Genomic DNA, 144,179 nt, shown 5'->3' on the forward strand with positions numbered 1-144,179 from the left:
ACACTATAGAGCACTGCACACCAGAACAACTAGACACAAGAACAGTTTTTTCCAAACACCATCACTCTGCTAAACAAATAATTCCCTCAACACTGTCAAATTATTTACTAAATCTGCACTATTAATCTTCTCATCATTCCCATCACCTTTCACTTATGACTGTAATTTTGTTGCTTCTATCCTTACAATTTATACTGATATTGTTTCCTGATTGCTTAATTGTACCTATGACTATCATTAAGTGTTGTATCATTAAGTTTTAAATTTGTACCCTATGATTATCATTGTTGTAAGTGTTGTACCTTTATGAAGGTATTTTTTTCTTTTATGTACACTGAGAGGATATGCACCAAGGCAAATTTCTTGTGTGTCCAATCACACTTGGCCAATAAAAAATTCTATTCTGTTCTATTCTATTCTATTCTATTCTATTCTATTCTATTCTATTCTATTCTATTCTATTCTATTCTATTCTGACTGTATGACTGTAACCTTGTTGCTGGTATCCTTAAGATTTATATTGACTATTTCCCTATGACTATCATTAAGTGTTGTACCTTATGATTTTTGACAAATGTATCTTTTCTTTTATGTACACTGAGAGCGTATGTACCAAGACAAATTCCTTGTGTGTCCAATCACACTTGGCCAATAAAGAATTCTATTCTATTCTATTCTATTCTATTCGTGTGACAAATGGTAATCAGTCACTTTCTTTCAGTACCATTGTAACTTTCATCACTAAACAACGGTTGTAAGTCAAGGACTCTCTGTACTCAAATATATTTGTTTATAAAGCAAGGATATGAAAGCAACAGAATTGTTGCCTGCATACAATCCAATGCATGACCCTACTTGCACAAGAGAACAAATGGGGAGGGAACCTTTGCTGCTGCCTGAAAGAATAATCTGCAAAGGAAGGCAGAAATTGAATTTGCTAAAGCTGGAATTCTTTAACAGAAACAGGAGCATTAAATGGCACTGAAGGATTGCCGAGAAGCATTTGCAAAAAAAATAAAATAAAAAAAATGCAGAACTCAAAATATAATATTTCTCTTGCATACCTAGTGCTGCAGAGACGAAATGGCACTGGAGTTTGCAGGGTCCTTTTTCACGTTGTAAAACTTTCTTTGGACTCCATATTCCCTACACCCACCCTGACACAAGTGCTGGCTAGACGTTATGGGAGCTGCTGCAACTCCAAATATGTAAAGGACAACAGCTCTTCGCCCCTCTCATTACATTCGAGGTGTTTTGGTGTCCGTTTAAACTTTAAATCTGACATTATTGCAAAACTAGGTGTTTTTTAATTGGAGCCCGGAATGCGTGCACCACATGGTGATATGTATTAGTCTACTTTCATATCTCTATAACGCCCCGAGTCCAGGTATTTCTGGTCTTAAGGCGACCCCCTTCGACGATCTTTCGTCCCGGAAGTTGTGGCAGCTCCCGGGACCGTTCCAGCCGCCATCCTTTCTATCATCGCTCCGTCTCTTCGTCGGCCATGAAGTCCGTTTTCGTTACGGTCGGCACCACCAGCTTCGATGACCTCATTGCCGCCGTGACTACTCCCGAAGCGACTCAGGCGAGTCTTCAGAGCCGTCCTTCCCACTTCCCCGACACCATCTTTGAAAGCTCGCGCCGAGCCTCAGAGCAAACAGCCGGCCACCGAAGGGCGGAAGGAGTGAGGCTTGCGCTTTTGCGTCACTTCCTGTGCCTTTTCTAGGCGCTGGCCGGCTGTGTCTCTGTGATCCCTCTGCATTCCAAGCTGACGTTTTCGGCTCCTTTGAAAATTTTCTTGCTTGGAAAAAATCCTGGTGGAGCGGGAGGGAAACCATGCAATTCTCCTCCGAGTCCCCTCTTTGCAGCAATTGGCTCGCTCGGAAGGAAGACGCCTGAACTGGCAAAAGAAAATTAAAACTTACTTAAAACATACTTATTTAATTGTGCAGGACTGAGCTAGATTTTAAATTTTGGGTTTTAAATTGGGTTTTATTTCTATTTTTAATTGGACAGGCTTTAGAATAAGTTTTTTAAATGTTTTATATTGTATTTATATTCTATTTATCTGTTTTTAGTGCCTGTAAACCGCCCTGAGTCCCTTGGGAGATAGGGCGGTATATAAATACGATTAAATAAATAAATAAATAAATAAAAATAAATTCATAGGGCAGATGCAAGGGGTCCCTCTCAACATGGAGTCCCGGTTGCATGCATGCTCAATTTAATTCAACCCTTTATTGTCAAAGAGAACATGTGTACAATGAGATTGGCTGAGCCTCCCTTCATGCACCCCCCCTCAACACCATATAACTCGCAATGAAAGACAAAAAGAAAGTCCCCAGCCCAGTGAATCCTACTAACAAACACCCAATCTTATTGCACAATGTGAGCTTACTGCAGGTCGCATCGCAAGTCAATGGTGCTATGTTGTTGTAGGGTTATTTTTCATTCAGGAGCCTGACAGCCCATGACTAAAAACTGTTCCTCAGCCTGTTTGTGTGGCTGCCTATGCTTCTATATCTCCTTTCAGATGGTAGGAGAATAAAGAGGGTCTGACCACAGTGTGAGTCGTCCCCGAGGATTATCCTCACTCTTCCAAGGCAGCGAGCCCTAGCAAGTAGTATCAGGGGACAGCCCACTGTGTTTTGTGCTGTGCTCTGTAATGTCAAGCCGGGGCTGTCAAGCCAGCATACCATACCGTAATGCTATGAGTGAGGACATTTTCTATTGTGGGCCGGTGAAAGGAGGTCAGCAGTTTATTTTTTCGCAAGACCCTAAGGAAATGGAACCTTTTTTTCAGGTTGCTTTGTAAGCACCATGTGGATAGTTTTTGAACCTCCCCCCTGTACTCTGTTTTGTCTCCACCTATAATAAGACCCTCAATCTTTCCCAGCATTAGGCTCTTCTCCAGTGAGTCCTTCTTTCTCATTAGATGGCCAAAGTATTTCAGTTTCCTCTTCAGGATCTGGCCTTCTAAAGAGCAGTCAGGGTTGATCTCCTCTAGGACTGACCAGTTTGATCGCCTTGCAGTCCAAGGGACTCGCAGGAGTCTTCTCCAGCGCCAGAGTTCAAAGGCCTCAATTCTTCGGCGCTCAGCCTTTCTTATGGTCCAACCTTCACAGCCATACATTGCAACTGGGAAAACCATAGCCTTGACTATACGCACTTTTGTTGGCTGGGTGATGTCTCTGCTTTTTTAGTACGCTGTCTAGATTTGCCATAGCTTTCCTCCCCAGGAGCAAGCGTCTTAATTTCTTGGCTGCAGTCCCCATCTGCGGTGATCTTGGAGCCCAGGAAAATAAAATCTGTCACTACCTCCATTTCTTCCCCATCTATCTGCCAGGAATTGAAAGGGCCGGATGCCATGATTTTAGTTTTCTTAATGTTGAGTTTCAAGCCAACTTTTGCACTCTCCTCACTAATGCTGGGAAAGATTGAGGGCAAAAGAAGAAGAGGACGACAGAGAAGGAGGTGGCTGGATGGAGTCACTGAAGCAGTAGGCATGAGTTTAAATGGACTCCAGAAGATGGTAGAGGACAGGAAGGCCTGGAGGAACATTGTCCATGGGGTCGCGATGGGTCGGACACGACTTCGCAACTAACAACCCTCACCCATAAATAGAAATAGAAATAGATATCAAGCTGGTTGAAAGTTGAAACAGACAGAGATAGTTGAAAGTATAACAGTAGCACTTACATTTATATACCATCCCATAGTGCTTTACAGCCCTCTCTAAGTGGTTTACAGAGTCAGTCTGGGTCCTCATTTTACCAACCTCAGAAGGATGAAAGTCTTAGTCAACCTTGAGCCAGCGAGACTCGAACTACAGTCAGTCAGCAGAAGTACTGCATTCTAACCATTGTGCCACCAGGGCTCTTAAGCATGCTCAAAAATAGTTTTAATGGGGGCTTTTATTAGAGTTTTATTAGAGTTTTAATCATTTCTAGCCAAATTGAATCAGTTTTTAAATAATGTTTTAATTTTTGTATTTTTGTTTTTATTCAGCTGTAAACCGCCCTGAGTCCTTCGGGAGAAGGGTGGTATATAAATCAAAATAATAAAATAAAATAAAAATAAATAAAAAAGGGACCCCTAGTGTATGCATGCATGCTCAAAAGTAAGTACTGGTGAGGACAAGAATGCTCAAAAGGAGTCCCAGTGCCTGCACCATCAGAAGTGAGCCCCAATGCAGATGTGCACAGCCAAAACTGAATCCCAGTGTGGACATAAATGCACACTCAAAAGTGGATTTCAATATGTGCGTGCATGTTCAAAAGTGAATCACAGTACGGACATTTTATTAAATTTTTATAACCTCCCCTACAAGGTGACTCAGAGCAGTTTATAAATTATAATTTATAAACAAGATTATAAAACAAGTAAAAATAGTTAAAATATTAAAACCTTAATGCCTTAACCTTAAAGGTTAAAACCTTAAAGGGCCTCTGTGGCTCAGGCTGCTAATGCAGTCTGTTATTAACAGCAGCTGCCTGCAATTACTGCAGATTCTAGTCCCACCAGGCCCAAGGTTGACTCAGCCTTCCATCCTTTATAAGGTAGGTAAAATGAGGACCCAGATTGTTGGGGGCAATAAGTTGACTTTGTATATAAATATACAAATAGGATGAAGACTATTGCTAACATAGTGTAAGCCGCCCTGAGTCTTCGGAGAAGGGCGGGATATAAATGCAAATTTTTTTTAAAAAATGCTCAAAAGTGAGTCCCAATATGTGCATGATTAGAAGTGAGCCCCAAGGCAGACACGCACAACCAAAAGTGAGTCCCATTGTGGATGTACTCACTCAATTACTGCAGGTTCAAGCCCGGCCCAAGGTTGACTCAGCCTTCCATCCTTTATAAGGTAGGTAAAATGAGGACCCAGATTGTTGGGGGGGCAATAAGTTGACTTTGTAAAAATATACAAATAGAATGAGACTATTGCCTTATACACTGTAAGCCGCCCTGAGTCTTCGGAGAAGGGCGGGGTATAAATGTAAACAATAAAAAAAAAGTGAGCCCTGGTGCATGCACAGTCAAAAGTGAGTCTGTGCACAATCAAAAGTGTGCCCCAATGCATGCATGCCTATTCAAAAATGCCTTATTTCAAGCCTGCTAGCACCAGCCAGATTGACAGTTCTTGCTGGCTGGGGAATTCTGGGAGTTGAAGCCCACATAGTTTAAAGTTGACAAGGTTGAGAAACACTGGATTAAAGAATAGGCTGGCTCAAGACTTTAATCTCTGGTGATGTCCTTCTACCAATGTTATTAAAGATCATCAGGAAAAGATTCCCCAGGATGATTCCATACTTGGATCAAATATTTAATCCTAAATTCCTGTACTATGACCATGTTTGTTGATTATCTCAGTAAAATTTAAAGGATGCCATCTATATGCTTTGCAACTGCTTCTGATGTAAATGCGGATGGCATGCTGCAATGGAGTACAGAGCTGCATGCATTTGTCAGAGCTTAATCCCACAAAAAGATGACAGCTGTATTTGCTGGTTTCCTACCTCCTGTCATTGATGCTCACAGTCAAGCTATGTACAATATTAGAATGGATTATGTAAAATTGAAAATGGGATACAAATTATGAAATAGTTAAAATGTACAATCCAGCAGCTATGAGTTAGTCTTAGTACATGCCATGAAATTTATCCCTAAATGGGCCTAATGATTTTAACCATTTAATACCAGCAGTAAAATCCTTTTGTGGGAATCTCATGATAAAATGCATGATTGCCTTACCTGGGTTCTGCAGAATATTCATAGGAGTCAGAGAATATTCAGAGAATATGATAAAAAAAAATCAGACTGGTATTTGCAACTGTGCAATCAAAGAGCCACCTGTTTTTTATGTCCTCAAGTAGAGTTTTGCTTGCCAGTTTGCTTGCAAGATGCAGCCATTATCTTGACTATTTGGACCACATGCTGCAGACATCCCTTGATGAGTGTAGTTTGACAGTTCAGTCTTCAATACACTTACTCAGAAACAATTTTTGCAGACTTCAATAGCTCTTATATAATTTTATCTTACATAATCTATTTTATAAGCCAATTGAACTATTGTATCAAATAATTAGATACTTAGGATTGCAATGGCCCTTCCTGTCCTTATTTATTTTCTTCTGAAAATTCTACAGCGTCTTAAAATGACTCAGTCTACAATTTACATTCCATATTAGTGGCTAAAAGGCGATGCTTTGTCTCCGATTTAAGTGCACGCCTGCTGAGTTGATTGACAGCAAGGAAAGCAGGTGGCCAACCCATCGTGCAATTTTAGATCATTTGATGGAACACTACATTGCTTTTAGGTATGATGAGAATGAGTGGGTATGCAACATAGCCATTATCCCTCTTTCAATCTACAGTTGCCATTATTGGCTATTGGTTATGTTGAGAGTAGCTGGTGGAAATTATAGTCTAACATATTTGGAGGAAACCAGCCTTAAGAGTTTGATGTAGTGGTTAAAACACCAGGCTGGAAAATGGACGACTATGAGTTGTAGTCCTGCCTTAGGCATGAAGCCAGCTGGGTGACCTTGGGACAGTTCCTATTTCTCAGCCCTGGGAAGGTGGAAGTGCCAAACTAAACCTTGCCAGGAAAACTGCAGGGACTCATCCAGTCAGTCTCCAGGAGTCAACACTGCTTTGAAGGCATCAAAAAGAAAGCCTTCCCCGCAAACCAATAATGTATTAGTAATAATTCATTTCTTACAAAAGGATACAGAAGCATAGTTGTAAATTTATTTATTTATTTATTTATTTATTTATTTGATTTTTATACCGCCCTTCTCCCGAAGGACTCAGGGCGGTGTACAGGCAAAAGTAAAAAAACAGACAATACAATATACAATTTAAAATGCAAGTTAAAAAACTTATTATAATTAGCCTAAAAACTTTAAAATATATAAAAAACTAAAACCCCATTTAAAATTAGTAATAAGAAATTTAAAATCAATAAAACTTAAGCCAGCCCCGCGCGAGTGAAAAGATGTGTCTTCAGTTCGCAGCGAAAGGCTACTATTCGCGGCGAAATAGTATGTCATGCACATTTTCTCATCTTGGAGAGAGAAATAAAATCACCTTTGTAGCTTCTAATGAGTTTATTTTTAACCTCAGTGAGAATATATGTTTCTTTCTGATGCAGGTTTTACAGGACCTTGGCTGTCGCAAGCTTGTCATTCAGGTTGGCCGAGGCAAAGAGTGTCCAGATTCATTTAGCACAGCCACATTTACTCTGGAAGTGTTCAGATTCAAGAGCTCACTTTCTGAAGATATTAAAAAAGCAGATCTGGTCATAAGCCACGCAGGTAAAGCATCTTGGTACAAACACCCAGTCTCTTGGACAACCTTTGCTCACCCCATCAAAAAGAACAAAAACAATGTAGGAGGATAAGTTGTCTTTATGTGGGGAAAAGTGGACCATTTATTTACATCCTTTATTTATGTAAAGAGTATTGCCCAGTGGTGAAATTAAAAATTTTCCCTACCGGTTCTGTGGGTGTGACTTGGTAGTCATGGCCAACTCAATGTCACTCACATCAAGGGGTGCCTCACCTGGCCCCACCCCTCCCAGCCATTCCTTGTCACACCCAGCCTCAACGTATCTATAGCTCTGTAAAAATGTTCACCTTTTTTCAACTTTATTATCTACATACTATAGATGTACTTTCACGGACCATTGAAAGGAAGAACTGGCTCACATACTTTGCCCAAGAGTATATTAGGCAACAGGCTTTTAAGGGGCTTCCAGAAAGAAGGGGGGGGAATATATTTTCCAAAGCACCAGAAGGCAAAACAAGAAGCAATGGATGAAGAAAGAAACACAGAAGCAACCTAAAACTAAGAAGAAACTTCCTGACAGTGAGAACAATTAACCAGTGGGACTGCTTCATTAGAAAGGGCTTTCTTTTGCTCCAGAAGAAAATCAGAATAAAGAACTGGAATACCCTTCACAGGAAGAGGCCTTTTTGTTCTGCTGTGGAAGAAAAATAGAAGATAGAGAAATCTTCCCTGGAAGAGGCTCTCTGCTTTTGCTCAGGAGGAAGCAAAAGGCAGTATCTTTTGAGGCAGTTTCTCAATTCAGGCAAGGTGGTTTGAAGCATCCCAACATTTTAAGAAGGTGATAATTGCTCTTGGCTGAATGCCCAGACATCTCATTAAAGCTAGTATTCCTTTCCCTGCTAAGGGGGTGGGGGGAGCAACTGAAAGGTTTGCTTTATTATTCTAGTTGAGAGCAAATGAGATTAAGACTCATTTTCTTAGCTCAACTGAGGTGGCAATTGCTCTGCCACACGAATCAGCTGAGTTAATAAACAGCAGAATATAGGAGAGGTGAGAGAAGGTGGAGGGCAGATGGGTGGGCCAATCAAAATTTTCCTTACCAGTTCTCCGAACCAGTCAAAATTTTCCCTACCCGGACGGCAGAACCGGTCTGAACCGGTAGCATTTCACTCCTGGAAACAAATATGAAGGTTGATTTAAAAGAGAAATGTCTTATGCACAAGGGAGATACAGCGATAGAAATTTTATTGTATTTATGGCGAGTGAGCAGTTTGAAAGTCATGAAACAATCATGAGGGAGTGCCACAGAGAGGAAGGAGACAAGCTATTTTCCAAGGCACGGAGAGATTCAACCTAGAAATGAGGAGAAATTTTCTGACAGTGAGAATAATCAACCCATGGAACAGAAGTTGCCGTCAGAAATTGTGGGAGCTTCATCACTGGAGGCTTTCAAGAAAAGCTTGGACTACCATTTGTCAGGAATGGTGTAGGGTCTCCTGCTTGGGCACGGGAGGGGGTTGGAGTAGATGACCTGCAAGGTCCCTTCCAACTCTGTTAACCTGTTAATTCTATATGTTTGCAATCTGAAATGTCATTTATATGTAATATAAAGTCCAAACAAATTCTAAAATTTTTAGAAAAGGGTCCATTTCTTCTGTAGCGTTAGCCAAGCAAGGTATAGTCTGAGATATGGATTTGTACATTTTTATGCAAAACCAGCTGCTAGTATATATAGGTAGAAGCTATGTCAAATTTGTGCATGTTTATTTGCTAGATTTATATTCCACCTTTAATTTTGCACAATTCAAGATGAGTCCCTCCTCTTCCTCACTCTAACTGTGAGGTAGGTTTGGCAGAGAGAGAGAGTAACTGGCCCAAAGTCACCCAGCTGGCTTTCATGCCTAAGGAGGGACTAGAACTCAGAACCTCCTGGTTTCTAGCCTGTCCCTAAGGCAACACTAGACAAAACTGGCTGTCACTGTTCATAAAAATATTTTCCCAATTTTTTTAAGACAAACATCAAAACCTAGGTGCTATCTGGAGTACCTGCTTAGTCATTACAAAATCCTATCCATCTGCATTTATAAAATGCCCAAAAGTCAGTTGGTGAATAAGATATTAGTTTCTCTTAAAAGAATGCAACCATTTTAGAACCCTAATGCACTTGTAATTATTAATTGACATGTTCCAAAACATGGCTGGGACTAAAACGAAGTGAGCAGGACCAGAATAAAACAAAAGCATAATTTGATTTAATACTGTAAATAAGGCATTCCATGACTATTGAATAATTTTACCCTTGTGTGACATTAAATGCAACAGTTAGAAAGCAAAAGAGTTTCTTTATTGATTTGATTTACTGAATCAGAAAGAGAGAAAGAAAGAAAAAGAAAGAATATTCACACCACAAGACTTTTGTGGTAGATGGGGTGCTCAGCTCAAACAACTCTGACTTATATTATATACTTTCTCTTCAACTTATAAAAGAATCAATTTGGTGATGGGCAAGGGAGCCTTCTTATGTAATCCAATTTCTTATTATCTATTTTATTCCATCGACCCATTTTTGCTGAATGGCTGCTGCTATCTTAAGTAGAATGATCTGGTTCTGGTGCTTTTGCTACAGGAGCAGGCAGTTGTTTGGAAGTTTTAGAAGCTGGGAAACCTCTCCTGGTTGCGATCAATGACAAACTTATGGACAACCATCAGTTGGAATTGGCCAGGCAGCTGCACAAAGATGGACATCTCTTTTATTGCACAAGCAGGTATGGATTTTCCTAACATTCTTGGTTGCTCTGCAGATGTTCTTGGCTCTTAAGTCAAAAAATTTAGGAGCAAAACAGTTGCTTTTTGTGTTTTTAATTTCTTTTTTTTTTTATTGAAAAAGTTTTACAAAAAGTTTTTACCAATTACCGTATATACTCGAGTATAAGCCGATCCGAATATAAGCCGAGGCACCTAATTTTACCACAAAAACTGGGAAAAACTATTGACTCGAGTATAAGCCGAGGGTGGGAAATGAGGCAGCTACTGGTCAATGTAAAATATAAAGATAGAGCCAAGTAAAATAACATGAATATTTATTTGAACGAAAAACAATAAAAGTGCAAAAGGGGGAAGGAGGATTCCCAGCTTTAGAAAATTTAGAACTACGCCGCCTTTGGTATGACCTGAGCATAGCTCATAAAATTATCTGCTACAATGTACTTCCTATCAATGACTACTTCAGCTTCAACCACAACAATACACGAGAACACAATAGATTCAAACTTAAAGTGAACCTCCAATCTAGATTGCAGAAAATGTGACTTCAGTAACAGAGTTGTTAATGCCTGGAATGTGCTACCTGACTCTGTGGTCTCTTCCCAAAATCCCCAAAGCCTTAACCAAAGACTATCTAGTATTGACCTCACCCCATTCCTAAGAGGTCTGTAAGGCGTGCATAAGAGCACCAGCGTGCCTACCGTCCCTGTCCTAATGTTCCCTTTAGTTGTATTCCTTTTATGTATTCAATTCATGCTTATATTTATATAATTATTTAATATGTATTTGACAAAATAAAATGAATGAATGAATGAATGAATAGAATAGAATAGAATAGAATTTTTATTGGCTAAGTGTGATTGGACACACAAGGAATGAATGAATGAATGAATGAGTGAGTGAGTTACTTCAACAACATTGTCTCACAGAAATTGACAATACAACTGCAAGCATGAAAATGAGTCCTCCTTTAGCTTCCAAGGGACCAGGGTGCCTCTGAAGGTCAGTGCTCTAAGCACTAAGAACCCAGCACAAATCTAAGCCTGTATGCACACCAATAGTGAAAATACCCTGCACAGTGTCTCTTGGCAGAGAAGGTTAATTTTCATAGACGTTGGGGTGGCTCTTTTTTTTTTTTTGGCAGGGCAATAAGGGTCTCTAATATCATTAAACCCAAGTGTGAGGAAAAAGACAGCAGCTAAAATGTTAAGGCCAGTTGTGTGACCTTCTCCAATACAGTTGGCCTGGCTGTTTGCCAAAACTTAAAACACCCTCCCATCCCCCCTCCCTGCTAAAGCTTCTTTCTTAAAACAATTGTGGTCTTTGCCTTTCATTGTGCCAATCGACTTTAGATGTGTGTGTGTGTGTGTGTGTGTGAGTGAGAGAGAGAGAGAGAGAGAGAGAGAGGGAGAGAGAGGGAGGGAGGGAGGGAGTGCAAAAGGGGGAAGGAGGATTCCCAGCTCTAAACAAAGGGAAATCCCGGAATGCCAGCGCGAAAGGCGGTGCTCACGTTCCTCCTCCCTTGCTCAAAAGCCCCAACATGATATTGGAATTGGATGCCATTATATACCTGCTGAGGGGATAATTTGAATAACTTGAAAGATATAAAAGCTCTAAACATATTTGTTTAAAAATCTAAAATCTATACTTAAAATAAATGAATATAAAGTAATAAAGTTCTTTAAAGTTGTAATTCACTTTGCTGCTGAAAAAGAAAAGAAGCTTAACACCTTAAATGGTATTTATTAACTGAAATATCATCAAATCAAATATATAATGAGGTATATTATAATGACCTTTGTTTTCAGAAAGAAGCATGATGGAAGTTTTTCAATAAAGGGGGAAATATAGAAAAAACTTAGTGTCATGCTCATATATCATCTTTACAGATGTTGTTAACACTATACTATGGCAGCATATGATGGTACAATGTTTCAATCAATTTCAGGATGAAAAACTCATCAATGAGGAGGAGGAGTATAATTTATTAACCTTGTATGATATCAGTTTTTCAAGGACTCTAGAAGGACCTGAGGAAGAAATCTCTGCCCCCTCCCCACTTTCCCTTTCCAACCCAGCCTTCCAAGGGGACCTTTGAGGGAGAAATCTCTGCCCCCTCCCCACTTTCCCTTTCCAAGGCAGCCTTCCAAGAGGACCTCTCGAAAAGAGCGAAAGCTTTCTCCTGGCCGTTTACCACCACCACACCTCCACGCCGCCATCCTAGGCTGGGTAAGAAACGAGGGGGAAGTTCAAGGACCACATCGATGGCACGAGCTCAGATTGTCGGCTGGGGATGATGGGCGCTGCAGTGCGATCTCGGGAGAGACTAGGGGGGAAGAAAGAATGACTGTTTCCCCACACCCTAGGATTGGGAAAACATTGACCCCTTAGTTGCGGGAGAAGGGTTGCGCTTCAAAGCGGTCGCCTCCATCCATCAATCCATCCTTCCTTCCTTACTTCCATCCATCCATCCATCCTTTTTTTTCCCCCAGCGAGCGGTGCGTGTGTGTGACATGCAAGCAAGACGTCTCACGGGGCGTGTGTGTGTGTGTTTGTGGTGGGGGTCTCGTCCCAGCCACCCACCCACTCGCTCCCTTTCCCTCTTCGGAGCGTGGGCTGTTCCCGTTGCCTGGCCTCCGTCCTCCGATCTCCTGCGGCGAGCGAGCGAGCCAGCGAACGGCTTCGGGCACCGCGGACTTTGGCAAGGAGGAAGGTGGGAGGGAAGCGGAGCTGCCGGCTGTGGGGGGGTTGAGGGGCGTGCAAGAGGAGTGAGCGTGGAAAGGCCTTTTTGTGTGTGTGCGTGTGTGTGCGCGCCTGTGTGCCCTAGGGAGGGAAGCGGAGCTGCCGGCTGTGTGGGGGGGTTGAGGGGCGTGCAAGAGGAGCGAGCGTGGAAAGGCCTTTTTGTGTGTGTGCGCGCCTGTGTGCCCTAGGGAGGGAAGCGGAGCTGCCGGCTGTGTGGGGGTTGAGGCGTGCAAGAGGAGCGAGCGTGGAAAGGCCTTTTTGTGTGTGTGTGTGTGCGCGCCTGTGTGCCCTAGGGAGGGAAGCGGAGCTGCCGGCTGTGGGGGGGTTGAGGGGCGTGCAAGAGGAGTGAGCGTTGAAAGGCCTTTTTGTGTGTGTGTGTGCGCCTGTGTGCCCTAGGGAGGAAGCGGAGCTGCCGGCTGTGGGGGTTGAGGCGTGCAAGAGGCGTGCCTCCTCCTCTTCCTCCACGCCGCTCCTCTTGCACGCCTCAACCCCGCCATCCCCACCCTCTCCAGCGTGAAGGTCACCTCCTCCTCTTCCAGGCGGCGGCGGCTCGCCCGGCGAGCGCCACAGCCGGCAGCTCCGCTTCCTCCACGGTCCCAGTCCAGCGAGCGGTGAAAGCGACATGCCGGCGCCGCTCCGCTTTCACCGCTTGGCTGGACTGGGACCGCTTGGCTCGGTCAGCGGCGGGCGGGGAGCCGCCAGCCTTCTCGGCCGGCGCTTTCACCGTTGGAAACCCTCCTCCCTCAGCCGAGAAGGCTGGCGGCTCGCCCGCCAAGCGGTCCCAGTCCAGCCGAACGGTGAAAGCGACATGCCAGCGCCGCCCGCCACCGCTTGGCTGGACTGGGACCGCTTGGCTCGGTCAGCGGCGGGCGGGGAGCCGCCAGCCTTCTCGGCTGAGGGAGGGAGGGTTTCCCCGAACGGTGAAAGCGTCGGCCGAGAAGGCTGGCGGCTCGCCCGCCAAGCGGTCCCAGTCCAGCGAACGGTGAAAGCGACATGCCGAGCGCCGCCCGCTTTCACCGTTTGGCTGGACTGGGACCGCTTGGCTGGACTGGGACCGCTTGGCTGGACTGGGACCGCTTGGCTGGACTGGGACCGGCCAGCCTTCTCGGCTGAGGGAGGAGGGTTTCCCGAGCGGTGAAAGCGTCGGCCGAGAAGGCTGGCGGCTCGCCCGCCAAGCGGTCCCAGTCCAGCCGAACGGTGAAAGCGGAGCGGCGCCGCATGTCGCTTTCACCGTTTGGCTGGACTGGGACCGCTTGGCTCGGATCCGCGGCGAACTGCTCAGCCTTGGGCAAATCCGCGGACGATCTCGCCGCCTCTTTGGCGTCTCCTGTGCGGGGTTCAAGTACATCGAGTAGACTCGAGTATAAGCCGAGGCGATTTTCAGCACAAAAGCGTGCTGAAAACTCGGCTTATACTCGGTATATCGATAATTCCCCATCTCCCTCCTCCCTCTCCCTTTCCCTTCCTCCCCTCCCCCCCAGACTTCCCAGAGCAAAATACAGGATATTGTATCTAACAGTCATAAACTAAATTACACCAATAGACCATAATCCATAATCTCTCCTTTCTCCTTTGAAACCTTAACTCCCCTTCCCCATATAAACAAATACGTTAATACAATACAATTCTTACAGTCACTCATAAACTATTTGATACTTCAGTCTGATATTTGATTTGAATATAATCAATTCAGTTTTTCCATTCCATTCCAATATATATTCTTGTGGGTAGTCTTCAAATACGCTGAGAATATTTTTTCGTAGACATTCTTTTGAGTAAACTAAAGTTTCTTCTTTCTCTCTTAACTCCATTAAAATTAATCCAATCTTCAACAATAAACAATATTCCATCTTCCAATGTTTCAGTAACGAAAGTCCAACTGCCGATATTAGGTTTAGAGTCAATTTACTCCTTATTATTCTTCATAATACTTTATATAATCCAGCAAGTTTATAAATCTGCCATACATAATAACAAATAATATCATTTTTCAATCCTTAATACTCCATTTCTTTATTCTATTATCATTACCTTATTTAACCCCAAATCTATTTTATCCAAAATAATTTACAATACTACAATCACTCAAGCATTAAAATTATAAATTCAAACAATACCATTTAACTTTAATCCAGATTCTTCCCCATATTTCCATCACTATAAATTACCAAACCTTCAGATTATAAATTCAAACAGTACCATTTACATTTAATCCTAATTGTTCCCCATATTTCCATCACTATAAATTACCAAATATTTTATAACCATTTTTCATACATTCCCTAATTGAATCCATTTCTTCTGTTTTTATCAAGGCACTCCCAAATCAAATAATTCAGTTGTTAATAATTCAACCATATATAAGCAAATAACATCACTACAATCATAATTATAAATTCAAACAAATACAATTTTTTTTTACAAATTCCAAATAACTATTCTTACAAAAACCATTATATAAATTAACCTTTCTTCTTATATTATACTCAATGTCAATTATAATTTATCCTTTCCCATAAGAAAAAAACTCTTTTCGCTTAAAACTGTTTCTTGTTTCCTCTTTATACCTCCCTACTTTTCCCACTATTTCTTCTTCAGTAATTACAAGTCCAACTTTATCTTGTGTTTGTTTTACTTCTTTCTCCCATCTTTTTGCCATCTCCACTCCTGTTCTCATCTTAGCTTCTAGCAATAAGGGATTTCCAGCCTTTAATACTTTAGTATAAAAATCTCTTGCTTTGAAAACTGTACTAAAACAAAACTTTCTTCCTTTATAATTCACTATTAGTCCAGCTGGAATATTCCATCTATACTGTATCTGATGTTTCCTAAGTTCATCCACCAAAAAGGCAAACTCCTTTCTATTTCTTAACATTTTAGGAGGAATTTCTTTCATCACTAATACATCTTGTCCTAATATTTGAATTTTATTTTTATAAAATGCTTGTAGAATTCCATTCCTAATCTTCTTGATTGTGAAATAAATCACAGCATCTCTTGGTAACTGCCTTTGTCTAGCAATCCAAGAATTAACTCGGTAAATTTTTTTCAATATGAGCTTCAAAATCTACTGGGTACTCTCCAATTATACGTGTAAAAGCCTGTATAAAAATCTCTTTTAAATTCTCCTGCTTATTTTCCTTCAATCCTCTAACTCTCAAGGCATACTCCATCAATCTATATTGCAATATAACAATTTCTTCATCCACCCTATCCATTTTACTCTGAACTTCCTCTATTTTATTTTCCAAATTCAAATTAACTTGGTTACTCTGAACCTCCTGTATTTTCATTTCCAAATTCAAATTAGCTTGATCAGTTTCTTCCATTCTTTCATTCAACTGAATCTCATATTTTGAAAAACACTGAAAAGCTGCTAGCACACTTTCACTCATATCCTTATTCCAAGCTTCCACCATACTTTTAAGTTCCAATATGGCTTTTTCAGTTTCCTCTATTTTATTTTCCAGATTCCAGATAAATTATTTGATTATTCTGAATATTCTACCATCATACTTTCACTCATATCCTTATTCTGGGCTTCCACCGTGTTTTTAAGTTCCAATATTTCTTTTTCTAATTCACTAAATTTTTGATCTATTAAACCCTTTAGATATTCTTTCATATCTTCTTTTAGCTTGTGTATTTGAACTGGAAAAGCTTCAACGTCCTTAGAAACATTTAACCTTGTTTGCTTAAAAGCCATTTTCTGTTAAACTTTAAACTACAAAAAGAAAAAGAAAAGAGGAAATCTTCAGATCTTCTCTTAAGCACTGTAATTAAATTAATCAAATTAATTAAAATCATTCCTTAGCTTAATCTCTTCATGTAACTTCAGCGCTGATAGCTTTAACGAGTACTTCCTTTAACTTTCATTTTCATGTCTTGTTACAACAGAGACGCCATTTCCTGTCTTCTTCTTAAATCATTTCAAAAAAATATATATACTATGACTGAGGAGTTAAAATTTGATATTTGCAACTGCCAGTACTCCTAATTTTGCTCTGTCTGCTTAAAAATCCATTCCAGATTCAATATTGATCACAGATGTGGTTGCGGCGTTTTGCTCTGCTTTCCTGCAAAGGCATCCCGGATCCGGAGCTTGTCGAGCTTGGGAGGGAGCCCTCACCTCAAGCCTCCAGTATCATCCTGGGGCTTTCCAGGGGGCTCTACCTCAGCTCGATTGCTCACCTATACCTTTTCACCCGAGGGAAAGGTTTCCGAGCCGCCAGACAGCTAATTTGCACTGTCTGAGCGGCTCTACGAGATCATGGGGCTGGCGGTCTAAAAAAGAACACCATCAACAACGCGGTGCCACCAGAAGTCCCTGTGTTTTTAATTTCATTGTTGCTGAGAATGATCCTTTAGTTATCTTAAGTTCTGAATTAAGCAAGATAGATAGCTCTTGTTTGTGCTATTGGGATAATTCCATTATTTTTTTATTTCCTTTAGATATTTTATCCACTCAGTAATTTATCCAACCAGTAATACAATAAATTTCTTTGTTCTGAACCACACTATTATGAAGAACCAGAGCAGTACATGAACTCTTAATCTTAACTTTAGTCAGGATATAAATATTCTATTGTTTAGTCAGTAACAGCTTATCAAAGGTGTATTTCCTAACTAAACTGGTAAAGTGATGTTCTGATATTTTCTCATTCATTTTGTTCAGTTTTTGGGGAAAAAACAGTTTTCAATTTTGTCTGTATCTGTTACCCAGCATTTTTGAGCTAAGTCAAGTTTTGCCAACTTCTTGTAGTCTTTTGTCTATTAGCTGGGAGCTGTCCATGGTACTCACAGGGTACCCCACAGGGACCATTCTCTGGACTTTCTTTGATGTCTGCCCTCTTGTGGGCACATATCCTTGTTCATTTGGAATGAATGTTCTGCTTCCTGATCATCACACAGATGATTTCATGAAGATCTCATCTTCTGCTTTTTGAACTGCTACAAGTAAATGGCTGGAAAGGAAGGTTCAAAGAGATCCAGATGATTACTTTCAACTTAACAGCCAATTTGCTTTGAATCAATGCCAAGTCCTCTGTGCCATGGTGTGAGGACCTAAGGTGGCAAAGCTGAAGGTAAAAAGCCTGGGACTCCATTAGATCATTATCAAAGCACGTGGCAAGCAGCCTTGACACCCAAATCAGAGAAATGAGCAAGATGTTTGTTATAACATAAAAGGTGGAAAAAATAGAGGTTTGGTTTAAACCTCGGGGCTGTTACATATAGATAGTTTGGTTTGTAGTTTCTGCGGTAACTGAGGAATTATCAGAGCTTCATTGTATAAGTAGTTCTTATTCAATTAGGGCTCTAGAAATAGATTCCAAGCCACCTTTTGTCAGGTTTTAGGTATCTTTAATTATTTCCTTCCGTTTTCATTTCCTGTTTAAATTAGCCGCTGTTTCTCAGTTTTTCTTTAAATGCTTATTGGCAAAATTGCCTTAAGTGGCTCTTCGTGAGCTGGTATTGACTCACCAGGCTTCAATATCTTATTCAATATTTGTGCTTTATCTTCCTGCCTGTTCTTGTTGCCATCCCGACTTCAAGCAGCTGGTGATGGCTGCGGTCCTCCTCGCTGGGTTGAGGGAAAAAAGCCGGAGCTACAGGGAATTTGCTGCCTCATTCTTCGCTGCCCCTGCAGGGCAGCTATGGTCCGAAGCGGACCCCCATTTCGAGGGGATTATCAGCACTCACCCCAGAGCTCTTGGGGTTCGTGTCCATTTTGTCGTGACACTGGCCATGCCTCCATTGTATAAGTAGTTCTTGACTTACGACCACAGTTGGGATCAGAATTTCCATTACTAACTAGGCAGTTGTTAAGTAAATTGCACCCAATTCTGCGATTTTTTTTGTCACAGTTGTTAAGTGATTCACTACAGTTGTTAAGTGAATCATGCAGTTCTTAAATGAAACCAGCATCCCCAATTGACTTTGCTTGTCAGAAGCTGACTGGAAAGACTTCAAATCACAATCAGATGACTGCAGGACATTGCAACCATAGTAAATAGATGCCGATTGCTAAGCACCTGAATTTTGATCATGTGACCATGGGGAATGCTGAAATGCTCACAAGTGCAAGGACCAGTTGTAAATCACTGTTTTCAGTGTAATTCTGAACAGTCACTGAATGAATGGTTGTAGGTTGAGGACTGTAATAAAAACAATTTATCCTTGCAATGAGTCTTCTATCTAGCCTGAATTAATTTGTTATTTATTTATAAAATGTATAGGCTTGCCTACCTTACCTCAATTTTAGAGATAGATGGTCTGGTTGAAGCTCTGGTACAAGTTAATGCTGACATTGTTAACAAAAGTGCAGGAGTGGTGCTGACCTCAGAATGAACAGATTCATCTAATGGGCAATGAGCAGTGTAATAGCAGGGTGAGGGTAATATATCAACAGCCATATAAATAGAAATATAGCTAGTTGAAAGTTGAAACAACAGAGATAGTTGAAAGAATAGCAGTCGCACTTACATTTAGGTATATACCATCCCATAGCGCTTTACAGCCCTCTCTAAGCAGTTTATAGAGTCAGCATATTGCCCACAACAATCTGGCTCCTCATTTTACCAACCTCGGAAAGATGGAAGGCTGAGTCAACCTTGAGCTCCGTCAGGATCAAACTCCAGGATGTGGGCAGAGTTTGCCTGCAATACAGGCAGTCCTTGGCTTACGACCACATTGGAACCTAAAAATTCTACTGTTAAGTGAGACATTTGTTCAGTCAGTTTTGCCCCATTTTAAAACTTTTCTTGCCACAGTTGTTAAGTGAATCACTGTAGTTGATAAGTTAATAACCTGGATGTTAGTGAATCTGGCTTCCCCATTGACATTGCTTGTCAACAGGTTGCAAAAGGGACAGTGCAATCGTCACGAGTCTCCAAGCATCTGAATTTTGATCACGTGAACATGGGATGCTACAAAGGTCATAATTATGAAAAACAGTCATAAATCACATTTTTCAGTGCCGCTGTAAGTTTGAATGGTCACTAAATAAACTGTAAGTGAAGGACTACTGTATTCTAAATATGAATATTCAGACCTATCTAGTGGCATTGAGGGAGGCCAAGCGGGCCTATGTTTCTACCCTCATTGCATCGACAGAGAACCGCCCGGCCTCCCTGTTTAGGGTGACTCGCTCTCTCCTTCACCAGGAGGGGCGCGATGATCCCTTACAGGGTTGTGCTGAGGATTTCAGCAGGTATCTGTACGACAAAATCGCTCAGCTCCGGGACGGTTTGGACCAAAATTGGGTAGTTTCAGGCGAGGTGACGGAGGCTAGTCTTGTTGAGACCATCTGGGAGGAGTTTGATCCTGTGGCTCCTGAGGACATGGACAGGTTGCTGGGGCGGCTGAATGCCACCACATGTTTATTGGACCCGTGTCCCTCCTGGTTGGTGCTGGCCACCCGGGAGGTTACACGAGGCTGGCTCCAGGGAATTATCAACACTTCCTTGAGGGAGGGTGTTGTTCCCACCGCCTTGAAAGAGGCAGTGGTGAGGCCCCTCCTCAAGAAGCCCTCCCTGGACCCAGCTGTTTTGGGTAACTACCGTCCAGTCTCCAACCTTCGGTTTGTGGCGAAGGTTGTTGAGAGTGTGGTGGCACATCAGTTACCCCAGTACCTGGATGAATCTGTCTATCTAGACCCATTCCAGTCCGGTTTCCGACCTGGGTACAGCACGGAGACAGCTTTGGTCGCATTGGTGGATGACCTCTGGAGGGCCTGGGACAGGGGTTATTCCACTGCCCTGGTCCTCCTAGATCTCTCAGCGGCTTTCGATACCATCGACCATGGTATCCTGCTGCGACGGTTGGGGAGTTTAGGAGTGGGAGGCACCGTGTTTCAGTGGTTCTCGTCCTATCTCTCCGACCGATCGCAGACGGTGTTGGCAGGGGGGCAGAGATCGACCGCAAGGCACCTCCTGTGTGGGGTGCCACAGGGGTTGGTTCTCTCGCCTCTCCTGTTCAACATCTACATGAAGATGGGTGAGGTCATCAGTGGTTTTGGGGTGAGTTATCAACTGTACGCGGATGACACCCAGCTGTACATTTCCACCCCTGACCACCCCAATGAAGCTGTCAAAGTGTTGTCTCGGTGTTTGGAGGCCGTGCGGGTCTGGATGGGGAGAAACAGGCTCAAGCTCAACCCCTCCAAGACTGAGTGGCTGTGGATGCCAGCATCCCGGTACAGTCAGCTGCAACCGCTGCTGACTGTTGGGGGCAAATCATTGGCCCCAATGGAGAGGGTGCGCAATCTGGGCGTTCTCCTGGATGGACGGTTGTCTTTTGAAGATCATTTGGCGACCGTCTCCAGGAGAGCTTTTTACCAGGTTCGCCTGGTTCGCCAGTTGCGCCCCTTTCTAGACTGGGATGCCTTATGCATGGTCACTCATGCCCTCGTCACTTCTCACCTGGACTACTGCAATGCTGTCTACATGGGGCTCCCCTTGAGGAACACCCGGAGGCTCCAGTTGGTCCAGAACGCAGCTGCGCGGGTGATAGAGGGAGCCACTCGTGGCTCTCATATAACACCTATTCTGCGCAGGCTGCACTGGCTGCCTGTGGTCTTCCGGGTGCACTTCAAGGTGCTGGTTACCACCTTTAAAGCGCTCCATGGCTTAGGCCTGGGATATCTTCAGGACCGCCTTCTGTTACCACATGCCTCCCACCGACCGGTACGCTCCCATAGAGAGGGTCTCCTCAGGGTGCCGTCAGCCAAACAGTGTCGGCTGGCGACCCCCAGGGGGAGAGTCTTCTCGGTGGGGGCACCTACCCTCTAGAATGAGCTTCCCCCAGGACTTCGACAACTTCCTGACCTCCAGACCTTTCGCCGCGAGTTGAAGACGTATTTATTCTTCCGAGCAGGACGGGTTTTTTAAAATGGGTTTTTTAATTGGATCTTAAATGGGGTTTTATATTATATTATGTATTTTATATTTTAATTTATAGGCCATATTGAATAAGTTTTCTAAATGGTGATTTTATTGTAGTGTATTGTACTGTTTTTTATCTGCCTGTTCACTGCCCTGAGTCCTTCGGGAGAAGGGCAGTATAAAAATTAAAATATTATTATTATGATGATGATGATGATGATGATGATGATGATGCTATTAAGGCGCAGAAGGAGAATTGGTAGGAATGCTGCCATCATGGTGAAGTGAATGGGGTTTGGAGAAGCAGTATACTTAGGAGAAATGAGAAAGAGTTAGAATTGATTTAAAATGCTATAGTATGTCCGAAAGGGAAAGAAAAAAAGATGGACCACTGATCTTTGGAACTGGGTTTTTATTCCATGCTAGGCTAAAATGAGGCTGGATAATTTGTGCTTCAGCCCAGCCTCAGTGTGTTATGTTACCTAGGTTGTCACATTAGACCAGCATGTGACTTTTTCAAGTATTTCATGGTAATTTTGATAGGTTATGATTTTTCCTTTTTCATAGGACTCTTGTGGAGATGCTCAAATCAATGGACTTGTCTACTCTGAAGCCATTTCTTCCTGGACAACCAGAAAAATTTGCTGCATTCTTGGACAGTGTGGTTGGCAGTTAATTATGTGGGTTATAACAAGAGAGCTGCCATAACTGAAACTGCCATAAGATCTAACCAAGTTTATAATAGTATTTGTCACTTCCAATGAAATTAAGAATTCAACAGGGTCAGTTTTTGTGAGAAACCAGCTGATGTTTTTATACAGCAGCTTGTAAACCTCAAATGGAGATGAGAATATGCCTTGCCTATTATATAAGGTAAAGAGGCCCTTGTCTTGATTGACAGTGGACGAAGTGCAAAAACCAATCTGTGTTATGGTATTTATGTTATGTAAATTCAGTCTCATTCAATAAACCATGATTAAGCAGGATGCTTTCCCACAGTATATGAATCAAACATATGATTTTTGAATTAGGCAATCATGGCTTGTTCAATAAACCATAATGATCAATTTAATGTTTCCTTTATAAATGTATCAATTTAATGTGAATAGCCAAGAGTTTCCCATGCTATTTAAATGTCTAAATCCTGACATTATACATAAAAGTATATAAATTCTGTACAATCCATAAAGCCTTATCTTGTTAAATGTTTGTAATTCTGTTTGTAAGTCTGTTCACATTTTCACAATTTGATTTGGATGGGTTTTTTTTTCTTGGAGACCATTAGCCCCACTCTCTGGTTGGATCTAAATACATAAGAATCTCTGAGCAAGTCATTTTGCTTGGTCAGTTAGTTGGACAATTGGTCAGATTTGAATTTTTTTTTGTTTTGTTTACATTTATACCCCGCCCTTCTCCGAAGACTCAGGGCGGCTTACAGTGTATAAGGCAATAGTCTCATTCTATTTGTATATTTTTTACAAAGTCAACTTATTGCCCCCCCAACAATCTAGGTCCTCATTTTACCTACCTTATAAAGGATGGAAGGCTGAGTCAACCTTGGGCCGGGCTTGAACCTGCAGTAATTGCAGGCTCTGTGTTCTTAATAACAGGCTTTACCAGCCTGAGCTAAATCGGCCCAAGGTGAACAATCATGTTTGTTCCCTCTCAGAGATGGAGATTGCCTGCACTTAAAGATCATCAGGGCCCCATGGTGGAACAACCAGGAGTAGAATCACTTGATTCCCCAATTCCTTATTTTGTGTCTTTTCCTCCAGTTTTATTCAGCCATTTCTTTTTCCTTAAACTTCTGGGACTCTCACAGGTAATTATGGTTAGGGTCAATCTCTTAACTCAACTTGCCCTAAGTTCAAACCTTAGACTGCATGCTGTTGCATTTTATTCAAGGAAAAAAATTCATGATAACCTCAGCATGGAAGACCAGCAAGGAATATAAATCCTTCAATTCCACGCCATCGAGTCAGATTCCACGCCATCCAGTCAGAGCTGAAGAAGCTTCTTGGATGAGAAGCAAAATGTCTTCAAAGAAAAGCAAGAAAGTCCAGTTGCCTCTTGAAAAAGTACCTTTCAGACAACCACGATCTGGATGACTGAAAATCTCCATAGACTCTTTGATTTTTAACTCTTAAGAAATAGGCTGTTTCTCATCCTTTGGGCTAAGATCAAGCATGAGTCACTGGCCAATTATGGGAACCCAGGTCCAAGTTGCTGTGGGACACCAAGTAGGGAAATCAACTTTGGAGCTTACATGGAATGTTACCACGCCAAACAGATGGGTTTACCCAGTGTGTTGTCAAATAGCTGTCTGAAGATGATAAATAACAGCAAGCTGAACTGGCTGAACCATTATTGTCTATGAAAAGATTACAACCACTTTTACTTTAACTTAGTATACACTGTTTAAAACAAGCCCATGGGTTATTTTACACGACCCTGTTTTGCATGTAATCTCCAATCCATGGAGAGATCTGGTAACTGACTAAGCAATTCCCAGTTAATTACAGGTAAATGCATTTAGTAACACAGCCACCAGATCAGAGTGGTTGTGTTTATGTGCAACACCTGGAGCCTCCATTAACCCAACTGACACCACACAATAGACTTAAGCTAATTCACTAATCATAGAACACAGAATCCTAGAACTGGAACGGACCTTAGAGGTCTTCTAGTCCAACCCCCTGCTCAACCTAGGAGACCTTATACCCTCCCTGCCAAGCGCTCCAGTCTTGACCAGTCAAGCAGACTGGTCCATAGAGTGCCCCCAAACAACACCCCCTCCTCCCTACAGGTCAGGGCTACGCGGAGCTTCCTTCGCCATCCAAAACCCCACCCCCACCAGATTGGACCTCAGCTATCCCGAAGCGCCTCGTAGAAAAGCAAAGCGCGGGCTGCCGCCACGTGCCGGTTTCCCACGTGAGCCGGGCGGCCGCGCGCTTGGCCTGGGCCAGATTGCCTACAGCTGAGACCCTTTACGGCAGCCTCCTCCCACCCAGCGCTCGCCTTGAAAGGGCCTGGCCGGGCCACACCTTCCTCCCCGGCAGCGTTCGTCTCGACCATTGCGCGCTGCTTCCCCGCTCCCTTTGCCCTCTTGGCTGCCCAGCGCCTTTTCCTGGGGTTGTGCTCCCCGCAGCCTCGCCTGCCTGCTTCTTCCCTGCCTTAGCCATGCAGAAGGGCTGGAAGAAATACTTTGGCCAGAAGTCCCTCAGCGAGGTGACCATGGATGAGTACCTGGGCAGCCAGGGGCTCTACCGCAAGCTCACAGCCAAAGACGCCACTTGCCTCTTTCGGGCCATTTCCGAGCAGGTAAAGCCTGGGCTGGCCCTTGGGGATGACGCCCCCCGGCTCTTGGCCCCGAGCGGGGTGCGCTCCGGCTTTTGGGGAGGGGGTGAAAAGCGCGACTCATTAAACCGTGGGTACGCGAAACACCCGCGAGCAGAGACCGAGCCCCCCCCCTTCTCTTCCTCCTCGTTTTGGGGAGGGTCTCTATCCAAGCGGGGCAGCGGCCAAGCAAAAGATGAAGCCTAATTAGTCAGACCTCTTTTCACCGCCGACCTCTTTGGCTTTAAGTGAAAGTCTCGAGTTTTGTTTCTGCTTTGTAAAAGTTGTAGAATGCACTTTCCCTCCTTAAAAAATTATCCCGGGACAAATTATAGTCAATGAATTGGTTGACCTAGATAGAGGTATACAGTGGTAAAGTATGCATTTAACACAACCAGGTGAAATGGTCCTGTTACTTTATTAAAACGTGCCTAACTTTATAAGCAACTTTTAATTAAGTTTGGTTCCTACAATGGGTTAAACTTCAAACTTGGGTTGGGTTTGACTTCCTGTCTTTTGGGAAGCCAGTTGCCTTCATTTGTAGTCCTCGTTTACTGATACATAGTAGATTACCCATCTGCCATGGTTAAAATGGGGTTTAGCAGTGTGAACTCCATTGCTGTGTTCCAAGTTGTTTGTATAAATGTAGTTCATGAAATTCAAGATAAACTTAGTTGCTCTGTAGCTCAACACAGACCAGTTTTGTTCAGGCTCTGTAGTTAAGCCTGGTTAGTACTTGGATGGGAGTCAGCAGGAGATAGCATAGCTGTTGTAAACTTTTCTGGAAATCTAGAACACAACCTGCAGTGAAAAATCTCTTTTATATGATTGCCCTGAAAAGGTCTAGGTTATTCACCAGGAGTAGAGAACTTGGCTTGAGGGTGTTTTTCATGTTTCTTTTTAGAAAATAGAACCTCGAATATTTGGGTAGTATTTAAATGCAGAGTAGCAGGACGGAAAGTCTCTCATCCTGACTATTATTGTGCCCCAAATAAAGATAAAACATTTGATAGTAATTCAGCCTTTCTAAGTGGACACACCTCCAGGTATCCTAAACTCAGCTCTTGAGAGTCTCAGCAAGTGGCCATACCAGCTGGGGAATTCTGGGAAATGAATTAACACACAAACACAAAAAGAGCATCAAGAAATGGTGAAGCTGGTGTGCTGCATTTTTTCTGACCTGGCACCCATTTTGACCCTAAAATTCTCAAGTTAGGAAAGACTAGTGCCAAACGTAGTACATTTCACATTTGTGTTATTTTGTTGCAGTTGAGCAAATGATAAGTTAATCAGGTCCTCATGCAAAGGCTGGCAGAGTTTGTAATTGCTTTATTATGGGTTATTGTTTATATTTCGGATCTGAGCTATGGATAAGTATGGTGTGCTTGTTGGGGTTTTGCCTGGACTGCAAGGCAATGTAACATTCATAAACAAACATTCAACACTTTAAAAACTGGAGCAACCTGTTTGAATAGCTAAGGGCTTGTAGCCTCTTTTCCATCTGACTTCCATGAGATGGAAGACTTTGAGATGCAGTGGGTCTCTGGGAATAATTATGAATGCTCTAATGCAGTGTTTTGCAACCTTAGCCATTTTAAGAGGTGTGGATTTCAACTGGCTGGGGTATTCTGGGAGTTGAAGACCACACCTCTTAATATGGCTAAGGCTGGGAAACATTGCTCTAATGTAAGCCATTTATGGATCACTATGGAGTCTGCATAATGCTTGCCCCCTTATCTAGCTAATTTGAAATAACTATTTTGGCTAGAAATGACCCAGAGACCATTTATTGAACAACAAACTGTTTCAGGATCTCACCAAAGAAAGATTAAGGCTAAACTTGGTAAGTTTGTATGTTTTCTGATCCTTGAATTTAGTATCAAATTAAAGGATCTGCTTCTTGCTTCTTTATTTTTGCTTCTATTTGCAGGCTCTTAAGACAAGGAAGCACATTAATCATATTCCAAAGTTACTTAATTTGAAGGATTTCCTTAACATTGTTTTAAACTTTGAATATTTTAGCAAGCGTTAATAACTCTGATGCCTCAGAACAGAAATGTAATAATACACATAGCTCTATTCTGCTTCATGAAGCTAGTTGGTTCATACTGCCCTAAATTTTAATTGATATATCAACGTTTTTAGGTTTATGCTTGTCAGATTCATCACATGGCAGTCAGAAATGCTTGTGTTTCCTTCATGAGGAAAAACCAGATAAATTTTGAGTCTGTGAGTATATTTGTTTTTGAAGTATGTTTTAAAGTATGCATATATAAACCTCTGCAACCATATATACTTAATTTATACATGTTTGATTTTGAAATTGATTTAACTGGGGAATTAAATCTTAATTTTTGTTACATAGTAATTTTATAGTAATTTTCTTAGCTGCTCAGAGTTTAGTGTCAGGCAGCATTGAAGTTTAATAAAAAAATTATTATGCCAAATCATTTCAGTATGTAGGATCCCTGCTATTTTCTGAGCTTAGTGGCTTTCTTGTAGACTTTTCACTACCAAACTAAGATAGTATCAGTGCTGAAGGGGAGTAGGTTTGCATTTCAGTATGATTGATATTTTAAATACATTTGCAGATATCTGTATAGGCACATACATACTTTATTGTGTCAGATCTTCAAATCAAGACACTTTGATTTAGTGAGTTGTCAGTCTTTAGTGGCAAAAATCAGAAGTCTGTAGCATCTTTCCAAATATTATTAAAAGGCACAGGTTTTTGTGAGCTGCAGCTCCCTTTATCAGCTGCATAAAATAATTAGCCACTGTCTATTTAATGGAGGGAATTGTAACTTGCGTACGTTACCTGGAAAAAGTGTTATAGGCTCCTGATATTTTCAGCTCAGTTCTTCTTGCACTTTATTTAGTACTTTCTTTCATGTTGCAACATCTGATAATGTATTTACTGTGATGTTGCAACATGAAATCATACATAGATTCACAAGGCACAGTTTTAGTCAGTTAATTGTGTGCTGTAACCATGTATAAGTGTGAGTCAGTGATGGCTTTGGAGTGCAGTGGCTCGACTGGTTGGGATGCTGGGCAGCAGGAAGCCCAAGTTTGAGACCCGACAGCTGCCATGGGGTGGGGTTGAGCTCTCGTCTTTTACTCCAGCTTCTGCTGGGGACATGAAAGGAAACTCCCAACTGAGTGTCCCCCAAGGCAGCAGAGATGTGGCCAGTTAATCCTTTCAACCTGGAAGTTCTTCAGAGCTTCTAACATGAGTGCAAAGTTGTGGCTTTCATAGATTGGTGATCTAAGTTGAAGGTTTTACTCAGAATTTAGGATGTTGGGTAAAAGCAAAATCACTAATTGCATTCCCTTTCTCTCACTTTCAAATTAAGTATGTGGAAGGCTCATTTGAAAAATACTTGCAACGACTTGGAAATCCCAAGGTAAGAAAGATTTGGCAAATATGCTCTAGTTCATTAGAACAGTTGAATAGAAGTCCCTGAAAGTTTAAAGCAGTGTAAAATAAAAAACAGTATAAATAGTCCTTGACTTACAATCGTTTGTTTAGTGGCCATTCAAAGTTAAAATGGCTCTGAAAAGAGTGACTTATGACTGGTTTTTCACACTTAATGACCGCTGCAGCATTCAGATGCTTGCTAACTGGCATATATTTATGATGGTTGCATGGTCCCAGGATCATGTGATCACCATTTGTAACTTTTCAGCTGCCTTCCAACAAGCAAAATAAATGGTGGCACCAAATTTGCTTAAGAATCCCATGATTTGCTATCAACTTCAACGATTTGCTTAACAGCTGTGATAAAGGTTGCAAAATGGGGCAAAACTCTCTTAAAAACTGTCTTGCTTAGCAACAAATTTGGAGCTCAATTGTGGTCATAAGTTGAGAACTATCTGTATGTGGGATTTTCCTTAACTAGCATTTAAATTCAAATTGGTTTTGTTTATTGACCAGACTATGCTACAGATCAATTTTTCCCAATCCAGATGGGTTATATTTGCTTTATTAGTTATGATACAGGGACATACATACGTATTGTCTGATACATATAGGGGTCTTAGTTGGAGAAAATTATTTGCAGATTTTAGTCTTGGAAAATAGTAATCGTAACTTCAAAAGTGAAATATAGGTATCTCTTTTTCCACCAAACATATTAAAGTTATCTTTTGTAAAAATATGGAAGCTGACATCAACTTTACTACTGTATTTCTCTTGAGTTATAAAATTATGCTCATTAAACAAATTAATATATTGATGCTATAATGCACCCATTTCTTTTGCATTTCTGTGTGACCTTTGGTCCTTAAGAAAATAGTACATTTCAATTTACTTTATGAAAATGTTGATATCTTGCCCTATTTGCTCAGGGGAGTTTTGGGGTATGTGATTGAAAATACTGTAATTTTGATCAGCTGACTGTAGGTACACTGTGACAGTTGTGTAAAGATTGATTGTAGGCCACTTTTTTCAGCACTGGTATAACTTTGAATGGTCACTAAACAAATGGTCATAAGAAGTTGAGGACTATCTTCAATATAACCAATGTTGGATAGTCTAATTCAGGGGTGTCCAAGCTTGGGAACTTTAAGACTTATGGACTTCAACTCCCAGAATTCCTCAGCTAGCATGGCTGGCTGGGAAATTCTAGGAATTGAAGTCCATAAGTCTTAAAGTTGCTAGGTTGGAAACCCCCTGGTCTAATTGGATTCAATCATGTAGCTGCTTGATTTGGGACTCACTGCTGTGTTTGAATTTTCAAGGAGACCGTTCTGCGGCACACGTTATGGCCATCTGATATGAACATTAATGCTTGTGTCATTAACTAGATTGAGCAGTAGATGAGGGCTTATGTTGGAGTCACCCCAAAATTGCTATATTGCAAAGTGGTCACTTCATTTCCCTTCTGTTAAACAGGAAAGTGCTGGACAACTTGAGATTAGTGCCTTCTCGCTGATCTATAAGTAAGTACTATATTACATTTTCAAATTTCAGAACATGATCTCTTCATATTATTTAAATAAAATATACATCCTGCAAATTAATAGAAGCAGAAGTAACCAAAAAAAGTATCCATCATTGTTCCTTCATAGACATTAAAGAGTTTCCACCACTTACAGCTGTTAGCAGTTATAAAAATGATCTGAATCCATGTTGGAATAGGACATAAATCTATTTGGCAATTACTAAACTGTTGGCTTTAGCAAGAATTTATTGGGTCTGTCTTAAAAGCAGCATAACTCCATTTTCCTGGATCCATTTGTGATTTACATGCTGCCTTTTAAATAAGCTTTTTCAAGACAGGGACAGTCAAATGCCATAAAAATACCATAAAACCCGTTACCTAAAATTATAAATTAAAAGCTAACTAACAGAAGCAGCTTCAAAGGCTTTTGTAGGCATTTAGCTATCAAATTAAAACTGCTGAGACATTTTATCACAGCAGGAATTGAAGACCAAAGGAAAAAATACTGATAGAAAGTGTCGTAAAACAGCTTCATATATGAGAACAGTTAATCAGTGGAACAGCTTCCCTCTGGAAGTTGTGATGCTCCATCACTGGAGGTTTGCAAGAAGAGATTTCACAGTCATTTGTTGGGAATGGTATAGGGCCTCCTGTTTGAGCAGGGGTTGGTCTAGAAGACCTCCAAAGTCCATTCCAGCTCTATGATTCTATGAATCTAAGGTGAATAAGATCAGCTAGCTTTTGTTTATGATTCTATGGAAGAACTGGGATGGTATAAAGTGTCGGCCTTGAGCAGGGGCTTGGGCTAGAAGACCTCCAAGATCCCTGCCATTCCTTGTTCTATTTTCTATATACTTTTATCCTTCCATGATGGCTTTGCTGCTAAAAATGAGTTCCACCTGCTTTGACTTCTGATGGATTTAAAAAAAGCACAATGCTACTTGTAACTTGCAAGGAGTGTTCAGTTTTTAGCAGAAAAGCTACCAGAAGCAGCTCTGTTGGGAAGCTCTGCCAGATGGGTCAGTGGACAAGTGGAGAGTGGAAATCCAGTGACTGTCTTGTGTGCAGTTTTGTTTTCTTTTTTTCAAAATGTCTGGAGGTTGCACAAACCTAACTCACTGAAATAACTACAGTAGTATGTGGGGGAGAGGATCTTCTTTCATGATCCACCATGTACCAATCATTTTGCTTGGTCAGTTGGCTGGACTACCAATGTATTTGAAATTATTGTTGCTCTGAACTAAAGAAGGTTCTTGGATGAGAAACAAAATGTCTTCAGAGAAAAACAAATTTCAGTTGCCTCTTGAAAAAACACCTTTGAGGTGACTTATTTTTTTCTGTCTGTTACCTTTGCAATTATCTAGTCGAGACTTCATTCTTTATCGGCACCCTGGAAAACCTGCTTCTTATGCTACTGACAATGGCTTTGAGGATAAGGTAAGCGAACTTTACCTATGAGAGAAAAACTGGAGATACCATTCTATGCATTAGGTGATGTCCAAATCTCTTCTTTCTAGCTTCCTCGAGTACAAAATCACTTCAGCCATTGGGAAAATATAAAACTTTTTGTTAATTTCCAACTCCTGAAACATACTTGAAGTGAGACATTTCAGGAACTTTTTTGCGAAAAAACAATCCAGAAAAAACCCCCACACATCCTCCTTGTTAGCCCCTAGTGCAGTGATGGCAAACGTGCGGGCTTGTGAGGGCTGTGCTCCAGAAAAGCTGAATTTCCAGGTTCTAGCACACATGCGTGCCCAATTATCAGCTGGACGGTACGCATGCATAGGCTGGTTTTTGGCAGTGCCACGTGTGTGAAAGGATCATGCTCCGGAAAAGCCAAACTCCTGGGTTCTAGCGTGCATGTGCGCCTGATGATCAGCTGGCCAGCAAACATGCACACACCGGTTTTCGGCACTGTTGACAGCTGATTGTTGTGCACACATGCGCACCAGAAACCTGGAACACAAATAGGCAAAGCTGCGCGTGCTGGGTGAGATGGCTTCACGTGCCACTTTGGGCACACGTGCAATAGTTTCACCATCATAGCCCTATTGTGCATTGTGCCCTTGCAGGTATATTTTTTGGGGAAAATAGTGGTCATAGTTTATGTATCATGGAAAGATTGATGAGAACAGAGATTGGAAAAGCAGCATTTGAAATGAGTTTTTTTGAATTTTAGTCCCAACACTTTTACCGTAGTTTCTTTTTATTTTACCCATATAACAATCCATAAGAACTTGATAAAATGAATTAGTTAACTATTACTAATATAATAGTAGCTAGAAAAATATTGCAGCCAGTGTTTTTTTAAAGTTTTCTGACCTAGAACCGCCAGAAAAAACTCTTAATTTTTCCACAAACCATGTTCTATGACATATTTGTTATGGCATAGCTTATATGGCTACATAATTTTTTCTAAAGAAATTTGCAGAGTTTCTATAAAAAGATCTGATTTTAAAAGCATTGGGTCTCATTTAATTAAAACAAAACCTGAACGAAGATACATATTTTGATGACTTGTGCTGTTGGCAACTGAGTTGATAAAATGCTAAGTGTGCTTTCTACTCATTGCCCTTGTTCCAGTTTGAATTTTCCATGCCAGATACAATCTTGACAAGTTGTGTACCCTTTAAAAGAAAGTGCTAATTAGCACAGGATTAAACTCAGCTGCTGGATACTTCTGGCAGATTTGCTATAGACCCACTGATGTACTCAGCCAGTGATGAAATAACGTGTGTGTGTGTGTCGATGTTTGTGCACGTATAAGGAGGTCTCTTTTCATGAAACCTTGTTCATCATTATTAACACCTCTTAATGAAAACTTTTGCTGATTGATTTCTCTGAAGATTTATCAGTTACTCGAAGTGTGTGGGACTTAGTCACATATTTTCTGAGTGTTAAATGTTTCATGATAGACTTATTGCCAACTAGAATTGTATTTCAAAATTGTTAACTGTAAAAATTTCATAATATTATGAAGCTGATCTTTAGGCCTGGACATAGTCTGATGCCAGTCTATTAACTTTGTGCAGTGCACTGCCTACTGGCATCTGTATAAAAGCTTTATACGATTCATTTCACACTTTCACATTTATAGTGAAAGTAAAGTATATGCCATCCCTTTAATTTTATTTTGCATCTGTGATACAAGACAGTATAGTAGAAACAGGATCCTATAGACTATTTTAATCTTGTTCTAAAGTGAATATTAAAAATATGCTGTCCCCTTAATAACATACCTTCATCATATCCAAATAACTGAAGTAGGCATTTAGAAAGAGTTAATAGATTAATGGTCTCCTGATTAATTGGACAGCTCTTTCCTTGTTATATATAACTGGATATGTTCACAATTATACAAATCAAATTACGACACAAAATAACAGCCTTTGCAAAATGTGCTTCATAAAATAATATAAGAACTATCATACATTATGCTTTTATTTTATGCATAGACATAATTTTAAAAGCACCCTTTTTATTTGAACGTAAATCGTGTTTACATTTAATCTATAAATGACGTTTAACTTCTATCAATGGGGGAAGCATTCTGACTGTTCTGTATGGTGATCAAAACAACACAGGTTTTCATCTTCCCAGAATTATTTTTATGGTAAGATTTTTGCCTTTCAGATTCTACTGTGCTGTTCCAGTAATGGTCATTATGATTCTGTGTATACCAAACAATTTCAAGTCAACGCTGCAATCTGCCAGGGTAAATAAAAGATTGCCTTTTCTATCCTAGCACTCTGTTTTAAGTAGCATAATAATAATAATCTATCCTCTGTAAGATGTTTCTAAGAATATCCCAGAAATCCCCTATCTTTAAAAGCATATTGTCATTATCGGACATTTAGTTGTGTCTGTCCCTTGGTCACTCTATGGAGCAGCATTCTCCGTCCCTGTGTCTTGCATCTCCTCCTTCAGATGTGCCTTGGACATCCTGGTGTCATCCTTTATAACAGGTCTTCAACCTTGGCAACTTTAAGACTTGTGGACTTCAACTCCCAGAATTCCTCAGCCAGCAAAGCTCTGGAAGCTGAAGTCCATAAATCTTAAAGTTGCCAAGGTTGGAGACCCCTGCTTTATAATGTCCAGCCAATGGGTGCTAGGTTGGCCCCTTCTCCTTTTTCTGCTGATCACTCCCAGCATGATTGGCTTTTCGAGTGAATCAGCTCTCATGACATGACCAAAGTATGACAGCCTCTATTTGGTGATTTTGGCTTCAAGTGATAATTTGGTAAGGTTTGGTTTAGGAGTTCTTTGTTATTTTTTCAGCCCATGGGATGTGCAACAGTTGCCTAACAGTTGCCTCCAGCACCATAGTTCAAAGGTGTTCACCCTTTTCTCCTATCTCCTGTTTAAAGTCCACATTTCACAACCATAAATAGCAATTGGAGAAAAATTATTGTGTTGAAAAGTGTTCCAGCTTATAAACTTTTTATAAAGATGCAACCATTTATTTGCCTAGCTGTCCTTTATGAAATTCTATACAAAAATGTCTTCAAAGTGGATGAAGAAGAATTGAAAACCGCCCTTGAGATGTTTCGAAGTGGGGCTAAGAAAAACAGAAACAGTGCATCTGTTGGCAGCGAAGATGCAAATTTTGATTGCCTTCCTGACAGGGCATCCAGAAATGCTCCGGAAAAGAGGTACGCTCTGAAAATCAAAGAATTACAGTTAAAGTCTCAGTAGATTTCATGAGATGGTGTTCCAGAGCATCTTAACATCTCATGTCTAAGCTGGGAAAACTCAATAAGAGGATTGATGGTCAACACCTTTGCTACCTTTAGCACAGCTGGCTGTCCCAATTTAGCAGTCTTCTTCAGTAGTCAGCCAAAATTAATTTTGTCAATGAATTCTGGAAGCTGCTCTTTAACAAATTTAGAGAAAGGGCACACTGGGTGAAAGAAAGCTGCTGTCTGGAATGTATCTAAAGGTAAAGGGTGGGGTCAACCCAGCCCAACCAACCAAGATTAAGAAAGCCAGAATTTACACAGCTTTCAGGATAGTATCTTGAATGCTAATCTTAGGGTAGATATAGAATCATAGAACCTCCAGGAGAAATGTCCCAAGCTTTATAGTGACTTCATTCGGGTCATCTTCCTAGCTTGCTCACCATCTGGGCTGAGTTGCTGTTTATGAAACAAGCCATCAACTGACTTTGCTTCTATCTCGCATTTGTTGATGGCTACTTTCCCTTCCTTTCCTAGCCTCCTTGCAGTCTCACGGATGAAAACTCTTCTGTAGGAATTGCAGAACTGCTGTCATCAAGTTGTTTTTGTAGGTCAAATTCTAAATCCAGATGCCGAATCAGGGAGATGCTTCCCAGATCATTTAACACTGGGTGGCACCATAGAGCTGCTGCATTTTGCTTTTCCTGTTTCTGGGTTTCATCACTGGACAGCGATGGATAGACATGTTTTGCTTTTTTTTTTTTTTTTGATCCATTGTGTCTTTAATTGTTTAGATTGGAAGATTGGGTAAACTTTGATTCGGCCCACCCAGCGGAGGAAAAATGCAAGCAAGTCACAGAGGAAGGAAAGGTTTGACAATTTTTAGAAAAGGCGATTCCATGTGTGCAAGCATCAATGTAGCATATATGCAGGCATCTATGTAGCAGGAAGCACTGTTTCATGGCTTTACTTCTTCTTCCAACTTTGCCTCTTCTTCCAATGCTACGCTGCTCTGATTAAACACATGTCTAAAATGTTTAAATTTGGCTTCGGGGAGGCAGATTCAAGGGGCTGGGAAAATAACATCTTGGAAAACTATACTTAAGGTGTCATTAACATACTGCTGGCTTTCTTGAGCTGTGCTACCTAAATGTGGCATTTAAATATTCTGTTTTTAAGCCTTTCCTGTTCTACAGAGAGTTTTTTAAAAAAGCAGTGTCTCCTTTGTCATGTCCCCCCTTTCTCTGTATGTAGTTTTTTCAATTCCATCATTTCTTTTGATATAACGAATAATTATAGTCGTTCTCTAGCTTTTTATCACTCTGCATTAAATTGCTTTTAGTTGTCTAGATTTGAATTAACTACAGATAGTCTTCAAATTACAACTACAATTCAGCCCAAAGTTTATGTTGCTAAGTAAGAAATTTGTTAAGTGAGTTTTGCCCCATTTTACGACATTTCTTGCCAGATTGGTTGATTGCAGTTCTTAAATTAGTAACAGGGTTGTTAAGTGAATCTGGACTCCCCATTGGCTTTGCTTGTTAGAAGGTCGCAAAAGGGATCACATGACTCTGGGACACTGCAACCACCATTAATGTGGATCACCATTAATGTGGATCAGTTGCCAAGCATCTGACTTTTGATCACATGACCTTGGGGATGCTGCAAAGATCATATGTGAAAAATGCTCATAAATTATTTTTTTCAGTGCTGTTGTTAACTTTGAATGGTCACTAAATGAATTGTTATAAGTCAAGGACTACCTGTACAACAGGGCTCTCCAACCGTGGCAACTTTAAGACTTGTGGACTTCAACTCCCAGAATTCCTCAGCCATCATGAAATCTGGGAGTTAAAGTCTGCAAGTCTTAAAGTTGCCAAGGTTGGAGCCCAGAACTATAACATGACTTTGCACCATTCAAAATATGGGTGATGCAAGCCCATAATGTAGTTTATCTAAACCCAGATAACTCTTGGGTTTCTCTGCTGTTTGCCTAAACCCAAGGTAATGGCTGTCTTATGATTTAAGCAATCCTTCAGGAAACTGAGGCAGGATCCAAGACTAGGAATGAGAAATGAAAGTTGTTCTACTCTTGTTTTACTGTGTCCTATCTGCCTGGTATAGGGGATTATTTTTTGAAAAGGGCTCTGATCAGATCACCGTGCACATATTTTTCTCCTTGGTAGAAAGTAAGCAAAATGGCAATATAAAAATTGAAAGTGGGACTAGCCAACTATGAGTTGATATAGTTTGCTACTTGTATGTGTGAAACTTGTATGTAAATCATGTACCTGTGTTTAATACTGAACATAGTTTAGCCTAGGACTAAATAGCCCAAACTAGCCGAAACTATGTTCTTTTTTAATTTTGGGGTCATTGGCTATCAGTTATAAACAGAATTCTCAATAGGTGAGGACTGCTTTACACTTTGTCTCCAGGATTGGAACAAGCTCTAAATTATTTCAAATAAAAGCAATTAAATTAGCTTGTCTCCCAGCTTCAGAGATTAGTGAAGTGTAAAAATGTCTAATCGGTGGTTCAAGTTTTTTATTCCACTGTTGTACTATTTGATACTTATCTTCTAATTGCCACATGCAAGTTGAAATTCACATATTCCTGGATGGTTGCTCACCCTAGAATATGGGAAGTTGCATGTAGCAATTAGAAGATACATATCAAATAGTAGGTGCAAAATGTAAACTAGTAGATAGGCTTGAGCATTTCCTTTACAGTTGGCAGGTTAAAAGCAATTGTAGCCAGCAGCTCTTCTAATTTGCTCCTCTTCAACTTCATAAGGAAAACCCAAGGATGCCCTTTCCCTACAAAGTATTGAAAGCCCTGGACCCTGAGATCTATCGGAATATAGAGTTCGATGTTTGGCTGGAGAGCAGAAAAGGTAGTTTTGTCTTATGATTCATTTTGCACTTGAAAAATCTGTTCCACACCTTTGCACTTGATGGCTGAAGTCAAGCAGATGTTGTGTCCAAACATAGCTGGCCTAGCAGTTGAAATCCCAGTGCACACATATGACATTCTCACGTTAAGAATTTGCTGTTTCCTGCAACGGTCATAAAATACAGCTAAAGAGTTGTTTGTGGTGAAAACATGTTACCCAAACTACATTGGGCTTAATAAATGCATAGTTCCAATGGACCTTGGAGTTTTCTTCCTGGGTTGTAGTTAGTTAGTTGACAAGACCCACTGCAAAACCTATGCATGTAGGCCATGTTTCATATGCTTTCTGCTTTAGCAAAGGAGTATTTAGCAAAAAAGGAGTATTTAGCAAAGGAGTATTATTATTATGTTTGTATTAGCTCAGGGGCTAGGATGTTGAGCTTGTCGATCAAAAGGTCAGCAGCTCAGCAGTTCGAATCCCTAGCGCTGCCGTGTAATGGGGTGAGCTCCCATTACTTGTCCCAGCTTCTGCCAACCTAGCAGTTTCAAAAGCACGTAAAAATGCAATTAGGAAAATAGGGACCACCTTTGGTGGGTAGGTAACAGCGTTCCATGCGCCTTTGGCATTGAGTCATGCTGGCTACATGACCACGGAGACGTCTTCGGACAGCACTGGCTCTTCAGCTTAGAAACAGAGATGAGCACCGCCCCCTAGCATCAGCAACGACTAGCACGTATGTGCGAGGGGAACCTTTACCTTTACCTATTTGTTGTACAAGGAGTCCTTGTTTAGCGACTGCCTTGTTGACTGACAGCTTGCAGTTAAAACAGTGATAAAAATAAATAACTGCAACCAGTCCTCTAATTTATGACCTTCATAGGCAGGTCAAGCACAGGCAGGTTGAAGTCAGCTCAAAAGCAGAATCATGATTTCGTGTAATGACTGCTTTGCTTAATAACCCAGCTGCTGGTCCCAATTGTCACTAAACAAGGATTATCTGTGCAGCCTTCTCATTTATGCCCTCCCTATTGTTGAACAGGAATCCCTAGGCAGCATGTGAAGACTTCTGCATTGGAGAAGGCTAAATAGATATAACATTCATTGGGTATGCTTAACGTCCTTGCCAGCTGCAGTTAATATCAGGAAAATAAGCCAGTTACACAATAAGCTGCTCAAAAAAATAAAGGGAACACAAAAATAAGACATCCTAGATCTGAATGAATGAAATATTCTTATTAAATACTTTGTTCATTACATAGTTGAATGTGCTGACAACACAATCACACAAAAATTATCAATGGAAATCAAATTGAGCAACCCATGGAGGTCTGGATTTGGAGTTACACCCAAAATTAAAGTGGAAAACAACACTACAGGCTGATCCAACTTTGATGTAATGTCCTTAAAACAAGTCAAAATGAGGCTCATTAGTGCGTGTGGCTTCCACGTGCCTGTATGACCTCCCTGCAATGCCTGGGCATGCTCCTGATGAGGTGGCGGATGGTCTCCTGAGGGATCTCCTCCCACACCTGGACTAAAGCATTCCCCAACTCCTGGACAGTCTGTGGTGCAATGTGGTGTTGGTGGATGGAGCGAGACATGATGTCCCAGATGTGCTCAATTGGATTCAGGTCTGGGGAACGGGCGGGCCAGTCCATAGCATCAATGCCTTCGTCTTGCAGGAACTGCTGACACATTCCAGCCACATGAGGTCTAGCATTGTCTTGAATTAGGAGGAACCCAGGGCCAACCGCCCTAGCATATGGTCTCACAAGGGGTCTGAGGATCTCATCCCGGTACCTAATGGCAGTCAGGCTACCTCTGGCAAGCACATGGAGGGCTGTGCGGCCCCCTAAAGAAATGCCACACCACACCATTACTGAGCCACTGCCAAACCGGTCATTCTGGAGGATATTGCAGGCAGCAGAACTTTCTCCACAACGTCTCCAGACCCTGTCACGTCTGTCACATGTGCTCATTGTGAACCTGCTTTCATCTGTGAAGAGCACAGGGTGCCAGTGGCAAAATTGCCAATCTTGGTGTTCTCTGGCAAATGCCAAACTTCCTGCACGGTGTTGGGCTGTAAGCACAACCCCCACCTGTGGACGTCAGGCCCTCATACCACCCTCATGGAGTCTGTTTCTGACTGTTTGAGCAGCCACATTTGCACATTTGTGGTCTGCTGGAGGTCATTTTGCAGGGCTCTGGCAGTGTTCCTCCTGTCCCTCCTTGCACAAAGGCGGAGGTAGCGGTCCTGCTGCTGGGTTGTTGCTCTCCTACAGCCTCCTCCACGTCTCCTGATGTACTGGCCTGTCTCCTGGTAGCGCCTCCATGCTCTGGACACTACACTGACAGACACAGCAGACCTTCTTGCCACAGCTCTCATTGATGTGCCATCCTGGATGACTTGCACTACCTGAGCCACTTGTGTGGGTTGTAGTTTATGTCTCATGCTACCATTAGAGTGACAGCACCGCCAGCATTCAAAAGTGACCAAACCATCAGCCATGAAGCAGAGGAACTGAGAAGTGGTCTGTGGTCACCCCCTGCAGAACTACTCCTTTATTGGGAATGTCTTGCTAACTACCTATGCTTTCCACCTGTTGTCTATTCCATGTGCACAGCAGCATGTGGAATTGAATGTCAATCAGTGTTGCCACCTAAGTGGACAGTTTGATTTCACAGAAGTGTGATTGACTTGGAGTTACATTGTGTTGTTTAAGTGTTCCCTTTATTTTTTTGAGCAGTGTATTATTTTCCAAAGAATTTTACCATCAGATTAGTACCCATGAATGCTTGATAAATAGCTTCAGTTTTGGTTTTTTTATCTTCTTTTGTAGAACTTCAAAAAACAGATTACTTGGTGTTTGCTGGAAGACAGTACTACTTAGGAGACAAATGTCAGGTTAGTGCTTTGTGTTTATTTAGTAAAGATAATTGTTCGAAGCAACTTTGGACATGCTTTAATTAAACTTACTGAATGCAAAAGGTATATTTGGTCATTGTAGAAAAGAGTTGTTTAAAACAATTTGCAATCAGCAGAACAAATTTTCCTTGGTTTATTAAACCATAAAATTCCTAGTTTCTGATCCTGACCTAGATGTCTCATTTGAAAGTGCTCTGACAGAAGTAGGAATAGTCTTCAGTTAATTTTCTGAGCTTTTCTTATTGTATAAGATGACCTCAGTTAAAGTGAGGCTTTGTTGAGGTCTCCTCTTCATAATTCCAGCAACTCCACTGTTTTATCCCCAGTTTTCCACTTTGATGATCAACAACCTTTGGAGATGTGTGTTGGGCAGCGTCTTTATTACATTTAATTTGATGAACCCTTTAGGGCCTGTTGGAAAAATGGAAAGGGATTGCTACATCCATTATCATTACTAGAGTAAACTAGTATAAATCTTGAAAATTTATAGGTTTGCTCGATCTTGTTTCTGTTGTTTTTGATGTGAGTGAGCCAGCCTTTTGTGGCACAGAGAATAAGGCTATGCTTTCTATGTCAAAAGTTCCATACCACAATCTTAATTCTGGAATATGAGTTTGATATCTCTGACCCTAGAATAACAGAGGTTTCTAATTAGGTCCTCTTGTTTTTAAGAAAAAAATCCATGTATGGACTATTTCTTAATACATACATTTCTGTTTGGCTTGCATGTTCTTACAACCTTTATCCCAAGTTAGATGAGTTTCATTAGCTGAGATCTTCTCAGATCTTATTGGTGCTAAGTTATGATCTTGATACTGGTTCCAGTGAATTTTCAAAAGAAACATAAAGTTAACTTTTATTATTAATAATAATAATATGGTGTGACCACTTTTGACCATTTGGATAAGCAAATTGCATCTCCAAGAGGACACATGGCTGCTTCCTCCTACTTTATAAATGGGTTTTGAATTATCCCCAAACATTGTACTACTTTGTTTCTGTGACTGTATAGGAGAAAGAGATGGCAATATTTTGTGTTTTCTCCTCATATAATGTTAGTGCTTAACACTATTTCCAGAGATATTTCTAAAATGGTTCTGGTTTGTATCAAAAGCATATATTGATATTTTTTTGGTAGAAAACAAGGACACAAATAAATAGTCCTGTCTGTCTCTCTTACTATTTTGATTTATATACACATATACATTGATTTATATATACATTACATATTTTAAAAACTTAATTTAATTTTTTAAAAATATTAATCATATCTAAGAGGTTACAGTCCCGCCATTTCATAATGTATGGATTCTTACAATCCGATACCTACTGTAGCAACCATCCAGGGCAGAAAATATAAATGATCTTTAGATCAAAAATAGTGATTACAAAGTTTGTTGGATCTAAGTCAAGGCAAGGCTGGAACAGCTTTCAAGAATGAAACCCATCAGTTCAGAAGTTGAGTCTGGCTATTTTCACTTTTTTTGACAGTGTGGCTGTGCAAAAACTAAAGTATTCTGAGTATCCCTTTGGATTCAGTTAGCGTCTTCTTTTTCCCAGGTACGGCTAGAAACTGGGGAAAAATATTACAATGCCCATATACAGGACGTGGGACAGGATAATATGGTGACTGTCTTCATTGAAGAGCTGGCAGAGAAGTATGTATCTCTTTCCTTTTAATCATATAATTATATTCACTGGGAGAACTATCGATATCAGAATTTTAGCTGTGCTACTTCGAAATCATGTTGACAGTATTATAACTAATTTTATACAAAATCTGACATCTCACTTTCCATATCATTTCTTCAGATAGGCTGGGTTTAATTCTTTTACAATATGGAGGATGCGGTTCAACAGTTTCTAACGTTAAAAGGTTTTAATTTCATTTCCTAGGGAAAAGTGTGTTGAAAATGAAAGCTTTAATTTTTGTCCTGGCATAACCTTGATACTTAAAAATTTAAGACATAGCTTATGGAACCTTTAAAACAAACTTTTTCCTTGTATTTAGGGTTGGTTTTTTGTTTTGTTTTGGTGGATCAAATGTATTGTAATCCATGAAGTTTTTGTGATAATATTAATCTTTAATATATTTCCTGATTCTTCATTTTTGTTTGAGTTCTCTGGAAACTCAACCAATTATAGTATTACAAAAGAACATAGTATGAAACCTATTAAGAGAATAAGTAACTATAATCAGGAAAAATGGACAGTTCTCTGACAATTTGATGAAAATGGGCTTATTTTTTACTATCATCTTGTATATAATAAAGACAGTTCTGGTATTTCCTCAGACTATTTTACTTGTTAGTATATAGCCTAATGAAGAAAAGGCTTGGAGTTGACAGGATAGCTGTCCTCCAGTTATTGAAAGGCTGAAATGAGAGATTTATTCTCCATAGTACCTGAGGGCAGGAGAAGAAGCAATGGGTCAGAAGAAAAGACTGGTTAGCCACTTGTCTGGAATGGTATAAGATCTCCGACCTTGGGCAATGGGGTCGGACTAGAAGACCTTCAAAGTCTCTCCCAGCTCTATGATTCTATACTTTGCCCAAGAAACTTAAATAAGGTTACAACTAAGTTAAATTCTAATCATCATATCAGTCAATTTACATTAATGATTTGCATCATTGTGTAAACTCAATTATCATTGTGTGGAACTCTTAAAGATAAGTAGCAATGGAAGGAACAGTAAATTTTAACCTTAGATGTCATGTCATATCATTATGATTTTAAGTTTTATTTTATGATTGTACTAATTCTGGTTGGGATGATGTTTGTAGGCATGTTGTTCCATTGGTTAATTTGAAGCCTGTGACTCAAGTCACTCCACTTCCTGCCTGGAATGTGATGTCCAATAGAAAAGGAGGAAGTTATCAGAAGATACCAGGTGGGTACAGCCATAAGTAAAGACAGTAATGGGATGGCTGAGTAGAATAGTAATGAAGCTTGCAACCTGCAACTTCTCCAATAATAGTATAAACTTCTGTCTGGGAATGAATTTGTCATCCATTTTCCCATTCTTCATCATTCAGCTCATTTCTCTTTGACAATGTTTCTCAACCTTGCCAACTTTTAGGATATCCATCTTAAAGTTGCTAAGGTTGAGAAACACTGTCCTATTAATTGAAATGCATAGTGACAAGGTCTTCCGAAATATGGTTTTAACTGCCATTTCCTCTTGTACACAGTGTTTTATAAGTGCTTTTACTACATATGTACACAGTATCTGTGTAGTAAAAGTCTAAAAAAATCCTTTCAGGTTAGCACTCAAGCAGATTGGGTAAGAGGTCACTAAAATGTGACTCCTAAACAAATACCTTATTCCTCAGTTTTGATGTCATCAATAATTAACTTGTGAGATCCAGTAGATCAAACTTATTAGTAGTTCTTTTTTTGTTTTCTTTTTTGAGTTGCTAGACTATCACTGACATATTTAAGCAATTATAAGGTAAATGATTTCTGAAGTCAAACTTGATCCCTGGATTAATCATTTTAAAATACTTGGTTTGGCTGAAAGATTCCCTTCCACATTAATTAAAGAGAATCAATTTTGAAAACTTTTATTATTATTCAAGCATCTCTCTTAAAGGAACATTTATTGTTTATGGAGCTGTACATGAATTCTAGCTAGATGTTTAATAAGTTATTTTTAAAGAATATTTTTTTCTGCTATTTGGAAATATCCTGGTGAAATGCAGGCTTAATGCAGATTTAAGCAGGTAAAGTAAAACTGATCTAAACATGGAGAGATATTGCAATAAAGTTACAATGACACAAAATCATAAAACTAGGTGAGCATTTAGAAAATGAAGAATATTAAAATCAACCTTCCCATAAGCATTCATTAGGTGAACACACATTTAGTCCCTGACGTTTTCGTGTGTTAAACCATGAAGAAACTGTAAGTTATGTTTTTAAGACCTGCACAACTTTGTGGCATGATCAAAATATTTTACTGGTATATAATTGAAAAGTTTTCTCTGCCCAAAAAGCAAACAAATATAAAATTTTAATCTTTTTAAGGACTTGCTGCAACAAATCTTGGTTCAAGAACTTATCATTGTTAAAGTAGTTATCTGGAGAGAAAATACAGGAAATGGCCATGGTTGATTTTCTATAAGTAGACACTTCACTTAAAATATCAGCTTTTTTGTATCTAAGAGCATTCCCACTGTCTCATCCCCAAAGATGTGAAACCTGCTCTCTAATTATCATCCTGCAGATCTATTAAATTACTCTTATATCTGAAGAGTTATCTTGAATGGGCTAAAAGAGGTGAGGGTCTGAGTTTTGGAACATGACACACAAATAATCTTTGCTTGTTGTTTGATTCCAAAAGAAGAGGGTTTTTTTAAAAAAATGTCCTTAAACTTATCTTTCAAACTTTTTATTACACAATTTTCTAGATTCTTACATGAGGCCCCTTCTGCTGCAACTTCCTTTCCTGTCACTTCCCCACATCTAGTTTTAGATAAGTTGGAGCATTTGTACTATTCCATGACAACTTTTCCTAAGATTGTTCTAAATTTCTCCCCTCCTGCTCTAGTATTGTTTTATTTCAAAGAAACAAACAAACAAAAGAGTCCCCAGTTGCAAAAATAAGCAAACTGACCCAATTGTAGATTAATCCTAGCCAAAGTTTCAGTCGGTCTTCCTATTCTTATTTCCCCTTCCAGACATGGACATGAAAACACGGAAGAAACTGTTCAAGAAAGTGCATGGAAAGGAAGTCTACATGACTGTTGCTTACAGCAGGGGCCACCCTGTCCTGCCACCTCGCCTGCAGCACAGCATCGCAACAGATCGCTCATCTTCGGTCCACTGCTCCCCAAATGAGCATATAAATCCATATGATCATTACCATTTTCAGAATTCACAGAGAACTGGCCGGGGATATGGAATGTCGAGGTAAGGAGACTTGTAATCTCTCCCACCCATTTCACTGTTAGGCAGTTCAGAGTTGGTTGCACTGCTGATTTCGGCCATAAGCATCACACTGATTTGAGCATAATAATGCCATAAAATATCCACAGAGCTACATAGAACTTTTGTTCACTGTTCTCTGTTTCTGCAGTCTTTATTCTCACACACTTTTTTTTGTTTGTTTACATTTATATCCCGCCCTTCTCCGAAGACTCAGGGTGGCTTACAGTGTATAAGGCAATAGTCTCATTCTATTTGTATATTTACAAAGTCAACTTATTGCCCCCCCAACAATCTGGGTCCTCATTTTACCTACCTTATAAAGGATGGAAGGCTGAGTCAACCTTGGGCCAGGCTTGAACCTGCAGTAATTGCAGGCTGCTGTGTTCTAATAACAGGCTCCTTACAGCCTGAGCTATTCCGGCACACTTCATTTGCATTTTAGAAAGGAATATTTTAACTAAAGTGTACATAGAGCTAGTCCAGGTAGTCCTCAACCTACAACAGTTCACTCAGTGACTGTTCAGAGTTACAACAGCATTGAAAAATGTGACTTATAACCTTTTTGCATGAATTATGACCTTTGCAGCATCCACATGATCGTGTGATCAAAATTCAGATGCTTGGCAACTGGTTCATATTTATGACCATTGCTGTGTCCCAAGATCATGTGATCTCCTTTTGCGACTTTCTGACAAGCAAAGTCAATGGGGAAGCCAGATTCACTTAACAAACATGTTACTGACTTAACAACTGCAGTGATTTACTTAACAATACTGGCAAGAAAAGTAGTAAAATAGAGCAAAACTCACTTAACTTAAGTCCCACTTAACAATAGAAATGTGGGGCTCCATTGTGGTTATAAACCAAGGACTACCTGTATTTGGTTAATGGCTGTTAGTTCATCAGCCAAGTTATAACGATGCTGAATGAAAAGGCTTGTGGCCTGTCCTCGAAGTTCTGTCCATCATAGCCTCCCCATAGTCACATGATGTCCCACTTTGCAATCAATCATGGTCCCAATTACTATTGTTAAGAGAGAACTACCTGTAGTGGTGAACAGAAGGGTGATTAAATTTGAGAGAGAATTTGCTAGCCATCTGATCCATAATTTCAACACCTGGTGCATTTGTGATTTGTGGTTCATACACTCTGTTCTTCCAAACCTGCATTCTGTAAATTAATTCTCCAAACTGGAGAATCCAGAACTTTTAATTTAAAGTAACAATGACAATAAAATGTTCTCATTCTCTCCCCCTGCCCAACCACTATGATCTACACAGGGGAAGTACCGAATGTTGTTTAGTGGCCTCATAAACCAAGAAAATTCTAATAATTGATTTCATCTAGGAAAACCCAGAGCTACAAACCAAATTGGGAAGATGAAAAGATATCAAAGGCAGCAACACCAGCAAATATTTTCTCTATTGCTGCCCAGAAAGCCATATCTATTTATTTAATTTCCACACCACCGTCATGTGTGGATGGTTGTTTTATCAAATCATTGGTAGTCAAGGTGGACTTGAAGGTGTCCTTGACTTTTACTCACCTGAGACTTTGTATAGTTGACATGCAATTAAAAATGTCTGTGGAGATTCTCAGTCATCCAGGTCCTGGTTGTCCCAAAGGTGCTTTTTCAAAAGGCAACTGGACTTTGTTTTTCCTTGGCCTTTTGCTTCTCATCCAATAAGCTGCTTCAGTTCTTCAGTTCCCTTCTCCAGAACTGAAGAAGCATCTTGGATGAGAAGTGAAAAATCTTCATAAAAAAAACAAAGTCCATTTGCTAGTGAAAAAGCACCTTTGGGACATGCAATTAAAAAGTAACATGCTAGATTGAAGAGAAAGGCAGGACCCTGCACAATTTGCACACACTTGCACAATGCCAAATGATAACTGAGCCCGGACTGCTTTGCGGCAGCTTTATTCACGGACATGTTTACAGAGGTACTTGAATCGGGTTAGTTAAGAGTCCACCTTGAGCCTTCTAAATTCGTAGTTACCTTGCTTTTTTATCCTTTGAAATGTAGGGGATCTGCCCGATTTATAAACAAGAACAACATCACTGGGCCAGAAATAGCATTTTATCCTAGTCCAGGAAAGAGATGTTATCAGAGCTATGATAACTTCTCGTATAGATCACGGTAAGTAATTGCAACCCTATCATTTTAATCTAATATACTAGGTGGTCAGTGTTAAAACCAGGGTGAAATGCTCCTGGTTTGGACCGGATCACCCGATCCAGTAGTGATGGTGGCGAGTGGTTTGGAGAACCGGTAGCAAAAATCTCTGCGCCCCCCCCACCTCGCCCCAGCTGAGCCGCGCGATCATCAGAAGGGTCTTTTTTTTTTTTTTACTTTTAGAAGCATTTTTTCTTCCACCGAAAAAATGCTTTTAAAAGTAAAAAAAAAAAGCCTCTGATGATTGCACAGCTCAGCTGAGATCGTCAGAACCCTTTAAAAGCATTTTTTCTACAACCTCTTTGATGGAAGAGGTTGTTAAAAAAAAAAAGCTTTTAAAAGGCTCCTCTTGGCGATCCCAGAGTTTTCTACAAGCTCTTCGATGTTTTCTACAAGCTCTTTGGTCGAAGAGGTTGTAAAAAAATGTTTTTAAAAGGTTCTGGCGATCAGGCAACTCAGCTGAGATCGTCAGAACCCTTTAAAAGCTTTTTTTTCCTCTGGTGATCCCAGCTGAGTTGCCTGATCATCACAGGCTTTTAAAATCATTTTTTTACAACTTCTTTGGCGGAAAAGGTTGTAGAAAAAATGCTTTTAAAAGTAAAAAAAAAAAGTTGGCCGTGCCCACTCAGTCACATTACCCTCCCACCCCACCAAGCCACGCCCACAGAACCGGTGGTAACAAATTTTACATTTCACCCCTGGTTAAAACCCTATTGTTTTAAACCAGTACAGTAGGCGGTCAGGGTTCTTCCTCAGTTATCGTTTGGGGTCAACTGTCTTCAGACTTCATATTTTCTGAAATTTCTCAAATTTTTGAACCTACTTTATGCAGGTAGTCCTGGACTTACAACAGTTCATTTAGTGACTGTTTGAAGTTATAACAGCACTGAAAAAGTGACTTATGACCATTTTTTCACACTTATGATCATTGCTGCATCCCCATAGTCGTGTGATGTACATTCAGATGCTTGGCAACTCACTCACATTTGTGACAGTTTCAGTGTCCTGAGGTCGTGATCCCCCTTTGCAACCTTCTGACAAGCCAAGTCAATGGGGAAGCCAGATTCACTTAACAACCATGTTACTAATTTAACAACTGCAGTGATTCACTTAGCAAATGTGTCAAGAAAAGTCATAAAAACGGGGCAATGCTCACTTAACAAGTTCCTCACTTAACCATGTAAATTTGGGGCTTAGTTGTGGTCGTAAGTCATGGACTACCTGTACTGAGGTGGATTATCCGTTAATTTCTCAAACCGCTATGAGACAAAATCATTTCGCTAGCTAGATTTCATGACAACCTTTATAGCGTGGGATGGGACCTGTGAAGTTCCTACCTGTAAAATACTTTTCTACTATTGTCCTAGTTCCTCTAAGCTTTTCAGTTCTAGGGATGCAACTTTCTGTATCCTCGGAGCAATGTTAAACCGTTTCCGACCGAGACATTTTTTAGAGCAGCCAAGGATCCCTGCTGTTTCAGATTCCAAACTGTTACTTGTTGATGCAGCAGGCCAATGCCACATTACGTGAATTTTAACTGCCAAAAGTGCCAGTCTGGTAACAATTGGGCACAAATATCCCTTGGTCCTGTAGTTGCAGATGTAGGCATTTTCTTTCAAATGTTTTAGACTTGAAAATACTGTGGTGGTGGTGTTGATATTTTAACCTATTGATTGTTCTGGAAGTTCATACAGCCGTAGTCGCAGACAAATGCAATGTGTAAATAAAGAGTGCCAGTATGGATTTTCACCTGAGAATGGGGAGGAATCTCCAGGTGTAGAAGAAACCATGACTTTCTATGAGATTGAAGAAGGGGATGATGCAAATTTTCCTGCTTTACCTGTAAGTCCTTGAGTTGAATTAATTTGAAAAATGCCAAAGTAAATTTTTTACAGGTAGGCAGCAGGATAGGATAGACAAGACTGCAAGGGGAAAGTTCACAAGTCTTAAAGTTGCCAAATTTGGAGAGCCCTGGGATAGAGAGGGCTGGATTAAACAGCCTTGAATTAATCTAGCAGGCTGTTAGGAAGAATAACCAAGTTTGGTTAAATCCTCATTATGGGAAAAGATCTACACAGATGAAATGTAATTGCAAAGCCTCAGGCTCTCAATTTTGTTCATGGGACTAACATTTATTAATAGAATGGTACACAACAGAACTGTTTAAAAGGGTTAAAAGGGAACCGAATTGCTAACTGAACAGTATCTCTCAAAGGTATAAACGTCTGTTGGCAAATCTTATTCTGAGAAAATAATAATAATAAAACCCTCAGGGCAACTTCTGCTGCCATAAAATTGAATTTAGGGATTTCAAAAGTGTCAAGACAAGAGATTTTCTGCTTATGAAAGAAACCTGAAAATGAGGTTTTTGTAGGTGAATATTTTTAATGCTTGCTTTTTCCCTTTCTGCCCTTCTCTATGCACTGATTTTTAAAAATAATTTCTGAAAGTTCTAATTATTAATAAACATTTTTTTCTAATCCAAATTTGGAAAGACTTAGCAGGCTGTTTCCTAATTTTACCCCCGTTTCCCAATTTTTAGAATCATGCAGTGTATTTCAGAGCATCTCATATCTATTGAAGTCCAGAGCACATATTCCATACCATCAGGGTTAGAAGGAAATGCTGAAACTGTGCTGCATATTTGCAATAGAGTGAAGGCATGAATGTTAATAAATAATCTGACTTGTTTCTCAGACTCGGGGTAACCCAACTCCAATAGTTCCTGCTCCTGCAGGATTCTGGGTGACAAGAAGCACTTCAAACTCCATCCCGCCAAACAAGCCAGGGCTGAATAATTCGGAAGAAGTAGTAGAGGAACCAACTGATACTGGTAAGGATAAACACAGAATAGCAATAGCATTAGTGTTAAGATTTATATACTGCTTCACAGTGTTTTACAACCCTTCCTAAGCGGTTTACAGAGTCAGCATCCTGCCCCCAACAATCTGAGTCCTCCTTTTACCAACCTCGGAAGGATGGAAGGCTGAGTCAACCTTGAGCTTGTTAGGATCGAACTCCTGGCAGCCGGCAGTCAGCAAAAGTAGCCTGTAGTACTATGCCACCAGTTTCCAACTTGTTCTGCTTCATAAGATGTGCACAGACAGGTAGTCTTCAAATTATGACTATAATGGAGCTGTCCCATTATGGTTGTAAGTCATGATGATCATAAATGACAGGTACTTCCAATTTTGCAACATTTTTTGTGGCAGTTTTTAAGCGAATGCCATGGTTGTTAAGCAAACATTGTGATTGTTAAGCAAACTAAGGGTTCACTATGGGCATAGTTTTGCAGAAAACTGGAATTAACTACCAGTTTTAGGCAAAACTGTTGTAAAACATACTCACACGATCATGGGGGTAATCAAAATGTCCATGTTGCCAAGCCCCCAGAGTGCAATCATATCACATGGGGAGCAACCGTCGGATTTTCAGATCCAGAGGGATCAGGTAGATTTTACAGGTAGGGTGTAACTTAGAATAGTTGCTAAGCAACCAGTTGTAAGTAAAGAATCCTATTGTTCAAATGTACAAATTTCAAGAGAACTTTCGTGACTTATACCAACTCATAACGGTTAAAGCAAAAATATGCCTTCTGCCAGGGTTACTGCTTCATTCATTTCCTTTATAAAGTTTGGGATATTGGTTAAGAGTTTTTTAAAAAGTAATTTAAAAAATTCTTTGCAGAAGTCTCCTGGCTTGAAATGGAACATGCCATTATTTTTCAGAATAGATGTGATCTGAAAATTTTAGTATATACAATTGCTGGCACCAGTGGTTTTTTTCATTATTTCAAAAATGTGTTTCTCAATTAGAATCTAGACATAGCATGAATCTAGCATAGCATGAATGTTAATAAATTCAGATGCATTTGTTACTTTTCCAAAATTGTTACTATGCCAAACGTTTGAAGTACTTTGTAGTCATAAACATTGAATGTTTTTCTAAGCATTTAGCAACTCTTACTTTGAATTGATTTTATATGTTGATTGACAATTTAAGTAGTTGACTTTTTAAAAAGATCAGCAATTAAGTGCAATAATTAATGCAATTTATCTGGTTGTGTTGACTATATAGACAGTCTTCAGCTTGCAAACATAGTTCACTTAACAACTGTGGCAAGAAAAATAAAATGGGGCAAAACTCATTTAGTTTTGCTATCTTGCTTAGGAATAGAAATTTAAGCTCAATTGTGATTGTAAATCAAGAGGACTACCTGTATTGGAGAACAGGTTTCTTCCTTCAAGCAAAGTATGTTGTCCTAAAACTTTTGGCTACATCTAGTTATTTTTGTGGGGTTTTATCTAGACTAACCTGAATTTTGCTGACTGTGTATCTAGCTAATGTTTTGCATAGATTAACAAAACAAAACAATAATATGACAAATGTTGTTACCACATGCCATCGTTTAAGTCAGTTTTACACAGCCAGATCTTAAGAATTCTTGACATCCTGAATTCTCCAACAGAATTGCTTAGCAGTTGTGCAATTTGGGGATTGTGGAATTTGAAGCATAAAGCATTGGGAGAAATTCATTGAAAGTTTTTGGATAACTACAGTACATGACTCTAAAATGTAATGTTAGATTTTCATCTTTTCTCTTGGAATTGTTTATTTTACATGAAATTTACTTCTGATATGTGTTTCTAATAGTGCACTTACCCCCTGCTTTTCAAGGAGAATATCATGAAGATTATCTGTATACTCCTCCAGGTGAGATTAGAGTATTTTCTTAAATGTCTGTTTCATACCTTTAATGTTTTTGTAGTAAATAGTTATACCCAATAACTGCTGCTTTCAACTTCATATTTCGCCCTGTTTTGCAGATCCAGAGTGCGAAACAACCACAATATTTAATGCAGCTGAATCTACTACAAATTTGGTAAGCTTTAATTAAGAACATTGAAATTTGCATGGTCAGAGCCAGTTAGAACCTCAAAGGAGATGTGAAAGCAATTTCCAACCTTGGCACTGTCATATAATACTGTTGTGATAGTAGTCCTTGAATTGTATAAATTTCTACCAGCTTGCACAAAGTAATGAAAATGGTGTTTGCTCAGGTGGGTGTACAAAACAGTTGTCAGATTTCCTACTCTGTAGTGGCTCAGTTGCTAATGTTGGAAGAGGGCTAGGACAACTCGCTGTGGCCAGCTCAATGCGGTCAGCCCACCACCACCAAGTCACCTCTGCCAACTCATTATTGCCAAGTTGTCGGACAATTCAGCACAGCCAATTTGCCATGGGAACAAGTCATCGCTGCATGGCCTGAACACCACTGTACTGTGCCCATACGGTCACTCACTTGATTTCCCTCTGGTGGGAACACTTACCCATCACCGCTGCTCTGTACTCTGCCCACCTGCTCACTCGCCCACCAGCCTAACTTTCCCTCCAGCCACCCATGATGGGTTGTCCCCACAGTGAATAGGCCATGTTGAGTTGTCCTGCAACCACTTGGTAATGATGAGTTGGCAGAGGCATGCTGACCATACCAAGCTGTCCTGTATTGGAAAACATCTTGGCCAAGGAACCAACTTACGTTGGCCATGCAGACCATAAACAATCCTGTATTCTCACTGCCTGCTCTAAAGAGAGCAGCATGGTATCCTTATTTACCTTTTCAATAAGAAGTATCTGGTTTGTTGGGCATTTTTATTATTGGTCTCACTTTTGTGTCTGGCTTATGGAGCAAACAATAATTTGATTTTAACATTTTACAGAATGGGAGACCCTGTGTGGTTATTGGATTTGTTAGCAATTATAAGAACTTAATCATACAGCTTTAAACACTAATTTGTTTCTTAGCCAGATGTGTAATTATGAAGCGAAAATTTGTTACCTCATGTATTAAAGAATGGTATATCATCTGTAACAAGCAGTGTTAAACAATTTAAGAATGCTGGAAAGTGCACTAGACCTTATAGGAAAAAGATGCCCATTGGATAAAACAGATTCACTTAATGACTGCCATGTGCACTTAATGACTGCTACAAAAAAGGTTGTAAGTCAGGCATTGTCACATGGTAACCCATTTAACAACAGCAAAGACTTGTGGCTGGAATTCCAGGATCAATTAGGGGACTACTGGTACTTATATAATAACAGTTTGTTGCTGGCTAACTTGTTGTGGGAGGGTTTATGTCCACTTTTCTGAATGTTTTCAAAAGTTGTCTCTGTTTTTTTCTCTTTACAAATAAGTTGTCCAGTTGTGGCTAAGCCCAATAGAATTTGCCAAAAAAACCTGATATATCTTGCTCTTCCTCCCTCTACAGCTAACTCACATGATAAATGTTTAGCAGAAAAAGATAACCACTGGGTTATGATTTATTTATTTATTTATTTATTTATTATATTTGTATACCGCCCATCTCCCGAAGGACTCAGGGCGGTTCACAGACAAAAAACAACATAAAACATATAATAGATAAAAAACAGCTAAAGAATAGATAGTTAAATTCAATTGATGCTCTAACTTTTAAATACAAATTTAAAACCTCATTTAAACCCCTTTTTTAAAAATCCCAATTCAAAACTACATTCAGGCAAGTCCTGCTCTTCGAAACAGCAGCGTCTTCAGCTCGCGGCGGAAGGACTTGAGATCGGGGAGTTGATGAAGCCCCAGAGGGAGCTCGTTCCAGAGGGTAGGGGCCCCCACAGAGAAGGCCCTCCCCCTAGAGGTCGCCAGCCGACATTGTTTAGCTGACGGTATCCGGAGGAGGCCCTCTCTGTGAGAGCGCACTGGTCGGTGAGAGGCTAATGGTGGCAGTAGGCGGTCCCGTAAATATCCCGGCCCTAGGCCATGGAGTGTTTTAAAGGTGATGACAAGTACCTTAAAGTGAACCCGGAAGACCACTGGGAGCCAGTGCAGATTATGCAGGAGGGGAGTTACATGGGAGCCAAAAGGTGCTCCCTCTATCACCCGCGCAGCCACATTCTGGACCAGTTGGAGTCTCCGGGCACACTTCAAGGGGAGCCCCATGTAGAGAGCATTACAGTAGTCCAGGCGGGATGTAACAAGGGCATGAGCGACCGTGCATAAGGAAGCCCGATCCAGAAAGGGGCGTAACTGGCGTATCAGGCGAACCTGATGAAAGGCTCCCCTGGTGACGGCTATCATATGATCTTCTAAAGACAGCCTCCCCAAGCCCTTGGAGCCGAACGGACCTCACCTAGACCAGCCAAGATCTTCCCGGGAGCCAAAAACCCCCTCAGTCGGCTGGTAGAAAGGTCTTGTAGCCGAAGAACAGGGGGATAGTAATGGAAAATCCCCCAGCTGTCCGGGACTGGCCAGGAAAAAACGCCAGCCCCCTGCCGAAATCTTTATCGCACCGCCATTTTGCGCATGCTCAGAGGCTCTGATGGGTTATGATGGAGATGAAATGCTTCCCCATAGTTCAAAGACAACAATAAAGGAGAATATTGTAGCTCAGGGTTGAAATGAAGGGCCCTTGGTGCTCTCTGAACTTGCCTGTTTTCTTGCAGACGTTTCATTGTCCAAACTCAGTAACATCATCAGTGCGGCACTGATGATGTTATCAGGTTTGGATAATGAAATTTCTGCAAGAAAACAAGCAGGCTTAGAGAGTAATCAGGACCCCTCATAGTTCAAAGACTTCCACAGGAGCTGCCTACTGATGTACTTTCTTGGCTCAGACTTTATTGACCTGCTACCTTCTAGATTTTAGAATAGAATAGAATAGAATAGAATTTTTTATTGGCCAAGTGTGATTGGACACACAAGGAATTTGTCTTGGTGCATATGCTCTCAGTGTACATAAAAGAAAAAGATACGTTCATCAAGGTACATGCTCTATGGAAATCATAGACCTGAAGTCCAGAATATTTGAATGGCACCAGTTTGAGCAAAACAGGATTACAGAAACCATGGTTTGGAAGTAGATGCATATCAAAACGTAAATCCCTGTCTTGAGATAGATTTGGATAATGGGATTCAACAGAACACAAAATTCAGAGTTTAGCACAGAACATCTATATTCAAAGCCACTTTCATCTCTCTGAACACTCTTTTAATAGCTGTTGTTTTTCATTAGCCCAAGTGACCCTTTAATAACATAGCATAACGTTGATTCTCATTTCTCTCGCTCTTTCTTTTTAAAATGAATTGTCTTGTCTCTGCAGGATGCAGGAGCAAATTGTGTCTCTTCTCAGGAAGCAGCTACCTCCTACAGTTACTCTCAGAAGGTAAATTTCTCTGAGGACATAACTTGGTGTCAAGAAGAGTTTAACTATCCGTACATTTAAACTTAACTTTTATAAAAGAAATAAAACATTTAGCTAACTAAAATGGAAATTCACTATTGAATTTCTTTCAAAGTTGTCTTCAAACTCCAGTGCAGTGTTTCTCAATCTTAACATCTTTAAGATGTGTGGACCATGCTACATAAAAGATGTTAAGACTCTAGAAAGAATGGAGATAAGAACAAGAAGGATGATTACAGGCCTGGAGACTAAACATATGAAGAACAGTTGCAGGAATTGGGTATGTCTAATTTAATGAAAAGATGGGCTAGAGGTGACATGACAGCAGTCTTCCAATATTTGAGGGGCTATTCCAAAGAAGAGGCCGGGGGGGGGGGGTCAACCTATTCTCCAAAGCACCTGAAGGTAGGACAAGAAGCAACAGATGGAAACTAAGGAGAGAAGCAACCTAGAACTAAGGAGAAATTTCCTGACAGAAAGTTAACCAGTGGATCAGCTTGCCTTCAGAAGTTGTGGGTGCTCCATCACTGGAGGTTTTTAAGAAGAGATTGGACAGTCACTTATCTGGAATGGTATAGGGTCTTCTGCTTGAGCATTGGGTTGGACTAAAAGAGCGCCAAGATTCCTTCAATTCTGTTATTCTGTGACTTCAACTTCCAGAATTGGCTAGCAAGGGAATTCTGGGAGTTGAAGTCCACACCTTGTAAAGTTGCTGTGCTTGAGAAACATTGCTACAGTGTGACTTTAGGAGAAAGTTACTACATTCAAGGGGATTAATCACACTAATTTTATTGATCATAGTATTTAATTACTTTCTCTGCTATATAATTCAAAGTATGTCCCTTCCTCCTCAGTGATGCCCCCCAACCCAAAGCTGTGTCATTTATACAACCACGGTGACTTCTTAAAGGCCAGAGTAGTTTGAAGAAAAATAGGAAAATTGCTAATGTTTTGTTTCAAATTTCATTGCAATGTCTTTGGTACAGCAGACATCTGTGTAATTTGCCTCAGAAAATTCATACTCCATGAGGTTGACAAAATTGAGGATAAAATTAAAGTCACTTGGCCCATATGGCATTCAGATAAGAGGTTTAGAAGTGAATTTTTGCCCATTAATTATTTATTGATTTATTATAAGTATTGCTTATTTATTAAATTTATACACAGCTCATTTCACTCACTGATGCAACTCTTATCAGCATGCATGCTGGTAATGCTAAGCTATAGTTTATTGTTACACTCAAATTGGGTTACTTAAACTGAAATCTATTAATTGCATCAGAAGATACTTTATACTACAAAAGCATTTGTTCCTGGGATGCCTTGTGTTTTTATATCTGAATTTCACAATTTAGTGAAAAGATGCTGACCTTTCTGCCTCCTCCTTCATAGGTTATGGTAAATTCTGCCATTATATCCAGCTCTTCCTGTGTGAATACAGCTCCAGCCGCCATTTTCTCTTCCAGCTGCAGTGCTTCAACTCAAGTCACTATCACTGCATCTACCCCCCAGAATGCTGTGCCACCGATCTTAGTAACCTCTTCTGTGGGAAGGCCAGGTGGAGTATTGATTTCATTTTTGAAATATTTCTGGAAAACGCTTTGAGTTTTCAAAAAACAGGGTTTCTGACCACCAGGTGATTTTTGAATCATAATGGCTGTTTAGTCCCTAGAAGACATTGAAGTAAGTTCACTTGATCTTCTGGAGGAGTCAAATGTATTTAGGCAATAAAGTTACAGGGAAGAACAATTATTCAGTGGAACAGCTTGTTCCATCGCTGGAGGTTTTCAAGAGTAGACTAGACAACCATGTGACTGAGATGTTATAAGGCAGTATTGGCGAACCTTTTCGGCACCAAGTGCTGAAACAGGAGCGCCAGAAACTGGAAAAGCAGCTCCCTGGCACACATGCGCGGAAGCACCAGAAACCGGAAGACCAGTTCCCCGGTGTGCATGCACGCGCCAGGAAGCTGAGCTTCCAGTTCCCAGCGAGCGCATGTGTGCTGCTCACCTGGTCTTCCGGTTTCTGGTGCGCATGCGTGCACGAAGACCAACTGGCCGGTGCTCCTGTGCGTGCCGGAAACCGAAAGTTCAGCTTCCTGGCACGTGCATGTGCACCAGGGAGCTGCTCTTCTGGTTTCCGGCGCTTCTGCGCATGCAAAGACCAGCTGGCTGGCACGTATATGCACGATAGAACTGGAAGAGCAATGGGCAATGGCTGGCATGCCCGGAGAGATGGCTCTATGTGCCACTTCTGCACACGTGCCATAGGTTCTTCATCACTAGTATAAGGTCTCCTGTCTTGAGTTGGGTTGGACCAGAAGACCTCCCCAGTCCCTTTCAACTATATGATTCTAAGTCAAATCCTTTAGAATGGACACCTTTTAATGGGCTGGTTATATTGTGTTTTTTCATCTATGCATGCAAAATTTTGACTTTGTTCCATATTTTAGAAGATACTTGGCAGAGACAGCAAGATCAGATCTGTTTGGGTTCTCAGTTTGACTTGGATTGTTGATCCAGGTTAAATTCATTTTGGGAACACTGAGTGGGATTACCAATGGATTCATTGTATAAATTCTGTTTTGTGGATTCCACTGCTTTCAAAATTAATTTTTCATTTCTCTCCCCACTTTTCAAATAGTGGTGTCAGTGTATCAGTCATCTCCCCTTCCTCCTGTCAGTGATGTGGGGGAAAATGGTAATATTACACCCCCTTATTCATGTGATCCGAGTGGAAGCGACCTGCCTAGAGGTAAGATATCATTTTCTCTGACGCGTGGGAGTAATTTTAGCTCCATAAAATGAGTCAATTCTAGGATGCTTATGGAATTACATTTTATTATATGTATTAACCAGTTTGGACTGTCCAGATTAAAGTGCAATGTGGGACTTCATTATCTAGCAGGTTTTTAATGCCAGAAAAATTCTGATTCAGTTATTTTGGCTTGAAAAAGTCTTTCAAAATATTTTTAAAGGCATATTTCTGTAGGCGTATGCATTTAAAATATGTAGTTGTATTAAATGTGCTTTTGCTTAACTGCTGTGACAAAAGAAACATAATCATGGATGTATCAATGGCGGTCCACGATACAGTATGTCCTCACATACTGCATTACAGTATGGTACACTGGTTTAACTGCTGTGGACAGGAAGGCACTACAGAGAGTGATCAATTCAGCAAAAGAAACCATTGGTTGCTCTCTAACATCACTGAATGACATCGCCAGGTCTCACTGCTTTAACAGACTAAGGACGTTACTCAGAGATGATTCACACCCTGGTCAGTGTCTCTTCGCACTTCTACCATCAGCAGAAGACATCAAAGCATAGCCAGCCGAACAAGTAGATTTAAAAATAGTTTCTATCGTTGGGCTGTCAGACCCTTAAACACAACCACCATCACTCCATGCACATGCCACGCATATGACTAGTTTTTCTTTTCCTTTCTTTGTCTCCCCCCCCCACTAATTACTTGCATAGGGATTATTCTTTCTTTCTTTCTTTATTTATTTTATTACATTTCTATACCGCCCTTCTCCCTAAGGACTCAGGGCGGTGTACAGCCAGAATAAAAACACAGAATATATACAATTAAAAGAATTTAAAATGAACTATTACTATACGGCCGATAATTAAAACATTTAAAAATTTAAAATATTATTAAAACCCCAATTTAAAATCAACTATTTATGCCAGTCCTGCTTGAATGAATAAATATGTTTTAAGCTCACGACGAAAGGTCCGAAGATCAGGCAGTTGACGTAAGCCAGGGGGGAGTTCGTTCCAGAGTGTTGGTGCTCCCACAGAGAAGGCCCTACTCCTGGGGGCCGCCAGCCGACATTGTTTGGCGGACGGCACCCTGAGAAGGCCCTCTCTGTGAGAGCGCCTTTATACTATTTATGTTGTTTGTATTTTTTGTCATGGATTGCACTAGTGAGGCTAAAATCAATTTTGTTGTATACATGAGGTACAATGACAGTAAAGGCTATACTACTATCCAAGTGTTTGGAATACAGATTGAAATAGCCCAACTGGTTGTGTCTCTCTAAGCTTCGCATTGGGGCTATTTGAATTTCCCTGGTGTAAAAAGGTATACATCAAACACATTACAAGAAGGAATGGATTAGGAAAGTGAATTCTAATTAAATGATTCTTCCTTTCCAAATCCACTAGAAAGAAAATGTTGAGGCTGTTTTGCAAAGAAAACAAGGTTTTTAATAGGAACTCCATGATTTCAGAGTTGTCTTTCAGTTGAGGTTTGCAAACAGGGAGTCCTCAGGTCGGGTGAAATCTAAAAAATTTCCCTACCGGTTCTGTGGGTGTGGCTTAATTGGTGGGCGTGGCTTGGTCAGGTGACTGGGTGGGCGTGGCCAATAACAATAAATAATAAAAATAATAAAGTACACAAAACAATAAGAGGTACCAAAAACCAACTTTCACACTTTACACACACACAACACAACTGACTCACACACAATGTAAAAGCAGCTGCACTTTACCCAAAATGGCCCCTGCAACAAGCAGAAACCTCACACAACCACAAAAAGCTCAAAAACCAACTTTCACACTTTACACACATACAACACAACACAACTGACTTGCGCGCACACACACAAAATGCCACATACAGCTTTGTGAGATTTTCTGTGTTTGGGTAGTTAGAGTGAAACACTACAGAAACACACCAAATCTCAGAAAGCTGCACAAATATTTTATTTTGTTATTTTATTTTATTTATATTTTTTAGATCAGGGGTCTCCAACCTTAGTAACTTTAAGGTTTGTGGATTTCAACTCTGGAAGTTGAAGTCCACAAGCCTTAAAGTTATTAAGGTTGGAGACCCCTGTTTTAGATAAAAGCAGCTAAATTTAAAACTTCCTTAACTTTAAATTGCTGTCTAAAAAAAAAACTCCTTAAAAAAACCAAATTAACTATTTTTTAATAGTTTACTTACACAATTGGAGGCAGGCAGATTGAGTTGCTCACCGAGGAGATAGATTGCAGGCAGGCAGATGCAACTGATTGCAGCAGCCGAAACAAGGCTTAGCGAGCACGAAAGAAGCAGCAATTAGGCAAGTGGGGAGGAGGTGATTGGGTGGGGATGGGCGGGGGCTGTTGTAAGAGGTTGTAAAAAAAATGATTTTAAAAGCCTGTGATGATCAGGCAACTCAGCTGGGATCACCAGAGCTTTTAAAAGGCTCCTCTGACGATCCTATCTAAAGTTGCCTGATCGCCAGAACCTCTTAAAAGGATTGTTTTAACAACCTCTTCAGCCAAAGAGCTTGTAGAAAACATGTTTTTTAAAGGTTCTGGTGATAGGCAACTCAGCTAGGATCGCCAGAGGAGCCTTTTAAAAGCTTTTTTTTTTACAACCTCTTCAGCTGAAGAGGTTGTTTTAAAAAAAACTTTTAAAGGGTTCTGATGATCCCAGCTGAGCCGCGCGATCATCAAAGGCTTTTTTTTTAATATTTAAAAGCGTTTTTTCGGCAGGGCCAGGGATTTTTGCTACCAGTTCTCTAAACCACCAGCCGCCATTGCTACTGGATTGGGTGATCCGGTCCGAACTGGGGGAATTTTACCCCTGCCTCAGGTTATGACCATTTGTTCAGCAACTGTTAAAAGTTACAATAGCGCTGAACTAATGGTATTTATGACCATTCAAAGTTTTGATTGTTGTGGCATCTCCAGAGTTACATGATTGTGATTTCTGATGTTCCCTGAGAGCATCCCACAAGCAAAGTCAATGGGGGAGCTGACAGAAAGTCAAAAGTTGCACTCACATGAGTTCCGCACGTAAAAATCCATGTACTCCTTGCTTAAAAACAGCCTGCTCACGTGATAGCACACTTTAAGACCATGTCTCTTAGCAATAGCGGTTCAGATCTCAATTGCCATTGTACACTGAGGACTACCTGCACAGGGTGGGTCAGGAATTGACTGTAATCAAAATAAATTGGAAGCCAGTTACAGGGCTATCTGCTTGCCTCAATTCTATATTTGCAAATAGAATGTATGTTGTATTAGATTTTTAAAAGGATATAACAGTATTAACCATGCTTTGAAATGTTGATGTTAATAAATATAAGTAGAATAACAGAGTAGGAAGGGACCTTGGAGGTCTTCAAGTCCAACCCCCTGCTTAGGTAGGAAACCCTATACCATTTCAGACAAATGGTGGTTTAAAATGTTGATGTTAATAGGTATAACATTAGTTAGATTTTACATTCAAAACTTAATAAGCAGCTGCAAATTACATCTATATATGTATTGTGCAACAAAGGTTTCTGTTTTTAGCTGAAATTTTAACGCTAAAGTTTCCACTAGATTGTGTTTTATTGTTGCTTGTGCATGTTGCAAAGGAAACAGCAAATATACAAAAAGCAAAATAGGCAACAACAACTTAAAAACGAAAATGGACAGCGGTGAAATCCAGCCGGATCTATCTGGCTTGCACAAACCAGTAGCCCCAGTGGTGGGAAGCTCCGCCCATCCATTAGGATGTCATTACATCCCATTTTTGACCCTCTGCGCATGCGTAGAAGAGGTGCGCACACTCACATTCCCAAACTGGTAGCGACGGTAAGTGCATTTCACCACTGAAATGGGGCTATTCAGTTTCTAGTTTCCCTTTTGTTGTGCTAATTTGTGGTGTTACATAAACATTTAGGACAGAGAGTGCTAACACTCATTGGTTTAAAAGTAAAGTATACAATAGAAAAAGTGAAATAGATTGCATAATAATTGTATTTTTCCCGTGCTGTGATCTGTCCAAACAGTTGGCATATAATAATTTTTGTGAGAAATTTGAGCTGGGAAATTTAGATGTCAGTTTTAGTAGTTTTCCCAGGTATTATGCACCTTCTTTTTGTTTTTATTCCTTGATAGCTACAGATTTTGGTTCATCCAATGTCATGGGTACCTCTCCTACTGGTGGTCCTTGGCTTACAACCGTTCTGAAAAGAAGTGATTTATGACAGGTCCTTGCACTTACAACCATTGCAGCATCCCCGTGTCATGTGAGCAAAATTTGGTTGCTTGGCAACTGGCATGTATTTACAATGGTTGCAGCATCCCGAGGTCACGAGATCTCCATTTGCAACCTTCCCAGCAAACCTCTGATAAGCAAAGTCAATGGGGGAAATTGGATATCACTTAATGGCTGCATGATTCACTTAACAACCATGGCAAAAACAGTTGTAAAATCAGGTACATCTCATTTAACAACTGTCTTGCTTAGCAAGGGAAAGTTTGATCCCAATTGGAGTCATAATTCAAGGACTGCCTGTATTTGCAGGTACAGCTAAAAAAACACCACAGTGCTCTCTCTCTCAGTGCAGAATTAATCAAACTAATGGATTTTTCTAGAATTGACTTTCTTTTCATAACCACAGTTGTTTAATAAACTAATATTTAAATGCTAACTGTGGGAGAAAATATCTGTAAAGTCATTTTATACGAATTGGTGGACAAACATGAGAAAAATGCAAATATTCACACCTTCTAGGATGCATATGAAATACAGTGACCAAATTCTTTTCTTTTTCAGATCCAAAGGTTTTGCAGTATTATTTTAATTTGGGCTTGCAGGTAGGTGCTCTATACAAGTCTAGTGGTACAACCTTTTGTGAGAGTGGAGTGTCAGTCTTTGGGAGACACAGATGTTTTTCAAAATTTCCTGAAGTCTGACAGGAAAACCTTTGCTTGAAGTCTACACAAGACCTGGAGCTTTTCTTAAAAGATTGTAAATCCATGCTGACTTCCTAAGCTGCTGTTCCCTAGCTAGGTAAATATTTGCCGGTGCTGACAAGCAGATTGTAAGAGAAGCAGCATTGATGGGTATAACGAATTATATTACTTCCTTAAAGCATATCCACTTTCCTTTTTTTGTTAATGTTTACAAAAGAAATAGATTCCCATTCTTCTTCTGTATTATTTGTCTCTTGAATAAAGCACAGAAAAATAATTTCTGCTTCTTTATAAAGATGGTTGTTGTTTTAACCATTTAGTTGTGTCTAACTCTTGCTGACTTTATAGGCTCTTCATGCTATTCTATCAAGCACAGCTTCTTTCAGTTGTTGGAAGGCATTTTTGTATCAGATTTGCAATAGCACTTAAATAGCACTTAGACTTCTACAGTGCTTTACAGCCCTTGCTAAGCCGTTTTCAGAGTCAGCACATTGCCCTACAACAATCTTGGTCCTCTGTTTACCGACCTCGAAGGGATGGAAGGCTGAATCAGTCTTGAGCCCATCAGGATTGAACTCCTGACAGCGTTAGCATGCAATACTGCATTCTAACCACTGTGCCACCCTGGTGGTTATTATAAGTAATACTGTAACTAAACAGTTTCTAAACAGCAAATAGCTCAGTTGTTGGAATTCCTGTAACCTTACCTTTTCCATCTCAAATAAAGAGAAGAAAATTCAGTTTGAAAAGAATTAAGTTTTAGGTAGCAACTAAACAGCTTGAACACACTTTAGAATATTCCTGTTAATGGTCTGTTGACTAGGATTAAGCTGTGTTTTACCCTCAATCCAGTGTCTTCTGTAAAACAGTTGATTTATGCAGGGCATTTCTTAAGTGGATCTAAATGGGCAGATTTCAACAGCTACTTGACAAGCAGCAGTAACTCACCTATTTAAAATTTTCTTGCCTTGAATTGTGCTAGTATTACCACCAGACCTGTTGGAACCCCGTGATGTATGTACAGCAACCACCGTCGCCACCGCCTCATGTGGAAACCTACCAGACCTATTCAGAGCAAGTCTCCGTGGTTGATTCATCAGCGCCTCTGCCTTACAATGACGTAGGGAGGAACGATCTGCGCCAGATGCCTGCAGACTCCTCATCAACTGGTTGGTCTCTGCTTATTTTAAGTTTAAGAAGGTTGAGCTGAGTGTCACCACCTTAAATTTGGCATGGCAAATTCAATACAGATAGTCTTTGGCTTATGATCATAATCGAGCCCATTTCTGTTGTTAAGTAAGACATTTGTTAAGTGAGTTTTGCCCCATTTTACAATCTTTCTTGTTAGTAACAAGTTAGTAACCTATAAGTTAGTAACCTGGTTGTTAAGTGAATCTGACTTCCCCATTGACTTTGCTTGTCAGAAGGTCACAAAAGGGGATCACGTGACCCTGGGACACAGCAAAGATCATAAATATGAACCAGTTGCCAAACATCTGAATTTTGATCATGTGGCCACAGGGATGCTGCAAAGGTCATAACTCATGCAAAAAGGTTATAAGTCACATTTTTCAGTGCCATTGTAACATTCAATGGTCACTAAATGAACTGTTGTAAGTTGAGGACTACCTGTATTTCCAAAATGTTTTTTAGGGTTTTTTTTAGAGTATACATACAGGTAGTCCTTGACTTGCAACTATTCCTTTAGCTACCGTTCAGAGTTACAGCAGTGTGAAAAAAATGACTTTTGACTGCTCCTCACACAACCACTGAAGCTTCCCCACAGTCACATGATCAAAATTTGAGCACATGGCAACCGGCATATATTTACACCCGTTACACCATCTTGGTGTCATGGGATCCCCACTTGAAACTTGCCCAGCCAGCTTCTGACAAGCAAAGACAATGGAAGAAGCTGGATTTATTTAATGACTTACTTAACAATTGCAGTGATTTGCTTAACAACTGTGGCAAAAAAGGTGCAACTCACTTAACTGCCTTGCTTAGCAATGGAAATTCTGGTCGTAATTGTGATATGTCAAGGATTATTGATACATTCATAGCTTCCACCCTTCAGTCATAGTGATGGAAGGCCCATTTTGAGGCCAAGACTTGATTATTCATTTGTTAATCTGGTTACCTGCCTGATTTTTTTGAATCTTTTTTTACTCTTTCTGGTATAATTCCTTCTAGTAACTTCATTGATGATAAAGTTAGTATTTTATTTCATTTTAGACCATTTTGCTAATGTAATAATAATGAAAAGAAGCACAATTAATTCTTTACCATTGCATTGAGACTCTGGTGAGCAAGATCAAAACAAAATAATTTTGTAGATCTAACTTAACCCTTGAATAGTGTAAAAAAGTAAAGGTAAGAGAGTCTTTGTGGATTTTACTCCACTAGTTGTTGCTGACTATAGGGGGCAGTGCTCATCTTCATTTCAAAGCCATTGAGCCAGTGGTGTCTCCAAAGATATTTCTGTGGTCATATGGCCAGCATGAAGTCACAAAGTGCTGTTAGCTTGCCACAGAAGTAGTACCTATGTATCTACTTGCATTTACGTGCTTTTGAACTCCTAGCTTGGCAGGAGCTGGGCAAGGATGGGAGCTCAACCCCATTGTGTGGCACCTGGGTCTCGACCCTGGGCTGCCGGCTGTCCAGCCAACAAGTTCAGCCTCTTAACCACTGAGTCCCCGCACTGCCCTGAATAACTTAAAGCGATAAACATATTTAGCTCAATGCCTAATTACTTGTCAGGGCATAGTTATGTAACAAGATAGAAGTAATTTGCTGTTTCCTTTTTTTCTGCATCGTCTCTAATTATGGGATTCATCTGTTGCAAATATAGGTGGTCCTTGACTTAACATCCATTTGTTTGGTGACCGTTCAAGGATACAACAGCACTGAAAAAATAAATGATTTATGAACTGTTTTGATACTTAGACTGTTGCAGAATCCCCATGATCATATGATAGAAATGGGGATGCTTGGCAACTGGTTCATATTTATGACGGGTTATGTGGTCACCTTTTATGACCTTCTGACAAGCAAAGTCAGCGAGGAAACCAGATTCATTGAACGAGTGCAATGATACAGTTAATAACTGTGGCAAGAAAGGCATGGCAGATTGGGGCAAACTCGCTGGACAACCGTCTCCTTTAGCAACAGAAATTTTGGGCTTAATTGTGGCCATAAGTCGAGGACTATCTGTACTTCTCCATATAATTTTTGAATATTGGTCATATATTCAAAAGAAGATTTGAGCTTCTACATGCTCTAGGCTAGGCAAAGACGTAAGCTTCTCAGTTGTCATGAGTTTTGGATTATAGATTCCTTCAATAATCCAGTTATAAGTCTGCCACTTTCCAATTTTAATAATGCTGCTTTCCAGACTTTGCGGTAATACTAATATATTTTCTCCCCGAGGAGCATGGAGAGGAAAAAAGACATCTGTGGTAAAAAAAATTGCATTTTTCTTTTTGATAAGAAAAATGAACTGTTCCCTTTACCGTCAGGAGATATTCCTTGAAGCTGCTCTGAAATTTTATTTTGTTGTTTAAAAAAAAAACCTCAGGGAAAGAATTCTGTGGCAGAGCATGTGACACACAGTTCGTCACGGAAAGGTTCCTCTAGCACAAATTCAGTTCATACTAAACACTGTTGGAACATAGATTTATTCAGTCCTTCAGTTAAGTATTTGCTTTGCAATTGTGATATTGCAGGAATGGAATTTCGTGCTTCAACCTGAGTAACTGGCAATAATTTGCTTTCTGCTTTTGTTGCGTGTGGTTCCCATACAATGTGTGCTGTGGAAGAGATGAGGATTTTATGTAGTTAGCTAAAAATGGCATTCTTGCAAGTTGCAATATATACGTGTAATCCTTGACTTTGTCCACAAATGAATAAAAAATTCCCATTGCTGAGTAAGATTTGCGCCATTTTATGACCTTTCTTGCCACAGTTGTTAAGTGAATCACTGCAGCTGTTAAGTAACTTTTTTTTTTTTTTTTTTTTTACATTTATACCCCGCCCTTCTCCGAAGACTCAGGGCGGCTTACAGTGTATAAGGCAATAGTCTCATTCTATTTGTATATTTTTTACAAAGTCAACTTATTGCCCCCCCAACAATCTGGGTCCTCATTTTACCTACCTTATAAAGGATGGAAGGCTGAGTCAACCTTGGGCCGGGCTCGAACCTGCAGTAATTGCAGGCTTTGTGTTCTTAATAACAGGCTGTTCTTAATAACAGGCCTTACCAGCCTGCGCCATTCACCGGCCTAACTAACACGGTTGTTAAGTGAATCTGGCTTCCCCCGTGATTTTGCTTGTCAGAAGGTCACAAAAGGGCACCACATAACCCAGGGACATTGCAACCATCATAAATACATGCCAGTTGCCAAGCGTCTGAATTTCGACCACATTGCTACGGGGATGCTGCAATAGTCGTGTGAAAAACAGTCATAAGTCACTTTTTTCAGCACCATTGTAACTTCAAACAGTCACTAAATCAATAGTTCTAAGTCAAGGATTAACTGTAGTACAACTTTTACCCAGTTTGATATTGTCCAGAAACTTGGTTATTTATTTGTAACCAACCTTTATTATTTTTTCAAATAACTTGAGGCAGCGAATGTACAGAACATAGCTTCCTCTTCCTGTTTTTTCCACAACCCTGCAAGGTGGGTTGAAAGAGAGGGACACGCTAAAATTCATGGCCAAGGAAGGATTTGAACTTGCAGTCTCTTGCTTTCTAGCCTGGTGCTTCAACTACTAGACCAAACTGGCTCTCACCCACTCAGCATGGTTGTTGTATCAGCTTAGGGGAGGAGGATGGAAGTTGTTGTCCAAATGACAGTGGTAGTTGATAAATTGGGAGGGACTGCTGGGTTTAATTGGCAAATAAATCCACCTAATATAGTTAATTGATCAGGGCGATATATAAATCAAATCACTGTTGTAAGTCTGAAAAACCAAGCTGGGGACAGATTCTGGAAAAGGGTTCCATGATTGAAAAGACTTGGTGGCATAACAAGCAATGAAAAAGAATTAATCATTGAGGATGAATTGAAGTCTCGACACATCTGTACATGAGATTTAATTCAGTGGTTCTCAACCTGTAGTCTGTGGATACCTGGTGGCCCAGGATGTCATCACAGGGGGTCAATGAAGGCTTGAAGAAATGTTATGATTTAAATCTTTGGGGGAGGGGGTCCATGGCCATGGCTACAAAAGGTATTTAAAGGGGGATCCTGGTGAAGAAAAGGTTCAGAACCACTGATTTAATTGATTCTATTTTGTAAGAAAGTAATGCAAGCCATGGTTTAATTCAGTGGCCTAACATTTAGTCCTTTAAAATGATACCTTTATTGAGGTCAATAAAGGATATATAGAATTAGGCTCAATGAGGTCAATTAAGCAACTCCAAACATTTACTTACAATCAATTACCATTCGATAATTAGAACACTGTCCAGGACCTTAACATTTAATTATTTAAAGGTCCAAGAAATGCACCCTCAGCTGATCTTTTATGTTTTCCCCTTTTTCAGATGCCTTAGCCACCCCAGAATCCTCTTCACCACCTTCTGGAACCATCTATTACCCTGTGGTAACAGATACACACACCCCGTCTCCTGTGCCAGGATATGAATCTTGTGTCTCATTTGTGCCTGCTTACCACTGTGTCGGTTCTTGGTATCCGGTCAATGCATCCTATAGGAACTCAGCCCGAATCCATAACAATGTTAATCCCAGCCATTTCCATCAGGTTAGCTATGTCACCTCATCCAATCCACAACCACATTTTGTAGCTCAAAGCATGTAGATTCAGAAGGATCAAGTCCAGGAGCCTTCCCCTACTTGGAACTATAATTCCCAGAATGCCAGGGGACACCCAGCTGCCTAAAAGGTAAACTAAACCAGCAGTCTTCAACTTTGGCAAGTTTTAAGATTTGTGGATTTCAAGTCCCAGAATTTCCCAGCCAGCACATGAATTCTGGGAATTGAAATCCACAAGTCTTAAAGTGGCCAAGATTGGAGACACCTGATCTAAAGGTTACCCACAACTCTTCCTGATTTTACCTTGGTTGGTTCATTTCTTGTCCTTCTACCATTTGCTAACCATGTTGTGGTTTATTTTTTTTCATGTTTTGTTTCAATGTTGATTTGTATTTGTGGTGGGGGAGGGCTGCAGTCTTTAGCACTTTAGTATCATGGACAATGCTGTAAAGTTAAATTTCTGTTGGATATTGCTGCATCAAGAGAGTGTCTAATGTGTTCAGAGGATTTTTGTTTAAATTATTGGCATTTTCTGCATCACAATAATGTTCATTAAGTCATTACCTAAATGGCTTAATGCTATTCTTTATCAGTTTTCATGACTCTAGGGCGTCATTTCCTCTTTAATACGAAGGCAACAACAATGGAAGAGAATGTTTGACATTAGAAATTTGGACCATTTAATGTTACTGATGCCACTCTTCCTTGATCGTAATACCTTTCCACAGTATGTTTGGTTTAAAAGACAAAGTCTTATTGACTGTTTTCTTTCTTTATAGTCTGGGCTTCTGAAAGTGAAGACTTAGGCCAACTCAGGCCTACTAAGACCTACTATTGTTATTGTCTGAATTCTGTCTGTAAAAACAATTTGCACAAATGGTGGTAAAATTGTGGGGGAGGGTTACAAATTTGGCACCAAGAGCACTAAATAAATTTAAAAAGCACAAAGGCTTGTCTAGTCTTTCTTTGTCTGAGTGAATGAAATGTAATCAAGTATATTAAAATCACCAGGCTGGACACTTCAAGTTACACCAAGTCAGAATTAGAGACATCACCAGAAATAACGTGGAACTGTTTCAAATTGCTTCGATAAGACCACACTTGGAATACTACATCCAGTCTTGGTCACAACAAAGATGTTGAGACTTTTTTAGAAAGAGTGCAGAGAAGAGCAATAAAGACGACTAGAGGACTGGAAGCTAAAACATGATGATCAGTTGCAGGACCTGGGTATATCTAGTCTAATGAGGAGAACTAGGGGTGATATGATAAGTGTTCCAATATTTGAGGGGTTGTCACAGAGAAGAGCCAACCCAGTGGTGGAATTCAAATTTTTTACTACCGGTTCTGTTGGCATGGCTTGATGGGTGTGGCAGGGGAAGGATGCTGCAAAATCTCCTTTCCCACCCCACTCCTAGGGGAAGGATATTGCAAAATCTCCATTCCCACCCCACTCTGGGGCCATCCAGAGGTGGTATTTGCTGTTTCTCTGAACTATTCAAAATTTCTGCAACTGGTTCTCCAGAACCTGCTGAATAGCACCCTGGGTCAACCTATTCTCCAGAGCAACTGAAGACAGGATAGTAAATAACAAATGAAAGATCCAACCTAGAACTCAGAAAGTGAGAACAATCAGTGGAATGGCTTGTCACCAGAAATTGTAAGTCACTGGAAGTTTTTAAGAAGACAGTGGACAGCCATTTATCCAGAATAATTCAAGGTCTCCTGTTTGAGGAGGGGTTGGACTAGAAGATCCCCAAGGTCCCTTTCAACTGTTATTGTGTTAATTAGGTTCAAGTAACAGAACCTTGAAAGTCTGGTAGTGTTTCCTTTTCTCTCCCTCTTACATCAAGAATGCAAAATAGAGTCACTGAGTTTCTTTCTATCACCTTCTTCCCTCCCTGGCTTTCTCATATTTTACTAATAGTCTCTGCTGTCTTTTCCAAAGTCACCTCTGTGATTCTTTACACCGGGTAAAAGACAAAAGGTGGGCTGGAGACTCTGTATTGTTTTTGGAAAATTTAAAATACCGCATCAGAAGACTCCCTTGGCATTTGTTCAGCTATGGAGTTGCTTCAAGGTGGTCTGGTTGCTTTGCAGCATTTAATCTTTGTATCTGTGTGTCCTGGGGAGTGAGGGACTCATGTAATCATATTTTGAAACCTTCTAACAAGTAATGCCAATGCAGAAGCCAGATTCACATAACAACACGGGAGTGTGAAAAATGGTTATAAGTCACTTTTTAAAGTGCCATTGTAACTGTGAACAGTCACTAAACCAGGGGTCTGCAACCTTAAACACTCAAAGAACCATTTGGACCTATTTCCCACAGAAAAGAAAATACCGGGAGCCACAAAACCCTTCCTGTGCCTGACTATTTCCACAAAACTAACATATGTAGTTGAATTAAACATTCTGTTTTCTTCTGAAACGTTCCTTTTCTTGGATTTATCCATGGTTGGCCTATTGGGGGTTGAAAACCTTAATAAATTGTGTATTTATTATGTGGGTGTTGCAATGTGGGTGTTGCAATGTGGGTGTTGCAATGTGGGTGTTGCACATTGGCAGTTGTGATGCATATTTTGAGTGACAGCCACAGCAGAGGGGTGACAGAGCCACATGCAGCTCCAAAGCCATAGGCTGCTGACGCCTGCACTAAACAAATGGTTGAAAGTTGTGTATCTTATCTATCTATCTATCTATCTCTGTACAACTCTGTTAGAATTTGAGATAAATGCTTTTTGAGAAAAACTATCTTCTCAAAAGGCAGGTGTTTCAAGTTTTAATAGTTGTACAGAGTTGGATGGATAGATTAGATAGATAGAGCAATAGCAATAGCAATAAGACTTATATACTGCTTCATAGTGCTTTACACCCCTCTCTAAGCAGTTTGCAGAGTCAGCACCTTGCCTGCAACAATCTGGGTCCTCATTTTACTGACCTTGGAAGGCTGAGTTAACCTTGAGCAAGTCAGGTTCAAACTGCTGGCAGAAAGCAGTAAGTTAGCCTGCAATAGTGCATTCTAACCACTGTGCCACTATGGCTCTTTACATTACACTTCTGTGCAATCCTGACCTAACTGTACATGCCCATCTGTGGTGTGCACAAGCCTCCTTTAATGGCAGAAACAAGTTCTGAACACCTCAAATTTTCATTCATTCTAAGTTCCTCATGAGAAGATGAGAATACATTGCTAGATAGTTAAAATTTAAAAATTGACATGGAATAAATTCTAGCTTCAGGATTCAGCATCTAAACCAAACATGCAGAGGTAATGTTTTCTCATCAGATGGAGCCTCTAGCCAGGAAGACCTTCTCTATCATTCCAAATGCACACAGCTATTTTATCTAAATGTTATTTTACAGCACCTGGACTGAATTTAAAAGGTTTCAAGTGTGAATTAAATAAAAGTGTGTCGAAGGTCCAAAGATTAAGAGTATTTCTTTACTTTGTTAAAGCTGGCTAGGGAATTCTGGGAGTTGAAATCCACACATCTTAAAGGGGCTGAAATTGTATAAAGTTTCTTGCTTGAGCAGGGGATTGGCCTAGAAGACCTCTAAGATCCCTTCCAACTATTCTGTTAGATGTTCAGCTGCAATTTACTGCTTTATAAATTGGGTTTATTCCAGCAAATATTTAGTTTTCTGCAAAAGAGCCTTTCTGTTAGGCAAGGGTGATGACTCATAAATCTGGATGAAAAATCTTGGGTTTTTGGACATACGGTGCATTAGCGTATTTTGACAAGTGAATTCCCAGCTGTACCGATTTATGCAAGCTTATACTGAGATTGCACGTTGCACGGTGTGTGCAGTGGCTGCTAAAAGATGCATTGCTCTGGATACAGAATCTAGGCGCTGAAATTAATTACATCAATTGTTTGCGATGATTGGATTTTCCTTTCCCAAAGTCCTCAGAGATGGGACAATAGAGAACAAAACCGAAGTGAAGAATGGAAGCCTTCTAAATTGGAAAGATGAGAGCTTTTGCACAGCAGTTTGCCTGGGGAAGCACCCATTTGCTTAATTGGAGCTTTTTATGTCCAGGAATTTGTAGGAAGAATCAGCTGGATCTAAAGTAGAACGGAAAGTTATGGCATTCCTATCTCATGGCTATTCCTGTTAGGAGCCCTTTCCTTGTAAGCTGCTTCTCAAGTGAAGAATCTCCTCTACCAACACAGTGTGATTCTCACACACAGATTGTCCCTGAAAAAAACACATCCATGTCCTGTTACTTTCTGTTGACTTAACAACAGTTCGTTTAGTGACCATTCATAGTTACAATGGCACTGAAAAAAGTGACTTATGACCATTTTTCACACATATGATGGTTGCAGCATCCCCATGGCCATATGATCACAATTCAGACGCTTGGCAACTGATTCATATTTATGACAGCTGCAGCATCCTGGGGTGATGTGATCCCCTTTGGTGACCTCCTGACAAAGTCAATGGGGAACCCAGATTCATTTAACAGCCGTGCTACTAACTGAACAACTACAGTGAATCACTTAACTGTGACAAGAAAATGGTAAAACTGGGCAAAACTCATTTAACAAATGCCTTGCTTAACAACAGAAATTTTGAACTTGATTGGGTCATAAGTCGAGAAATACCTGTACTGAGATATAGAATCATATTTTTTAAGGTAGGTACAAGATAAACAGATGGTCTGAATAAGAAAGTGCTGAGCAGAAACATTCTAGCTGCAGTAGCAACAAGTGGGATCAATTTTACAGAATTGGACAATTTCCTCTATGGCATTCTGGCTCTGCTGAGTTGCTGGCTTAAAGTGGGCTATTTTGTAATGCTGTGCTTTTCAACTGCTGTAAATAAAGTAACCTCCAAAGCTCCTGGGTTTGATCACATTCCAAAATAAATTGATCTCCAGAATGTTTCCCTTCTTAGAAGTTAAATGCCACACAGCATCTCTTTGACCCACCTTTGTAGATATGTTAGCTAGAGTATAATTTAAATAACTATGTTAGTTTTAACAGAATAGCAGAATTGGAAAGGACCTTGGAAGTCTTTTAGTCCAACCCCTCGCACAAGCAGGTGACCCTACATTATTTGGGACAAATGGCTACCCAATCTCTTGAAAAAGAAAAAAGAGACAAAAAAGAGACTTTCAAATTTTGGGACAAGCTGCTACGATTCAAAGTATAGGACATGAGAATTTCAGGACTGTCAATCTCTGTAAAGATTCAGCCCATCCCCAAAACGTATGTACTGAAACACTGAACACACCAGGAGTTTTCTGGGTTGGCACCATTGCTGCTGAGCATTTAATTTTCCTAAGTCCTGGAAAAGACACATCTCTGAAACTGCTGAGTTCAGTAGTGGGTTTAAATTTCCGCCGCTACTGGTTCGCTCATGGGTGCGCTCACGCACGTGACACATTTGCGCATGCGCAGAGACGTCCGGGGGGTGGGCGGAGCCTCCCGCCGCTAGAGGTTCATCCGATCCAGGGCGAACAGGTAAGAATCCACCACTGGCTGAGTTGCTACTTTTGCTGATGTTGTTTTAAATAAAGCCAGTTAATGTTGCTGAGACATTGGATCTTAATTTTACAATTTCCAGGTTTGTCTTATAGCATCCAGGATGCTGAAATTATTACTAAAGGAATTATCTGTAATCCAATACCAGAAAAAGGATAAGAATTTTCAAACTCTATGGCCAATACTGAAAGAATTTGAGGTGCAGATCCATCAATTATTTCCTGTCTGGAATGCAGATGTGTGTAAAATTCAAAGAGATAACAATAGAAATAGCACTTAGACTTATATACCACTTCACAGTGCTTTACAGCCACCTTTAAGCAATTGACAGAGTGAACATCTTGCTCCCAACAATCGGGGTTTTCATTTTACCGACCTCGGAAGGATGGAAGGCTGAGTCAACCTTGAGCCAGTCAGGATCGAACTCTTGACAGTCGGCAGAATTAGCCTGCAAATACTGCATTCTAACCCCTGCATCACCTGGGCTCATGTGGTGTACTTTTAATGCATACTTGCTCAATACTACTTTGTTCGTAGAAAAATCCCTGGGACAGTTTTATAGGTGAATTGGAGAACATTACTAGTACAGGGTGAAAAGAGGGTGATCTGAACACTGGGGCATGTGTGTGTGTGTACACTATGTGTCACCACAACCTATACATAATCATAGGTGAACCATGTGTGTGCATGCATGCTTTGGATAACTGAACACAGTAAATTCTAGAGCTCAACTTTTAACTCATTATGGTAATCGTTTACATTAAGAAAACAATATGCAACTTTAATAAAGGACATACAATTGTAATCATGGAAAGTTGTATTGCTTGAAAGCGAAAAGCCCATTTATATTTGAAACAGTCCCCCTGCAAGCAGCCTCCGTTGGGTCTTGGCCTCCTTCTAAATTGCTTTGCATCTGCCAGTCCTGGACAGTGATCAATGGCCAGAAGATAAAATGTAAGACATTGGGAAGCAGAGTCGCTAACCAAGTTGAAGGTGAAAGAGATGTTGTTTCGAGGAGACCAACATTGAATTAATAAAAATGTACCGATCCAAAAGTGATGGCAGGAATAACCAGAACTACCCAGAGGATATCCTGAAGCCTGTTTGAGGGAATAAGTATTCTGTAGATTCTGACATTTTTCAAAGACCTGGACCTTTTAAATGAAAGGTTTGGCATTGGTAAGTCTAAGAAAGCAAATTAAAGAAAAAACTGGTGTTCTGTGGCTATCAAATAAGCTAAAAGAACCTGGGGCCTACATTTGTCAGGGACAACCTGGGAAAGAGGAGGTGTCCCTAACTATGAAGAGTCTGTGATAGCAAACAGTTTCCAGGATGCTGATGCTCTATGGCCAAGTGACTGAACAACTCTACCTATAGGCGTGTGGTGACCTGCTCCTCCTGCCCATCATTCCATTGGTTCCTTAACATGTCACAAGCATCTCCCCATGAGTCAAAAACATCCTCTGAGGAGTCTATGAGTTTGGAATTTGAGGAACAAATGCTGGAAGCACAGTGAAGGGAGCTGGCACAAACCACAGGGCATTGGCTCTGTCCCGTATGCCTGATATTTGAACTGTAGCCCACCTCATTGAGGTTAATTTCACTTTTGGAGCAGTTATCTCGCTCTTTTGTCATCTGAGAATATTTAATGTCTTGCCACATGTAATGGGGCTGGATAACCCCATCTGAAATGGTATACATGGGCTCTTGGTTGGGTTCTGCAAGATGTCCGTTCATCTTGGAAAAGAGGAGACCCAGTCTCTTGAAGGACTCCTTTTTGGAGCTGGAGAGCCTTTGGACTCTGTTGCCATTCCGAACGAAAGAGCGCTTGCTGATCCCGTTGCTTTTTGGTTTTTCATTCCCTGTCTCAATGCCAGACATAGTCTTAATCAGAGCTGACACATTGAAGTCTTTCTTTTTGTTGGCCACCCCAAAGGAGACACCCTTGGCCTTGGAGGTTTCTCCCATGCATTCCTCAGAAACGTCTTCTTTTTGGGAGACCTCCGTGCTACTGGTGGAGTAACTTCTTCTTTGAGGCTTCCGGTTACCCAGCAGGTCAAGGACTTCATAGCGGAAACTGGAAATGTCTTGTTTTAACTCCTAAGGGGAGAGAAGTGACAAGAGATGATAGACACTTTAATGCACACTGGCTGCATGGCTTTGAACACTTTCCTCGGGAGATGACTAATGCATTACAAGAATTGCAAATCTTTCATTATTTAGCATGGTGGGATAATTCTATTGAACAAAGCTCAGTGAAATGGTACCTTTCAGCAAGAACTTGACACTAAAATGTGGTGACTAGGGAACAGAAAGTGCCTTAAGCTTTCCCTCTCCTACAAACAAGGCACATAATAGTAACTAAATGTTTGCTCAGAAATAGAAAATAAATATTCCAAAGTTTTCATCCATTCTCATTTCATTGCCTCTCCATTTAGAAAAGCAAAATGGGAATGGGATCGTGTTGCACCAATTTTGATAAATAATATTTAATAGAAAAAGTGAGATGCTCCTTGGAGATAAAATAGGTTCACCCAACCCAGTCAAAATCATGTCCATTATAATTTAGCATAATGTATGAAGCCAGCTAAAGGTGATTTATTTAGCAAAAATATAGTTAAACAATTCATGGCTTAGCATAATATATTAACTACTTCAATATAATTGATAAACCATGACTTAGCTCAGTTCAATTACAGTTATCAATAAGCATGGTTGAACCATGGCATGTGAACCTTATTATAGTCCATTCTCCCCCCCCTCCTTCCCTCCCTCCCTCCAGTTCTCTCTCTCTCCCTTCATCTCTCTCTCTCTCTCCCACCCTCCATCTTTCTCTCTATTTCTTTCATACCATCACTCCATTGAGATATTACCTTAAAGTTTTCTTCAGTTAAGCCTTCATTGGTTTTTGAATTCCTTATCATGGCAGCAACATATCTCTTCACCAGATTCCTGATCACTTCCTGAAATGAGAAGCACCAGAAAGTTAACCTTCTTCCCAGTCTCCACGATATTCAGTAAGAGCAAGAATCACACTCCACCCATGGACATTTCCTTCCCCTTTGAAATTATTTTGAAATCAAATTCTGTTTTGATTTTAAATGATGAAGATGGAAGTATTTACCAATGAAATAATAAAGATACAAAGAGAATAGCACAACAGTGCTATTGAGAATAGCAAAACCTACAATATATAGGCCGTTGATTATTCTATTAACTCGAGTTATTATCAATATATTAATTGAAAAGTCATTCAGGAGCAAAGAGTTAATTATATCTACAGAATTAATAGAATGGCTGTTAATTAAAAACCCTGACTGATTTGTAAGCTTGCTAAAAATACCCTGGATGCAATGGGGAAAATTAATTCCATAAGCAGAAAACAATTCTGACGTTAGAATGAATTAAGTAATTAGTTAATTAGGCATAAATAAAATTATCCCAGTTGTATATAAAATGCATCCCTTCCTTGAAACAGGTTTACTTTGTCAAATGACTATACAACCTGAACTAAATTATGTAATTTAACCGATAATATTATTTACAGTGTACTGAAACCAGGGGGTTATTAAGCAAATTAAGAACATAGCCCCCCCCACCCAAAGTTGGTTTTATGAAATCCATGGGAATGTGCGCAACAGAATGAAAACACAGAGCATAAGAATGGTATTGCATGATTAAATTCAAGAGCAGATAAAACTCTGCATTAACTGATGTGCTATGCTTACTAATTTGACAAAGACAACGTGTGGCTGTTTAGATGTTTATGGATTCTAGTGGGAAGTCCCTCACAACCTGAGATAATGGAGGTCATTGGTGGAAACCTGCATGGCTCTTAACCATGAAATACTGTTTAAAATGCCACTGAGCCTTCACATCTTGTGACAGTAAAAAAGGGGTAAAGTTTTCTCTGTGTTAGTCATGTCTGGCTTTAGGGCACAGTGCTCATCTCTGTTTCTTGGCCAAGGGAGCCAGCATTATCCGAAGATGCTTCCATGGTCATGTGGCCAACATGACTATAAGCTGAAGCACACATTACACTATTACCTTCCCACCGAAGTGATACCTATTTATTTACTCACATTTGCATGCTTTCAAATTATTAGGTGGGCAGGAGTTGGGGCAAGGAATGGGAGCTCACTCCATTCTGTGGAGCTTGGGTTTGAACCCAGGCTGTTGGCTCTCCAGCTGACAAGGTCAGCATCTTTAACCACTGAGCTCTCGCACCTCCTTATGATAGTACATTTCATATATTAATCACAGCATGAAATTGTTCTTTCTGTTTTGAGACAAATGGCCTGTTTAAGATCTTGTCTTCAACATTGTGGAGCTGGGACCTATGGTTTAAATTGCAGACACCTCAAAATATTTTGAAGAACAAAATAAACCTTGGAAGATTTCACATTTCCATCTCAAAACTCAGATACCTAAAAGTGTGGTGAGAAACAGAGAGAGAAAGAAAGAGATGATAGAGATGACAGAGAGCTAGTGAGAAAGAAAGAGAAAGAGATGAGAGAGAAATGAGAGAAAAAGAGAGAGGAGATGACAGAGAGAGAGGGAGAAAGAGATGTGTGTGAGAGAGATACCTGTTTAAAAGAAAATAGAAAAATGGCTCTTTGAGTGTTTAAGGTTGCAGACCCCTGAGTTAGGCAAACACCATGGTCATTAAGTGAACCTTGTGGTCATTAAGTGAACCTTGTGGTTGTTAAAGAAGTCCATTTTCCCCAATGGGCATTTTTAAATGGAAACCAGAAGGAATTGTTGGAAACTGGCAAAAAATGTAGAAAACTTCAGTCACATGACTGTGTGGGATGTTGTAACTGGTCATAAATGTGTGTGTGTGTGTGTGTGTGTGTGTGTGTATGGCTGTCAAAACTCCAAAAACAGGTCAAGTACCTCTGGGGAGGTCAGTCATAAACTTGAACACTTGCTAAAACAACTGGCCATTAAGCAAGGACCACTTGTATTTGGTTTGCTCGTAGGGGGAACTAGGATCATGACCACCTAGCCACGCCACTCAGTCACATGACCACCATGCCATACCCACCCAGTCACATGACCACCAAGCCACGCCCACAAAATAAGCCACGCCCACAAAAGCAGTAGTAAAAAAAATTGAATACCAACACTGGCCCAAAGCAAATAATCAAAGCTCACTGCAATGTTTATTAAAAAACACATGCTGGTGGGTCTCCCTCCCTCCAAAGAATTTTTAAAATTATTTTTATTCAGAATGTTAAAATACAAATTTTCAAAAAGGGAGGAAGAAAAATAAAGACAAAGACAAAGCAAAGCTGGACAAGACCAAGAAAAAAAGAAATGTGCATGAAAAGAAAAAACAAAAACATAAATTGTCCCCCCTAGCTGAATACTAATAAATATATTTTAAAAATAATAATTCCCATCCCTCCCTGACAAAACAGGCACATGTTTTATAAAGTTCTACAACACTTTACCCAACCCATTTGAACTGACATTCTATCTATCTATCCATCCATCTATTTAAACATAGTTAACAGGTAAAACCAACAGCAGAGTTAAACTTCAAAGAAACTTCTGTTAATAGTCTATAATTGTATTTCACTTACATAAGTGACTTATGACTTCTACTCTATCATAAGCACCACAATCATTATCTCTGGTCTGTGCAGGATCAAATATCATCAACTGTTTTTTAATAATAAGGCTTTTTCATAAAATAATGTGAGATTTCCCCCAACAATTGGATCTCATTCCCCAAAATCATAAGCCTCTGTTGTGGGTATCTCCACGATGTTTGTTGTTCAAAAAAACCTCCTACAGGTTTTTATAGATGGCACTTAGATCCTAAGAAATTATCGTGTATGTACCCAGATATGCAAGCAAAATGTTGGAGATGCAATTGTGATGATGCTACATATTTTCATATTTGGTGGACTTGTAAGGATATAAAGGCCTTTTGGATAAAAATTTGGTGGATTTTACAAAATGTTTTGAAAAAGAAGATAAAGTTCCTGCCGCAATTTTTTTTGTTGGGAATTATTACGGACTGTACAGTAATTGAGACTAAATTGATTTTAAATCTAATAACAGCAGCAAGATTACTAATAGGACAATACTGGAAGAAAAAAGAAGTACCTACAATAGAAGAATGGATATTGAAAGTTGCCAATTTGGCTGAGATGGCGAAGATATCAGCCTTTTTGAAAGACAATACGCAAGAAAGATACTTAAAGGAATGGAAAAAATGGATTGACTATATTCAACGTAGATATCAGACTAAGAGTTATCAGATTGTTTTTGAATGATTATGATGTATTATTTTTGTTTGTTTTTGGGGGAAGTTAGGAATTGATGATTGTAGAGGTATAAGTAAGTTGGGACGAAAAATTTTTTAGCATATGTTTGTTTTATTTTTAACTATACCTTGTGCTCGTTCCGGGAAGTTGGGGGGAGGGGAGGGGAGTTGTGAAGGGAGGGGGGAGGGGAGGTGGGGGGAAAGGGGGGGAAAATTTCTGTAAAACTTTTTGAATAAAAAAAACAAAAACCTCCTACAGGTTGAAACCTATTGCCGCCAATGAATATTCACACGCGCGCGCACACACACACACACACACACACACACACACGGCTGCCCTTTTGTTTATACATCTCTGAAAGGCAGGAGAGACTAACGCATAAGCAACAGACAAGAGGATACATATTCATTGGTAAAGGATCTCAAGTTACTACAGGTAAGAGACGTCAAGTTACTTCCTGCACCTGTTTTTGTTAAGAAATTAAAAATTGGAGGAATAAAGCAATAAAATAGAAAGGAAAACTTTTCTCATAAATCAAGAGGACGGGACAGTTTGGGAATGCTTGGATGAAAAGCAAAACATCTTCAAAGAAAAACCAGAAAGTCCAGTTGCCTCTTAAAAAAGCACCTTTGGGACAACCATGATCTGGATGATTGAGAATCTCCATAGACAACCAGGAAAACTTTTCCCATTGCAAATTTATGGGATTGTTCCAATATGATAACAAACTCTGCCCATATATCTCTATCAATTGATTTACTTGATTCCACTCATCTAAGAACTGATTTTCTGCACAATAGATAAACATTCCATTTAATTATCGGAATTAAAATCCAGCATAATGAAGCATGCTAAACTGCAGAGACCTATGTATGTTACAGATCCCTTTTGAATCTGGTTCACTAATTAACATCTTAGGGCTTCTAGATGAACTGTCAAAATCCAGATGCCCACTAGAAGGCAAAAAAAATGCAGAGAAACACATTTGTCCAGTATAATTTTTAAAAATATTAATCTTTGTTTGTCTGCAACTTTCCACAACATACATTCAAAGAAAAAAATCCTTTTTTTTCTTCCTCTTTTCTCAGATTTTTATTTAGGGAAAGAGATTGAAATGTTAGGGGAATAAAATTCTTGATTTTGCTTCTAGGAAAATTAATGTTTCATTCATCTTTCTCTCTCTGTCTATTCCTCGCCATTTGGACTGGCAAAATCTGTTTGCAACCTGCATAACCGCTGAAGACCACTATAGAGTCTTCCTACTTGAAATCAATAGAGTCATTAAACTATATGTACCACAAATGACTACCATGATCAGGAAAAACAAACTACCCATATCAATAAAAAAGCTTCAATCAAAAAAAAATCCCTCTGGAAAAGAAACAAAAAAGGCTATGTTGCAAATTTCAAAAACCGCTACAGAAATATATGCAACCAAATAAAAACTGAATACAAATTACCACACCAAGCAAGAAGAGAACCTTCTGCGCACAAATTCCAATCGTGCCTTTTATAATTTTGTTAACAATAAACTTAAAGACTCAAGATCCATCCTACCACTAAAAGATTCTAACAACAAAGAATACAATGACGAAACAGTTAAAGCAAACCTCTTCAATATTTTGTTTGGCTCAGTTTTTGTTAACTCCGATAACACATATCCGACATTCCACAAACGTACCAGCAATGATTATGATGACTTAACTCATATAGATTTCACAGAAGATAATGTTGGAAAAGCTCTTCATAACTTAAAACCATCGCTATCTATTGGACCCGATGGACTATGTGCATACTTCTTAAAAAAACTTTCCATTAATATAGCAGAACCCCTAAGCATTATCTTTGATAAAGCTTTCACTACCAGTTCCCTTCCCAAACACAGTCATCCCTATCTTCAAAAAAGGAGACCCCAGCTTAGTCGAAAATTACAGACCGATCTCTCTTTGCTGCGTCACCTGCAAAGTCATGGAATCAATCATCAACCAATCCATTACCTCACACTTAGAAACTAACAACCTACTCTCCAATAAACAATTTGGTTTCAGAAAAAAATTATCATGTAACTTACAACTTCTCCACTGTAAAAACATATGGACTACAAATTTTGATCAAGGCAAATCAATAGATGCAATCTACATAGACTTCTGCAAAGGTTTTGACTCAGTAGTACACGATAAACTTCTCCTAAAACTAATATCCTATGGCATCTCAGGACCCCTTCACAAATGGATATCTGCTTTTCTGTCTAACAGACAACAAGTGGTCAAAATTGGCAATGCTTTATCAAATCCTGTTCCTGTCAAGAGTGGCGTTCCTCAAGGCAGCGTCCTTGGACCAACACTCTTTATACTATACATTAATGATCTTTGTGACCATATCTCAAGTAATTGTGTTCTCTTTGCTGACGATGTCAAACTATTTAACACCACAGACAATGCATCTATCATCCAAAAAGACCTTGATCATCTAACTGCTTGGTCTAAAAATTGGCAGCTCCAAATTTCATCCAGCAAATGCTCAGTCTTACATATAGGAAAAAAGAACCCAAACACTAAGTACATACTAGATGGACATTACCTTACTGACGACCCCCATCCTGTTAAAGACCTTGGAGTTTTCATGTCAAATGATCTAAGTGCCAAAGCCCACTGCAACTACATAGCAAAAAAAGCTCTAAGAGTTGTAAACCTAATCTTGCGTAGCTTCTTTTCCAAAAACACCACACTACTAACCAGAGCATATAAAACATTTGCTAGACCAATTCTAGAATACAGCTCACCTGTTTGGAACCCTCACCACATCTCTGACATCAATACAATTGAACGTGTCCAGAAATATTTTACAAGAAGAGTTCTCCATTCCTCTGAAAACAATAAAATACCTTATCCCACCAGACTTGAAATCCTAGGCTTAGAAAGCTTGGAACTCCATCGCCTTCGACAAGACCTAAGTTTAACTCACAGAATCATCTATTGTAATGTCCTTCCTGTTAAAGACTACTTCAGCTTTAATTGCAATAATACTAGAGCAACTAATAGATTTAAACTTAATGTCAACTGCTTTAATCTAGATTGCAGAAAATATGACTTCTGTAACAGAATCATCAGTGCTTAGAATACTTTACCTGACTCTGTGGTCTCTTCTCATAATCCTAAAAGCTTTAACCAAAAACTGTGACAAAATAAATAAATAAATAAATAAAATTTGCTATTTGGCAAATCACCAATTCTTCTTCTTTTGCTGTTTGATCAATGAACCTTTGAAATGGTATCAAACAATACAAGAAGAGACCACGCAAGATAATTTATCCTTCTACTTGGTCTCGCTGTAAAAATCCCCCACCTGTTGAAGCACCTCATATTTTGCCTTGCAGTTTTGATGGCACTAAGACGTGGAACTGTTGGCACAGTAAGTTCTCTGATTTTGGCCAATTTCTCAAGTGAAAGTTAAACAAATTGGGAACAGCAATCATGAGTTGCATGAAAATACAGAAGGAATTGCTCAGGTTGTCTGATTTTTTTTAGTCTCGAACTAAATAGATTCTCCTTTGGAAAAAGCACTTGTAAGGAGAGGAGAAGGCATAGCTGTAGGGGTAAGTGCATAATCAATTTAGAGTCATTGCATTCCCATAAACTGCTCAAATCTAACCCATCTTGAATTTGAATTCTGTTGACCCTTCTCTAGAACCAATTTAGTGTTGAACTTTAGTTGACTAGAGTCTTATGTGTAGGCATTTCTGTTTTCTATTCTGCAACTGAATGGATGGTCCAGATTCTTTATGCCTGATAGTATGACACAATCTGACTTGGAATGCCATTTCTGTAAACCAGTATTTCAACCACATGGGAAACACTAGCTGTCTCTTAAGAATCCTGTTTCACACCAACCCAACCAGTTATGTACAAATTATGCCCAGTAATTTTTGATTAAATTTAAAAAAAAAACTAATAGCATAAATCTTTTTGAGCACTAAAACAGTGGGTGAAATCTTTTTTCTCTGCCAAACAAATGAGGGATATGATGCTTTTTATGACGTGCTGAGATATTAGCCACTATCAAATCAGAGAACCAAGACAAAAATCAAACTACTTTCTGAATAGCTCCCATTGTCCTTTTTAAAAAATGAAGTTCTGACGTCATCCTAATGGTTTTAATTTAAAAAAAATATTTGATTGCAGGAGATTAAGGGTCAATTGTTATCGTTGAATAAAACCAGTGTGCCTATTTAGAATTCTTTATTCCTTTTGCAGGACCATGCTACATGCTAAATTGTCAAAACCAGTTCAAAGTTGTTGTGTCTTGTCCGCTCTCACCGCAGCCGGGGTCTGCTTATCTGCTCCCGAACATGGAGGAATGTATGCCTCCCGGCCCCAGTTCTGGCTCCATGCCCAGACAAGCTGCAGAGGAGGGGGCACCTCCCGGTCCCAGCCCTGGCTCCACGCCCAAGCAGGCTGCAGAGGAGGGAGCATCCCCCGGCCCCAGCCCTGGCTCCATGCCCAGGCAAACGGAGCAGCTAGACCCCTCCCCCTCCTCCACAGCATGTGAGCCTGAGGAAAGTTTACTTCCAACAACAGCTGATTGGAGTGACCCTCGCATCAGAAGACTGGATAGGCGGAGGTAACAGAAGGAAGGGAGGGGCAGGCCTTAATGAGTGCTGAGTCATGGAGCCACACCCCATGGCCTATATAAAGGATCTGCTTTCTGGCAGTCTCTGAGTCAGGCAAAGTCGAACTTATCTTGCTGAAGTCACTTTCTGGTCTCCTGCCTGCTCTGAGGACTTTGCTAGGACTTTGGGCAGAGCTGCAGAGGCAAGCCTGATTCGGATTTCCCTGACCCGGCCGTCAGCGGAGGAGTGGGACACGACAAAAGTACAATACGGAATCAGGGGCATCTGCAGGGTAGACCCACATAAAATGGACCTGGGGATCTGACATATGGTTGCAGATGCTATCTTAACCCTCTTGTAGACATCACTATGTGTTATGGAGACAAGTAGGAGTATGGTGGCTTGAATGGTTGGAACACTAGGGAGGAGGTTAGCAAGCCCAGGTTCAAGACCTGAGCTGCTGTGGGGCAGGGTTGAGCTCCAGTTCCTGCTGGTGACATCAAAGGAGGCCCCAACCGGGTATCTCCAGGGCAATGGTGGTGTCACCGGATAATTCTTTCAAACCAGAAATGCCTTGATGCTTCTGACATGAGTGCAATGGAATCAAGTCATTCAGAAGTAGTACTTTTAAATGAAATAAGCGAGCTGGAATTAGGATTACACATCAATTTCACCAAAAAGGAAGATTATAAATATAGCATAAAAATACTTAATAAATCTTTTTTCAAGTTGAGTCCATAGCATAGCCTTCTTCAACCCAGTGCCTTCAATGTGAAGGACTACAACTTCCATCGCCCCCAAAAGCCAGTGGTAGTGATGGGGATTGTAATTTCACTTTATCAGGGACATTAAGTTAGAGAAGATGCCGTAGAAGAACTAAGGATATTTGACAAAGCAGTTTAAAGAATGGAATCGTTTACCTGGTAATGTTGATTCTGAATCAAATTATCCGCATGACGCTCCTGAAATGAAAAATCGAATTTATGTATAGATGAAACACACAACCATAAGAATTTCAGTTCTCTTCTATAAGGTTGCTTATGAATAATAATAATATTCATCATCATCATCATCATCATAATTTGAACTGATGTCTTAGAACAGATCATCTTGTGGACATAAACTACTCATGAACACATGTGCATTCTCTCTCTCTCTCTCTCTCTCTCTCTCTCTCTCTCTCTCTCTCTCTCTCTCTCTCTCTCTCTCCCTCCCTCCCTCCCTCCCTCCCTCCCACCCTCCCACCCTCTCTCTATATATATCCTTCTTTCAAAGTCACCAAATGCATCTTATGATGGTGAATTCCATAGGCTACATCTATGGTTCTCAATCTTTTCTTCACCACAGACCCCATTTAAATACAATTTGTGGCCATGGATCATGGCCACGGACCCCCAAGACTTAATCCAAGATTTAAATCATAACATTTTTTTCTTCATGGACCCCTGTGAAGACATGGTGGCCCCTCAGGGGTTTGTGGATCACAGTCTGTGAACCACTGGGCTACATAATCTGTGCATTACTAGCATTATTAGCAAAGATAAATAAGATTTATATTGATGTTTTGAACTAATATATTTCCCTCCATCCTGGTCCAATAAATTTATAACCATGGACTCATCATAATCCTGGGATTCTTTGTTGGGAATGGGTGTTCCTTTTCCATAACTATTTTGGCTACCAATTTCCACGTCTGCTCCCCACTTTAAGCCTTCATGCTATACTTCAGCACGGTATCTGTTTTGATTTCAATCAACATTTGTTCTAATGAGATTTATTTCTGAATCACTTTAACTTGCAATTCTCCTCTTGGCTAAAATCTTTCCTCTAGTTTAGTTCAGGTGGACATATAATTTTCAATAGAGAGGAGGGCTTTTGTACAAGTGAAAAGAAGAAGACAATAAAAAGTGAAACCTTTCCTATTTGGGTACCCAAGTCTTTAGAGAACCAGTGCTATCTCTTTTTGGACATGAATACCATTCTGAAATCTGCTGGGTTAAGCTTTGTTTTCAGGCTGAGATAACAATTTGTTAAATATTTCTTGCTGAAATTTTTGAGCTGACCAGCCCACATTGAATGCCTTTCTTCTCTTTCTTCTCTTTCCTCATTTCCCTTAATGGTCAGTTGGCCAGATTCTTGTAGAAGCTTGCAATAAATCTTTATACTTGTTTGAACTGCCTGAATCTCCTGATTTCCCAGGCATTTGACAGGAATCCAACTAAGATGGCAGACTAGAGATTCGCCCTGCCTGCCAGAATCAGGAAAGGAAGGGCTAAGCTATGAACCTTCCCTTAATTAATGAAAGTGTTCCACTGTTCCTCACCGTGAAAGTCTTCAGGTTCTCATGCTTATGTTCATTCTCTGGATCCCCCGGTGGGCAAAGTTGTTTGTGTACCCATTTGCAAAGGTACCAGCATGACTTGGGACTAGGGATAATATTAAAAGGAGGTGGTAGTGTGCCTCCTTCATCAAAGTAACTCATCCACAGCTTTGTGCGTGCAAACTTCCATTCTATGTCTGCATGGTCCTGGACAGGAAGAGACAAGAAAAAGAAGAACAAGAGAGAAGTCATTTTTGGCTACCACAATTTGCCATGAAGAACATCTGTATCCTAAAAACAATTTTAGATCATAGAGGCCATATTAAGGGGAAAGAAGCAATAGTAATAATGCTTAGACTTATATAGAGGTAGTCCACAAATTACTACCATAATTGAGTCCGAAATTTATGTTGCTAAGTGACCCATTTTTTAAAGTGAATCTTGCCCCATTTTACAACTTTTCTTGCCACATTTGTTAAGTGAATCACTGCAGTTGTTAAATTAGTAACATGGTTGTTAAGTGAATTTGGTTTCCCCATTGACTTTGCTTGTCAGAAGGTCACATGATCCTGGGATATTGCAACCATAATAAATATGAGCCAGTTGCCAAGCATCTGAATTTTGATCATGTGTCCATGGAGATGCTACAATGGTCATAAGTGTGAAAAATGGTCATAAGTCAGTTTTTCAGTGCCATTGTAACTTTGAACTGTCACTAAGTGAAATGTACTGCTTCACAGTGCTTTACAGTCCTCTCTAAGTGGTTTTGTCAGGTCCCATAGATCCCTATCAGGATGCTGCCATTCTGGTGGGGAAGGGGCCTGGAGGCATTCCTCAGTTTATAACCTTCTTCCTGGTGCCTGTCCATCCTGTGCTTTGATTTACCTTCCTGTAAAGGGGGGAGGGCCATCTGTTTTGTCTTGGCTCCGGAGCCTCCAGAAAGTGATGTCTGTTTCTTGCCTCTGCAAAGGCCGGGTCAGAACAGAGGGGAATAAAATCCATTTTCAGGTCTGGACTGGCCATAAAAATCTGGAGATCCTTAAAACCCTTCAGAAACTATCCCCAAAGCAAGTATGCTAGGCCCAGTATTTCAAGCACTTTCACTTCACTTTCAAATACCTTCCTGGAGGGAAGAACTTCCTTGCCAATGCCCTGTCCAAAATGCCCCAATACATAGCACTAAGTCAGAAGTAGTCAAACCCTTGCTCCCAGCTTCCCAACTAGCTGCTAAAGTAATGACTTTAGGAAAACTGGACCTGCCAACTGACAATGCTACCACACAAGCATTCGAACAGGCACTCCTCACCGATGACTGGTTCCAGGCGCATGTGGACACTTGCTTGCTAAAAGACGGTCTGGCTCAGCTAGCCAGAGATTCAACCTCATGAAATCCTGCCATGATTCAAAGCTAGCAGAACACTTTTGATTTGTAAAAACACTGCACTTGATAAAAAAAGTAATTCTGGTGGCCTTCTCTAAAGAAAGACATTGAGAGCTACATGGCCAGTTTCCCTGTGTGTGCATCTGCAAAGAGAAGGCAGGGGAAAACTCCAGGGCTGTTGCAAACAGTAACCAAACCTTCAGCACCACGGAGAGAGATCTTTATGGATTTCATAGTAGAATTTCCAGACAGCGCAGGGAATACTGTCATTTGGGTAGTAACAGACTTGTTTCCCAAACAGGTCTACTTCATACTCTGCCAAAAAATCCCCATTGACAAAACTATGGCCAAAATGTTCCTACTTCACATCTGTCGATTGCATGGAGCCCTGCAGAGGATTATATCAGACTGGAGGGTCCAATTCACTTGAAAATTCTGGAGAGCTTTCCTAAGCCTCCTGGGTATTGATCAAGGTCTGAGTTCTAGTCATCATCTTCAGACAAATGGGGGGACAGAACAGTGGTGAAATGTAAAATTTGTTACTATTGGTTCTGTGGGCAGGGCTTGGGGTGGTAGTAATGTGACTGGGTGGGCGTGGCCAACTTTTTTTTTTTTTTACTTTTAAAGCATCTTTTTCTACAACCTTTTCGGCCAAAAAGGTTGTAGAAAAAATGCTTTTAAAAGGCTCTGGCAATCCCAGATGAGCCACGCAATCATCAGAGGTTTTTTTTTTACTTTTAAAACCATTTTTTTGGCCAAAGAAAAAATGCTTTTAAAAGTAAAAAAAACCCTCTGATGATCACACGGCTCAGCTGGGCATGGGGTGGGGGGCAGGGATTTTTGCTACCGGTTCTCCAAACCACCCACCGCCATCGCTACCGAATTGAGTGATCCAGTCTGAACTGGGAGCATTTCACCTCTGGGACAGAACGAATGAACGGGGTTCTAGAGCAGCATCAACTATCAACAGGACTGACTGGACTGACCTCTTGCCATTCACAGACACTGCGATTCACCCCTTTTAGAGTTGCCACTGACCAGGAATTCAACCCCATGCCAGAACTACCAGTAGAAGAACCCACCATACCCTCTCATAAAGAGTGGATACATCAACTGCAAAATGTTGGTAGTAAGGAAAACATTCAGTGATGCTAGAATCATGTTCAAAGCACAGGCTGATAAGAAATGACCTTACCCTAAACCGTTTAAGATAGGGGACAGAGTATACCTAACCACTAAATTTCTACAATCCTTGTAACCCCCTAAGAAATTAGGACCAAAATACGCATGACCTTTCCACATCACCTGGATTATAAATCTTGTGACAGTTGGACTACTACAACCAAAAATCCTCAAAGAAGTGCACCCTGTATTTCATTGTAGTTTCAGGCCACCTGAGAAAGCACCATCTCCTCCTTTTATGGTCGAGGGAGAACAACACTTTGAGATCAAGGAAATCCTTTTTTTAAATAAAGTTTTTTATTTTATAGACAAACATACATTTAAATCATCAACAATTCCTTCTGTGTGACATCTCAGTGTTTTCTTCCTGCCTCCATTATTTTGCTGTTTCTTTTTTCTTCACTTCAATTTGAATTATTACCATTTTTCCACAAATACTTTATTATCATTTTCTTACATAATTATCCATTACTTATCTGAACCTCTCTTCTAACCAATAGTAAAATTTATCCCATATCTTAAACTATTCTGAATCCTCTCTTTCTGTAATCATCAAAGTTAATCTATTCATTTCTGCACAATCTAAAATTTTTCTAATGATTTCTCCTTCCAGAGGTATTTTCTCTGCTTTCCAGTTTTGTGCAAAAGCTATTCTTGCTGCTGTAATTACATGTATAATCAGATAAATATTATCTTTACTATTTTCTCTGATAGGATCCCCAATAAAAACAACAACTGGTTTTAAATCAATATGTTGTTGGGTTATTTCTTCTAACCAACCCTTTATTTTCTCTCAATAGTTTTTGGCTTCTGGACATGTCCACCATATATGATAGTAAAATCCTGGTAACTGATGACATATTATTTGCTAATAACTCTTGTTCATTTAGTTTTATTTCATGTTTTTTTAGTTCCATTCTTTTCTTAACTCTGTCATTATGACTATCTTCTTGGAATTTTTTCTCTAGTTTTTTGTATTCTTCTTCCAATTCTGTCTGTTTCTGTCTTTTTCTTTTGTTTTTCTGTGCGATATAAGTTATTGCCAGTCCCCTAATATATGCCTTCATTGTGGCATATATTAGGGCCGTGGTGGCTCAGGCTGTAAGATAGCCTGTTATTAAAACACAGCAGCCTGCAATTACTGCAGGCTCGAATCCCACCAGGCCCAAGGTTGACTCAGCCTTCCATCCTTTATAAGGTAGGTAAAATGAGGACCCAGATTGTTGGTGGGGCAATAAGTTGACTTTGTAAAATATACAAATAGAATGAGACTATTGCCTTACACACTGTAAGCTGCCCTGAGTCTTCGGAGAAGGGCGGGATATAAATGTAAATTAAAAAAAAAATTGTGTCCCATACATTTTGAAGCGATGTGTCCTCTTTTTTGTTTATTTCAAATAAAGACTTTAATTCTTTTTCCATATATTGTTGCAAATCATTTTCTTTTAATATTAATGTATTCAACATCCATCTTCTTCTTTTCTTCTGTTCTTTCCATGTTATCATCATTGGGTTATGGTCTGCCCATATATTTGAATCAATATTCACTTCTTGTATATTCTCTATCAAGTCTGCCGACATCCATATCATATCTATTCTCGACCACGATAAGTGTCTATTTCAGGGGCAGTCAACCTTTTTATATCTACTGCCCACTTTTGTATCTCTGTTACTAGTAAAATTTTCTAATCGCCCACCGGTTCCACAGTAATGGTGATTTATAAAGTGTATCATCGTCTGCACATGCCTCTCACGCATCGTGGATTGGGTTTGGGGGGGGGGGGGTGCCAGCCACCAGCTCTGTTTGTCTGTTACAGCTGGGTGGTGTGGGGGGAGCTGCGCAAGCTATTCTGGGACGAGGCTCTTTTGCGGTCGCACTATAGCGCCATTTAGTTTCACTTATGTAACATGAACTAAAGTTATGCGTGGGCAATACAAACAGTATATTTTCAGAAATTTAAATTGTCATGGGGAATTTTATGAAAACCTAATGAAAATGTTTTTAAATAATGCTATGAAAATTTTTTAAAAAGTCAATTAAATTTTTTTAAAAAGGAAAGTGCTTCAGTATCGGACAAAACCCCTACTACCCACCATGAAAGCTGGAACACCCACTAGTGGGCAGTAGGGAGATCTACCATTTTGTGACTTTTAAAACTGAAATGGCTACTAAACCACCTAAGACTGCTGGCAGAAAGGGATCTGAAGTAGCTTTGGAAGATATGCTTAAAGAGCAAGGGAAAATGTTTGGTTTAAGAAGTTGATGGAAAATAATGAAAAGATAAGAGAAGAAATGAAAGAGAATAATAAGGAACAACCACAAGAACAAAGAGTGACGAGGGGAGCCCTTAAGCATAAAGAAAAGGAGCAACAAATTCAAAGCAAAGGTCAGGATCCTGTTACAGAAGCGGTGGGAGGAGCAAGGCCGAAGATACGGGAGGAGGATCTTCAGCTGATTGCTCAAAAGCTTCAGGAGGCCAGTAATGGCAAATAAAATTCTGACCTGGAATGTCAATGGTTTGAATTCAGCTCAGAAAAGAAGAAAAATATTTCATTATTTGAAACAATTTAAAAATGATGTGATTTGTTTACAAGAGACACATTAAACTATCAGATCAAAAATACTTAATAAATTCAAAATTAGGTAAACATTTTGCTGCTTCAGCTTTGGATAAGAAAAATGGCATAGTGGTATATTTAAGAAAGGATATATCAGCTAAGTTAATAGAGGCAGATATTCATGGAAGATATATTGCTATTGAACTTACATTAGAAACAAAAAAGATTCTTCTGCTGGGTATATATGCACCTAATCATCAACAAGAAAAAGACTACAGAATGTTGTATGACAAGTTGATTCTATGGGATTATAGATCGTATATTATATTAGGAAATTGGAATGGAGTAATTGATACACGAAAGGACAAGAGAATTTCTTCTAAAAAGATACCTGCACTTGCAAAGCTCCCTAAATCCTTTTTTGAGATGATAGAAGATTTTGAGTTGAGAGATGTGAATAAAACAAAAGTGATAATAAAAAATATGACCAGACAACAGAAAGAAAAATTAGAGGAAATAACAGGATTTGAAATTGTAAAAAAGGTTAAATATTTAGGGGTTTATATTACATCATCAAATGTGAAATTGTACAAGAATAATTATGAGGTCTTATGGCAAAAAGTTCAGAAGGACTTGATGGTTTGGAAAAAAATGCAATTATCGCTGCTGGGGAGAATAGCTGCTATCAAAATGAATGTTTTACCTAGATTTTATTCCTCTTTCAGATGATACCAATAATTAAGAAAGATAAAAATTTGGAGGAATGGCAGACTGGAATTAATAAATTTATATGGGAAGATAAAAAAGCGAGGGTTAAAATAAAAATAATTCAAGATTCCCGGGAAAGGGGAGGTTTAAAAATGCCCAATTTTAAATTATACTATGAAGCAGCTGCTCTCTCTGTAATAAGTGATTGGTTTAATTTAACGGAGGAAAGAATCCTGAATATAGAAGGTTATGACTTGCTATATGGATGGCATGCATATTTAATTTATGACAAAAAAGTGGATAAGGCTTTTAAAAATCATGTGTTAAGAACTGCTCTTTTGCGTGTTTGGAAAAAATACTCTTATAAACTAAATTATAAGGTTCCTATGTGGGTGAGTCCCAGTCATACAATAGAGAATATAAATATAGAACAGAATCAGGAAATCATTACATATAAAGATCTTTTGTATACTGAAAGAGGTAATTTGCAATTAAAATCTCTGCACGTATTAAAAGAAGAAGGGAAAAATTATACTTGGTTTCAATATGGGCAACTACGTGCTAGATGGAAGGAAGATCAGAAAATTGGTATAGTGCAGAATGAGGAAAATTTGGTAAAGCAAATTAGAAATCAGTCTCAGGAGCATATAAAGAGATTGTATAATGTGTTACTTGAAATAGATTCTGAAAGGGATTTGGTAAAGGACTGTATGATAAAGTGGGCACAAAATTTTCAGGAGCCAATATTATTGGAAACTTGGGAAAAAACTTGGGTTAGAAATGTTAAATTTACGCAGGCACAGAATTTAAGGGAAAATTTTTATAAAATGTTTTATAGATGGCATTTAGATCCTAAGAAATTATCGTGTATATATCCAGATATGCAAGCAAAATGTTGGAGATGTAATTGTGATTACATATCTGTGCTACATATTTTCATATTTGGTGGACTTGCAAGAATATTAAGGCTTTTTGGATAAGAATTTGGTGGATTTTACAAAATGTTTTGAAAAAGAAAATAAAGTTCCTGCCGCAATTTTTTTTACTGGGAATTATCACAGACTGCACAGTAATTGAGACTAAATTGATTTTAAATTTAATAACAGCGGCAAGATTACTGATAGGACAGTATTGGAAGAAAAAAGAATTACCTACAATAGAAGAATGGATATTGAAAGTTGCCAATTTGGCTGAGATGGCAAAAATCTCAGCCTTTTTGAAAGACAATATGCAAGAAAGATACTTAAATGAATGGAAAAAATGGATTGACTATATTCAAAACAGATATCAGATGAAGAGATATCAGACTGCCTTTGAATGATTAGGATGTATTACTTCTGATTGCATTCGGGGAGGTTAGGATTTGATGAGAAATGCAGGAGTATAACTGAGTTAGGAGGGAAAATTTTTTAGCATATGTTTGTTTTATTTTTAACTATACCTTGTGTTTGTTCCGGGAAGTCGGGGGCGGGGACGGGGTTTTTGAAGGAGGGGAGGGGAAAGGGGTTAGGGAAAGGGAAAGCTTTTTTTTTGTAAAAACTTTTTCAATAAAAAAAAAAGACTCTACCTTCTCCATCTTCAAAGAGAAATTTTGGTTCTAATTTTTCCTTAATGTACATGGCTATTCCTCTTTTGCTTTGATGTATTAATGATGTGAATAAAGTTCCTAATTTTGAATGTACTAATAATTTTTCATGTTGATTTCTAATAAGAACCTCTTGCAAACACGTAATATCCATCTTCAAGGAGTTTAATTTGTTTAAAGTTCTATTCCTTTTTATCACCGCATTTAATCCATTTACATTTATCGATATTGCTTTTATTTCTTCTTCCATGTTTTACTTATTAGTAGTTTGTAATTTCATCGCCCTGCTTTCTCTTTGTTCCATTGGTTCCTTAGCCAGCGCTCCCTCTCTCAGTACCCTTTCTTCCTGTTCTTTTATTTTCTCTTCTTTCTCTTTCTCTTTCTCATTCTCTTTCTCTTTCTCTTTCTCTTTTTGTTGTATGTATCCTGTCACTCCCAGGTCCTCTTCCACTGCTCCAATAAGTTGATCATAGAAGGATCTTGCTTTGTCAAAGGTGTTTAATCTAAACCTTTGTTTTTGCCAAGTCACCAAAACTCCTTCTGGGATTAACCATTTGAAATTCACTCCTTTAGATATTAGAAGTCTTGTTAAAAATTGGTATTCTCTCCTTATATCTCTAACTCTTTTGGGTATTTGCCTCAATACCACAATTTCTTTATCTTTGTGTTTTAGTGCTGCATTTCTTGCTATTTGCAATATCTCCATTTTCAATGCTTTCTTTGTGAATTTTACAAGTACTTCTCCTGATAGTTTATTTCTTATCACATATCTTGTATGTACTCTAAAAGCTTCATCAATTTCATTTAAAATCTTCTCTTTGGGTTGATCCAGAGCTTCTATCAAGATCTCAGCTATCACCTCAGGCAGATTTTCTTCTTTCTCCTCCTCAATATTTTGAAATCTTAAATAAAAGTCAGTCTTGTCCATTTCGAGAAGCACTATTATTTTTTTCTTGTGAGTTTTGAATTTTATCAATTAGCAAAAATTTTCCTCCCAGTTCCTCAACTTCTTTTCCTGTCTCTTCTGTATTTTCTTCTACATTTTGAATTCTCCCTTCAAGTTTCTCCATCATTGTCAGCCTCTGCTTTAATTAAGTGCATTTCTCCTACTAGATTGTTTTACTGTTTATTATTTTGTTAAAAGTTTGCTCTTACATGATTAATAGAGGAGGAGGGAGGTTTTTACAGTTCCCAGTGTTTGGCTGACATTGCATGTGTGGGAGATGGAGATAGCCTTTTTAAATAGACGTTTGAACTGTTTTGGCGCGTGAATGTAACGGCAGCTGCTTGCCCCACATTCCATCCAGATGATTGACAGAGGGAGAATATTGGAAGTGAAACTACACGTGACCAAGGTGGAAGACGACATTGGATTATTACTGTATGACCTCTGGGAGGGGGAGGGATCAGGAGACAATATGACTCTGTGGTTTTGATTTACTTCCAGTTCTGGCTTTGCCTGTCCTGCATTTCAGACTTGCTTAGTAAAAATTACCAATTTCTTCAAATTGATGGAGTTGGGTCTTTATTTTCTTAAGTACTGATCTGAGGCTAGTTGACATCATGTCTTTCATTTCTTTTATATCTTGTTTCAAATCATCGTGAACTGTTTGCATAAAATGTTTTAGCTCCATCTCCAAGGTCTTTTCTGTTGAAACAGGACTGCCTGTTGGATGCAGCAATGTTGTAAGCTTTTTTTTTTTGCACTCATTCTTGTAAATTTATATTCCAAATATAATAGTTTGTAATCCAAGTATCTAATCCACCCTAATGGTTGGATTAGTTACAAGGCAAAAATGCAGAAAAACCAAATCAACCACCACTCTCACAAATAAAAAATGATCCAGATTAAAAATATAGTGTTGGAAAGAAAAGCCAAAAAAAGGGGAAAAAAGGAAATATCAAAAAGGGAGATATACGTTGTCCCAGTAAATCTTCAGGCTCTTCTGGTCTTAATCCACTGTCTTTTTAGTTTAATTCTAGCATTAAACTATAATCAAAACAAAAAGAAATAAAAAGGAAAACAAAGAAGTCTTCCAGAATAATAAAAAAAGAAAAAAGAAGGGAATAAACAGCTCTTAAGAAAAAGAAGAATGTAAGAATACCACATGTGAGCTCAACTATTTTGCTTGTCTTCCATTTATCTTCTAACAAAAAAAAAAAAATCAAAGCCAGATTCTTCAAAGTGCTCACGAACGAGTAAATAAAAGGACCAGTTTCAAAAAACAAAACAGTAGAAAATTATAAACCAAAACCAAAATTCAGCTTCCTGTCTTCTCTTGCACATCTGTTATAAATGTCAAGGTCTCGTATATAAGGTTTTTTCTAGTCTTAAAAGTACTTTTTCCTTCACCACTAGATGGCACTGTTGACTCACTTTTTCAGCAGTAGACCATACTTTCAAAAGAAATCTGCCATATTAACTTCTTAATTTCTTAACTTTGGGTTACAAAATATCCTTTATCAATTACCACTATTCCCATCTAAAATAGGGCTCAACTTCCCCAGTTACTATTAATAAATCCAAATTACTTTTATTTTATGAGGGAATCTTCCAGCTTTCTCTCTGGTTTCCGAATAAGGATTAACTCTTCCCCCACCCCACCCCAGGCTTTCTTCACAGCTAAATTGGCGGGTGTGAGAACGAATACACACCCGCTCTCACCCCTTCCTTTTAACCTTCTTTTCCACCCTCTTTAGTTTACAGGTGAGCTTGTAGCAGAAAATCTCTTCTTTTCTTTCCCAGAATATCAAAGTCTCTCACCTCAATGTTACACGCTGTCTTTCTTCCTCCTCCTTCCGTTGCAGCCACCCCAGCTTTTTAGCAACTTCTATGGTTGCTTTCTCCGATGCCCAGTTTGAGGGGCTTCTCCTGTTCTGACTTGGGGTTTGCGCTTCCCCTATGCCAGCCAGTTCATGCCCCTCTTGTTTGTTGTTCCTTCAGAATGACTTTGATCACTTCAGACCCTCGGGTAATGGAGAAATCGATGGGTCTTTGGGAGCTCCCAAATAACACGTCTTGTCACTGAAACTTTGGCTATGCCTTCCCCTGAGATCAAGGAAATCCTTGACTCACGCACACACCATGGTGCCACACAATACTTAGTATTCTGGAAGCACTTGCCTCCATCTCAAAACAAATGGGTAGCTAAGAAACATACCAGAGCCTCCAAGTTACTAATATGGTTTCATGCCCAATATTCTGATAAACCTAGTTAAACAATTGCTCTGTATCTCTCCTTGTGTTTCCTTTCCAGGTAGACTTCTCCTTCTCAGGGAGGCAGCATGTCAGGTCCCATACATCCCTATTGGGAGGCTGCTATTCTTGTGGGAAGGGGCCTGGAGGCATTCCTCAGTTTATAACCTTTTTCCTGATGCCTGTCTATCCTGTGGTTTGATTTACCTTCCTGGGAATGTAATGGGGGAGGGACATCTGTTTTGTCTCAGCTCTGTAGCCTCCAGAAAGTGATGCCTGAAAACAATTTCTTATCACCTTCTCAACCTGCAATTCTCAAAACATCTTCGCACCTGCAGATTGGCTTATTCAACACCAGACTGAGGGGAGGGGTATCTAACTGTTTAATATAATAGAATTGTGTGGGAATCCTCAGATCCTGCTTTCTTTGTCTTGCTATAACTTTCCTTTCAATAAAGGTTTCCTTTTGAAATGCTAAGTGCTTCAAGAGTTCTACTTTCTTGAGCAAAGAGGCAAGTCCTTACAGGTTTACAGAGTCAGCATATTGCCCCCAACAATCTGGCTCCTTATTTTACTGATGTCAGAAGGATGGAAAGCTGAGTCAATCTTGAGTCGGTCAGGACTGAACTAATTAGCCTGCAATAGTGCATTCTGACCACTGCACCACCACAGTTATACCTTAAGTAGGTATAATGGTAGAATAGAGTAAAAACTGTTTACTGTTTCTGGAACAGAAGTAAGCATACATATCCCTAACACCAAGATTTCTGCATTTGAATACCATTCAAGTGGATAACAGACTATAGTATGACCTTATTTCACACTCAGGGATGTTCCTCAAATGAAGAACGGCTTGAATTTAGAACTCTCAATTTGTAGTCAGGGACTTTAATTGCTGTGTTGCCCTGACCATCATTTCTCAGAGCCTCTGTTTCAGTTCCCACCCTCTTAAGAATCTCACTACCCTGAACAGTATAGGAAGGACTTCAAAGGTTTTTTGAAGCTATCCATTCTCTCCTCCCACAACAGACGGAACAGCTGGAGCCCAACTCCATTCACAGCTGGAGATATTCCTCAGGTGCTGTTTGATCATCAAGACCATGGGATTCTGTGCCTGATAGAACAGAATTCCTTCCATTCCTTGATCCAGCCAACTCTAAAGAAAAGGAAATGAAGGATTTTCTATGTTCACCATTTTCCAATTGTCTGGCAGATGCTGCAGCTATTCTGAAGAATTCCGAAGACCCTCTTTCTCAGCCCAACCCACCACAGAGGCCTGTTATTTTGGGGGAAATAGGAGACAGAGGAAATATATATAATTATATATTATGTAGGTCTTTGGTTGTTCGGGTTTTCTCCCGTGTAAAATTGGAAATGTCTTGGCGACGTTTCGACGAAGTCTCATTCGTCATCTTCAGGCTTCATTCGTCATCTTCAGGCTTCAGCTTTGTGCTTCTGGGAGCAGTGTGTGATCGCAGGTGCGATCACACACTGCTCCCAGAAGCACGAAGCTGAAGCCTGAAGATGACGAATGAGACTTTGTCGAAGCGTCGCCAAGACACTTCCAATTTTACATGGGAGAAAACCCGAACAACCAAAGACCTACATACAAACACCCTGAGGTGAAAACCTCAGAAAACAATTATATATTATATATATAGTTAGTCCTTGACTTACAACAGTTCATTTTGTGACTGTTCAAGGTTACAACAGCACTGAAAAAGTGACTTCTGACTGTTTTCCACAGTTATGAACATTGCAGCATCCCCATGGTCACATGATCAAAATTCAGATACTTGGCAACTGACTCATCTTTATGACAGTTTCAATGTCTCAGGGTCATGGGATCACCTTTTGCGACCTTCTGACAAACAAGGTCAATGGGGGAAGCCAGATTCACTTAACAGCCATGTGACTAACTTAACAAATACAATGTTTCACTTAACAATTGTAGCAAGAAAAGTCATAAAATGAGGCAAAACAAGTGTTTCACTTTGCAGCATAAGTTTTGGGCTCAATTAGGGTTGTAACTCGAGGACTACCTGTATAATATTTCTGTGTCACCCTTATGACGTACCCCAATCAGACCCACATATGTAGATAAAGGGCCATGTTACTGTTGTGCTCTGCCAGCAGCTTGCGGAGCTGGCAACGGAGTCAGACAGCGATGAGGCTGAGGAAGAATATGGGCCAGTCCTGTAGGCTGGGGAAGGCCTGGATGAGGGCTCTGCGTTGGAGGCAGAGGTGGGGCCAGGGCCATCGGGGGTGGGGGGGGGGGTGATGAGCGGACTCCAGAGCCTCCAGAGGCTGACAGTAGTGAGGAAGAGGAACAGGAGGAGCCTGTTACTAATGCACGCATGAGAAGAGCTGCCAGAAGGCAAGAACAGCTCAAGCAAAGATGATGACTCGGGAATAGGGACAAGAGGTGATTGGCCCCTCCCATAAGGCTTAAAAGACCAGCAACAGCGTTTGGGCTCTTTGCCGGAAAACAACGTTGATAGCTTTGTCTTGTTGCATTTGTTTTGTATCGGTGTCTTCTGAACTTTTGCCAAGTAAGGCTTTTGGCAGTTTGCCTAATTGGACCAAGGTTGGTGATAGGACTGAGGAATTGTGTTGGGAGGAATTTGCTTTAATTTAGTTGAACTACGCTGAGAATGAGTTAATTCTCAGCTGTTCTAATAAAGTTTTGTTTGTTTTTACACTGACTGAGTTTCCTACTACCTACTCGGGCCTGGGTCACAATAGTTACATGGGCTTTTTGAGTTCTGACTGCACATGAAATATGTTGTTTTAATATAAGGATCCCAATAGCTTGTTTGTCTAATGCATAGTCCTTGAAATCGTATATACTTGAAATCGTAAAAAAAAAAAAAAGGCTGCTGAGGCTTTTATTCCTTTCTGCTCAGCAAATTCTGTGAGCATTTAGGTTATGCACAAAACAGCTTTCATCTTTTAAACCCCATGAAAGAAAGAATGACAAGTAAAATATGGGGTCTGTCAAAATTTTCTGAAGTGGAGAAAGCAAGATTTCTGTTTGGTTTTAATCTTTTTTTTAAAAGATGCCTGTTTATGCAAAGACACTCTTCACTTTGGTTTGTGCAAATCCAGTTCAGTTGCACCCTGTTTATTTAGATTTTAATATCCAGGTAAATGAAAACTTCTTGCTGAAAAAGTAGAAGAACGCTGAGAATGTTGTGGCCTGCCAGTGGCCAGCACAGCTGACAGCAGATTCGGACAGTGAGCAGGTTGGGGAGGAACGTGGGACAGTCCTGGAGTCTGGGAAAGGCTCAGACGATGGCTCTGAGTTGGAGGCAGAGAGGGGGCCAAGGCCATCTGGTAGTTCTTTGCTGCCTCCAGAGTCTCTGGAGTCTGACATCAGCAAGGCAGAAGAACAGCATGAGCCTGTTCCCAGTGTGCGCATGCGCAGAGCTGCCAGGAGACAGGAATAATTAAGGAAACAGAGTCGACTTGGGAGTAAAGCTTGGAGATGATTGGCCCCTCCCATAAGGCTTAAAAGACCAGCAACAGCGTTTGGGCTCTTTGCCGGAAAACAACGTTGATAGCTTTGTCTTGTTGCATTTGTTTTGTATCGGTGTCTTCTGAACTTTTGCCAAGTAAGGCTTTTGGCAGTTTGCCTAATTGGACCAAGGTTGGTGATAGGACTGAGGAATTGTGTTGGGAGGAATTTGCTTTAATTTAGTTGAACTACGCTGAGAATGAGTTAATTCTCAGCTGTTCTAATAAAGTTTTGTTTGTTTTTACACTGACTGAGTTTCCTACTACCTACTCGGGCCTGGGTCACAATAGTTACATGGGCTTTTTGAGTTCTGACTGCACATGAAATATGTTGTTTTAATATAAGGATCCCAATAGCTTGTTTGTCTAATGCATAGTCCTTGAAATCGTATATACTTGAAATCGTAAAAAAAAAAAAAAAGGCTGCTGAGGCTTTTATTCCTTTCTGCTCAGCAAATTCTGTGAGCATTTAGGTTATGCACAAAACAGCTTTCATCTTTTAAACCCCATGAAAGAAAGAATGACAAGTAAAATATGGGGTCTGTCAAAATTTTCTGAAGTGGAGAAAGCAAGATTTCTGTTTGGTTTTAATCTTTTTTTTAAAAGATGCCTGTTTATGCAAAGACACTCTTCACTTTGGTTTGTGCAAATCCAGTTCAGTTGCACCCTGTTTATTTAGATTTTAATATCCAGGTAAATGAAAACTTCTTGCTGAAAAAGTAGAAGAACGCTGAGAATGTTGTGGCCTGCCAGTGGCCAGCACAGCTGACAGCAGATTCGGACAGTGAGCAGGTTGGGGAGGAACGTGGGACAGTCCTGGAGTCTGGGAAAGGCTCAGACGATGGCTCTGAGTTGGAGGCAGAGAGGGGGCCAAGGCCATCTGGTAGTTCTTTGCTGCCTCCAGAGTCTCTGGAGTCTGACATCAGCAAGGCAGAAGAACAGCATGAGCCTGTTCCCAGTGTGCGCATGCGCAGAGCTGCCAGGAGACAGGAATAATTAAGGAAACAGAGTCGACTTGGGAGTAAAGCTTGGAGATGATTGGCCCCTCCCATAAGACATAAAATAGAAGTGAATGGGATGTGAGCTTTTGCAGGAAGCAATTAGTTCATCTGGCTGATTCAAGATTTGAAAATTCTGTTTGTAACTCTGTGCCAAGTTTGGCCTTGCCCTGCGTCTGGAAATTAGCTCTTGGGCAGCATTCCACGTGAGATAGGTGGGTGTTGATAACCTTCCTCTGAAAGACTATCAAGCCTTGCAGACTGTAAATGAAAGTAATTTAAAGCCATATGAATTTAAAAAGTTTGCCGGGACTAAGTTTGTGCTGTTTACTTTCTAAGGAAGCCTAGGTCAGAACAGAGAATTCTGGGTGGAAAAATGGTGATCCATAGTTTGTAGAGTGTCATTTTCCAGAAACAATTGTTAAAAAGGGGAAACAATTAACAATTGTTAAATAGGGAAAAATTCTAGAATATTCCATGTAGAACCTGAATGTGAATTAATCCAGACATTGCTCAAATTAAAATGGAATGAAAATGTGGGTCAATTTAAATAATAGAAGAATTATAGCATTGGAAGGCCATGACTTTTTTTTAATTTGCATTTATATCCCGCCCTTCTCCAAAGACTCAGGGCAGCTTACACTATGTCAAGCAATAGTCTTCATCCGTTTGTATATTATATACAAAGTCAACTTATTGCCCCCAACAATCTGGGTCCTCATTTTACCTACCTTATAAAGGATGGAAGGCTGAGTCAACCTTGGGCCTGGTGGGGCTTGAACCTGTAGTAATTGCAAGCAGCTGCTGTTAATAACAGACTGTCTTAGCAGTCTGAGCCACTCAAGGACCCATACTTACTTACAAAAGGGGTGGCATGCCTTCATGTGGGATAAAGGAAGTAAGACACATTCATATTTTTACAGACATAGAATAAGAGATGCATTGGTACGGAATTGGCAAAACATAAGGAAAAACACTATATGAAAATTCCTGGCTGGTTATCCACTATGGAGGCAATGATCCACCCCAATACACTAGACATAAGTAAGATGCCAAGATATTCAGAAATATTAGACAAACAGGGAAAACTTAAAAACATTCAGACATTAAAGGAACAGGGAATATCGATAGATTGGTGGCTATATTTACAATTGCAAACCAGATATAAGAAAGACATGGAAGAATTTGGAATTGATTTGGAACCAAACCAACTAGACAAATTATTGATAGGCCCAGAAGGAAAATTAATATCTAAATTATATAAATACCTACTAGAGTTTGATAGAATGGAAGAGGTGGTGAAAGAACTGATGATTGCATGGGCAAAGAATATAGGGCACAATATAGATTTAGATAACTGGGAATTAATCTGGAATAAAAATTTAAAATTAACCAAATCTACTGCTTACAAAGAAAATCAATATAAAATGCTTTACCGTTGGCACCTAGCGCCAGATAGGTTGGCCAAAATGTACCCAAACCTAAGTCCAAAGTGCTGGAAATGTAATCAACATCAAGGTACCTTCTTTCATGCTTGGTGGATGTGCCCCAAAGCAAAAAAATACTGGATTAAGATACAGGGATGGTTACTGGATATAACAAAATGCCAAATTGAACTGAATCCAGAAACATTTCTTTTGGGAATGTTTAAAACAAAATTAGATAAAAAAACAAGATACTTGATTTTGCACGTTCTAACAGCGGCAAGGATTGCATTCGCACAATATTGGAAACTTAGTATCATACCACCAGAGAGTCTGATTATCCAAAAAGTATATGACTGTGCAGAAATGGACAGGCTTACCATAGAACTACAAGAAAAACAAGATTCAGAATACTATGTGATCTGAGAAAACTGGTACACGTGGACAATCAATAGAAATAGAAAACAAAATATATATAAGACTATTGATGATTAGATGTATATAATGTATATCGAAATTATATGGGAAGTAGATCCGAAATATACAATAATGTCACAGCTTTGTTGAATATGCACAATTGTTATGAAGTAAAAATGTAATAAAAATATATACTGTATATATAGAAAATGTGAGACCCAGATGATGTTCTCCAATAGCTAAGGAAAGAATAGAAATTTCTCCCTTTTCCAGTTGCAACCATCAAGAGTCTTTTCAGATGCACAGGCTAGCAATAGCAATAACAATAGCACTTAGACTTATATACCACTTCACAGAGATTTACAGTTCTCTCTAAGTGGTTCACAGAGTGAGCATATTGTCCCCAACATTCTGGGTCTTCATTTTACCAACCTCGGAAGGATGGAAGGCTGAGTCAACCTTGAGTCGGTTAGGATTGAACTCCTGGCAGTGAGCTGAATACACCTGGAATACTGCATTCTAACCACTATGCCGCCATGATCTTGCAAAGGAACCAAAGCAATGGTAAGAAGCAATGGTGTTACCAAACCCTTGGCTGCCTTCATCCTTAATTCAGACCCGACAAGCAAAATTTATGTTAGCCCTGGCTGCTGAATCAACTACAGGTAATCCTTGAGTTACAGCAATTCATTTAGTGACTGTTCATAGTTACAACAGCACTGAAAGAAGTGACATAGTTCTTCTATTTTTGTGGAGAAAGAAGAAAGAGAGATAGGTATAAATGGCCTAATTTTGATTTTTGTTCCTCCTTGTGCTATTTACTCATTTCATACAGAAAGATGGCATTTGTTCTCTTGAATGTTCTTGTCTTTAGAAATGAAGTTGCTGGCCAAATTTGGCAAGCTCCATTAATTCTTCAGGCCCTAAATTATTACATTGCTGATAAGCTTCATTAGTAATAATTGATATAGATTACGTCACTCATAAATTATTTTTAGCTTTTCTTTTAGCAGTTGGCTACCTTCCCAGGCTAGTGTTTTTAGTGATTCATGTCCAGTGTGGTGTAGAAAGGGGGGTGGGTGTCAAAAGAAAAAAAAGTTACCAAAAATGGAAGAGCCAAGTACATCTGATTCAGTGTAGTTAATTCAGCAGATCAGGCTAACATAAATCTTGCTTGTTGGGTCTGAATTAAGGATGAAGGCCAGCCAGGGCTTGGCAACACCACTGCTTTGGCTCCGTTGCAAGCCTGTGTATCCGAAAAACTCTTGATGGTTGCAACTGAAAAAGGGAGAAAGGGAGACATTTCTCTTCTTTCCTTAGTTGTTGGAGAACATCATCTGGGATTCATATTCATATTTTCATTCAGCTTGAAGAACGTCTGCATTAATTCTCATTCAGGTTCGGCATGGAATATTCCGCAATGTTCCCTTATTTAATACATAAATGCCGAATAATGCTGGTCTACTCCCCCCCCCAATAGCTTCCAGAATGTGGGTTCCATAAGAAAGCCAATTTAGTCTAGTGGTGAAGGCACTGGGCTAGAAACCAGAAAACCGTGAGTTTAAGTCCCATCTTAGCCAAGAAAACCGGCTGAGTAACTTTGGGCCAGTCATTCTATCTTAGCCCATGGCACCTTGCAGGGTTGTTGTGGGGAAAATAGGAGGAAGAAGGAGCTTTAGAAATGCTCACCACCTTCATCTGTTTACAAAGAAAAATAATAATAAAGGTGATATATAAATTAAATAAATAAATAAGCTATTGCTTCCTGACTGGTTTTGATATATTCTGGAGAACCTGTAGCGGAAATTTTGAGCAGTTTGGAGAACCGATAGCAGAAATTTTGAGTAGTTTGGACAACTGGCAAATACCACCTCTGGCTGGCCCCAGAGTGGGGTGGGAATGGAGATTTTGCAATAGCCTTCCCCTGGAGTGGGAAGAGAATGGAGATTTTGCAGTATCCTTCCCCTGCCACGCCCACCAAGACACACCACGCCCACCAAGCCATGCCCACAGAACCGGTAGTAAAAAAAAAATGAATTTCACCACTGTATATTACTGCATAATTCCCCTATACCCTTCTAATGCTACCATGACCATAATGCTCCTCTGACATTCTCATTCTCATTCTCATTTTTGAAATATCTTTTGCAACTTCTACACGTCACACATTCACAGAGAATTTATATTGTATAAGTTGTTACAAACTCATCATGTTTTTAGGTTCTTCTTCATGAATGTGACCCTACTCTTATGCTGGTCTATGACCGTAACAGATTCCTTTGACTTGATTAGTTCTACTAATGTGTAGAAGCTCAGGAGCACGTTCATAAAAATGCCAGTTTTTTAAAAGCAGTGTTAAATCACAGTGAATGGGGCAAAATCAAAGCCACAGGAGAACTGAAGTTCCCAAATATATTAAGCACATCTGGAAAGTTGCTGTTCAACTTTTGCCCCATTCACAGTGAATGGGGCAAAATCAAAGCCACAGGAGAACTGAAGTTCCCAAATATATTAAGCACATCTGGAAAGTTGCTGTGAGCTCCGCCAGCTGAGTGGAGTCCAAAGTCAAGATCAGGAGTGTCTAACCTTGACAACTTTAAGATTTATGGATTCAGCTCCTAGAATTCCTCAGCCAGAATGTCACACTGAGGAATTCTGAGAGCTGAAGTCCACAAGTCTTAAAGTTGCTAAGGTTGAATACCCCTAATCTAGATCTTTGAGAAAAAAGACAAGGATTTGCTGCTCCTCACCTCTTTTGTCCCTATTGTCAGAGTCACTAAGTAAACCAGAGAGCAAATCAATTTCACCAGATGGCCAAAGTTACAAAATCTTGCAAGTCTGATTGAGGTGGACCTTCTCTCCCTACTTGAGCAAACCAGGGCAATGTCTGACCAAGTCACTTCTGAATATGATGTTGTTTCTCAGTTCATTAAGAAACATTTCAGCCCCTGAAATTCTTGCATACTTCCATTGAGGCCATTTTTCCTACTCCTTATGCTATTTATTTGCTAGCCCTCTAGACTCAACCAATACCCACATCTCAGTAGAAGGAAAGAAGATGTGGGAGAGGCAATGTCTCTCTCCCAAGGAACCAATGGGACAAGTCCACCAACTGTCCACTAGCTATTGGCAAGAAAGTAGCATTTGGTCCTTCCTTCTGGCATCCCTTGCTCTCGTTTTCCAACGTTTGGGTGAAGGAGCAGACAGCAGCAGAGGGATCAATTAGGAAGAATAAGAAAGGATGTTGGGCAAAGAGGACCACTGGAAGAAACACTTCTGAACACTCCATCAGTGAAGATTTGAATGTTTTCTTCACATTTTCTTGTGAAATACTTTATTCACACTTTTTGAGGATATACAAGTAGTCCATGGCTTACAACCATTCATTTAGTGAGTCTTTGAGGTTACAATGGCAACTGGTCCTCACATTTACAACTGCGCAGCATCCCCAAGGTCACATGGCCCAAATCCTGGTACTTGACCACCAGCATATATTTATAATGGTTACAGCATCCAGGGGTCATGTGATCACCATCTGTGAGTTTCCCAGCCAGTTTCTGACAAGCAAGGTCAATGGGGAAGCTGGATTACCTTAACAACTGCAGCAATTCACCTAACAACTATGGGAAAATTGGATGTGACTTACTGAATGGTCATCTTACTTAGCAGCAGAAATTCTGGTGCCAACTGTGGTTGTAAATAGAGGAGCTGAACTATATCTATCCTTTTTCTGAAGTTTGCTATGCTATTGCTTAATTTGCTTAGGACAAGGAAACCATCTAGAGACTAAAACATATCAAGAACCATTGCAGGACTGGGTATGTCTAGTCTAATTAAAAGAAGGACTAGGAGTGACATGATAGCAGTGTTCCAATAACTCAGGGGTTGCCACAAAGAAGGAGTCAAGCTATTCTCCAAAGCACCTGAAGGCAGGACATGAAGCAATGGATAGAAACCAAGGAGAGAAGCAACCTAGAACTAAGGAGAAATTTCCTGACAGTTGGAACAGCTTACCTTCAGAAGTTGTGGGTGCTACAACACTGGAGGTTTTAAAGAAGAGATTGGACAGCCAATTGTCTGAAATATTACAGGGTTTCCTGTTTGAACAGTTTAGACTAGAAGACCTCCAAGGTCCCTTCCAACTCTGTAATTCTGTTATTTAAAAAAAGGATAAACTCAATGATGCAAGGAAAAATGCCTTCTCTAAAATAATGTCTGAAGAACAGGACTGCTAACAATAAGGACAATGTACCCAGAAATGCAAATCCATTTTGCACTGATTTGGTTTTTATAAAAAAAATAATAATTGTAAACTAACGAGGGACTGTTTCAAAATCTGGCAGGGATGGAATTAAACAAAGCTGAGGTTTTGTCCATTCCTACCTAGAAGCAGCACCCAATGCTAATAAATTACCATTAATCATTTGTTATCTTTGCAAAGGGAAAAGAAAGAAAAAGGCTTGTTTAATTATTCCTGTGACTCAAGCAAAATACAGCCAGAATGTATCAGCCGGATCTATTTGCAAGCCCAGCAAACAGCTCATTAATACTAAAGTTGCAGTTCAAGTCCAGAGGTAAGTTATAATTAGGCCAAGGCTAAGAAAAAGGAAAATGGAGTTTGCTGTCCTTGGAACTTTCTTATTTGCTTGTTCTCAGAAACAGTTAAACAATTAAGAGCCATGGTGGCACAGTGGTTAGAATGCAGTATTGCAGACTAATTCTGCTGACTGCCAGCAGTTCAATTCTCACTGGGCTCAGCCTTTCATTCTTCTGAGGTCAGTAAAATGAGGGCCCAGATTGTTGGGGGCAATAGGCTGACTCTGTAAACAACTTAGAGAGGGCTAGAAAGCACTGTGAAGCGGTCTATAAGTCTAAGTACTACTGCTATTCCTTCTCTTCCAGTGAGGTCTGTGCAAAACTCTGATGCAGTGGTTTGGGATACTGATTTTGGGTTTTACTGAAGCTTGACGTTTTGGGGGTTAGATTGGTGAAGATGCAGTGTTATGGAATGTCATGTGCCCCATGCAGAAAAATGCTCGTGATATTTTTCTCCTTTCAACCTTCTTTCACTTGATGGAAGAACATTTATTTATTTCTAGTTATTTCCATTGCTTTTGATGTTTTGTTCAAAGGAGAGCAGCGCTTCTGTGAAATTCTCCCCCTTCTCTTTATAATAACGTAAAGTTACAGTTACAAAGATTAAACTTGAAAGTCAGTTTCAAGTGACAAAGATAAAAGACTAATACAAACTAAGAAAAATAGAAAGGAAGACAAAGCAAAAATAAAAGGAGCCAAAAAAATTATGAAAAGGAAAAAAAATATGGTAAGGAACAAAGAAAATAAACACAAATGACTTTCCCTTTCATCACAAATTAGATAATTTCAATATTGTATTGCCTTTCCTACTAATATATCGAAATATCTCTTCTTCCATATCTCATCTTTTTCTATAAATAAATTCTTAAAACATAATTAAATTCTAATCAGCAAAAAAAAATCAGATTTACCAGAAGTAGCAGCATGTATATATGTTAACTTTAACCAATTTTATATTTCTTTACTCTACTTTTCACACAATAACTTTTTACTTTTTCTAAAAACAGCAACAGCAACAACAAAAGATCTCTTCTTCCCATTCTCATGTCTATAAACAACATATACATTTATGTTGTTTATGTTTATGATGGCCTCTGGTGGCGCAGCAGACTAAGTCTGTCTGTTATTAACACAGCTGCTTGCAATTACTGCAAGTTCAAGTCCCACCAGGCCCAAGGTTGACTCAGCCTTCCATCCTTTATAAGGTAAGTAAAATGAGGACCCAGATTGTTGGGGGCAATAAAAGTTGACTTTGTATATAATATACAAATGGATGAAGACTATTGCTTAATACTGTGTAAGCCGCCCTGAGTCTTCAAAGAAGGGCGGGATATAAATTCAAATAAAAAAAAAATATTGATCAAATAAACCAGTGTTAGATTCCTTTCCTTTGCCTTAACAATCTTGCTCTTTAATCCTTTTAAATATGTCCCATAATTTGATTTCTTTTCATTTTCTTTGTCTCTCCTCAATAGATTCTTCAAGACTTCAAGTCTGTCTTATAAATCTAAAATAAACAATCTAACAAATGATTGTTCTCATTTTTTATTTGAATACCCTTTTCATTATTAAAACATCAGCTGATTTTATCCAATGTAACATTTTTCCCCCATATCATTCTTGAAGTGTCATTTTAGCTCCATGTTCAAATCAACCTCAACCTCATTCTTTTTTTTTAGTAAAGCTTACTTCTCTTATATAACCTCTTTTAAATCCAGTTTTATAATAGTAGACAATCTTAAAAGTAACTTCTGGGTACATTTTTTAAATGTCCTTGAATTAAAGTAATTTGCTCCACTCTATATTAATAGTTCTTCTCCTTTAATTATAATTCTTTATTTTTTTCTAGTTCTCTTTACTATCCAATCTTCAAAGTCCCCTTTTATCATGTTTTTCCCCAATCAACAGCATTTTCCTATGGGACGGTTTCTTGTACCTAATTTCAGACTCTTAATATATTCCAAACAACATTTCCCCACAGAAAGGATTCTTATAATTAATTTCAAATTCTTATATCAAATCTGTCTGGCCTTTTAGTTCTTTATAACCGTCCAAAATCAACATTCTAATCACCCTTTCACTGTTTATTCTAAGATTTTTTAAAAAATTCCTTAAACCTATATGAAACGGTTGTTTTTTTTATGAGGTTTGAAGGGGAATTGGTAATGAAATTTGTTCTGCATGTTTTTAATGTTCAAAAATCAATTAACAAGCAATTTCCAGAAGTGATTTAAAAAGGAACTGTGTGAACCAATCGTGTTCTGAAAAGTGCCAAAAAGTGGCACTGGGAAAAATTTTATTTATTTATCAAATTTCATTAGCTGCCCATTTTACCACAGATGGCACTTTTTTGGGTCCCAAAACTTTAAATTCACTGAAGTCCACTGTGTTGTGGTCTGCTCATGAGGAGCTGCTCTTTGGAGTGCTTATTGGCAATTCCAAATCCTCTCCTTTTCATGAGAGGGATTCCAAGCAGTTGATTGATTTAGTGGCTTTTTTTCATATATTGATTGCTCATCTGGGTCCCCTACCTTATGCCTTCAGAAAGCTCAGAAACCATGACAAAACAGTGGCATCCCTCTTCTGTTGCCACCCTCCAAACAATTGGCATTCAGACGATGCTACTTCTGATCTGGAAGAAGCATAAATCCACTAAGACCAGTAGCTATCCTTAACATGGCCCTCCATGAATCTATCAAATCCCCTTATTAAAAAGTAAACATGGGTGGCTCCCACTTTCTCTACAATTCACTATTGCAGTGTATGTCAAGTAGTTTGAATTAAACTGAGAACAAATTATAGAAAGGGATAGCCTGTGCGTACTGGAGAAAGCATCCTTCTTCTATAAGAATCGGGCATTTAAAAACCTAGTTTACTGATTTCCAGACACCATGGCAGACTCATCTCTTCTTCCCCCAAATGGTCAACATACACCTCCAGAAGGCCACTGTCATTGTAAAGTTCCTCAAATAATGACAAAGGGAAAAATTGGCAAGGTAACGTCAGCATCGTGACCAATACGGTGGCTTCAAGCCATTGATGAGCACTGCTGATCTTTGGCCTCATGGAGATAGATCAGCTGCCCATTTTACTCCTGATGGCATATTCCATTTGCGTTCACAAAGCCCAAAGATTTTTCTGGCTTTTTGAATGATAGTTAGATGAGAACATCCATCCAAGCAGAAAGCCCCCCTGAGCAAGTGTTCAAGGAAATGTTATTACATGAGATTAATCTCCACTGATGGGCTAAGCAAAAGTCTGCTGATATTTTGAACTGAATTAGTGACTTTCTCTTAGTCAGATGCACTGATTTAAAAGATAGGGTAGCTCTCTTTAGGCGCAGTAAAAGATTTCAAAATGCAAGTTAATGCAGTAAGACAGTCTACAGCAGGGGTCTACAACCTTAAACACTCAAAGAGCCATTTGCACTCATTTCCCACAGAAAAGAAAACACCTGGTGTTTTCTTTTCTTAACAACTGGTGTGATTAGGTGGACATGGCAAACCCAACATCACTCAGTCCCACCCAGTCACAAGACCCACCCCAACCATACCTACCCAGCTGATCATTAGGACAGAAAACCAGTTGTTAAATTATTTGCCATGCCCAACCCCACCTCACCCTCCCCTCCCAGCCACATCTTGCCACACCTGGCCTCAAGTGTGCTGTTCACTTCTCTCTCTCTGTCTCTCTCTGTCTTTCTCTGTCTCTCTCTCTCATTTTTGTCTCTCTCTGTCTCTTTCTCTCTCTCTGTCTGTCTCTCTTCCTCTCTCTCTTCCTCTCTCTTCCTTCCTCTCTCTCTGTCTCTTTCTCTCTCTCTCTCTTCCTCTCTCTTCCTTCCTCTCTCTCTGTCTCTTTCTCTCTCTCTCTCTTCCTCTCCTCTTCCTTCCTCTCTCTCTCTGTCTCTCTCTGTCTCTCTCTCTCTCTCTTCTTCTCTCTCTCTCTTTCTCTCTTCCTCTCCCCCCTGTCTCTTTGTCTCTCTTTCTCTGTCTCTCTTGTCTCTTCTCTGTCTCTGTCTCTCTGTGTCTCTCTTTCTCTTTCTCTCTGGGAGTTGAAGTCCACAAGTCTTAAAGTTGGCAAGGTGGAGGGTCCTGGTCTTAAGCAAACCTGATCCATATAATGTGGTGTAGTGGAGAATATATTGGGCTAAGACAGGGGATTTGATAGAGGATGGCATATGATGAGGGCCATCATGAACTTTTGACGAAAAGGCAGAGCATGAATGAATGCAGACCTATTGGATGCGTTCCCATAACACATTTAACAAAATCAGCTAAAGATCTAGCTGTTAAATTAAATTTTATTAGATTTAACCTTTCAATTAGTTTTAATCTTTGTGAGTTTGGTTAATTTATGAGCCAATCTGCTGTTCAATTTCTCCAAATATATTAACCCAACTTATCCATATGGGTAGTCTATTTTCTCCTTCTCCAACATTCTCCAATGTTATCAAGATCATTATTTCTATCTCCATCTCCATTTAAAAGAATATGTACAGGTAACAATAACAGTTAGGCTTATATGCTGCCCCATAGTTTACAATAATAGCATTATTTGCATATTGCCAACCAACAATCTGAGTCCTCATTTTACTGACCTCAGAAAGATGGAAGGCTGAGTCAACCTTGAACCAGTCAGGATTGTACTGCTGACAGTCAGCAGAATTAGCCAGCAGAATTACTGTATTTTTCAGAGTATAAGATGCACTCCCCCCCTAAAAGAGGCTGAAAATTTGGGTGCATCTTATACTCCAAATGTATTTTTTGAAGCTTTTTTTCAGCCCTAACAAATTGCTAGCAAGTGAAGTGATCTTCGGCACTTTGCCTGCTCCTGTTGTGGTCTGCCAGCAGCCTGCAGACCTGGCAGCAGAGTCGGACAGTGAGGAGGCTGGGAAGGACAACGGGCCAGTCCTGGAGTCAGGGGAAGGCCCAGATGAGGGCTCTGCGTCGGAGGCAGAGATGGGGCCAGGGCCATCTGGGAGCGATGCATGGACTCTGCAGCCTCCAGAGGTGGACAGCAGAGAGGCAGAGGAACAGGAGGACCCTGTTCCTAGTGCATACATGAAAAGAGCTGCCAGAAGGCAAGAGAAGCTGAAGCAAAAAGGATGACCCTGGAGTAAGGCCAGAAGATGATTGGCCACTCCCATAAGGCTTAAAAGAGCAGCAATGAGCCGTTGGGTTCTTTGTGGAAAAGCAACGTTGATTCCATTGCTTCTTGTCAGCGTCTCTTGAACTTTGTGGCGGTTTTGCCAAGAAAAGCCTTTGCCAGGTGGCCAAAGACAATAAAGATTGGTGATAAGGCTGAAGGAAGTTTAGGAAGAATTTGTTTTGGACTAGGCTGAGAATGAATTAATGCTCAGCTGTTTTAATAAAATAAGTTTGTTTAGGACTGAATTGTATTTGGTAATCACTACTTGGGCCTTGGTCAAAACAGCTCCCTCCAACTTTCAGTTGTGCTTTAGAAGCTTTTTTTCAGCCCTAACGAGGTGCTAGCAAGTGAGATCTTCTGAGCTTCACCTGCTTTTCTCATTGCTTCTTTCTCCAAAGATCAGGTGTGCTTTAGAAGCTGCTTTTTATCCCCAAGAAGGGGATAAAAAGTGTGTGCATGCACTCAAAACCAGCAAACTAATGTGCTAAAGTTGAGCAGACTAAGGATGCTAGCCAGATGAATACCTGGTAGGCAGATTTTTTTTCCTATTTTCCTCTTCAAAAACTAAGCTGCGTCTTATACTTCGGTGCATCCTATACTCCGAATAATACGGTAGCCTGCATTCTAGCCACTGCGCCACCACAGCTCCACCATTAGGAACCCTCAACTCATAACTATTTGTTTAATGATGGATTGAAGTTATACCAGCACCCAAAAAGTGACTTACAACTGGTATTCCCACTTATGACTTCTGCAGTGCCCTTGATCAAATTTCAGGCACTTGGCAATTGGCATGTTTTTATGATGATTACAACATCCCAGGCCATTTGATGGCCATTTGATTGCCATTTGTGACCTTCCCAGCTGAAACCAGATTCACTTAACAAGCTCATGATTCACTTAAGGACTGCAATGGCAAAAAAGATCATAAAATTGGGTGTGACTCACTTAATAACCCCCTTGATTAGCAATGGAAATTCCAGTCCTAATTGTGGTCATAAGTTGAAGAATGCCCAAAGAGAATTGTATATGAGGGGTACTTAGTGCTCTCAGAGCTTGGCTGCTTTCTTGCAACTAGCACAGATGTTGCCTAGTTTGGGTAATGAAATATCTGCAAGAAAACAACCAAACTCAGAGAGCACCAAGGACCCCACAGTTTTTCTCCTCTTTCTCCTTCTCCTTCTCCTTCTCCTTCTCCTTCTCCTTCTCCTTCTCCTTCTCCTTCTCCTTCTCCTTCTCCTTCTCCTTCTCCTTCTTTCCAGAAACCTCTTTCCCTTCTAGCACTGATGATGCTATCTAGTTTTGGTAATGAAACATCTGCAAGAAAACAACCAAACTCAGAGAGCACCAAGGACCTCATAGTCGTCGTCATCCTCCTCCCACAACTCTCTCCATTCTAGCACTAATGATATTACCTAGTTGGGTAAAGAAACACCTACCAAAAAACCACCAAACTGAAAGAGCATCAAGGACCTTTCATTTGAACCCTGAATTTATTTATTTATTTATTTATTTATTTATTTATTATATTTGTATACCGCCCTTCTCCTGAAGGACTCAGGGCGGTTCACAGCCAATAAAAACAACAGAAAACATAGAATACTTATAAAACAGCTAAAAAAAGAATAGAAAACTTATTCAATCGATGGCCTAAAACTTTTAAATACAAATTTAAAACCCCGTTTAAAATCCCTGATTTAAAACCCCAATTTAAAACTATGTTCACGCTAGTCCTGCTCTTCGAAACAACAATGTCTTCAGCTCGCGGCGGAAGGTCCTGAGGTCGGGGAGTTGACGAAGCCCCAGAGGGAGCTCATTCCAAATGGTAGGAGCCCCCACAGAGAAGGCCCTCCCCCTGGAGGTCGCCAGCCAACATTGTTTAGCTGACGGTATCCGGAGGAGGCCCTCTCTGTGAGAGCGCACTGGTCAGTGAGAGGCTACTGGTGGCAGTAGGCGGTCCTGTAAATATCCCGGCCCTAAGCCATGGAGCACTTTAAAGGTGATAACAAGTACCTTGAAGTGAACCCAGAAGACCACCAGGAGCCAGTGCAGACTGAGCAGGAGGGGTGTTACATGGGAGCCACAAGGTGCTCCCTCTATCACCCGCGCAGCCGCATTCTGGACCAGTTGGAGTCTCTGGGTACCCTTCAAGGGGAGCCCCATGTAGAGAGCATTACAGTAGTCCAGGCAGGATGTAACAAGGGCATGAGCGACCGTGCATAAGGAAGCCCGATTCAGAAAGGGGCGTAACTGGCGTATCAGACGAACCTGATGAAACCTGGCGACGGCCGTCATATGATCTTCTAAAGACAGCCATACATCCAGGAGGACGCCCAGATTGTGAGCCCTTTCCGTGGGGGCCAATAGCTCGCCCCCAATGGTCAGCGATGGAATTAGCTGACTGTACTGGGCCGCCGGCATCCACAGCCACTCAGTCTTGGTGGGATTGAGTCTGAGTCTGTTCTTCCCCATCCAGACCCGTACGGCCTCCAGGCACTGGGACATCACTTCAACAGCCTCGTTGGGGTGGTTAGGGGTGGAAAGTATCATCAGCGTATAGATGACAACTCACCCCAAGACCACGGATGATCTCACCCAGCGGCTTCATATAGATGTTGAACAGAAGAGGCGAGAGAACCGACCCTTGTGGCACCCCACATAAGAGGCACCTCGGGGCCGATCTCTGCCCTCCTGTCAACACCGTCTGCAACCAGTCGGAGAGGTAGGAGGAGAACCACCGATGAACAGTGCCCCCCATCCAAGTCCCCCGAGCCGGCGCAGCAGGATACCATGGTCGATGGTATCAAAAGCCGCTGAGAGATCTAATAGGACCAGGACAGAGGAACAACCTCTGTCCCGAGCCCTCAAGAGATCATCAACCAACGCGACCAAGGCTGTTTCTGTGCTGTAACCAGGCCGGAAACCGGACTGGAATGGATCAAGATAGACAGTTTCATCCAGGTACTGGGGCAACTGTCGTGCAACCACACTCTCGACAATCTTTGCCACAAAGTGAAGGTTGGAGACAGGATGATAATTTGCTAAAATAGCTGGGTCCAGGGAAGGCTTCTTGAGGAGGGGGCTCAGCACCGCCTCTTTCAAGGCAGTAGGGAAAACACCCTCCATCAAAGAAGCGTTCACAATTTTCTGGAGCCAGCCTTGTGTCACTTCCCGGGTGGTCAGTACCAACCAGGAGGGACACGGGTCCAATAAACATGTGGTCGCATTCAATCCCCCCATTAACCTGTCCATGTCCTCAGGAGTCACAGAATCAAACTCATCCCAGATAGTAACATCAAGACCTGCCTCCCCCACCCCGCCCGGATCTACCCAATCTGTGTCCAACCCCTCCCGAATCTGAGCGATTTTATCAAACAGATATTGTCCAAATTCCTCAGCTCGACCCCTTAAGGGGTCCTCTACCGCTCCCTGATGGAGGAGCGAGCGGGTCATCCTAAACAGGGCAGCTGGGCGGTTATCTGCTGATGCAATGAGGTTGGAAAAATACTCCCGTTTTGCCAGCCTCATCGCCACTAGATAGGTCCGAATTTGAGACCTAACTAGTGTCCGGTCAGATTCGGAGCGGTTGGCCCTCCAGATTCTCTCTAGGTGTCTTTTCCGGCACTTCATCTCCCTCAGCCCCTCGGAGTACCAAGGGGCTAAACGAGATCGGCACCGGGTCAGAGGCCGCAAAGGCACGACTCAATCTAGAGCACCAGCTGCCGCCCGATCCCAGGCGGCAACCAGAGCTCCAGCCGAGTCGTGGGCTAAATCCTCAGGGAATGGCCCAAGCTCTGTCTGGAACCTTTCAGGGTCCATCAGGCGCCTGGGACGGAACCAGCGAGTCAGTTCCATCTCCCTGCGGCGGGGGTCAGCGGTTCGAAAGTCCAGCTGAAGGAGCGAATGATCTGACCATGACAGGGGTCTGATAACTAACTCCCCTAATTCCAGATCATTCAACCACTGTCCAGAGACAAAAATCAAATCCAGAGTGTTTCCCCTGATGTGAGTGGGGTCGTTCAATAACTGGGTCAGGTTCAAGGCCGTCATGGAAGCCATGAACTCCCGAGCTGATGTGGATGCTATCCCCACCGACGGCAGATTGAAATCCCCCATGACCATAAGCCTTGGGGTCTCTACTGCCATCCTGACGACCACCTCCAACAGCTCAGGCAGGGTTTCTGTCACGCAGCAAGGAGCCAGGTACGTGATCAGTAAACCCACCTGAACCCCACGGCCCCACTTCACAAGGAGGGACTCACATCCAGTTATCTGTGGCACAGTGATCTCCCTCGGCTCAAGACTCTCGTTGATAATAACCGCCACTCCCCCACCCCTACCCTGGGCCCTCGCCTTATGGAACACACGGAAACCCGGTGGGCACATCTCTACCAGGGGAACCCCCCCCTTCCATGCCCAACCAGGTCTCCGAAATGCCAATCAGGTCCACACACCCCTCCTGTATAAGATCAGAGATGAGGGGGGCTTTATTTATAACGGACCTGGCATTGCATAACATCATTGCATAAATTCTTTATTAGATTGTATATGGTTTGTTAAGCTAAGGCCACTCTAAACATTAAATATCTCTCTAAATACAGAAGAATACACATATTCTCTCTCTCTCTCTCTTTCTCTATGTATGTATGTGTGGGTGTGTTTGTGTGGGTGTTGGATAGTTCCTCTCCTGCTTCCCTACCTTCTGCCAATTGCTGCCAATTGTTTTACTGCATTACCATCATTGAACAGAATTGACAACCACTAACACCTGAGAACACAGCAAATGAGTTTCACATTTGCTGCATAAATCGACACGTCTACTAGCTCCAGACACACACACATCCAACTCAATGCCTAGTTCACAGGCAAATGGAAGGGACAGCAATGTATCTAACTCACTGCTATAAGCTGATAGGAGTTGTTCATCATGGCAATGAGCATGTTTAGCAAAACCACCAAGGAGATGACGTTGTATGTTCCAAACATGGTGGCCCCAACAAACTCTGTGAATTCATGCCTGGCTTTGACATTCGTGACGTAGAGGTTCAATAGACCAAACACTGACCAGAAGAGAGACTGAAGAGTTTCAAAGAGTCTGCAAAAAACAAAAGATAAATAATTGTTTTAATAGATTTGATTGAATCTGGGAGAACAGATACATCATTTATCTTTCTCATGAGCTGGTACATCCAAAGTTTTTGGACTTACATCTTCGTACTTCCCAACCGGTATAGTTTCTTTTATGCTTTCAGCTTATCCCTGATGTAGAATCATAGGGGTGGCAAAGACCTTGGAGGTCTTCTAATCCAACCCTCTCTCCAAGACAGCAGATCTTATTCCATCCTGATAAATGGTTGTTCAATCTTTTCCTGAAAATCCCCAGTGATGGAATACCCACAATTCTGAAAAGCAGGCTGTTCCATTAATTAATCATTCTCACTGTCAAGAACTTCCTCCTTATTTTCAGGTTGGATCTCTCTTTAACAAGCTTCCACTCATTACTTTTTGTCCTGCCTTCTGGTTCTTTGGAGAACAAATCAACCCCTCCTCCCCATGACAGCCCCTCAGGTATCAGAAGACAGCTATCTTTAATCTATTTATTTATTTATTTATTTATTTATTTATTTATTTATTTATTTATTTATTTAATTTATTTATTTTGTCACACAGTATATATAAGCATAAACATGAAATAATTATACAATATATAAGCATAAATATGAGTATGTAATAACTATATTAATTGGATATAACGAAAGGAAACAATAGGACAGGAACGGTAGGCATGATTGTGCTCTTATGCACACCCCTTACAGACCTCTTAGGAATGGAGTGAGGTCAATGGTAGATAGTTTTTGGTAATCTTTGTAAGGTTAATCATACTTGGCTCCCTTAGCTGTCCATCCTCCAGTTCCCTTATCATCTTTATTCTTCTTCTCTGCACTTTTTCTAGGATATCAGCATCTCTTTTGTATTATGGTGACTAGAACTGGATGCAATATTCCAAGCGTGGGCTCACTGCATGTATGCAGCAGTACTATCGCTTCTTCTAATTTTGATACTACAGGTAGTCATTGACTTACAATAGTTCATTTAATGATCATTCAAAGTCACAACAACATAGAAAAAAAAGACTTATGATAGTTTTTCACAACCATTGCAGCATCTCCATGGTCACATGATCAAAATTCGGATGCTTGGCAATTGACTCATATTTATGATAGTTGCAGTGCCCCGGGGTCATGTGATGCCCTTTTGTGACCTTCTGATAAGCAAAGTCAATGGGGAAGCCAGATTCACTTAACATCTGTGTTACTAACTTAATAACTGCAGTGATTCACTTAGCAACTATGGCAAGAAAAGTCATAAAATGGGACAAAAATCACTTAACAAATGTTTCACCTGGCAACAGATGTTTGGGCTCAACTGTGGTCATCTAGGACTACCTGTCTCCCTCTTTTGACATAATCCATCACTGCATTGGCTTTTTTAGCAGCTGCAGTACAATGATGGCTCATTCTTAAGTAGAAGTTCACCAGGGCACCTAGATAACTCTCACAGTCTTTACTGTTGAATCACGTACCACTTATTCTGTACCTGTGCATTTGGTTTTTCCTGTCTAAGTGTAGGACCTTACTTTTCCCACCAATGAACTGCAGCTTAAGAGCCATGGTGGCACAGTGGTTAGTATGTAGTATTGCAGGCTAACTCCGCCAGCAATTCAATCCTGACCGACTCTGTCAGCCTTCCATCCTTCCGAGGCTGGTGAAGTGAGGACCCAGATTGTTGAGGGCAAGATGTTGACTCTATAAACTGCTTAGAGAGGGCTGTAAAGTGCTGTGAAGCAGTATAGAAGTCTAATTGCTATTGCTAAGTGCTATCTTCCTGGCTAGGGCCCAGTTCAATCTGAATCTTGAATGAATAGTCTGAGATTTCTCCCTTAATATGGCATTTGGAAAACCAGGACACAAAGTCAGAGAAGCCACTGAGCATTTTTCTCATGTGAAAACACTTCTGGAAGTCTATAGTAGAGACTCTACATCTGTTAAGCTGGCACAGAAATTAAACGTGTAAGAGAAGGGAGGAAAACTAATATCAATGCAGCTGCTTTTAGAATAGAATAGAATAGAATAGAATAGAATAGAATAGAATAGAATAGAATAGAATAGAATAGAATAGAATAGAATTTTTATTGGCCAAGTGTGATTGGACACACAAGGAATTTGTCTTGGTGCATATGCTCTCAGCTTTTGACACCAGAGCTATTTTTTACTTTCTAGTTCTGCAGCAAAATCCATTCCAGATATCACTCAAAGAACACCACATTATTATAGGCACTACAAAAATCAAGGAGGAGGGAGAGAGGAGAGAAAAGTAAGTGTGAATTTGAGAAGTATGTTCTGCTGTCTAGATGCAAACTCTTCTAGAAATGAGGAATTTTTTTTTCCAAATAGGAGATGCTTGTCCATGCTTCTTCCCTTTTGCAACATCTACTGCATTATTTCTGCCTGTTTACAAATATTATTCAACCAATGTCCACTAATTGGTGCCCTCTAATGTGCTTGGACTAAAATCCCCAAGTTGTCTCAGAATGTTTTGGCAGCATTCTTAATGTAATGAAGATATTCCTCTGGATAGTCTGCCAGTCCAAATATATGAAAGACCAGTACAAGTAGTCCTCAATTTATGGCCATTCATTTAATGGTTGTTTGAAATTATGCCCATATTGAAGAAAATGACTTGTAGTTGGTCCTTGCACTTACGACTGTCATAGCATCGTCAAGATAACGTAATCAAAATTTGGGTACTTGGCAATCAGCATGTATTTACAAATAGTTGCAGTATCCCAGAGTCATAGGACTGTCCAAGGAGCTTCCAACAAGCAAAGTCAATGGGGAAGTCACAAACGTTTAATGATCCTGTGATTCATCTATTGACCATGGCGAAAAAAGTCCAAAAATAAAATAATCACTTAGTGATGAGTGATGAGATTCTCAGTCATCCAACGGTGGCTTTTCAAAAGGCAACTGGACTTTTCCTTGAAGACATGTTGTGCCTCGTCCTCCGTCCTCTCTTCAGCCGGGCCTCTCCTGTCTCCTCCCGGGCCTGCTATCAGACTCGGAGTCTGATAATGAATGGCCTGTCATGCCTCCAGCCCCCGGCCCTGGCCCCATGCCCGGACAGGATGTCAGGAATGAACAAACAAACCTCACTCATACGGCATGTGTTCCTTTGGCTCAGCCATCAGAGGAAGTCAGCCACGGATTGGAATTACTCGGGCCTACTCATTCTGACCCCTCCCAAACAGCAGAAGACAATTCAAAATGGGAGGATCCCCCACTATTGCCCTTACTCTCTCAGGCCAGGTGAGGAGTGACTGGAAGGGGAGGGGAGGGGCCAGCTAGTGATGGGATAAGCTGAGAGGGAGCCATAGTAGATGGCCCAAAGAGGCTCCAGGGCCACAGGTTGCCAACCCCTGGTTTAGCTATCTGCAATCTGCCATAGTTCTTGAGTCCAAATCCCCCCAAAATATATTTGTTATTAAGCCAAATCTGGACATGGTATCAAGGCCTTTTTGCATATGGTCTTTGCCAAAAGACTGAACTTTGAACAACTCTCCCAGATGCATTCTTTTAGTATCCCTGTCAACCAAAGTCATGATAAGAAGGACTAACTAAATTTGCTAACAGTTACAAACACTAACTAGTAAAAAAAAATATAAAATCACTTATTGTGAATATGTAAGGACAAAGAACAGGCTGGTTGTCACATTCTGAACCAACAGAGAGAACTTTAACGATGTCTTTAATAGAGTGTTGTCCAACAGAAAAAGGTTGGGCAAGTCCAAAGTAGACAATAAAAAGAATGCTTTAAAAGTATGCTGGGACAACTAATAACAGCAGTGAGAATTAATGAGTTTGCAGTGCTTTGGAGTTAATTTACACTAGGACTTGAGCTGTCTCCTCTTGTTGGCAAGATCACGGGTTTTTGTCAGCTTTATTTGGGAGGAAAAACATTTGTTCTTTCTCTTGGGAGACAGACACAGGCTATTGGCCTATCTGGTCTACTGCTGAGGCATTAAGTTGATCAAACAGATAAGAAGTAAACAATGGGGGAGGGAGTAGAAATTCAATTCTCTTTTGATTGCTGGGTGCTCATATTGGTTTCATTTTACACCTATATTCCAGACACTCTTCTAACTAAGCTAAACCAGCTACAGGTACCTGAACAGACTTGTAAGTGGATCACAAGCTTCCTAACAAACAGGAAGCAGCGGGTAAAGCTAAGCAGAATCACATCAGATATCTGTACAATTAGCACAGTGGACCCCCAAGGCTGTGTGCTCTCCCTACTTCTCTTCTCTCTGTATACCAATGACTCCATCTGTTAAACTACTGAAGTTCGCAGATGACACAACAGTGATCGGTCTCATTCGAGACAATGATGAATCCGCATACAGACGGGAGGTTGAACGACTAGCCTCGTGGTGCGACCAGAACAATCTGGAACTGAACACACTCAAAACCTTAGAAATGGTGGTAAACTTTAGGAGAAATCCTTCTATACTTCCACCTCTCACAATACTAGACAACACAGTATCAACAGTAGAAACCTTCAAATTTCTAGGTTCTACCATATCGCAAGATCTAAAATGGACAGCTAACATCAAAAACGTCATTAAAAAAGGACAACAAAGAATGTTCTTTCTGTGCCAACTCAGAAAGCTCAAACTGCCCAAGGAACTGCTGATCCAGTTCTACAGAGGAATTATTGAGTCTGTCATCTGCACCTCTATAACTGTCTGGTTTGGTTCTGCAACCCAACAAGACAGACACAGACTTCAGAGGATAATCAGAACTCCAGAAAAAACAATTACTACCAACCTGCCTTCCATTGAGGACCTGTGTACTGCATGAGTCAAAAAGATGGCTTTGAAAATATTTACAGACCATCCTGGACATATACTGTTTCAACTCCTACTCTCAAAACGATGCTATAGAGCACTGCACACCAGAACAACTAGACACAAGAACAGTTTTTTCCTAAACGCCATCACTCTGCTAAACAAATAATTCCCTCAACACTGTCAAACTATTTACTAAATCTGCACTACTGTTAATCTTCTCATTCCCATCACCCATCTCCTTCCACTTATGACTGTAACTTTGTTGCTTGTATCCTTACAATTTATACTGATATTGTTTCCTGATTGCTTATTTGTAGCCTATGACTATCATTAAGTGTTGTAAGTGTTGTACCTTGATGAAGGTATCTTTTCTTTTATGTAAACTAAGAGCATATGTACCAAGACAAATTCCTTGTGTGTCCAATCCAAGAAGAGCCTTAACTGTCATTAATCCTTAAAAAATACAAATTACAGTTCTAACAGACTTCAGTCCAGTTTCAATATTTTCTTCAATATGGGCATTCCCTCCAGCACAATTTTTTTTTAAAAAAATGGCAGGATAGTAAAATTTTCCTTCAAAGTCTTAATTTCGCCACTCACTTTCTTTTTCCTCTATTTTATCTCCTTCTTTAATTCTCAGGGTGTTTCAAAAAGAAAAGTTTTAATAGAAACATCTCTCACCACACCAGCACATTTACTTCCATTTTTCTGTCAGGGAGCTGTCCCCACTTCAGCAGCTTGTTGAGCCAGATCTACTTCCCTGGAAAAAAGGGCTTTTCCACTGGGGGGTTTGCGGTATCCCCAGGGTCCACAGGAGGTGCCCTAGACTATCACTGTCCTGACTGGACAGTGAGGTCCGGATTGGACCGTCTGGATGAAGAGAATATCGCCGGTTATCCCAGAGCAACCAGAAAACTGGACGTGTTGCAGCAACGTCAGCCTCTTTGATTTTTCTTGATGCACAGAAAGCTTTTGATAACGTGAACTGGCGGTTTATGCTGTTACAATTGGAACAGATGGGCTTTGGTGGAAAGTTCACTAAGGCTATAGAAGCCATAAACTAACAGCTAAAGTAATGATAAACGGGGAATTGACAGAATCTATTCAAATAAAAAAAGGTACAAGACAAGGTTGCCCACGGTCACCTCTACTGTTTGTCTTAACACTGGAAGTTTTAAACAAATATAAGAGAAGAAGAAGGAATAAAAGGCATGAAAATTCAAAAGGAAGAATACAAATTACAAGCCTTTGCAGATGACCTGGTCTTTATTATTGAAGATCCATTAGAATCTATAACCAAACTGATAGATAAAATAGGAGAATATGGCAAAGTGGCAGGACTGAAAATAAAAAAAAGAAAAAATGAAGATTATGAGAGGTGTGGCCAGTGTCACGATGGAACGGTTGGTCACCCCGATAGCTCCGGGGTGACCGCCAAGATTCCCCCTGGAATGGGGGTCCATCGTGGACCATAGCTGCCCTGAAGGGGCAGCGAAGAATGGGGGAGCCGCCACGGTGAGCAGGGAGGCAGCAAACTCCCTGTAGCCCCGGAATTTTTTCCCTGACCCACCGGGGAGGAATGGCAGCAGACATCAGCTGCCTCAAAGCCGGAGACAGCCACAAGATTCGGGCAGGAAAGGAAACACAATTTTTTGAAAAGATCATTGAAGCCGGGTGAGTGATCATCAACTCACTGGGAGGCATGGAAAGTAAATTTGCCGGGAACAGGCTAAGAAAAAATATTTTCAGCGGCTAATTGAAACAGGAAAAGAAAGTGGAAGGAAACAATTAAAGAAGATTAGTGATACCTAAACCTGGAATGACAGTCTGGAACCTATCTCAAGGACTCTCATTAATTTTGGAGAACTTTAAAAATCTTTCCAACTGTAACTGACTTTGAATAATTTTAGAAGTTTTTATTGGCTATTTTAGCAACTATAAGAGATGGGGGTGGGGGGAAGAAAAGGGAATATAGATCTGATTAAGACTTTAAAATAGACTTTGAATTGACTGCACTCCAACCCTACATATTTGATAAACTCTGGCTACAAAGGATTACTGTAACTATTTGTGAGATGGAAAAAAGACAAGAAATTGAAACAAATGGAGACAAAGAAATTTGGCTTTAAAAGGCAAAGAAAAAGAAAAGGGAAAAACAGATCTGGTCAGGACTTTAAAAATGGATTTTAATGAACCCTGGCTTCATCCTTCTATTTGGTATAAAATTCTGAACACAAAGGATTATAAGAAATTGAAATAAACTGTAACAAAGAACTTTGGCTTCAAAATGGCGATTTTTGCTAACTGTGGATTACAATTACAATATAAAGGTTGACATCTAAAGGCAGAAGAAAGAAAGCAGAAATAAATGACTTGACCTTATATGGGAATGTTTGCTAACAGTGGATTGCAATTGCAGTGTAAAGACTGACACCTAAAGGAACAAGAAGAAATGCAGAAGCAACAAATTGAAACAAAATGATTAAAAGACTTGACAACTGTGGATTGTAATTGTAATATAAAGGTTGATACTCAAAGAAAAGGTTGATGCTTAAAGAATTAGAGCATCCCCATGGAAAGACTTTATACCTAGACGCTTGATTTTTAAGATTGACAATATTAAAAATAAGACAGAAAATGATATTGAATAACTATCAAAATATGATACTTAAAGGTAGAAGAGGCGAATGCTTTTGTGATTTCAGAGCATTTTAAAGAAATAATAAAGTACTTAGACAGTTGACCTTTGAGAATTATATTAATCTGATAGTTAAAACAACAACAAAAAATATTCTTTTTTTTTATTCAAAAAGTTTTACAGAAAATTTATCCCCCCTTTCCCCCCACCTCCCCTTCCCCCTCCCTTCACAACCCCCCTCCCCCCCTGACTTCCCGGAACGAGCACAAGGTATAGTTAAAAATAAAACAAACATATGCTAAAAAAATTTCGTCCCAACTTAATTATACCCCTACAATCATCAATTCCTAACTTCCCCCGAAAACAAACAAAAATAATACATCATAATCATTCAAAAACAGTCTGATAACTCTTAGTCTGATATCTACTTTGAATATAGTCAATCCATTTTTCCCATTCCTTTAAGTATCTTTCTTGCGTATTGTCTTTCAAAAAGGCTGATATCTTCGCCATCTCAGCCAAATTGGCAACTTTCAATATCCATTCTCCTATTGTAGGTAGTTCTTTTTTCTTCCAGTATTGTCCTATTAGTAATCTTGCTGCTGTTATTAGATTTAAAATCAATTTAGTCTCAATTACTGTACAGTCCGTAATAATTCCCAACAAAAAAATTGCAGGAACTTTATCTTCTTTTTCAAAACATTTTGTAAAATCCACCAAATTTTTATCCAAAAGGCCTTTATATTCTTACAAGTCCACCAAATATGAAAATATGTAGCATCATCACAATTACATCTCCAACATTTTGCTTGCATATCTGGATACATACACGATAATTTTTTAGGATCTAGATGCCATCTATAAAACATTTTATAAAAAATTTTCCTCAGATTCTGTGCCTGCGTGAATTTAACATTTCTAACCCAAATTTTTTCCCAAGTTTCCAATAATATTGGCTCCTGAAAATTTTGTGCCCACTTTATCATACAGTCCTTTACCAAGTCCCTTTCAGAATCTATTTCAAGTAACACATTATACAATCTCTTTATATGCTCCTGAGACTGATTTCTAATTTGCTTTACCAAATTTCCCTCGTTCTGCTCTATACCAATTTTCTGATCTTCCTTCCATCTAGCACGTAGTTGCTCATATTGAAACCAAGTATAATTTTTCCCTTCTTTTAATACGTGCAGAGATTTTAATTGCAAATTACCTCTTTCAGTATACAAAAGATCTTTATATGTAATCATTTCCTGATTCTGTTCTATATTTATATTCTCTATTGTATGTCTAGGACTTGCCCATATAGGAACCTTATAATTTAGTTTGTAAGAGTATTTTTTCCAAACACGCAGAAGAGCAGATCTTAACACATGATTTTTAAAGGCCTTATCCACTTTTTTGTCATAAATTAAATATGCATGCCATCCATATAGCAAATCATAACTTTCTATATTCAAAATTCTTTCCTCTGTTAAATTAAACCAATCACTTATTACAGAGAGAGCAGCTGCTTCATAGTATAATTTAAAATTGGGCATTTTTAAACCTCCCCTTTCCCGGGAATCTTGAATTATTTTCATTTTAACCCTAGCTTTTTTACCTTCCCATATGAATTTGTTAATTCCCTTCTGCCATTCCTCAAGATTCTTATCTTTCTTAATTATTGGTATCATCTGAAAGAGGAATAAAAATCTAGGTAAAACATTCATTTTAATAGCAGCAATTCTCCCCAGCAAGGATAATTGCAATTTTTTCCAAACAATCAACTCCTTCTGAACTTTTTGCCATAAAACCTCATAGTTATTCTTATACAATTTCACATTTGACAATGTAATATAGACCCCTAAGTATTTAACATTCTTTACAATTTCAAATCCTGTTATTTCCTCTAATTTTTCTTTCTGTTGTCTGGCCATATTTTTTATTATCACTTTTGTCTTTTTCTGATTTACCTTAAACCCTGAAACCTTCCCATATTGATCAATTATTTCCAATAAAGATTTACTAGAGTTTATAGGGTTTGATAAAGTAATCACCAGGTCGTCTGCAAAAGCTCTCAGCTTATATTCATGTTGTCTAACTTTAATTCCCTCTATCTCCTTTACTTCTCGTATTTTATCCAATAATGGTTCTAGAGTTAAAATAAACAATAATGGTGATAAAGGACATCCCTGTCTTGTTCCTTTCGCAATCTTAAAAGGTTCTGTTAAGCTACCATTGATTATAATCTGTGCTGTTTGCTCTCCATAAATTGCCCTAATTATTCTTAAAAAACCATCTCCAAATTGCATCTTTTCTATTAATTTAAATAAAAAATCCCAATGCAATCGATCAAAAGCTTTCTCTGCATCAAGAAAAATAAATGCTGCTGGAATAAAATTTTTCTTTTCTAAATACTCCAGTAAATTAACAATCTGCCTAACATTATTCCTCATCTGTCTCCCTTTTATAAATCCAGATTGATCATTATGAATTCTTCGCTGCAAAATCAACATTAATCTATTAGCTATTATTTTAACAAAAATCTTATAATCATTATTTAAAAGTGAGATTGGCCTATAATTCCCAGGTTTAGAACAATCCTGTTCCTCTTTTGGTATCAATGAAATAAGAGGTTCTCCATGAGGGGGGAATTCCCCCTCCTATTTGTATCTGATTAAATAATTCCTTAAGTGGACCTAACATCTCATCCTGTAAATTCCTATAATAACTAACTGTAAGCCCATCCGTACCAGGAGTTTTCCCCATTTTTAATTGTTTAATTACCAAAATAATTTCTTCAGAAGTTATAGGCCGATTCAGTTCATCCGTTTGTTCTAAAGTTAAATTTTTAACCTTATATTCCTTCAAATAATTATCAATATCCCTGTTCAATATATTATCTTTAAGATATAAATTTGTATAATATTCTAAAAAAGCTTTTTTAATTTTATCCTGTTGGTATCTCTCTTTACCTTTATATTCTATTTTTCCATAGTACGTTGTTTTTGTCTTTTCCTTAAGGTATATGCTAACCACCTACCAGGCCTATTTGCATTACAAAAAGTATTATGTTTGGCATATTGTATATTTGTTGCCACCTGATCAGCTATTATCATATTAAATTGATTCTGTAATAACTTTATTGCATCTTTAAGTTTTTGATCATGCGGGTTATGTATTAATAATTGTTGTTTCTTATAAATTTCCTCTTCTAAATACCTACGCTGTCTTTGTTGCTTATTTCTCTGTCTATTATTAATATATATTAATACACCTCTCATAAAAGCTTTACTGGTGTCCCAAACCATTTCTATCGATGTTTCGTTATTCAAATTATAATCAAAAAATTCTTTCATCTGCTTTTTACATTGATTTACATTATCCTGATATCTAAACAAATTTTCATTTAATCTCCAAGTTCTTCTACCTTCTTTTCCATATTGCAATTCCATCCAAACAGGACTATGATCAGACAAACATCTTGGAAATATCTTAGTTTTCTTCACCTTAAAAAGCAAGTCATTAGAAATTAAAATAAAATCAATACGTGAGAAGGATTGATGCCTATCAGAGAAAAAAGTATAGTCTCTTTCCTCCAAATTCCGCAGTCTCCATACATCTCTCAACTCAAAATCTTCTATCATGTCAAAAAAGGATTTAGGCAGCTTTGCATGTGCAGGTATCTTCTTAGAAAAAGTTCTCTTGTCCTTTCGTGTATCTATTACTCCATTCCAATCTCCCAATATAATACACGATTTATAATCCCATAGAATCAACTTATCATACAACATTCTATAAAATTTTTCTTGTTGCTGATTGGGTGCATATATACCAAACAAAAGGGTCTTTTTTGTTTCTATTGTAAGTTCAATAGCAATATATCTTCCGTGAATATCTGCCTCTATTAACTTGGCTGGTATATCTTTTCTCAAATAAACCACTATGCCATGTTTTTTGTCCAAAGCAGAAGCAACAAAATGTTTACCTAACTTTGAGTTTATTAAGTACTTTTGATCTGATAGTTTAATATGCGTTTCTTGTAAACAAATTACATCATTTCTAAATTGTTTCAAATAATGAAATATTTTTCTTCTCTTCTGAGCTGAATTCAAACCATTGACATTCCAGGTCAAGATTTTATTTGCCGTTACTGGCCTGCTGAAGCTTTTGAGCGATCAGCTGAAGATCGTCCTCCTGTATCTTCGGCCGTGCTCCTCCCACCACTTCTGTAGCAGAATCCTGAATTTTACTTTGAGTTTGTTGCTCCTTTTCTTTACGCTTAACGGCTCCCCTCGTCAGTCTTTGTTCTTGTGGTTGTTCCTCAGATGGTAACATCACTGGAATCACCTCAGCTTCCACACCCATTTGAGTCTCTTGAATTCTTTTTTCTATTATTTCTACTTCAAGTTTCAGCACGGTGGAAAGAAAATCTTTGGCCTTAAGCACTGTATCAATACGATATCTCCTTCCTTGATAATACACTGTCAAACCAACTGGAACCTCCCATCTAAATTGAATCTGGTATTTCTTAAGTTCTTGTGTAAAAAATGTAAAGTCCTTTCTATCCCTTAACATCTTGGGAGGAATCTCTTTCAAAACCTTCAGCTCCTGTTCCCCTATTTTCAAGTTTTTCTGAAATGCAACTTGCAAAATTTGATTTCTCACTGTTCTTTTCAAAAAATAAACCACAATGTCTCTAGGAAGTTTCTTCTGCCTAGCAATCCAGGAATTAACTCTATAAATTTTGTCAATTTGATAAGCAACCTCTTGTGGATCAAGTTCAATAAATTCAGCCAGAGCTTCTGATAAATTTTTTTTTAAATCTTCCCCTTTCTCCTCATTCAAGCCCCTAATTCTCAGAGCTCCTTCCATCATTCTATACTGCATCACCACCACTTGATCTTCATTTTTGTCCAATTTAATTTGCATTCCCCCCATTCTATTTTCTATTTGCTGATTTGACTGAGCAATTTCTTGCACCTCCTCCTCCACCACCTCCAGTCTTTTTGCCAAACCTTGGAAAGCCATCAAAATATCTTCTCTTATTTTTTTATTATTCTCTTTTATTTCCTCTCTTATTTTCTCATTATTATCCATTATCTCCTTAAACTTTTCTTCAAAGACTTTCCCTTGTTCTTTAATCAAATCTTCTAAAGCTGGTTCAGAACCCCTTCTACCCCCTGTCTTAGGTGGTTTAGTAGCCATTTCAGTTTTTAAAATTCACAAAATATAAGTCTAGAAATTTCTCTTTTCCCCTTTAAGTATAGGAGAGCTCACCACTTCATTAAAATCCACAGATAACATTTCTTAGCTTATTAGTTACACAGGCTGTTTAGGATTCCATTCTTCACTTTCACTCCCTTTCAGGCGCCATCTTAAAGAGTCAGTTGAAACAAAGAAAAAAAAGTTTCTCTTTTTAAAAGGGTAGAAGTCAGGAAATCAAAAATACTTGCAATCCAATAATTGTTCACTCGAGCTCATTCCGTCTGCTTATAGGAATCCATAAAGATAAGACAATTAGCAGAGATGGACACTTTCTTCTTTTCCTGCTTTTGCAGGCACGCACTGAAGTCGGAGCGTGGCAGGAATATTTATGGGACTCTCAACTCAGGGCTCTGCTTAATTAAAAACAAAGCCCCTGGGGAGGTCTACCACCACACCCCCGCAGCTCTTATCTTTTCCCTTTCATCCAGGGAAAGAGATTAAAGCCAGCTTTTCCTGGCTTTTACGATGTTCAGTACGGAGCCCCTTAATTAGGAACTCAGCGAAGAAGGTGGCGAAATATTCTTGAACACATGCAGTTCAAACAATATTCTTGTGATTTTAGAACATTTCCAGGGGAAGACGTTTCTATTTAGAGAGTTGACTTTTAAGATTGATAATATAAAAATAATATAGAAAATGATATTAAAGAATTATTAAAGTATGATATTTAAGGGTAGAAGATGACATTTAAGAGGGCAATGTCTATGTGATTTCAGGGCATTTTAAGAAATAATAAAGCACTTAGACGGATGACCTTTAAAAATCATTCACAAACTTGATAGTTAAGAAAATATTTGAGCATAGAATAATTGTAACTATGCAAAATATGAATGATAACTATCGAATTTATTTAAAATATTTGATATTAATTAAAATAAAATAAGTGAGAATATTTACAGACCCCTCGCATCCTGGACATAAACTGTTTCAACTCCTACCCTCAAAACGACGCTATAGAGCACTGCACACCAGAACAACTAGACACAAGAACAGTTTTTTCCCAAAGGCCATCACTCTGCTAAACAAATAATTCCATCAACACTGTCAAACTATTTACTGAATCTGCACTACTATGAATTGTCTCATAGTTCCCATCACCAATCTCTTTCCACTTATGACTGTATGGCTATAACTTGTTGCTGGCAATCCTTATGATTTATATTGATATATTGACCATCAATTCTGTTGTAAATGTTGTACCTTGATGAACGTATCTTTTCTTTTATGTACATTGAGAGCATATGCACCAAGACAAATTCCTTGTGTGTCCAATCACACTTGGCCAATAAAATTCTATTCTATTCTATTCTATTCTATTCTATTCTATTCTATTCTATTCTATTCTATTCTATTTTTAAAGGTACTTTGGGGAATGAGGGAAAGATTACAGAAAATTACTTTTGATTTGGAATTTTCAAAAGAAATACTGTTATTTATGATTTGTAATGTTATTAGATAGTGATTTTTAGAGGCAGAGGAAGACAGCAGGAACTGAATAGTCTTTATTTTAGGATTATTCCCATGTAGATGGATAGGTTACTGTGATTGCATGACCGCTCTAAGAAAGGATATTAAGGACTACTTTTAAATTTATACTAAACGTTTTAAAAAGAGAACTGTATTCTTGTAAAATATAGATGCACTCTTTTTTCCTTTTCTATTTATGGGTAGGCCGAAGATAGAAGAGAATTTTATTTAGTTGTTATCTTTTAGGATAGGGAGACTCTTATTTTTTAAACATTTTCCAGGATAAAGGGATGGAATGGCTTTAAAAGAAAAGGGCTATAACAAAATTTGAAAAGAGGAAAATATTGGATAAATGATATATTGAGAGGATGGAATTTGAAATTTGTTTGAGTATGTACCTGACCGATGTATTTTTCAACAAAGATTTGTATGTTTTATTTTGTTTTTTAAAAAATAAAAAAACTTGTTTAAAAAAAAAAGAAAAAATGAAGATTTTAACAAAAAAAAATGTTAATAAAACAAAAAACTGAACTGGCAGAACGCTCGGAGATGCAGATTACAAACAAGGTCAAATATCTTGGAATATATTTGACAGCAAGATGCCGTACACTTAAAGAGAATAATTATAATAAATTAAAACAACAGTTTGCATCTGATTTGGCAAAATGGAAGAATTTGCAATTGTCATTGATTGGAAGAATTTCAACGATTAAGATGAACATATTGCCGAGGATTTTATACCTGTTTCAGACTATTCCAATTAAATTGGGGAAAGATTATTCTGAAGAATTGAATAAGATAATATTGAAATATGTTTGGCAGGGTAGGAAAGCAAGGATAAAACTAAAATTATTGCAAGATGTAAGGTTAAGAGGGGGTTTTGGCCTGCCAAATTGGGAGTTATATTACCCAGCTGCAAGTTAATGTAAATAAAGAAATGGATAACCCTAGGTAATACTAGAATACTTACATTGGAAGGTCATGGTTTATTGTTGAGATGGCATGCATTTTTATGGTATGGAGAAGCTAAAATATAAAGGTATTTTAGAAGACATCTTATAAGAGAGGCTTTGTTATTAAACTGGGAAAGAATTAAGAAAAATCATTATCTTAAAATTCCAGCCTGGGTATCAACGACTGAGGCATTTTCATATTCATTAATATTTAGAAAGGAACAAATTGTTAGATACAATGAATTGTTGAATGAAAAGGGTGAATTAAAAACGATCCAAGAATTAGAACTACAAGGTATAAAAATGAATTGATTCTCATATTTGCAAATACACTCTAGATATGACAAAGATTTCAAAGCAAAAGGTTTCTATAATAAGCTGACTAACTTAGATAAAATTTTAACAGGTACAGATGATAATTTAATTAGAAAATTATATGGATATTTATTAGAGGTTAAATTAGAAGAAGAACAAGTTAAAGAGACTATGATTGCTTGGGGGAAAAACTTTGGGCATGGGATTGATCTAGAAATATGGCAGAAACTGTGGATGCAAAATTATAAGATGACAATGTCTAGTGGCATATAGAGAATTTGTATAAGATGTTTTACAGGTGGCACCTACCCCCATCAAGAATAGCCAGAATGTTCAAGAAGAAATCAGAAAAATGCTGGAAATGTCAACATATACCTGGTTCTTATTACCATATGTAGTGGACATGCACAGAAGCTAAAAGATACTGGACTAAAATACCTACATGGTTGGAGAAAATGATAGAAAAGCACATAGACTTTAAACCAGAAGTTTTTTTATTGGGGATTCTATCTGAAACCTATAATAGAGAATTGAGATATTTGATTGTGAATTGATTGTAACAACAGCTAGAATTGTATTTGCAAAGAATTGGAAAAATGAGAAATTGCCATTGCAGGATGAAATTATTAAGAAAATAATGGAATGTGCAGAAATGAGTAAACTTATGTTTGAAATTTAAGAACAGGAGGATAAGCAATATTATAAGATATGGGATTTATTCTATCGATGGTTAGAGGGGAAACTATGATAAAGAAGAATGGAGTTTTTAAGACATGAATTATTGAGTGATATAATTGTTTTAAAATAATGGAATAAACAGGACAATAAGATAAAATATTGTTTTAGAATGACTATTAAATTAGAGAATAAAATATTATAGTTGATTTAAGGATCAGTTGATTAAAATATTGAATATAAATTAAATGATAAAATGTATGATTAAACAAATTAATGATAAGTAATTGTCCCTTGCACACAAAAAATTGTAATCCACCCACCAACACATTGTATTTGATTTGAATGGAAGATGCTTTTATATTTGTATGTTTTAAAAATAAAAAAAACTTTTTTAAAAAAATCTATCTAAATCTATGCAATCATCTTACTATAAGGCCATTTGATCTAAATTTGTGGGAAAATGTTGATATACAGGATATAAAATGTATCTATCTGTCTGTCTGTCTATCTATCTGTCTGTCTGTCTGTCTATCTTACCTACTAGTGCCACCTATCTCCACAATCCCCATCTCAGACACACCAACGACAGCCAAGCCTCCTACAACTGACCCCATCCCATTGGGCTGACCAACTCTGGTGATTGCAGAAAATGAGGTGCAAGGTCTATTTCACAGACAAAACCAGGAAAAGCACCAGGCCCAGACAAGATAACTCCTTCTTGCTTAAAAGCCTGTGCTGACCAAGTAGCCCCCATCTTCACCTGCATCTTTAATAAAGTGCTGTCCCGGTGCCTGGAAGCCGTATGGGTCTGGATGGGGAGAAACAGACTCAGGCTCAATCCATCCAAGATGGAGTGGCTGTGGATGCTGGCACCCCGGTACAGTCAGCTGCAACCGCGGCTGACTGTTGGGGGCGAGTCATTGGCCCCCACAGAAAGGGTGCGCAACTTGGGCGTTCTCCTGAATGGACGGCTGTCGTTTGAAGACCAGTTGGCGGCCGTCTCCAGGAGAGCTTTTTACCAGGTTCGCCTGGTTCGCCAGTTGCGCCCCTTCCTTGACTGGGATGCCTTATGCATGGTCACTCACGCTCTTGTCACTTCTCGTCTGGATTATTGCAATGCTCTCTACATGGGGCTACCCCTGAAGTGCACTCGGAGGCTTCAGTTAGTCCAGAATGCAGCTGCACGGGTGATTGAGGGAGCCACACGTTGCTCCCAGGTAACACCGCTCCTGCGCAGTCTGCACTGGCTACCTGTGGTCTTTCGGGTGCGCTTCAAGGTGTTGGTTACCACCTTTAAAGCGCTCCATGGCTTAGGGCCCGGGTACTTACGGGACCGCCTGCTGTTACCTTATGCCTCCCACCGACCTGTATGCTCACACAGAGAGGGTCTTCTTAGGGTGCCGTCCGCCAAGCAATGTCGGCTGGCGGCCCCCAGGGGAAGGGCCTTCTCTGTTGGAGCACCTATCCTCTGGAACGAACTTCCCCCTGGTTTGCGTCAATTACCTGACCTTTGGACCTTTCACCGTGAATTGAAAACGTAGTTGTTTATCCAAGCGGGACTGGCTTAATTTTTTAAATTTTTTAAATTTTTCGAATTTTAATAATTTTAATTGGGGTATTTTATTTATGGGTCAAATTTGACGGTTTTAATTTTCGGCCATTTATAGAATAGGTTATTTTAACTGTGGTTTTAATTTGTATATTGTACTGTTTTAATCTGGCTGTACACCGCCCTGAGTCCTTCGGGAGAAGGGCGGTATAAAAATCTAAATAATAAATAAAATAAATAAATAAATAAATAAATCACTAGAGATGTGCTATGTTCCTTCTTGCTTCAAATGCTCTACTATCATCCCAGTGTCAAAAAACCCCTCCATCAAGGAACTGAATGACTTCAGACTGGTTGCTCTAACATCTGTAGTTATGAAAACCTTTGAAAGGCTAGTGCTGGCCCACCTGAAAACCATCACGGATCCACTGTTAATTCAGCCAGTTCAGGCTGGTTTGGGTAAACTAGTAGTTCATTTGCTGGCTGGCTCCACCCCTCCCCTTCCAGGATTCCCCATTTTGGCTCCCAGGTAATTGCAGGGAGTCCTACTAGGCCCAAAATGGAGCAGTTTTTGTTCCCAGGAGGCTTTAGAAAGACCTCCTAGGCCCAAAAAGGGGCACGGGGGTTTGCCACGCCCCCCTGCAGCCCATTTTTGTTCCAAGGGGGATGCACAAGGCTGAGTTCTGCCTGTCACATCCGCTAGCCATGCCCACAATGGCCACGACCACCCAACCGGTCATTAGGGCAGAGAACCAGTTGTTAAATTATTTGAATCCCACCACTGCTACCTTCATTTACAATACTAGACAACACAGTATCAACAGTACAGACCTTCAAGTTTTTAGGTTCTATCATATCTCAAGACTTAAAATGGACACCTAACTTCAAAAACATCATCAAAAAGGCACAACAAAGAAAGTTCTTTCTGCACAAACTCAGAAAGCTTAAACTGCCCAAAGAGCTGCTGATTCAGTGATACAGGGGAATTATTGAGTCTGCATCTCTATAACTGTCTGGTTTGGCTCTGCAACCAAACAGACAGACTTCAATGGATAATTAGAACTGCAGAAAAAACAATTGCTACTAAACTACTTTCCATTGAGGACCTGTATACTGCACAAGTCAAAAAGAGGGCTGAGAAAATATCTACAGACCCCTCACATCCTGGACATAAATTGTTCCAACTTCTACCCTCAAAAAGATGCTATAGAGCAATGCGCACCAGAACAACTAGACACAAGGACAGTTTCCCCCCGAATGCCATCATTCTGCTAAACAACTAATTCCCGCAACACTGTCAAACTATTTACTAGGACTGTATTACTATTATTCTTCTCATCCTTCCTATTACCTATCTCTTCCCACTTATGATTGCAACCATATTGCTTGTATTTTTATGATTTATATTGTTCTGTTTGTTTCCTGGTATGATTTGATTGCTTATTAGTAACCTGTGATTATCACTAAGTGTTGTATCTTATGATTCTTTTTTTTTTTTATTGAAAGAGTTTTAAAAAAAAAAAAAAAACATTTTTCCCCCTTTTTTCCCCCTCCCTCCAAAAAAAACCAAAAAACAAAACGCCCCCCTCCCTCCCCCACCCCCCGGCTTCCCGGGTCAATCACAAGGTAAAGTTATACATAAACCAAACATAGAATAAAATTTTCCCTTCCAATCCAAATAACCACATCCAAAGCTTTTCGTCTCCCAACCCCCTCCCCATTACATAAAATAACTTTCTAATTATTCAAAGGCAATCTGATATTTCTTAATCTGATATCTGTTTTGTAGATAATCAATCCATTTTTTCCATTCAATTAAATATCTTTCCTGCGTATTGTCTTTTAAAAATGCTGAGATTTTAGCCATCTCAGCCAAATTAATAACTTTCAATATCCATTCTTCTATTGTAGGTATCTCTTCTTTCTTCCAGTATTGTCCAATCAATAGTCTTGCTGCTGTTATTAAGTTCAGAATCAATTTAGTCTCAATCCCTGTACAATCCGTTATAATTCCCAAAAGGAAAAATTGTGGCAGGAACTTTATCTTCTTCTTCAGTACATTTTGAATAATCCACCAAATTCTTATCCAAAAGACCTTAATTTTCTTGCAAGTCCACCAAATATGAAAATATGTAGCATCATCACAATCACACCTCCAACATTTCGCTTGGATATTAGGATACATACATGATAATTTTTTGGGATCTAAGTGCCATCTATAAAACATCTTATAAAAATTTTCCCTTAAATTCTGTGCTTGTGTAAACTTAACATTTCTAACCCAGATTTTCTCCCATGTTTCCAACATTATTGGTTCCTGAATATTCTGTGCCCATTTTATCATACAATCCTTTACTTGTATCTTATGATTCTTGATGAATGTATTTTTTCTTTTTTTCCTTTTATGTACACTGAGAGCATATGCACCAAAGACAAATTCCTTTTGTGTCCAATCACACTTGGCCAATAAAGAATCCTATCCTATCCTATCCTATCCTATCCACCCATCCATCTATCATTTGTCTATGTATAACAATTTTATTAAAAGACTTTACAATTATAGAGATTTTAAAACTACAAAACATAGAAGAATTAGAAAAGAGTATAAAAAAGAAAAAGAAAAAGTGAAGAATAACAAGAATGCAAGAAGAAGACAGCTATCTAAAGAAATGATTTCCAATCTTCTTTGAAGCAATTAAAAACATGGTAATTACCATTTCCACCCTCCCATGCTACAGTTTATAGTTCCCTACTGCCCATAAACAGAAATTTTAAATCAATAAATCCTGAAATCAGCAGTTAATTTTTACCCATTCGCAGCAAAAAGTCTATAAATGTTTCCAGTCCTTTATAAAAGTAGTTATAATTCACTCTTTCATCAAGTAAGTCAATATAGTGTTTGGCTGTCTATAATAATGAGGTGGGGCTTGATCCAGATTGAGATGAGGACATGACAGATTTATATTTTAGTTTTCGCCCACAAAGGCTAGGCCTTTAACATGGTTGATAAGTAATCATTTTTTTTAGATATGCAAATATCATGGGTGTTTTGAAGCATTGCTGGGTATTGATCTGGCTAGGAAGCCAAGATAGACAGAACATAGCAGAAAACTTAAATACAATCAGGGCACCAGATTGATAAATTCAATCCATCTGGATCCCTGGACCAACGATTTATAAAAGTTTGTTTTGCCATCAAGCTCCAATATTTAACTTCCCAGAGTTCTCAAAACTTGATTGTGAATGATTTCTGATGCCCTAAAATTATGCTCTGATTGTAATGGAGCAGTTACAGATTTATTTTACCAATGTTTACATATTTTATTCCACCAGCGTTTCTATAGAAACTCATTCAAATGGCTCTTAATTACACTTTTTCCTCTGGGGAAATCAGACACATTTTATGTACATCGTATTTTTCTCCAATTGCAATGACCACTAGCTCACTGTAATGAATTTCTAACTGCCCCCAGAAGGACATCTAAACTGAACCTTTTCTGAAAAAAAATTTCGGCTGTACCAGGAGATCATTGGGATATTTTAAGTGTAAAAAGCTAAATTGACTCCTATGGTCCAACCTGTGTCACTACATCTCTGTAATTATTTTCTGTAATGCTGGTCAGTGACTGCAATAATAAAAGACTTGTAATCTCAATACCTCTGGAGGACTCTGGTTAATATAACTATATTAAGCAATAGCTAGCTTTTTCATCTCCTCTGCACCCTGCAGATACCACTGATTGCAAATGGATGCTGAAGCCACACACATCAGGATGGGGAGGCCAGAGGGAAGAATCAGATGTGATATGAATATTTCTGCTAAATCTCCATATGTGTTAATGTTTCCCCTGTGACTCCACTTTAAAAACAGTTTTCAGTTAGGACATCAGTGGCAAAGATGATTTGCGAAGAACACAGAGAGAAAATGTTTGAAATGAATTATTAACAGACTGACCCTTCCCTTGTTGGTAAAGTGCATAGCTGTTCAAGGAGCTGGACTTTTTCAGAAAAAAAAAAAGATGAAGGCTAACCTTGAGATGTAACAAGAACAGGGTGCAGTGCTGGATTTTAAGCACCTGCCAGCATATGCCCAGAAATGCAGCTCAGAGGCCTTAGATCTGATTATTTGAAGCTGCTTTTCAGAGATGTTCTTCGGGACAGGGAAAGGCTTAGGTTTCTCTTAAGGGAGGACTTCAATGTAACACGCTCAAAATGGTATTTGACTTCGCACTGTGAGGCTGGCCCTTCTCTCCGGCCCACAGACATAATTTCTTGTTTTGCAGGTAGTCCATTCTTAGCACATCATCCCTGCTGTGTGTCTGTTCAAAGTGCAAAATGTCACTTGGAACCAGGGGTGTTAATCATGACTGTTTCAGCTTTCAAGGCAAGCAGAAAGAACTTTAGAAATTAGACACCAATGAAAGTGCCGTTGCTATGAATTCACTCTGCCTTCAAAGGGGCCCTGCTGCTTCTTTGTTTCCTATAAATACTTCTACCTCCCCCTTTCCAATGTTAAGCCCCCTCAGCCTCCTGCATAGTATATTACAAGGGTTTTTATTTATGAAGTTTTACCTGTACTCATATTCAATTGCTGGTTGGATCATTGAATGCTGCAAATAGGTTGTTGGTTTCCCTCCCCTCCCAAACCATTGACCATCATTATACAATCATAGGGTTGGAGGGACCTTGGTGGTCTTCTAGTCCAACCCCCTGTCCAAGAGAAAAGCCTCATATCATCCAATTGGCTGTCCAATCTCTTCTTGGAAACCTCCAGCAATGGAACACCCACAACTTATGGAGGCAAGCTGTTCCACTGATTAATTTCTCTCAGTGTCAGGAAGTTTCTTCTTAGTTCCAGATTGAATCTCTCTTTAACAAGCTACCACCTGTTACATATTGTCCTGCCCTCAGGTGCTTTGGAGAATAAGTTGCTCATCTCTTCTCTGTGACAGCCCCTCACTAGAAGACAGTTATCATGTTATTCCTAAATCTTCTCTTCATTAACCAAGGAATTGGGTTTTTTAAAAATCTAAACTGTTCCAAGTGATTTTTAATTGCTGTTACAATTATGTATTGTACAATTATGTATGGGTTCTGGCTGTAGAACTGCAGTGGGAGATTAGCTTAAGAGCTAGCTCTTCAAAGCTGCAACTGGTTAGATGGGCTCCAGCACAAGTCTGACAGCTCGGAAGATGACAGGTGACAGACCCAGATTGGAACCTGCAACATTATCCTGGGACATGTATGTATAAAGGTAGTCTTTGACCTACGACCACAATTGAGCCCAACATTTCTGTTGCTAAGTGAGACACTGTTGTAAAATGAATTTTATCCCATTTTGCAACCTTTCTTGCTACAGTTGTTAAATGAAACACTGCAGCTGTTAATTTAGTAACATAGTTGTTAAATGAATCTAGCTTCCCCATTGACTTTGCTTGTCAGAAGGTCGCAAAAGGGTATCTCGTGACCTTGGGACACTGCAATTGTCATGAACCAGTTGCTTAAGCATCCAAATTTTGATCGCATGACCATGGGGATGCTGCAATGGTTGTAAGTGTGAAAAATGGTCTTCTGACTTTTTTCAGTGATGTTGCAACTTCAAACCATTAAACATTAACATTAACAAACCACTAGACATTAAAAGAACTAAGTGAAGGACTACCTGTATTTGTATTCATTCCTGCAATAGTTTTCTCTGCTGTTTAAGCTCTCCCCTCTATGAAAGAAATGGGAGATGTTTCTGTTCTTTCGTTTCACAATTCCTGAGGAATTAGACTGTTGAGCCAGGTATCATGTCATGCAGTTTAAGAGTGTATAAACAGGGAAGGTGATGTCCTACATTAAACTCTGATTTTGGCTGAGCTGCTAGCAATCCAGACCAGCTTCAGTCTGGAATAGGAAGATAAAGTTTCTTGCCAGATGTTCAGATGTTGGGTGACATCTGTATTCTACAATTTTGCCTGACAAACATGAGACAAGGACTACATGAAAGGATGGGCTGTTCTTGTGCCTTGAGACTTTACCCTTAACCCTGATATTCTTCAGGTCAGTTGGACCAGTTCTCATAACAAGGTTGTCCTTGATTTATGACCAGAATTGAGCCCAAAATTCCTGTTGCTAAGTGAGATATTTGTTAAGTTTGCCCCATTTTATTACCTTTCTTGCCACAGCTGTTAAGTGAATCAGTGCAGTTGTTAAATTAGTTATAAGGTTGGTAAGTAAATTTGGCTTCCCCATTGACTTTGCTAGTCAGAAGGTAGCAAAAGGGGATCACGTGACCCTGAGACATTGCAACTGTCATAAATATGAATTAGATGCCAAACATCTGAATTTCAATCATGTGACCATGGGAATAAGTGTCCAAAATGGTCATAAGCCACTTTTTTCAGTGCTGTTGTAACTTCAAACAGTCACTAATTGAACTGTTGTATGTCGAGGACTACCTGTACACCCATACCCACCTAGATTTTGGTCATGCTGGCTAGCATTATGGAATTCAAAGCCAATAAACCCAGAATATTATTCCAAGAAAGCATTAACATCTTCCATTCCTAATTATTTGATATTCAATTTTTATAAAAGTTTTTAATATTTGGAATATGGTTGGTGTTTCTAAATAAACATTGGCGATCACATTTCAGAACTTAAGTTCTCCTGCTTTAAAATAACATCAGAATGCAACACAGACCAGTCTGTTGAAATCTTTCTTCCCATTCACTTAAAAATGACATCAGCCATCTGTCCAATTCATCAAGTCAA

General features: G+C 39.6%; 2 protein-coding genes across 2 annotated transcripts in view; one reads left to right on the plus strand and one right to left on the minus strand.

Annotated features, from left to right (window-relative positions):
• The first annotated feature begins 1,452 nt into the window (after window positions 1-1,452).
• On the plus strand, window positions 1,453-70,133 carry ALG13 (ALG13 UDP-N-acetylglucosaminyltransferase subunit). Its single transcript, XM_058154638.1, has 28 exons — window positions 1,453-1,585; window positions 7,154-7,316; window positions 9,917-10,055; window positions 22,245-22,348; window positions 24,484-24,998; window positions 27,159-27,242; window positions 28,370-28,420; window positions 29,911-29,957; window positions 31,324-31,396; window positions 33,596-33,677; window positions 34,434-34,614; window positions 35,433-35,508; window positions 37,435-37,534; window positions 40,375-40,439; window positions 42,021-42,118; window positions 43,244-43,350; window positions 45,140-45,371; window positions 47,414-47,527; window positions 49,249-49,405; window positions 50,261-50,396; window positions 52,241-52,276; window positions 52,390-52,445; window positions 55,703-55,765; window positions 57,176-57,341; window positions 58,427-58,537; window positions 63,332-63,372; window positions 64,454-64,640; window positions 69,023-70,133. Exons 1-28 carry the CDS (start codon window positions 1,505-1,507, stop codon window positions 69,295-69,297), a joined length of 3,540 nt encoding a protein of 1,179 aa, XP_058010621.1. The 5' UTR covers window positions 1,453-1,504; the 3' UTR covers window positions 69,298-70,133.
• A 5,984-nt stretch (window positions 70,134-76,117) lies between these two features.
• The window catches only part of TRPC5 (transient receptor potential cation channel subfamily C member 5), a 364,061-nt gene continuing 295,999 nt past the window's right edge, over window positions 76,118-144,179 (minus strand). Inside the window, exons 7-11 of the mRNA XM_058154565.1 lie at window positions 119,563-119,758; window positions 87,957-88,160; window positions 86,554-86,595; window positions 77,620-77,709; window positions 76,118-76,846 (exon numbers count right to left, since the gene is read on the minus strand). Coding sequence (XP_058010548.1) covers window positions 76,118-76,846; window positions 77,620-77,709; window positions 86,554-86,595; window positions 87,957-88,160; window positions 119,563-119,758 — 1,261 coding nt within the window. The remainder of the gene's footprint in view (window positions 76,847-77,619; window positions 77,710-86,553; window positions 86,596-87,956; window positions 88,161-119,562; window positions 119,759-144,179) is intronic.

Source organism: Ahaetulla prasina, chromosome 11 (assembly GCF_028640845.1).
Source record: "Ahaetulla prasina isolate Xishuangbanna chromosome 11, ASM2864084v1, whole genome shotgun sequence".
Taxonomy (NCBI): Eukaryota; Metazoa; Chordata; class Lepidosauria; order Squamata; family Colubridae; genus Ahaetulla; species Ahaetulla prasina.

Excerpts from the sequence above, each read along its gene's own strand:
- ALG13 (XM_058154638.1), top strand. The coding sequence starts at position 1,505 with ATGAAGTCCGTTTTCGTTACGGTCGGCACCACCAGCTTCGATGACCTC. Across the intron at positions 28,421-29,910 it reads AACGACTTGGAAATCCCAAG|GAAAGTGCTGGACAACTTGA; the intron begins GTAAGAAAGATT and ends TCTGTTAAACAG. Across the intron at positions 35,509-37,434 it reads AAGTCACAGAGGAAGGAAAG|GAAAACCCAAGGATGCCCTT; the intron begins GTTTGACAATTT and ends CAACTTCATAAG.